Genomic DNA, 119,317 nt, shown 5'->3' with positions numbered 1-119,317 from the left:
AGGATTGTTGTGAGGACAAACCGTGGAGGAGGTAAAGACAGTGGCACGATTCCTACCAGGCTTCCTGGTGGAGGGGGAGGGAGTAAACTTCACCAATTTCCCCTGCAGCCCCGGGTCCTTCCACTCACAAAAAATCCACTCTGGAGGTTGGGAGTGAAAATTGCCAGTAATTGGCCCCCACCACCACCACCGGTGGAAGAGCACCTACTTAGGATCCAAGCCCAGTTTTTCCTCATCCCTACCCGTCCCCTTCTCCTTTTGTGTTGTGTCTTTTAAACTGTAAGCTTGCAGGCAGAGACTGTCTTGTTTTAACTGAATGTATGGGAGCCTCTCACTTTTTGCTGATGAGCATGATAATAATATTAATAGAAAATGATAAAATGTGTAGATTAGTCCAGGGGTTCCCAAACTGTGGTTCATGAGCTTCATTCACGTGGTCGATGGTCTGTCTGGATCTGTGGTTGAAGACGGGAGTTGGCACATCGCTCGCAGTAAATGCCCACATTGATTTCTAATTGCAGTTTCATTGCAGACAATGCCATACTACCAACAGAAACCAGTCATGATTTGAAACAAATGCTGCAAAAGACTGCCGCTGACTAAAGTAATCACAGCAGAAGACTGATCATGCTCTTCAACAAAAATTGTTATTGTCATTATTAGAACAACAACAACAATAATGTAAACTCTCCGAGCAACTTGGGGAAAGTTTGTAATTAATGCAAACATTCAGAGGCAGAAAGAAATGAATCTAGGAGATGCTCCTTACTTAAATTCGCTTGCCAAAAAGTCCAGTTTTTGCTGGATTTCCCCCCACAGGTGATAGAGTGTGTCAACTCCTCCCCCCCCCCCACAAGCTAATACACTCAGACATGAGACTATAATATGTTTCAGGAAGAAAAATGTGAAAGAAATGTGAACAGTTGGAGGAGAAGAAAAAAATGCATCCCGGGGGATCGGGAGGCAAGGACAGGGCTGAGTTCGTGATAAGATAACAGGCGTCGGTACGAGGCAGTTCCACCTGGACTCCTCTTCAGGCCAGCTAGTCTAAAAACAAATTGCAACATACTGTAGGACAGAAGTGGTGAACCCCAGGCCTCTTTTTGGCCCTCGGAACTCTCTCCAGGATGCACCCTTCACTGGCTCTGATTTGCACCTCAAGTGAACTCTGGTAATTTGCTTGTCTGGATGCAGGATGGAGAGTGGTGAGTGCGAGTGCGTGAAGAAAGCGAAACTAGCCTGCTGTGCAAAGGGGAAACGTTACATTCATTGCTCTGCCTGCCTTTGCCTCTGGCCCGGTCCACCACTGGCATGCGGCCCTCGGAAGGTTGCCCAGAAGGGAATGCGGCCCTCCGGCTGGAAAAAAGCCTTCCTACTCCTCTTGAGAGACCAGCTCCATTACCTCTGGGGCGAGAGCAGCTCTCTCAAGCGCCTCCTTCCATCAACTCTTACCTGGCAGCAGCCATTACGTAAGGTTGTCACAGCAGGAACGAAGAGAAGCAGGGCCACTTCATCGGCTCTGTTGAGAGACCAGCGACTTTTGACTCCTCGTCTTCTTGAACTCTTAACAGGAACTCTGTGACAAAGAAGCTGTGCTTGAGCCTGCGCTTTTTTTCTTCCCTCCCCCTCCCGCTCCCGCTCCCCTTTTCCTTTTGTGTCATATCTTTTGGATTTTTAGCTTGCAGGCAGGAACTGTCTTAACTTTGCCACCTGGGCTCATATTGGGAGGAAGGGAGGGATATAAATCTAATAATCAATCAATCAATCAAGAATTGGTTTTTGTAACCTCTGGGATCTTTTTTTTTTTCAGTGGAGGAGAGAAGAGTAAAAATGGTTTGAACTTACCTACCAGGTAAGTAGGTAATATAGGGTGGCAGACATAGAGCATGGCTGAGTACATACCATACATTTAAAGCACATACCATACACGCACGTACAAAGAACCCTGGGGAGTGTCGCTTGTTAAGGGTGCCGGGAATTGTAGCTCTGTGAACTACAGTTCCCAGGATTCTTCAGTGCAAGCCATGTACTTTAAATGTATGGTGCATATGTAGCCCAAAACATTATTATGGATCCCGGCCCCTGAAAGTTATCAAAAAGAACAGATCCCATACAACGGGGATGTGGAATGCTTTTCAGCTCAAGGGCCGCATTCCCTTCTGGTCAACCTTCCGGGGGCCACATGCCAGGGGTGGCTGGGGGATCGAGGCAAAAACGTTACCTTTCTACAGCAGGCTAGTTTTATTATTTATTATTTCTATTCTTTCCTCCAAAGAGCTCTCCCTCCTGATTTTATCATCACGGCAACTCTGTGAGGCAGATTAGGCTAAGAGGCAGTGACTGGTCCAAGATCACCCAGCGAGCTTCACGGCCCAGCTTTCCCAGGTCCCAGTCCAGCACTCTAAGCACTACACCATGCGGCATACGCCCACCCCTCTGTATTCTCCATCCAGGCAGGCAAGAGATATGATGGGACTTCAAGAAGACATAGCAGCCAGGGAAAAACTCTGCAGGACGCAGGTGCAAAGCAGGGCTGCTGAAGGGCATGGCCTTGAGAGTGGCGGTGTAGCCTGGATACCCCCATCCCTGCCACACATTTATAATCTAACAGAAACAGATCTTTAACAAGAAAATAACAGTCGTTCCTGAGTCAGTCTGACCCACTTGCCAGTCATTTTAGCACATCCCTCCTAATGTTTAGCTGCAATCCGCTTCCCTGAATCCCCACTGGTTGGTTCTGGTCCTGCCTTCTGGAGAAAGAGAGAGCAAGCCTCCTGCGCCGTCTGCAGGACGGCCCCTTCAGATGTTTGAAGACTAGGGTTGCCAGGTCCATGGCCTGACCCTGATCCTGTATCTTTAGGAGAAGAGAAAGTCAGCCAAGTGCAGGTGTTCTTGCAACACTGTAATGGGAAAAACCACAAGGTGGAATTCTCCCTTCCCCCTGCACACCTTTTAAAGATACAGAAGACCTCTTGGAGGCCGGGCCTGGAAACCAAGAGGTCTTCTGTATCTTTAAAAGGTGTGCAGGGAGAATTCCACCTTGTGTTTTTTCCTATTACTCAGTTGCAAGAACACCTGCACTTGGCTGACTTTCTCTTCTCCTAAAGATACAGGATCAGGATCAGGCCCTGAACCTGGCAACCCTATTGAAGACGTCTATCATGTTTGCTCCCCACACTCTATCTTGTCTGATGTGAACCTACCTGGAGCCTTAGATCTTCTTCTGAGGCCCTTTCCCAGGTCCCCCCTCTGAGGGAGGCTCAGAGGGTGGCGACAAGAGAGAGGGTCTTTTCAGTTGTGGCTCCCTGTCTGTGGAATACGCTCCCCAGCAAGGTCTGCTTGGTGCTTTCATTGGCTCCTTTTTGGCTCCAGGCAAAGGCTTACTTTCCCCCCCCTCCAGGCGTTTGATAGACAGATGGTGTCTGTTGCTGGCATGCTGCCAAAACTTCCAGTGTCTGGATGGGGTTGTTGATGTTTTATTGTTTTGTTTCTACAGCATGATATATTTGTTTTCGTTTTTAACATTGTTGTAAGTCACTTACAACAACTGAGACCTTCAGGTAACGGGCAGAGCACCCACTTTGCACAAGACTGTCTTTTCTCTTTAAGATTGCACAGAAAAAATAAGGGAATAATGAAAAGATACATCTGAAGATTTCTTTGCATTGGCAGGAGGGGAACCTTTGGCGTGCAGGCCAAATGTGGCCCTCCAAACCTCTCTATGTGGCCCTTGGGACTCTTCCCAGGCCAGACCTTCCTAGCCTTACTTTACACCCTCCTTGCGTTGTTTTGCCTGACTGGAATACTCTACTCAGATAACGCCTCTTTCTTGCGCAAATGGAAGCTAGATAGGAGTGTGAGTGTGTCCATGCAGAGACCTACTATAACAGAGGTAAAATGTATTCATTGCTCCGCCCACTTTTTTCTCTGGCCCCACCCACCACTATGGTTGCCCAGACAGGAATGTGGTCCTTGGGATGAAAAAGATTCCCTATATCAGCGTTTCCCAAACAGTGTGCCTCCAGATGTTGTTGGACCGCAATTCCCATCTTTCCTGACCATTGGCAATGCTGGCTGAGGCTGATGGGAGTTGTGGTCCAACAACATCTGGTGGCCCACTAGTTGGGAAAGGCTGCCCTATATCCTATATGAGAGCCAGTGTGGTGTAGTGGTTAAGGTGTTGGACTAGGACCTGGGAGCCCAGGGTTCGAATCCCCACATAGCCATGAAGCTCACTGGGTGACCTTGGGCCAGTCACTGCCTCTCAGCCTCATGAAAGCCCTATTCATAGGGTCGCCATAAGTCCGAATCAACTTGAAGGCAGTATATTATTACTATTATTATTATTATTATTATATCCTATATGTGGGAGACAGCTGGTATAGCACAGTGGGGAGAAGAGCCTGGCTGGGAGTCCAAAGTCTGTGAGTTCAAATCCCCGCTCGTGTCTCCTCGGTGTCAAGGGCCAGCTAAAGATCACCACCACAGTGAGTGGCTCAGGGGTGACATGCCCTGCCACCTGTGCAGCCGTGGGCAAGCTGCGTAGTCCCAAAGAGCCCAGTTGCCCCCCAGATGGCAGTTGCGGACAAGGAAGGGGCTGGCTTGTGCAGCTGTGGCAAGCTGAGTGGGCTCTAGCCAGCTGGGGAGGACTAGCCTCAGAGGGAGGCAATGGGAAACCCCCTCTGAATGCCGCTTACCATGAAATCCCTATTCATAGGGTCGCCATAAGTCGGATCGACTTGAAGGCAGTCTAGTCAGTCAGTCATATGTGGGAGGGATCCTATAAGACCCCATATATGGCATCTCTGCCTTTTTATAACTTTGTTCAAGATCCATATTCATGTTAAAATCGGTTAAGTCTACTCACCTTGGAAGAAGGCCCGTTAAGCTCAGCAAGATCTACTTCTCAGTAGGTGTGTATAGGATCACACTGTAAATCTCTTTTAATTATTTATTCAGTTTATCCTGTCTTTCCACCCAAGGGAGCCCAGGGTGGCAATCGTTAAATTGTGTTTGTTTATACTGGTGGTTTTGATGTGCGTTTAACAAATAAACAAGATTTCAGGGTTAAAAAATTGAGGAGCTTATATTTATTAACAACAAAATGCTACTCAACACAACAGCATAACATCCTCCGCCTCCGAAAGAGAGGCCATCAAGCAGCAAGAAGGAGAGATTAAAAAAACACCCTCAGGCTGGAAGAAAAAAACACAAGGAAAGTTCCAGCAGGATGCCATTATATCAAGGCCGGGGAAGCTGCATCCTTCCAGACACCAAGTCCCATCATGTCTGACTGTGGGCCACACTGGCTGCTGGTGCTGCTGGGAGTTGGAATCTGGAACGCCGTTCAACTACAACTCCCATCATGCCTGACTGTGGGCCATCCTGGCTGCTGGAAGTTGGGAGTCCAGGAACATCTGGAGGACCACAGGTTCCCCTCATTTCATTTTCCTCTGTTTTGCCCCACCTTGCCTAAGCACTTAGGTGTCAAGTGGGAGTAGCCAATGTGGTGCCCTCCAGATGTCGCTGGACTCTTACTCCCATCATCCCTCACTGTTGGCCATGCTGGAGGGGACTGATGGGGGCTGAAGTTCAGGAACATCTGGGAGACACCATGTTGGCTACTCCTAGGGTAGAGGTCAACCCCAGGCGCCAAAGTCCCATCCGAGAGCTAGGTTAGGAGTCGTTCACCTCCTCCTCAAATAATTCAGATACCGTTGTCTTCTTGGGGAATGCCTTCTGGTCTTTGCTCACGGCATCAAAGTTCCCGAAAAGCCCAGCTCCAGAAATTTCAGGAAGGTGCAGAAAGCCTTGTACTCCGTCGCTTAACCCGTCCCTTTCTTGGGCTGGGATGTTCCTGGGAAAATAACCCTGGAAACAGACCTCTGGCTGGTTCTCTTCATCAACACACAGCAGCTGCCCTGAAGAGGGAACGGGAACCCCAGGTGGAGCCATGGTCTCCTCCTCCTTCCTCTGGGGTATGCAGTAAGTTTCCAACCTCACTGTGGCCTGCGAGGAATCTTGAAACGGGTTACAGTTGGACGGTTGGCTTCCCCCACTAGGGACAGGAGACTGGGGCAGAGCGGGGAGGTTCTTTTTCTTCTTCTTCCCAACAGGAATGGGGGGCGGCGGGGCAGCTGGTGGTGACAAGGGGCTGGCGGCCTCTGTGGACACTTGTATCTTGACGTTCTTGAAGTGCTGGCGCCGGGCGCCCACATCCCTGCGTGGCGGTCCATCCAATGGTAGGGTTGGAATGTCACGGGCTCCGGTGGGTTGTCCGCACACCAGCTCCGCACAGTTCTGCGACTGGGTGCTCCTCATGGGGTCAAGTGGGGGGTCCGTGTCCATGCTGGAAGGAGGCCCCGGTGGGGTTGGCCTGGTGAATTCCTTAGTGTTCAGGGAAGAGTTCCAGAATTCTGAGAGGAGAAAGGCAATCAAAGGTGTTGAGAATGTTCGTTGGGCACTCATAGGGTTGGAGCCAAGGTTAGTCGTACTCATGAGTAGACCCAATGGAGCTAATGGACATGGCTAACTTAGATTCATTAATTTCATTGGGTCTGCTCTGAGTAGGACGTAGCTGAATACATCACCCATAGCTCTTGCCTAGTGGTTATTATCTTTGAACAGCCCAGGAAAAACAAGATGGCGAATGCCTGGGGCATGGTTGCTAGGCAACCACGGGGAGGGATCTCCAGCCAACAATGCAGTTAGGAAGCAGCCTGATACTTGTGGGGCCCCATCTACACCAGACATTTAAAGCAGTATCATACCACTCTCAACAGTCAGGGCTTCCCCCAAAGAATCCTGGGAAGTGTAGTTTGTGAAGGGGTGCTCAGAGCTGTTAGGAGACCCCTCTTCCCTTTACAGGGCTACCAATTGCCAGGGTGGTTTAACCACGGCTGGCGCCAGAGGACGGCCACGTTGGGTCCTGGCCGAGGGCTCCTGGGTCCAAAGGGGGCCCTGAAGAGCCGCTCTTTAGGGTGGGTCGGTAGTGCTCCCTTCCATGATCTGCAGCAGTGACGCCTCCCAACCTTGACGTGGATCACGAGAGGGAGCTTCCAGGCACCTCCCCCTACTGCCGCCCAGGCCCACGACATCTGCCGGCATGCCCCACCTACCTCCCTTGATGTAAATGTTGGTGGCGCTGCGGGCACAAGTCTGCCATAAATCAAGATGGCAGCCAAGGTTTCCCTAAGGGGCTGATGGCCCTGCCGCCATCTTGGTTTATGTGCGTGCATAGCACGCATGCATGTCATCATCAACCAAGATGGTGGCGGAGGCATCAGCCCCTTAGGGAAGCCTCGGCTGCCATCTTGGTTGATGGCAGGCATGCGCACACAGCACGGGCAACATTCACCAAGGGAAAAGTAGGTAAGTGGAGCGTGCGTGCATGTGTCAGGGCCTGGGGCAGGCTGGTGCCCAAGGGCCCCAGATTTAACAATCCCATCCCTCTTCCCAGGGAACTCTGGGAATTGTAGCTTTGTGAGGTGAACAGGGGAATCCTACAAACTCCCAGCACCGTCACAAACTTCCAGGATTCTTTGGGAGAAGCTATGCTGTTTAAAGTGGTACGATTCTGCTTTAAATGTATAGTGCAGATGGGGAGTAAGACTGCTAGTTCTCTACCCCAGAATTGTCTACTCCAGGGACGGAGGTCAATGGGCTCAAGGGCTGGATGCGGCCTCCTAGGCCTCTCTATATGGCCTATGTGCCTTCCCCCAAGACCGTACACCTTCTCCCCATGCCACACCCTTCACTAGCCCTGTTTTGTACCCTCCTTGAGTTTCTTTTGCTGGCGGGAAATGTGCCCTTGAACTCTGATGACGCTTTTTGCTTGCTTGGTTGAAGCAGAGAGAGGGATGTGTGAGTGTATGTAGAGCGTAGGGATGGAAAGATCTGTCAATTTCGGTTCTCAGTTTCTCACTTTCCTAATGTTAAATTCAGTCCTCTACATTCCTGCAGCAATCTGTGAATTTTTTTTTTTTTTTAATCCTCATGAAAATTCTCCATCATATTAGTGCAAATTTCTCCAAATAAACACATTTTTGTAGGCAAAGGCACACATTTTGTAGGCAAAGGCAGAGTTTGGAAAAGTTACTTTTTTGAACTACAACTCCCATCAGCCCAATCCAGTGGCCATGCTGGCTGGGGCTGATGGGAGTTGTAGTTTAAAAAAAGTAACTTTTCCAAGCTCTGGAAGGTACACATTACTGAAAGCCATTTCTCATCATATCATGCTTTTTGCATGTTATCTTCACTCATATATTCATTTTTATGCACACTTTCCCCTAATATATGCATTTTTGTCAAGGTTGTTTAGTTGGCCAACTGCATCCCCAAATTCTAATAAGCGCGAATTTCGAAGGATGGCTGTTTTTCCGTTCTCATTGGGTTGGAAATTGCGAATTTGATAAGATTCTGCTTGAAATGAGAACTGAATCGAAATTCTCACCCTTCCCTAGCAGAAAGTAGGTTCTCTCCATTCAGTTCTCTCTATTTCTCAGGCTTGCATGAGAAATTTAATTCAGAAATCTCATTCAGTTCACATTTTAAGCCGTTATCGATCAAATTTTCACGAGGATTTTTTTAAAAAAACAAACCACAAATTGCCGCAGAAATGTGGAGAACTGAATTTGAGACTGGAAAAAATGAGAAACTGAGCGAACTGAAATGGACAGAGCTGTCCATCCCTAGCGGTGAGCGTGGCATGGAAGTGGATGTCGGGCTGGGTTGGTGCATAGTGGAGAGTTCTACCTCTGAGGTGGCATGGAGCCACTTACCAAGGCCCAAGTGTGCAATGGCCTCCAGCTGCTGGCAGGATGAGGCCTCCCAGATGGGCCGAGGAAGGCGCAGAGCGAGAGGGAGGATGTCCCTTAAGGGGGGGAGGCAGAAAGAGAAAAAATGTCAAAATTAAGCCAGAAGTATTATTATTATTATTATTATTAATATTATTATTATTAATTATGAGAGCCAGTGTGGTGTAGTGGTTAGGTGTTGGACTATGACCTGGGAGACCAGGGTTCGAATCCCCACACAGCCATGAAGCTCACTGGGTGACCTTGGGCCAGTCACTGCCTCTCAGCCTCAGAGGAAGGCAATGGGAAACCCCCTCTGAATACCGCTTACCATGAAAACCCTCTTCATAGGGTCGCCCATAAATCAGAATCGACTTGAAGGCAGTCCATTTCCATTTTCATAGATGGACAAAGAGTCTGACTTGATGGAAGGCTAGTGTGGTATAGTGGTTAAAGTGTTGGACTACGACCTGGGAGACCAGGGTTCGAATCCCCACACAGCCCTGAAGCTCCCTGGGTGACCTTGGGCCAGTCACTGCCTCTCAGCCTCACAGGAAGGCAATGGTAAACCCCCTCTGAATACCGCTTACCATGAAAACCCTCTTCATAGGGTCGCCCATAAATCAGAATCGACTTGAAGGCAGTCCATTTCCATTTGCATTATTAATTAGTCACTTTCCTTGCACAGCAACCCAAAGCAACTTACAACAGTAAGATTAAAATCAATTATGACCCACAAACCCAGGAAAACAGCAAAGACGACAACCTAAAAAAAGATCAGTACAAATAAAGACAGGTCTTGCAAGACCTGCCACATTAAAAGAGGCCATCGACACCTAAAGCCCTTCAAATTAAGGGCCAAAAGCCCGAGCGAAAAGGAATGTTTTTGCCTGGTGCCTATTATGATTACATATTTTACATACACTTGAAATGGAGCCGAGTATCAAAAACAGAAAGCAAAGTGTTCAAATCATGGTGTTTTTCTAAGTGGGAGGGAGATTGAAAAAAAGAAAACAGCATCTCGAGTCTTGCAGATAGGTGGACATAAAGTGTATTCCACTGAGTTACAGACAGAGTAAACCCACTGAAAATGGATGGACCGTAAGTGAATTATTATTATTATTATTTGTTATTTATTGAATGTATTAGTCGCCCATTTGGCTGGCTGTCCAGCCACTCTGGGTGACGTACAAAATAGGCATACAACATGTAGGCATTAAAAATCTGAAAACGATGAAGATAAAATCTAGCCCATCCCAAAAGCCTGCCTGAAGAGCCAGGTCTTCAAGGCCCTGCGGAAGCACGTCACAGAAGGGGCCTGGCGGAGATCATTTGGGAGGGAGTTCCACAGGGTGGGGGCCACAATTGAAAAAGCCCTCTCTCTAGTCCTCACCAGTTTGGCTGTTTTGACTGATGGGATGGAGAGAAGGTCTTTTGAGGCTGATCTTGTTGGGCAGCATCGCTGATGATGCTGGAGGCGCTCCTTTAGATAGACTGAGCCGAAACCGGCCCATTAATTTCAATAGGTCTGCTCGAAGCATGGCTAAGGTTGCATACACCCTAATGCTTTCTACATTGTCGTCTTCTTTTTAAAAATGCCACAGCATCCAACATAGGGTATGCTGTAAAAATCCCTAGATTTGGATCACATGCATTGACACACGGGAACCCAGGAGGGTTGCCTTATGCAGGTCCAGACCTCTGATCCATCTGGCTCAGTATTGTCTACACTGACTGGCAGTGGCTCTCTGCCTGTGTGAAGATGTCAGGAATTGCTGGCCGAAGGTTCCAGGTTCAAAATGCGTCCCCTACCACTGAGCTACTGCCCTTCCCTTAAAAATAAAGTAAGATTCCAGTCCTCATGGTTCCGGAGAAAGGGCTGATTTAAATAGGGATGTCAGAAGCTGTTTTCTACTGATGACTGGGTCCATCTAGCCCAGTATAGTCTATACCAAATATGTAGAACCTGTGACCTTCCAGATTTTTAATTTTTTCATTATTTCATGATTGCACTTATAGCCTGCCTTTCCTCCAGTGAGCTCAAGATGGCGTATATTTTCTCCCCCTCTCCATTTTATCCTCACAACAACCCTGTGAGGTAGGTTAAGCTGAGAAGCAGTGACTGGCCCAAGGTCACCCAGTGGGGATTTGAACCCTGGTCTCCCAGGTCACAGTCCAACACTCTAACCACTTCGCCACACTGGACTGCAACTCCCAACAACATCCAGAGGGCCAGAGGTTACCCCTCCCTGGTCTGCATTGACTGGTACCAACTCTTCAGGGTTTCAGGCAGGGGTCTTTTCAAACTATGCCTGGAGAGCTTCTGCCTGCAAAGCTTGCGCTCTACCACTGAACCATGGCCCTTTCCGCAAAGGCTGACATTTTTAAAACAAGAGATTGTCAGTTAGCCACACTGGAAAATGTGCTTGAAGATCTTCTCCCCTCACGTATAGGTGGATCTCAGTTGTAATCAAATCATCTTCTAAGGTGGGATGGGGGCTTAATGACTGTTTCCAAAGAGACAATGGGATTGTAGATGCCACATGACTGCCACTTACGGGGTCGTGCAGTAGGAAGCAATGAGATGGAGGAGGCTGGGAAAGGTCAAATCCGAGCCCTCTAGCGAGATGCCTAAAAAGAAAAAAAGACAAATGGCAAAAGGTGAACAAGTAGCCCCTAGACTAGAACCGGGATGAATTTCCTCCCAAACTTCTCCTTTGTGAAAATGCAGAATATTCTCAGGACATTTATTTGCTTAATATGCACCAAACATTTAAAAACCGTCTGCAACATCCTATGAGAATTGGGTTTTGCAATTTTGTTGTTGGCACCTGACAGCACTGAATAGCAAACATGCGACCTGGGTGCTAGAATGAGGCCGGAATGTCTGTATACAAACCGTGTACTGTCCTGGTTGCCTCACCACAAAAGGACTATTACAGAGCTGGAAAAGGTTCAGAAAATGATCATGGGGATGGAGCGACTCCCCTATGAGGAAAGGATGCAACATTTGGGGCTTTTGAGTAAGCGGGGACAGGACAGAAGTATATAACGTTACCCATGGCGTGGAGAAAGTGGACAGAGAAAAAGGTTTTCTCCCTCTTTCATTAGTCGAGAACTCGGGGCCATTCAATCAAGGTAAATGCTGGAAGATTCAGGAGAGACAGTCTCATCCTCTTTTAAGAGCATACGGGCTTCCCTTGGTGAATTCTAACTTTTATACTGTGTTTATGTATATCGTTGATGTATTTTGCTTTGTAAATTTATTTGATATGTTTTTTATTGTACCTTGCGTATTGTAAACCGCTTTGAGATCTTTTAGATAGTAAGCGGTCTATAAATGGAAATAATAATAATAATAATAATAATAATAACCCTGTTGGATCAAGCCAAAAGGCCCATCTAGTCCAGCATCCTGTTCTCACAGTGGCCAGCCAGGCGACCCCAGGAAGCCCCTAAACAGGACCTGAGTGTAACAGCAGCCCTCCCGGCTTGCGATTCCTAGCATCTGGCATTCAGTGACAGTGCAAGGAGAATATAGCCATTGTGGCTAGCAGCCTTTGGTAGCCTCATCCTCCGTGTATTTGCCTAACTCTCTTTAAAGCCATTCAAGTTGGTGGCCATACCTGCCTCTTGCGAAGGCGAATTCCAGAGTTTTAACTATGTGCTGTGTGAAGCCGGACTTTCTCTCGCCTACCCTGAATCGTTCAACATTCACCGTTGTCAGCTGTTGAGTTCTAGAGAGGGAGAACAACTTTTCTTTCTCTACGCTATGCATAATTTTATGTTGTCTCCTCCCTTTACTCACCTTTTCTGTAAACTAGAAAGCCTCAAGCGTTGTAACCTTTCCTCGTAGGTGGGAGAATTGCATGACTGAACACTTCCCCCATACATTAAAAAAATAAAGGGAAAATGCTCCCAGCACGGAGAAAGCCCAGGAGAGGCTAAAATCTTAGCTTCACCTGTTGAATTCCTCTGCATGCCACATAGCTGTTAAAAAGCACAGGAATCTCAGCTAAATTAAAAGATGGCCGCCCATTTTTTTCCTTTAGTTCCCCTTTCTTTCCTAATCCCCCCAAATGCAGGGCACACCACCTTTACCTGCACGCTCCTGGCATAAACGACAGGTTGTCACAAAAGCCGGCGATGAGTTGTCAGGGAGGCGTAAACAGAGGACTTGGCATTGCCGTGTATTTGATCTCCGCACCAGAAATGTCTGGGGGCAGGTGGAAGAAGGAAGAGAAGCAAGAAAGTAGGTTAGACAGAGTGAATCAAGGTGCAGGACAAGTGGCAGGAGACAGCAGCATCAAGAGGAAAAAAAAAAGAGGGAACCAAATGTTAACTTAAAAAAAGAGAGTTAACTTTTTAAAAGATGGAAACTGTGTAAAAATGTAGGATCTACGAAAACATGACCGAGTTTTGGTTACTCTTTGCAGGGAGGATGCTGAAGCTATAAAGTTCTTGCATCGGCAAAGGGGTTGGACTAGATGACCTCTGAGATCCCTTCTGATTCGATCATTCTATTCCTCCTCCTTTGCCTCTGGTGCCTGCAGGCCCCCTGGCTGAAACCAGTTCTCCTCCCTCCTCCTCCCATTTTTCCTTTTGTGTTATGCCTATTAGATTGTAAATTTGAGGGCAGGGGCTATCTACTGATTTTGCATTAAGCTGCTCTGGGAGCCTTTTTTGGCTAAAGGACGGGGTAAAAAATGCTCTAAATAAAAGCAAGATTTGAGAGCACTTTTGCAGCAGGTGTTGGGACTTAAGCTGCTCAGCACAATATCATTTCACATGCAGAGGAAGGGTGTTCACACATTACATTCAACGAGTGTACACAAACAGCTGAGCTGTACCCTCATAGTTATTCACATGCAGAGTCCAAAAAGCCTACAGTCTGATTCCTGGGTACATAATACTGTACAAATCAACCAGCGTAGACTCTTCCTTCCACACTAACGCATGTACATGAGTAGAGGCAGCAGGTGCCTGTGTTCAGTGTAATCATAGAGTTGGAAGGGGCCTATAAGGCCATCAAGTCCAACCCCCTGCTCAATGCAGGAACCCAAATTACTGCATAGCTTGGCAAGGCCCACTGACAGACAAACATAGGAAGCTGCCTTATACTGAGTCACACCACTGGTCCTTCCAGCTCAGTAATGTCTACTCTGACTGGCAGCAGGTTTTCAGGCAGAGCGTCTTTTTCCCAGCACAACTAAAAAATGCTGGGGATTGAACCTGAGGCCTTCTGTGTGTGAATCATGTGCTCGAACACTGAGCTACGGCCGTTTCCCTAAAAAAAAGTAAGATTCCAGACCTCAAGGTTCTGAATAAAGGAGCGGTTTAAATAGTAACAGAGGAAGCAGAGGCAGCTGCCTTCTACCAAGTCAAACCTGTGGTCCATCTAGCTCAGTATTGTCTACTCTGACTGGCAGTGGCTCTCCAGGATTTCAGGCAGGAACTCTCTCCCAGCCCAAACTGATGATGCCAGGGACTGAACCTGGGACCGTTTGCACTGAGCGCTGAGCTATGGCCCTTTCCCTTTCCCAAGATGGGAAGGACACGGAAGGGGAATCAGTGGCCACTTTGCACACACACCCTGCACCCCCATACTGAGGCTCAGGGTCTATCTGGAAGCCACATCCTTGGACACGTAGCAACCTGGCTTCAAATCCCAGTTTTTAGTTAACTTCACCTGCTAAATTTCAACCCATCACAGAGTATTTAAAGGCTTAGGAGCCCCATCAGAAAATGAGGTATCAACCCTATCTGAGAGGTGCCAGTTATGGTTACTCTGAGATAGGGCTGTCTGCTTTGCTATTTTCCCTTATGCCTAATAGCGGCATAGAAGTTAGAAATTCAACAGGTGAAGCTTCCCCTACCCACACACATTCCTATGCTGCAAGCTACTGAATTTCAGCCTGTCCTGTGGCTACTGAATGCAGAGGAGCCTCTGTTGAAGGGGGAAAAAGTTGCAGTCCTACCCAACAGGGCAGAAGAGCTACTCTGAGCATGCTCAGAAGCACCACTTTCATCACTCCTATGTTCTAAAGCTGAATTCTGGTGCTGTTGATAAAGCCCCGCGGTAAGCCTCACCCCTGGAGGTTCACGCTGTAAGATGTGGAGTGCCGTGGCTGAGTTGATGCCGAGCTGGAGCCAGACTGGCTGAGTGAGCCGCAGTCGTCCCACGAGGCTGATGTTCCGGGGAAAGGCCACCGTCTTGTGCCGGGGGTTGGCATAGGGCTCTGGATAGTCGTAGATTGGATTGCGGGTCATCCTGGGTTGTGAGAGGGAGCAAAAATCTACCCTGTAATTACAGCGTGAGGAACTGAAAGGGGCACGAACAACAGAGGCAGCCAAACAGATCTGCCCTCCTTCTTGTTATTGTACTTTATTGCATTTCTATCCTGGTCAGAAACTCATTATTATTTAGGGAATTGATGGGTATCTGCGAAAGACAACCTACTGTGCATATATGACAACTTACTGTGCATATACCTTCCTCTTTCAACAAGCCTTTTAAGTTGAGACCTATCCCAGTCTAAATCTGTGTTGGAATTGCTTTTTAATATCTTCTTAAACATTCTTTTTAAAAATGTTTTTAATCTTAGAAGATGTTTTGATAGCTTTTTTAAGTAACATTTTTGAAGATGTTTTGTTTTAATGTGTTTTAAAGTTTGTTTTTAGGATGTTTTAATGGTTTTAGTGTTTTTGTTTGCCCCCCTGGGCTCCTGCTGGGAGGAAGGGTGGGACAGAAATAATAATAATAATAAGAAGAAGAAGAAGAAGAAGAAGAAGAAGAAGAAGAAGAAGATGATGATGATGATGAAATGTGCATATGCAGTATGTCTGCATCGCTGGCGTGGGAGTTGAAGGAGTGGGAAGCCAGGCTGAACTGACTTCCTTGGCTAATTTTTCATCTCTCGTGCATGGGTTGGGAACACCCCCTCTCCCAGGCCACACCTTTCCACAGCCCACCTTTGCGCCCTCCTCAAGTGTTTTTGCCTGGCTAGGACATGTCCTTAGACTCTGATGACACCTCTTGCTTGCAGGGATGGAGGGCAGAGGGGGTGCATGTGTAAAAACTAGCCTTCTGTACAAAAGGTAAATGTTACATTTGTTGCTCCACCCACTTTTGCCTCTGGCCCCGCCCACCACTAGCATGTTCCCCCCCCCAAGATTGCCCAGGTGGGAACAGGAAATAAATAAATCCCACCAAGGTACGGGTGGGGAATCTCCAGGCCATGGGCTAATCTTGGGGTTCAAATTTGGCCCAAGAGGCCATTTCCCCCCAAACCACACCCACCTGCCCCACACCTGACGTTAAGTATGGAGCAGGTAGATGAGGCTGCCAATCCACAATCGGGAGCCCTTAAGTGCGCTCCCAATTCTGCATTGGCAAGAGAAAGTGGTAAAACTTTAAAAGCAAAGCAGTAAAACCGAGGTCTGCTGGACTGGCTGCACAAGAGAGTTCCCTGTGGGACCTCGGTTGTATAGCTGATGCCTGCAAAAAGGAGAACTGGACAGACTGAGTTAGGCTTGCATAGTGTGTTGTGCAGGAGTCCCCAAGTGCCAGACACCCAGCTGAAAAAGCATGATTTTTTGCTATGAAGATCACACTAGAACAGCGATTCCCAGGCTGTGGTCCACAGACCAACAGTGGCCCGCAAGCGTCATTCAAGTATATTTGTGGTCGAAGCCAGGAGAGGGCACATCCATTGCATTAAACCTACATATCAATTTTTAACTGCATTCCAATTGCCTCTTTTATTTATTATCTTGCATTAAAATCTGAATTATATGGAATACAATAAAACACAACATATAACAAATTAAAAAAGCCAGCTAGCGCAGTGCGTTACAATTGCTACAATAGGTAGAAAAAACATTACGGCTGTGTAGACCCCATACATTTAAAGCGCATGCTTCCCCAAATAATCCTGGAACTGTAGTTTGTCAAGGTGCTGGGAATTGTAGCTCTAGCACAAGACACAATCAGAGTTCGAGACTCCCAGCCAGGCAAAAATAGTCCAGAACTTGGGTGTAAAGTGTTAGATGGACAGATAGCCTGAGGGGGTCTAAGACAGCTCAATCCTATGTATTTTACGTTTATGCTATGCAAAAATCAAACAGGTAGATATAAAAGCAGCATGAATTGGGTTTCTATAGTGTAGCTCAGTGGTTCTGAAACTTTTTTTCCCTTATGGACCGTTTGAAAATTGCTAATGGTCTTGGCAAACCACTTAAACGATGCTTCTGCCTGTTGTAATGTGCTGTGTTAGATGTCGCATGGTTTTTAATTGCACATTTATGGCTTCTTTCGTTTCCTATACGGTATTACAATTTGCATTCCGCAGAATTCCGGTTGTAATACAGGAAAATGTAATGTGAGAAATACAATGAACATGAATACGTATTTAATGTGGACATGCAGTGGACCGCCCGAATGAAGCTTGCAGACCACTGGTGGTGCACGGACCATAGTTTGGGGTCCAATGGCGTAGTACATAGAGATGTGAAGGCTCAGGGGGAAAAACAGAAAAAAATGGGATTTCCCCCCCCCCAAAAAAAAAACCAGGGGGGAAGAATCAGGGTTTCCTGGGATTTTTACAGCTTTTTTCCAGGCCTTCACGTCTCTAGTAGAGCATCTCCAAACCAATTTAAAAACAAAACAAAAACCCAAGAGCCTTGCCAGAAGGGGGAAGGTTGCCACCTTCTGCAGAGACACAGCTGGAAAGAACATGAGCTGAACGAAGGGAGCCGTCTTCGAGCTGTTACAAAACACAGCGGGGGCGAGAGAGGAGAAAGTAAGTCAGGGTATGAATCAGCTCCATGGCATGAGACGCTGCAATTTGGAGAGCGAGAGGAGGAGCAGCCGCATCTCGTTAAGTGGATCACTTAGGGCCTGCAGAGAAACCCAGAGACGGAGGGAGGAAGAGGAAAAGCCCTGGGGATGGGCCTCATCCTGGTGGTGGTGGGTGGAGAGACTTAACCCCTTTGTCCTCCTGAGCCCCAACCCAAAACGAAGTTTTGAGCGCACCTAACGGGCATCTGCTTACCTTGGCTTAATCCTCTTTGGCTGTGCGCACACCCTACATTTAAAATGCATCCACCCACCCACAAAGGATCCTGGTCACTCAACTGTCTCCCCCACAGAGCTACAATTCCCAGCACCCTGACCAAGCTACAGTTCCCAGGATTCTTGGCAGAAGCCATGTGTTTTGAATGTACAGTGTGTAGCCAGCCTTCATTCCATGCGCCATCTCCCTCGACTCCTCCCCCCCCAAAAAAGTCCCAATTTAGACTACGAGGACCTTCAGGCAGGGACCTGCTTCTTGAATTGATTGATTGATTGATTGTCACCACCGCTGCCACACTGATAAAGGATCTAATATTTTCTAAGGGATTTCCAAATATTTGGAGGCGGGGATGGGAAGACAGTTCCCTGACCGCAGTCTCGCTGTCTGATAGGAACGGCAGAAAAGGAAAAAGGAAGGAGGAGGGAAAAGGAAAGCAAGCACAGGAACAGCAACTCCTTCACAGGGTGATGGCAGGGGCCTGGTTGACCTTCCCCCTAACTGTGATAGTCTTGCTTCTGGTATTCATTTAGGTCGTTTGGCAGCTCACTAACTTCAAAACAGCAACAATAAAATACACTGAAATGGCTGGTGGTGTTCTTTTAAAAAAGAAAATTAAAAAAGAATTAATGGGTAATGTAAAGAAGTTAGTCAAGTACCACATGGCAATTTATCCTCCCTTCATCCTCATATAATAATAAGGAATCATGGTCTGTTGTGAGCTGCAGCCCATAGAGGAGGGGTAGGGAAACCAGCAGGAGCCCATGTGGTCTCTCCATCCAGTCCATCCTATACTCTTCCTTGCTCCCCCCTCACTGAGAGTGCTGCATTTAGGTTTCAAAAGGCCTTCGGACTGAAGTCACACACATGCACACCCCTCGACATAATATTTTGGGGGAAACCAACCCCTGTTAAGATCCATCAGTTACAATGTCAATCCAGGACTGATTCGAATTCCTTCTCACTCAGCCATAAAGCTGACTTTGGGACAGCCACTCTGGCTGAATAGACAAAACCGGCCGAAAATGGATCAAAGCTGATTTGGGGGGTGGAAACGCATCCATGGAACGGCAGGACAGCTATGGATTGTGGCTAACGTCGTGTGTACACACCGCTTCCCAGGCCAGCGGTGGGAGGCACTGGATGTAAACGGGAGTGTGTACACACACCCTGTATCTCTCAGCCTAACCTGCCTCACAGGGTTGTCGGGAGGTTCAAGTAGGGAGGGGGCAGAACCATGTAAACCAGCCTGAGCTCCTTGGAGGAAAGGCGAGTTACACGTGCTAGATATAAAAGAAAGCCTATATCACAGGGTGGTCGTTATAAGAAAGAAGGAGAAAGGGCCACTCCAGAAAAGGGGGGGGGTTGAACTGGAGCAAACCAGCCGCCCTGCGGACAGGACAGGACGGCCTCCCCCATCCCAGCCTGACTCTTGACTTGCACAGCAGCACAGAAGGTAGGGCTGCGATGACATCAGTCACAGCAGGCCAAGGCTGTGGAGCGGAATCACATGCAAAGCTCATGTGAGAGGAAAGTGCTTTTATTTAAAAAAAGAGGAAGAGGTTCCCCCCCCTTCTTCCAAACATCACATGATTGGAGGGTTTTTTTTTGGAAGGGGGGAGAGAAGAAACACAGAAGAGATTCATGGAGGGGCGCTGTGTGTGTGTCTTTCAATCAGAGCCGAAAATAGGACCAAGGTCCTCTTTGCTACACTGTCCAGAGGTAGGCTGCATTCATACCGTACATTTATTCCACAATATCATTCCATTTTAAACAGGCATGGCTTCCCCCCAAGAATCCTGGGAACTGTCGTCTTTTAAAGGGTGCTGAGAGTTGTTAGGCGACCTTCCCCACACAGAGCTATAACTTTCAGAATTATCTGGCAAGAGAGATGACTGTTAAACCACTCTGGGAATTGTAGCTCTGTGAGGGGAATAAGGGTACTCCGAACAACTCTCAGCACCCTTTAAAAAACTACAGTTCCCAGGATTCTTTGGGGGAAGCTATGCCTGTTTAAAGTAGAATAACAGTGAAATAAATGTAAATAGCCAACGAGGTGCCCTCCAGACGTTGCTGGACTCCAACTCCCATCAGCCCCAGCCAGCATGGCCAATGGTCAGAGATGATGGGGGTGGTGTAGTCCAGCAACACCCGGAGGGCACCTCATTGGTTATCCCTGCATTTGTCAGTGCCCCCCCATTGAGCTTAGAAGTCCAGGCTCCAAGCCTCCCACCCTTCATCGCTAAAGAGAACCAGCGGGGTGTAGTGGTGTGAGTGGCAGACTGGGGCCAGGGAGACTACGGTTCAAATCCCTGCTTGGCCATGAACTCACTAGAGTGACTTTGGGGCCAGTGACTGTCTCTCAGCCTAACCTACCTCACAGGGTTGCTGTGCAGATATAATCAGGTGGGGTAGAACCATGTTTGTATGCTTCTTCAGGTGGGCTATAAGTGCATCTAAATGCAGTGATAAATAAATAAAGAACAGCAAACTCATTTCCTTTTTGAGAACCCAGGAATCCTGGTGCCCAAGGAGCATCTACTATCATTCCTGCAAGATGACCCCAATCCCCTACTGAGAACTTGGAAAGCCTAACTGGGCCGCTGCTGGGAGGAAGGGTGGGATACAAATTAAATAATAAATAAATACATAAATAAATAACTATGGTTTGCATCCAGCTCAGTTCCGAGCAGATCCCTGGAAATCAACAGCCACAACTAACTTAAGTCCATTGATTTTAACAGGTCTACTCTTAGGACTATGCCGACATGACTCCCACTGAGTTCTGTGGTGGAGCTTGCCCCCTAGTTATGTGGATATGGGATCAGAGCCAGATGGGCGTCTAGAGTATCAAGACTAGGATGGGGAAGAAAATGGAAAAGGACTGCCTTCAAGTCCATCCCGACTTATGGCAACCCTATGAAGAGGGTTTTCATGGTAAGCGGTATTCAGAGGGGGTTTACCATTGCCTTCCTCTGACGATGAGTGGCAGTGACTGGCCCCAGGTCACCCAGTGAGCTTCATGGCTGTGTGGGGATTTGAACCCTGGTCTCCCAGGTCGTAGTCCAACACCTTAACCACTACACCAAATCCCCACTGAGCCTCATAGCGCCCACTAAATGACCTTGGGCCAGTCACTACCTCTTTCAGCCTCACCTACCTCACAGGGCTGTTGTGAGGATACAATGGGAAGGGTGGGAAAGCCATATTCCAACTAAGCCATGAAACTCACTGGGTAACCTTGAGCCAGGCACTGCCTCTCCGCCTAACCTATCTCACAGGATTGTTCTGGGGATTAATTGAGGACTTAATCCCCAGAGCAACCCTGTCTTGAGCTCCCTGGAGAAAAAGGTGGGATATAAATGCAATAAATTATTATTATTATTATTATTATTATTATTATGAAGAAGAAGAAGAAGAAGAAGAAGAAGAAGAAGAAGAAGAAGAAGAAGAAGCCAGCTTGAGTTCCTTGGAAGAAAGGCAGGATATAAAAATAAAATAAAATAAAATGAAGCTCGCCCAAGACCCAGCAACTCTTTGGCACCACGTAATCCAGAGTGACTCTCTCTCTCTCTCTCTCTCTCTCATATTCTCTGGTGCCAGATGTATTAGGCAACTTGTGACCCCATCCCTCCAGCCCAAGGGTGGGAGAATCTTGTGGCCCTTCTCCCCAAGTCACTGGACTCCAACTCGCTGGACTCCAACTCCCTGACCATGGTCCTGCTGGCCGGGGCCAATGGGAACTGGAGTCCAGCAACATCTGGAGGGCCAAAAGGCCCCACCATGGAGGAGTACAAAGGGATGCTTTCGCATCCAAAGCTGGCCAATGACTCCAGGAGGCCTCTCTTGGCTTCCAGTTCCTGCCGCCGGGCCAGCACATCCCCGGCAGTAACATCCCTACACACGCACCCCTAGCAACAGGGCTACAGGTCCGGACTTCACATCCCTAGGTCAGTTTAGCTGTAACCTTTAGCCCGCACTGCCCTCGCCAAAGGCAGGAGTTCACAGGGCAGGGCACGCCGCAAACAAGGAAATGGACTGGGGTGTCTTTTGAAAAAAGGAACCATTGGCATCAGCCCCCAGCAATCACGTTTGGCCAGCAGAGCAGGGAAGGGAGCTCCTCTCCACTGTCCAAGCCCCCCGCCTCCAGCAGGCCCCCAAGGAAGCCCCCATCGCCTCGACCCCGCCGCTCACCTCTCCTCTCTCCAGCGACTCTGCAGCGCGCTTGTTGCTGCCAGCGCGCTCCTGTGCCATGTGGTTTCCCTTCCCAGCTGCCTGGAGGCGCCTCGGCTGAGATCCAGCGGCAGGGCGAGGCTTGGGCGAGCGGCACCGGGGGGGGGGGATGAGCACCTGCCTCAAAACTCTTCCTTCCGCGGGCGTCACCGCAGGGCTGTCCCCGCTGCCCGAAGAACGCTCGTGGCTTTTTTTTAGCGAAACAAAAATATGCCCAAGAGCAGCCCGTTGTCATGGAAAAGGGGAAGCCAGCGCCGAGGGAGGAAGGGAGTCTCTGAGCAAGGGCAGAGTGCTCTCACTTTGCGACCTTCTCTGTCCCGGCTTCCGCCAACCTGGCTCCCTCCAGATGTTCCGGACTACAACTCCCAGCGGGCCCAGCCTGTATGGGAGTTGTAGTCCGAAATATCTGGAGGGCACCAGGCTGGCAAAGGGCGCTCTGCTAAGTGTCGTTGTTTAGAAGGGAAGGTTTGCAGTTCGGAAACTGCAGACGGGGAAGAACTCAGCAGTCAGATTGCTGACCCGCGCAAGATGCTCTGAGCATATCATACTTAGCTTAACTCTGGCCTACTAATTAGTCTGAGTACACATCATAAAGTTAAAGCAAATTTAAAGCACGTTTCCTTTACCACCAGCTGTAGTTTGTTAAGGGTGCTGAGACCTGTAGCTGTGTGAGGGTTAAACTACAGTTCCCAGGATGGGCTGTGTTGGCTGGGGCTGATGGGAGTCGTAGTCCAAAAATATCTGGCACCAGGTTGGCAATGGCTCTTCTCTATATATTATTGTTTAGAGAGGAAGATTTACTAGGAATTCAACTCCCTGTTTGCTACGCCACATGGTTGTCGCTGAGCCCTGGAACAGAAAAGCAGTCCACAGGGTTCAGCTCCAAATAATAATAATAATAATAATAATGATGATGATGATGATGATAAATTAGCAGCAGCAATAACTTTCCAGTGCAAAACTGGAATTGAATATCATGTGCTACATTGAGAGTTTAGTTTAAAATTTTTATTTTCATTTATTTCTCATTACATTTGTATCCCGCCCTTCCTCTCAAAGGGAGCCCAGGGCGGCAAACAACAGCGACAAAACACTCAAAAACATCTTTAAAAAACCCAAAAAACGTAAAAGCAAAGGAATGTTGACATCGGCACAGCTTTTCCTCCACTAGGGAAATCATCACCAGGATACTAGGGTTCGATCCCTGATGCCTTCCAAGTAGGCCTGGGTAAAAGTACTGTCTGAAACCATGACTGCTGCCAGTCAGTGAAAACACTGATAGATGCACTGCCATGGTTTAAATCAGCCCTTTATTCAGAACCGTGAGTGGAATCTTATGTAATTTTTAGGGGAAGGACAACGGAAGAGCGGTAGGGTGCACACAAAAGATCTCTCGTTCAATCTCTGGCATCACCAAGGAGGGCATGTCTGAAATCCTGATGAGCCCCTGCCAGTCAGTGTACGCAAAACCAGGATCAATGGGCCTACAGTCTGACTTAGGGCTGCTCCAGACAACCTGCTTGTTGAGCATTCATCCTGATTTGCTTGCAGAAAGCTTAAGCAGAAGTTAGCACTATGGGTAGAAGAGACACACTTACTGTTGTGCCAGTTCCAATGTTGTGCCTCTCTTTTCTGAAAACGGGGGCACACAACACTAGTCAAACCTCGTTCCTTTTTACCGTGAAACCTGGTGGGATTGGCTCGAGTGCATTTTTTTTTGCAGGACTTGGGCGCAACAGCAAGTCTCCCCACTTGTGGTTCCTAGCAACTGGCATTCAGATGCATACAGCCTTCGACAGTAGAAGTAGAACATAGCCAAGGTGGCTAGTAGCCATTAGGGACGGGTGAGAATTTCAATTCAGTTCGCATTTCAAGCAGAATTTCTCAAATCCACACTTTCCGAAACAATAGGAGAACCGAAACACAAGCATCCTTCGAAATTCACTTTTATTAGAATTTTGGGATGCAGTTTGCCAACTAAGCAATATTTATGAAAATGCATATATTAGGGGAAAGTGTGCATAAAAAGGAGTACATGAGTGAAAATAACAGGCAGTAAGGCACGAGGTGATGAGCAATGGCTTGCAAAAATGAGCACCTTTGTCAACACTGCCTACAAAATTGTGTTTGTTTGGAGAAATTCGCACTAAAATAGTGGAGAATTTTCGTGAGGATTTAAAAAGAAAAAACCGCAGATAGAGGACTGAATTTGGGAAAATGAGAAACTGAGAGAACCGAAACAGGCAGATCTTTCCATCCCTAGTAGCCATGGACAGCCTGATACTCCATGAATTTGTCTAATCCTCTCCATCCATTCCCCAGCATACACACACACCACCACCACCACCGATCAGCCCCAGCCAGCATGGCCGAGGGCGCCAGGACGACGGGACTCACAGCAGGGTTTCTGATCTGCGACGCTGCCACCGTCTAACACACCACCCACCACCAAAAAGCAGCATTTCCTCCCTTCTCCCACCCACCCTCCCCACAAACCCAGAGACTGCCAAGTCTCGAATTAAAAGGCCAGGATTGGAAGCCAGAGGGGTTTCAGTTTGGTGTTTTTATTCAATGCCAACACCCTGCCCTCTGACGCAGCGCAAACAGTCAAAACTGTAGCAGGAACAGCAGGGGGTTGGGGAGGGTGTGCTCTGTGCCAAGGGCCCGATTCACCAGATGTGGCAATGCTGGTATAGTCATAGGGTAACGGCAGGGGCTACTCCTGACGGTAAGCGCTTCTCTGTTTCTGCACACACACCCAGCGCAAACGGGGATGCGGGCGGGGTGTGTGTCATAGGCTGCTCTGGCCCCCCTTGGTTTCCGAGAGATGGAAGCTGCGCCAGTTCCAAAAGACGTGGAGAGCGAGAGTCCGTGGTCCCACCACAGGGCGCTAGGCCTTCTGCACAGAATATTTGCCCTTCTGAAGTTGGGAGATGTAGATTTTGGTTTTACTGCCATCCTCCCTACGGAGCCAAACTTCTCCGGTGCTGATGGCGGTGATCACAGCCCTAGAGAAAAGGGATATGGGTCAAGAGAGACTGAACAGAAATGGAGGCTGGGAGAAGGCTGCCTCATACTAGCCCCAACCTCAGCATGGCAGCCATCCAGGCATGTAATCGTCCAGGGTCTCTGGGGTCTAAGACCCTTTACTTTTTCAGGAGCCTGTGTCTCCAGCATATTGTGAGCCAATCAGCATGACTGTATTAGCCACTGAGAAGAGTCTTCTAACATGCTTTCTTGACCTTTCCTACAGATTGGAGACAGAGTGAAAGAAGGGCGAGTCAGCCACTGAGAAGACTCTTCTCGGTAGCTAACACTCTCCCCCTTTCATGCTTATTGGCTCCTAAGCATGTCTAATGTGGGAGAAGGCATTAAAAAGGATCTCATTCTCAACCCCGCAGCCAAAAAAGGGGGAGGGGGTGTGGCTGTGACTAACGAAGGGACCCGGCGCTTCTGAATTTGCCCCCACACTGCTGCAGCCATCCCCAGACGTCATTCCAAAGGAACACAGGAAGCTGCCCTATACCCAGTCAGACCACTGGCCTATCTACTTCAGCACTGTCCATGCTGATTGGCAACAGCTCTCCGGGGAATGAGGCAGGGAGTCCTTCCCAGCCCTACCTGGAGAGGCCACTGGGGATTGAACCCGGGGCCTTCAGCACGCAAAGCAGGCGCTCTGCCACTGAGCCACGGCCCTTCCCCATCTCTCAGGGGGAGATGGGAAGAGGGGCTCATTCCAGCCAGCTGTTGTGAGAACTCGCTCACTTTCAGCCCAAACGGACGTTGCCCTAAGACTGCAGAACCAGGAGGAGGAACACTCTGGCTTCAGCCACTGGCCAGGGCCACCGAGGGGCTGCATCCCCCCCTCCCAGAAAGAACATCATGGAGTAGGGGGAGAACAGCCTGGCCCCTTCCCTCAGCCAAATAAAGGGGAAAGCAATGGTCACTTTCCACCTCTTAAGCCAGTACGGTGCAGTGCTGGACTGGCACCTGGGAGACCAGGGTTCAAATCCCCGCCGGCCATGACACTCGCTGGGTGACTGTCCCTGTCTCAGCCTAACCTACCTGACAGGGTTGTTGAGAGGACAAAATCGGGAGGAGGAGAACCGTGTTTGTACGCCACCTCGGGGAAAAGGAGGGATTATAAATGTACGAAATTAAACATTTCCTTTTGTAGAGCGTGTATGAGGTTGTGCGCCTGCAAGCAGGGACTGTCTTGCCCTTTACATACATGGGCAGTGTACACACACAGCCCTGTCACCAGAGGCCTCTGAATACCAGTCGCTGGAAATAGCAGGAGGGGAGAGTGCTGTTGCGCTCCAGGCCGGCTTGTGGGCATCCCATAACGGCATAGAACAGAGCTTGGACTAGATGGACCACCAGCCTGATCCAGCAGTGCTCCTCTTACATTTCATCTGACTGATTACACAGGAGTGTTGCAAGCTGCCTTGTGCCATCGGTCCATCTAGCTCAGTACTGTCTACACTGACCGCCAGCCGCTCCCCAGGGTTTCAGACAGGGGGTCTCTTCCAGCCCAACCTGGAGATGCCTTTGGGGACTGAACCTGGGATCTTCTGCATGCAAAGCAGCTGCTCTGTCCCTGGGCTCAAGTCCTTTCACAAAGGCATCTGCCTTATATAGAGTCAGACCACTCAACTCAGTATTGCTTACACTGACTGGCAGCGGCTCTCCAGGATTTCAGGCGGGGGTCTCTTCCAGCCTGACCTGGAGATGCCGGGGATGGAAACTGCATGCACAGCAGATGCTCTGCCACTGAGCTCTGGCCTTACGCAAGATGTTCCATTATGGGGTGGGGAGGGAGGCCTGGATCTTGGGTGGCTTCGTCGCCCGTTCGGCCCAGCCTCCGCCTCGTCTTTTTTTAAATCACTCACTGGACAGGTGCCTCGTCCCCAACTCGCAAGGAGATGCTCTGCCCTTTGACGTAGGCCTCGCCTTCGTAGTGAAGCTGGCCGTCTTCACAGTGTGCAGAGAACAGGGTGGGGGACGGCAGCTTCTCGGCCTTCACTGGGCCTGGAGGAAGGAAAGGATATGGGGCAGGAGGGGAGAGTGGAAAAATCAGGGCCGTTGTCTTCCAGGCATCAAGTGAACGCATGCTTATTCACTCAGGGTGCTTTCAAGGAATGCCTCTCCCTGTTTCTCGGGTGCGGGGAACCTCCTGATCTTGCTGAACTGCAGCTCCCATCAACGCGGGCCACTGGGCATACTTGCTGGGGCTGATGGGAGTTGCAGTTCAACCAACATCGGGAGGGCCAAAGCTCCCTCCACCCAGTGGTGGCTGGTGGCTCCGTGTCAGTGGGGCAGTGGAACCCGCTCCGGGTTTTAGTCCGAACTTTCAAGGGGCTGGACAGCTCCTTGAAAGTTCAGACTAAAACCAGGAATGGATTTCACTGTCCCACTGACACGGAGCCACCGCTGCCTCCACTTGCTATATCTGAAGGGATGCCTCTCCCTATACCAGCCCGCCTGTGCCCTTAGATCTGGGGTGGGGATGGAGATTGGGTGGTGACACAAGACAGGGGCTTCTCCGTGGAGGTGCCTTGACTCTGGACGGTCATTTCCAAGAGGTGCACCCTGCGCCAATTCTAGTGACATTCTGGTGCCGGGATAAGACCCACCTGTTTCACCTGGACATATATGAATGGTTAGTTGCTGCTGCAATGTGTATGAACGGATCTAACTGCTGATTATCTGTTCTTGCTATGGATCATTTTTTTGGTTTCATTAATGCTTTATTTTAGTATATTATTATTATTTATTATACTCTTATTTATTTATTAGATGTTTCTTTAACTTTAATTTTGTATTGCTGTCTGTTTTAATTTTGTTCTTACCTGCCCGGGGATTTATATTAAGGACAGATATAAATATAACGAATGAAGTGGGTTGTCTTTTTAAAAAGTATATATGACAATTGCGTTTTTAAAGTTGCATTTGTAGACTGCCCTGGCATAAATATTATGAAAGGGAGTGCATGAATACCGAACTTTTTTTCTCCCCACGGACCACTTGAAAATGACTGAGGGTCTCGGTGGCCCACTTAATGATCTTTCTGCCTCTTGTAGCAATTGTAATGTAATATTCCACAGAATTCAGATTGTAAATACGATAAAACACACTATAAGAAATAAAAGCAGCAACAGATACAATTAAAAATCAATACAAGTGTTTAATGAGACGGGTGTGCCGTCTCCCATCGTCAACCACAAATCCGCAGACACACCGCAGATTACTCGAATGAAGCTTGCGGACCACTGGCGGGCCATGGGCCACAGTCTGGGAATCCCGGCCTTAAATAAAATAAATCCTTGCAAAATAAATAGTCGAGGGGACAGACGTGTGGGGAACTGTTAGAAGGAACAGGAGGAGCCGGCAGAAGGAAAGGGAGGCGGCCCGTTTCAAGTGCTGATAACCACAAGCTGAACTCCCCAAGCAAGCAAAGGGTCTGCTGGGTCCCAGTCGCTGCTCCAGAAATTCAGCAGCGTTTTAAGATGGTCAGGGGCTATTGGATTTTTATCTTCCTTATATGATTTGTGATTGTTTTTTCACTTACTTATTTCCTTTCTCATTACTCCCTTGTGCCTTATTTTCTTGACAGTGGAATATCTTGTTTTTGCGATTTTTGATAACTTTTTGTACTTGATGTGTATTTTATTAATGTTAAATAATTTTTAAAAAAAATCTAAGAAGAAGAAGAAAAAGATGGGCTTCCTGGCCTGGCCAAACCCAGAAAGTGTCCTCAATTCAGATTGCTCCCCCCATCAGAAATGGTGTTGTGGCTTGGCTTTGTGTGGACGCTGCGTGCATCCCAATATCCCAATCCTGCCAGCCGCCGTCAAATAAGCAAATTAGCCTCGTTCTGTTTTGCCCCCCTCATCTGTTTTCCCCTCTAAACTATATTTTCCAAAGAACTGGGCATTGCTGCAGAAAGGACAAGAGGGAGGGCAGGTAGGAAGGGTTAGAGGTTAGGGGCATCCAGGTTGCGGAAGACAATGGGGGTAAGGGTGAGGGCCCCAATTCAGAACCTCCTCTACCTGGCTTCTAAGCGATCGCCATAGTGATCACGGTTTCTAACCATAGAGGCTAGAAACTTGCTTTCAAAAAAACACAACGCAAGATTCTAAGGGATACCAGGTTTCACGCAAAGACATCCAAACACGCACGTGCGCGCACAATCCTGGCTCTGCATATCTCTTCAATGGACCAAGGAGATGGGAGGCTGGCTGCCTGAACCAGAATGCTGTCTCCTTTCAGGCACAGTGAGGGCTCTCTTGGATGGCGGCGGCATGACCTACCCCAGACCACACACCCTTCCTCCCAGCAACAAGGGAGAAAAGAGTAGGACACTTACCTTCCAGTTTCCTCTTCGGAGGGGACACCGCTGCTTTAGCCTGGGAAGAAAGAATGAGACAGTGGGATAGAGAGAGAGAGACCCTCAGTGCCCAGCTCTTCTGCTGCCTATAGCCACAGTTCTATGCTACAATTCCGCAATGCTATAATTTGCCTCTCGTCGAATTGGGAACAGAGCACACTACGAGTCCATGGCTATGGTCTGAAGGCACATGAGGCCAGCACCCTGCTGAAGCTAAACAGGGTCAGGTCTGGTCAGTGCCTGGATGGGAGACCGCCTGGGAACCATATGGAAGCCGCCTTGGGTTTCTACCGTGAAAAGAAAGGCGAGGCATAAATGCAATCAATCAATAAGAGCCGAGCATCACGGTGGGCTCTGCACAGTCCCAGAAGGGACTATATATCCTTGATCGGAACTACAGGAAGCTGCCTCCAACCAAATCAGACCCTGATCCATATCATCCAGGGATGGGGGACCTGTGAACCTTCACGGGTTGTTGGGACTCCCACCCGCCCCAGCCGGCCTGGCCAACAGCCAGGGATGACGGCGTTAGGAGCCCAAATTCTGGAGGGCTTCAGGGTTCCCATCTCTGGTCTACACAGACCGGAAACTGCCTTACACTGAGTCAGACCAATGGTCCACCCTGCTCAGTGTCATCTGCACTGATTGGCAGCCGCTCTCCGGGGTTTCAGACTGGGGTCTCCCCCAGCTTTGCCTGGAGATGCCACTGGGGACCGAAGCGGGGCCTCCTCTATGTGACAACCTTTCATGTACATGTGCTATCATATCTCCCCTCAGTCTTCTCTTCTCCAGGCTAAACATGCCCAGTTCTTTCAGTCTGTCCTCATAGGGCTTTGTTTCCAGTCCCCTGGTCATCCTTGACATCGTCCTCTGAACCTGAACTTCACAGTCCTCGCTGTCCCCACCCCACCCTCGAGAAAGGAAACCCCTTTCTCATAGACTTACCTTTTTGATGGCCGTCCAGTCCTCCATGATATCCATGTCGTGCAACATGTAGACGATATACGGACGTAGGAGAGGCGAGTTAAGGGGGAGGCGTCTCAACAGCAGCAACCACGATCAAGTCGGCCTGGGGTTTTAATGGCCGTCACAGCAGCTGTCTGTGTGACAGAAAACTGCCTTGTCCTCTGGGCCAAGACACTGTCACCTACTCTGCTCCTAGATCTGATCGGGGGCGGGGGAACAGGAGGGAAGAGTGCTTCACGGGGTGGGTGGGTTGCTCTTTATCAAGGGCAAAACAGCCACGGATATCAGCTGGAATGTACAGAAATTTCATTTTAAGGCCTTTCCCCCTCTTCCTTCCCACCCTTTTCCCCTTGTGTGCCATGCCTTTTTAGACTGCAAGCCTGAGGAAGGGACTGTCTTAATATTGATTTTTGGAAGCTACTCAGAGAGCCTTTTTTTTTTTTTTGGCTAAAGGTTGGGGTACAAAGTGCTGTAAATAAATAAAGGCTGCCTTTGTACCCACTTTCCAGAAAGAATTTTGGGCAGCTGTTTCAACCCTTTCCCTCACCCCTGCATGAGGAGCTGTTGCAAAGCCGCTCTGTCCAACTTTGCGTCTGTTCACTGCGAACTGATCATCAACACCTCCTCTAAGGCAAAACCATCGGGGGGGGGGGGCTGGGGGTGCACAGAAAGGATATCAGACACCAGCGGCACTTTCTTCCTCTTGCCAGGCCGGAGCGGGTCCCATTCCTTTGAGCTGTGTTTTGGTCGAAGTTTGTCATCCCACCATTCTAGGGGATAAAACAAGGGAGAACCCCCCCCCCCATTAAAAAAGGGAAACTCAGCACTGTGGGCCATCGGCGCTCCACAGATCACTAAGTATTCAATGACTACTCCCGCTTCCCTGAGAATTCTGGGAGCTGCAGGTTCTGCAAAGAAAGTTGGGGATCTCCCAGAAAAGGCGTCTCAGCACCTTGGGCAAACTACAGTTTCCAGGAACTCTGGTGGGATGGGAAAATGTGGCATCTTCAGGGGCTACATAAAATGTTACATCCTGTATTTGGCACCTGGACTGCAGGTTCACCACCTGTGGGTCAAGGCCATCTTTACTAATAATAAAAAAGCCTTGGTGCAGCTATCATTTATTCTGCCAATTTGCCCATAGCATCAACATCTCAGAAGCCAGACAGTCAGCACGTTACCGAAAGCAGAACGATTCTGCCAATTTGCCCATAGCATCAACATCTCAGAAGTCAGACAGTCAGCACGTTACCGAAAGCAGAACGTGGCAACTTTCCACTCCAGCACAGGGCAAGACACAGCTTGGCTGCAGCAGCTAGCTGATATCTAATTACATTCTTGTAAGACAGGAAAACGTCCTCTGTGGGGAAGAGTCTAGAGCAAGGCATCATGGGAAATCGCATAGCTGGCAACACCCATAATAATAGGTTTTTTAAAAAAAGAATCTCCGAACCTCAGAAGAGCCCGGCTCCTGGATCAGGCCAATGGGCCATCTAGCCCAACACCGGATTCTCACAGTGGCCAACCAGATGTCCCAGGGGGAAGGCGCGCATGCAGGACATGAACACAACAGCGCTCTCTCCTCTTGCGATTCCCAGCAACTGGTATGCAGAAGCATGTGGCCTCCAACCGTGAGATGAGAGCATGGTCATCATAGCCGCCTTCTCCTGAATTTGTCTAACCCTCTTTTAAAGCCATTCAGGTTGATGGTCATCACCGCCTTTTGCAGGAGCAAGTATAGTTTAACTATGCGCTGAGTGAAGGAGGACTTTCGTCTGTCCTGATTCTCCCAACATTCAGCTGCGTATGAATGCACGACTACCTACATATATTGTATAATTCATTGTTCTAACTTGCACTGGGACCTTATGGTAAAGCGTACGTGTGTGAGAAACCTAGAATGAATGAGTGAAACATATGAGCCTGGGTCGAATATGCTGAGGCTGATGGGAATTGTAGTTCAGCTACATCTGGAGAGTCAATGTTTTCCCATACCTGCAGTAAGCACATTCCCAATCCCTTTTCTAGAGCTGGGGAACCCAAGACCCTCCAGATGCTGTTAGAATCATAGAATCGTAGAGTTGAAAGGGGCCTTGAAGGCCATCGGGCCCAACCCCCTGCTCAATGCCGGACTCAGTGTTGGACTCCAGCGCCCATCAGTCCTAGCTCTCATGAATAGTCAGGGAAGATGGGAGTTTGCAGTCCAGCAATGTCTGGAGAGCCAATGGTTCCCCACACCTTGGGAGTTGAACATCCAGTTGGGCCCCCACCCCAGTCCTTTTGGAAGAAGCTACTTCCCTTGTAATAGAGTGGAGAGGGATTCTGTTATTTCTATTTCTGCCTGCCTTGACCCACCCTCCAGCCCAGGAAGCCTTCAAGTGCAGCTTCTTTCAGAAGACTTTCTGGCCCTTTGGGTTCAACTATAAGGGTCAGGGAGATAGAAGAGATTTTTATATCAGCTTGGGGGCTAGCCTTTAAATATTTTTGCTTTAGCTATATTGTTGAGCTTTATGCTCATTTATACTTTGATGTATATTTTTTTTCTTAATGTTGTGGTGATTATACTTTTTATTATGTACTGTTGTGCTGCAGCCTTTGGACTGTTTGTGTGAACCGTTTTGAACACATATGTATTTGTGGAAAGTGCGGTATATTAACAACAACAACAACATAAGAACATAAGAAGAGCCTGCTGGATCAGGCCAGTGGCCCATCTAGTCCAGCATACTGTTCTCACAGTGGCCAACCAGGTGCCCGGGGGAAGCCCGCAAGCAGGACCCGAGTGCAAGAACACTCTCCCCTCCTGAGGCTTCCAGCAACTGGTTTTCAGAAGCATGCTGCCTCTGACTAGGGTGGCAGAGCACAGCCATCATGGCTAGTAGCTATTGACAGCCCTGTCCTCCATGAATTTGTCTAATCTTCTTTTAAAGCCATCCAAGCTGGTGGCCATTACTGCGTCTTGTGGGAGCAAATTCCATAGTTTAACTATGCGCTGAGTAAAGAGGTACTTCCTTTCGTCTGTCCTGAATCTTCCAACAACAACAATAATAATAGAGGTTCCTGGCTGCCCTTCCTGAGAATAGCTCTCCTTTAGTTATCAACTGGGGAAGGTCAATGCCTGCCCTAATGGGTGCGTGTCTCAAAACTAGCAGGGTGAACTTGGGGGAGGGAGAGAAGAGTGGGTCAGAATTCAGGAGAGCCAAGGCAATCACGGCCAGCCTAGAGACAGGGCAACGGCAGAACCTGCCTCACGGAAGAGAAGGCTATTATGGCTACTAGCCACAATGACTATGTTCTGCCTCTGCTGTTGAAGGCAATATGTCTCTGAATGCCAGTTGCTGGGAATCACAAGTGGAGAGTTGCTGCTGCACCCAGTCCTGCTTCCGGGCTTCCCATTGGGGCCTCTGGATGGCCACCGTGAGAACAGGATGCTGGACTAGATGGGCCCATTTGCTTGATCCAGCAGGGCTCTTTTTGTGTTCATAGCAGGGCCGGTACTGTCTACTCCGACTGGCAGCAGCTCTCTGGGGTTTCAGGCAAAGGAGGGTTTCTGCTCCCACCTGCTTTCTGATTCTTTTTATCCGAGGATTGAATCTGGGACCTTCTGCATGCAAAGCAAGTGTTCTGGCACTGAGCTATGGTCCCTCCCCTAACAGGGACAGGGTTTGCTTGCAGGCAGAGGCAGGAAGGAGGCAGAACGCTTCTGGACTGACCTGAGGTGAGGCCCACACTGTGCCTGTCGTCCTCCAAGCGCTGGATCCGTTCCAAAAGGCGTTCCTGAAGCGTGTCGAACAGCAGCAGCTTCTCGCTCTGGGTCAGGAGCAAAACAACATCCGTTTATTTATTTGTGCAGCCGACATGCCACTTAGTATAACAACATCTCTAAGTGCTTCAAGCAAATGATAATAAGAAAATCACAAGCAAAAAATGAATACATATCAAAAGTGCAGTTAAAAATCCAATACAAGAGATGCGAAGCAAATTAAGGGCCAGGGAAAGCCAGATGAAAACAAGCAAATCCCACCACCGTGGGCACCGCTTGGATTGCACAAGGAAGGATGTTCCATAGGGTTGGTGCCACTCCAGAGAACGCCCTCCTTTTGTGACATCACAAGATGACAATTCATCCAATTAACATATATTAAAAAAAGGTAAAGGTGTCCCCGCACTTATAGTGCGAGTCGTTTCCGACTCTTAGGGTGACGTCTTGCGACGTTTATTAGGCAGACCGTATATATGGGGTGGGATTGCCAGTTCCTTCCCCGGCCTTTCTTTACCCCCAGCGTATGGTACTCATTTTACCGACCATGGATGGATGGAAGGCTGAGTGGACCTCGACCCCTTTTACCGGAGATTCAACTTCCTCCTTCCGTTGGAATCGAACTCCGGCCGTGAGCAGAGCTTCGGCTGCGTTACCGCCGCTTACCACTCTGCGCCACGGTGGATCTTCTAACATATATTAGACTTGCTTTATTTATCGGGTAGTTTATTTCAACAAGTCTATGCTTACTGTTTAGCATTCAGGATACACAAAGATATTGCCATTTGCGTTCCCCTTCCCTCCCCCCCTGTTTTGAAGCCCCTGCTGCCTTGCATCAGTTGCACTGGGTAGATAAGTAGCTTTTGGGGATTTTCTTCTTTTTTGCAGGAAGCTTGATGCAACTTTACACTACCTTGGCATGCAGTGGGGCCCCTTCAAGACATACCATGAGTCTGTGTGAGTCACTATCACTGTTATAGGATCAGGGGTTTCACAAGATAGACAGGACAGAAGGCTGAGCAAGGGGTCACCAACGTGGTGCCTTCCAGACGTCCTTGGACTCCCAACTCCCACCAACCCTTTGTCAACATGGCCCATGGCCAGGGATTATATAGTCCAACAACATCTGGAGGGCAACATGTTGACTTCCTCTGGGCTAAATGCATCTCTCCCATTTCCTTCATCACCACCAAGTTCGTGCCAAGCGGGGATCTGAAGTGGGATCTTCCTAATATTAAAGACCTGTCAAAGACAGAGAATTAGTCCAGCGCTGACTGACCCCTGCTAGAATAACTATCAGCTACAATGGGGGGGGGGATGAGAACCCAGACTTTGGAAAAATTGATTATTAAAATTGGGAATATTCTACATACGGGCAAGCCAACAAATATGGTACGAGTCAAAGAGGGATAATTTTTTGTGTGGGAAAATGGAGCGTTTTCATAATGTATTGGTGCAATGAGGTCGAGGAGATTGCAGACCTCTGCACATGATTGGCAACATTGTGAAATCTGTGTGCTTTGATTAATAAATACCTTTGGGCCTGCCTCTTCCCACATGAACCTACCCAGACCCTGCTTTTGTTATCTGAGGCCTTTCTTCATGTGCCCCCCTCTGAGGGAGGTACGGAGGGTGGCAATATGGGATTGGGACTTCTCAGTGGTGGCTCCCCGACAGCGGAATGCTCTCCCCAGAGAGATGCACCTAGCTCCATCGCTATCACTTTAGGCACCAGGTGAAGACGTTTTTATTCGCCTAGGCATTTTGCTCATAATTGGGGTTCGCCTTTTGGGGTAGGATATGTCCTTTTTATGTCATTGCAGGATGAGTGCTTTGAGTTAATAATGTTCCTTTATCTCTCCATGTATTTAAAATTTGGTATTGTATGCTTTTAAAAAAATAACACTTTGAGACAAAAGTTTTGTAGCAAGCAACTAACAAGTAATAATAAATTAACTGGGAAAGCGCTGTAGGTCAGTGATGCAAGCACAAGGTCCCAGGTTCAGTCCCCAAAGGCGTCTCCAGGTAGGGCTGGGACAGAAGCCCTGGAGAGCCACTGCCAGTCAGTGTGGACAGCACTGATCTAGATGGTTTGACTCAGTATAAGGCACCTTCCTACGTTTCTATGTAATCGGAAATAACACCACAACGGAAATTTACTGATTGTTTGTACACTCGGCCGATTGTTTTATGTATGCTAGAATGTAAACTAAATAATATATTCATGTAAATAGGAGTGGAAAAACAAAAGGAAATAGACAGCATTACAATAAAAGCGTCACAACGGCCCATAAACAGACCCAGCAAAACTTCAGCTGCAGACAACCCTTGTCAATAAGCAGCAGGATATTTACAGCAATCTGTCAAATGGCCAAGGGAAGAGAGAGGTTTTGAGCTGGTGCCGGAAGAATACTGATGATGGCCCCAGGCGGACCTCCCTGGGGAAAGCGTTCCACAAGGAGGGAGCAACGACTGAAAAGGCCCCTCTCCCTCGCAGCCACCCTATGAACCTCGCTGAGAAGAGGCATGTGGGAGGGGACCTCAGATGAAGACTGAAGGGGCCAGGCAGGTTCACATTAGGAGAGGCGCTCCAAAGGATGTTGGGGTCCGAGCCGCACAGGGGCTTTGGAAGTTGAAGCTAGGTCTTTGAATTGGTCTTGTGCATCAGGGGTTAGGAGCAGGGGTTATGGGGGGTCACAGACTCCTTGCTTTTTTAGGAGCAAGGTCCCAGTATACGAGCCAATCAGCATGAAAGGGGAGCCTGTTAGCCTCTGGGAAGAGTCTTCCCGCTTGGCTAACAACATGCTTTCTTGTCCTTTCATGCTGACTGGAGCCAATCAGAGTGAAAGAAAGTGAGTCAGTCACTGGAAAGATTATTCTCAGTAGCTAATATACGCCTCCCCTTTCATGCTCATTGGCTCCTAGAGTAAGTAAGAAGTGAGCTTCATGGCAAAGTACCTTGGTCTCCCAAATCCTAGTCGCACACTATTATAGATAGATAAGATGGATAGATAGATAAGATGGATAGATAAGATGGAAAGATAGGTAGGTTGGTTAGATTAGATTAGATTAGATTGACAGATAGGTAGGCAGGTAGGTAAGTTTAGATAGATAAGATGGATAGATAGGTAGGTAGGTAGGTTAGTTTAGAGAGAGAGAGAGAGGTTAGATAGGTGGGTGATGGGTGATAGATAGATAGAGATATAGATGTGCAGAGTGTTTCAGCACTCTGAGCTGTGTGTGTGCCAGTGTGTGTATTTACCTTTCAAGCAGGCTTTTACCATGCATTTGGATCACTGAAACTTAAGACTTAGTAAAATAAGAAAAGCTACTTTATTTATAGAAATACACAGCAGATAGAAAGGCATACCTAGTTCTAAGTAACTAACTAAGCTAGAGGCGCAATGCCCAGATGTGGGTATTGCCCTCATGGCTCAGGAGAGAGAGCAAAGACAAAGATGTCTCCTCTATCCTCGGGCAGTCGAAGAAGATGACAAAGGGAGGAGGGGCAGGTCTGCTTCCCTGAGCATATCAGTTTACAATGGAAGGAAGTTAGGTAGAGAAGAGCACAGGTAAAGGTAGGCAAGCCTAGCCAGCTGGAGGACCCTAACTCTACCTTCCTTCTGGAACATAAACAAAAGAACCCAAACAGGAGTTGCTCTTGCCCCACTTCCAACACACACTTGCCTTCATTTCAGAACTCTTAAAGTCAAACTGCTTCTGGCACCGTTTAGCCCCCAGACAGAGAGAGACTGAGGGTGGGGGGAAGCCTATGCACACAGCAGTTTTATTCTGGTTCTGTAATTGCAGAAGAGACCATGAATCCTAGGGGCGTGGTTGTTAGGAGGCTTGCTGTGACTATCAAAGACACTGCACTTCTGAATTTGCCACTACACTACTGGTTGTTGGAGGGGGGGGACATGTTTCAGCCCAAGGGCCACATTCTCTTGTGGACAACCATCCATTGACCACATCCCAGTGATGGGCAAGGCCAGAGAGGAAAGCAAGCAGAGGACTGGATACGACTCTGACCTTTGTACAATAGACTACGTTCCAACCACACAAATGCTAGCGGTTTCTACACACGCACAACTTTCCGTCTTCCATTCAGGAAAGGAAGAGGAATGATCACAGTTCATGGGCACATTCCGGACAGGCAAAGAGCATTCAAGGAGGGTGTGGAGCAAGGACTGGTGAGGGGTGTGACCTTGAAAAGGGACAGGGCCTAGGGAACGTCCCAAGAGCCACATTGAGAGGCCTGGAGGGCCACATGCAGTCTCCACCCCCGTCCCGGGAGTTCATGCGGTGGATCAAGGGCATATTTGTGAAAAGGTTGATCAGGGCAGCATTTGAAGAAAAAGAACCAAAAATGGATTAGCTCCCCTTCAGCTCATCTTTCAGCAAGTGAAAAGGAAGGGCCTTTTCCCATGGCACCCTCACACCAGTTATGCAATTATGCTGGTCAGCAGGAAGCATCGCTCAGGCATCTCACAGAGGAACACAATGGTTGGTTTGCTAATTATTGTTTGCCAAGCTGATTGTGTATCCTACAAGCTCACACATGCCAAACTCCTCCATAGGAGTTTTTTAGTTTTTCATCCTAGAGAGCCAACAAAGTGGAGAATGGTCTGTCTGCAGATGAAATCACCTTCCCCATAAATATGGGCGAAGTCATTGTAGAGCCCCCCAAATAGCCAAACACTCCTTCTCAATGGTGGCTAGATTCTGCTCCCTGGGTAACAGCTTCTTACTGAGATAAGCAACAGGATACAAATCTCCCTCTGCATCAGCTTGCATCAAAGCACAGCCAATTCTGACCTCAGATGCATCAGTTTAAACCACAAAGGTGCATCAAAATCAGGTGCTCTCAGGATAGGATACTGCACCAATAAAGCCTTCAAAGCCTCGAATGCTTGTTGACAACAATCAGACCATTCTGAAATCTCTGGAGACTCAACTCCTCCTGGCTCCTTCTTATCCACACACTGAACTGGGGCAACCATAGGGGCCTTAGGATGCGCTCCAGTGGGCTTTCTATTCAGCTTGGGACACTGGCGCTTGACATGTCCTGTTTTGTGGCAATTAAAACAAATAACATGAGTCTGGGAGGTAGAAGGAACTTGGAGGGCTCTTGCCCTCCCCAGGACCTTTTGGTTGGTTCCACGGCTTCCTCTTCCCGTCAGCTGTCTTATCAGGTCAGCTGTCCTTGAAGTCTCCCGGCTTCTTAAAAAACAGAGGCTGTTGACTCTCCCCACCACGTTCCCGGTGGGCGGCTAATTGATCTGCCAAAAGGCCTGCAGCATGTAAAGCCCTAACAGAGATAGCCAAGTCTCTGGGCAGCAACTTGTAAAACCTCTCCCTGGCAATTCAGTCACGCACCTGCTCTCAGGTCATTGCTCCTGTGGGTTCCAGCCACAAACCCAGGGCCTTTCCAGTGAGCGAAGCTGCAGCTGAAAAACGTTCTTTGCCAAGTCTCACATTTAAGGCGACATGCCTCTGCAGACAAGGCAAAATGTTCACCGGCCAGGCCATATAAGTAATCATAGTCATCTGCCTGCTCTCTGGACAGAATGCTCATCAACTGACGCAACTCTCCAGTAGCCTGTGTTCTCAACACCCGCTTCCAATGGTGCCTATTGGTCTGTGCAAGCCTGTTCAAAAATCTGGAAGTAAGCCTGAACCTCCTCCCCAGGATGAAAAACTGGGAACAGCTTCTTATTAATATTCTCAAGGCTATCTTGGGATCGTCTCTGCTCTCAGTCACATCGTTCCCATTCGCAATCTCGATGGCCTCGTTCATGATCCCAGCCCTGCCTAGCCTTACTCCATTTGCCTCATTAGGAAGTCCTGCATCCTGGCTGGCTAGTTGTCCAAGGCATTTCCCAACAATGGTTGATTCCCTCCACTCCACCATCTAAGGCGTGAAACTGCGATGGGTCTCCCTCCTGCCTTCCATCTCCAGCTGATAACACCAGCTGCTGTGGAGTTCCACTTCCTTCTCCTTCCAAGCTGAGCCCTGTCTCCAAGAATGGAGGGCTGAAACTGCCATCGCTGCTCAGAGCAGCCTCAACTTCCTCAGCTGCTGCTTTTGACCTAGTCTTAGCCATCCTAACTATCCAAAATAACAAGCCGTCTGTGTCGAAGTCTCATGTTACAACCAATTACTCTAGCACTTAAAGGAAGTCAATGCACTTTGCACAGCAGTGCGTTTACTTGGAAACGAATGACCTCAAATCCCAACCACTTGCCAACATGTCAAATGATCCGGAGTCCAATTCCCTAACCCCAGAGCAATTGTCCCCGGCCAGACACTCCCCCTGCCCTCCTTACCAGGGCTGAGTTAAACCCAACCCAACCCTGTAAGGTGGGTAGACTGCCACCACCCCTTAACCTGAGTTAAGGGAAACTCAGAGCACCAATGGACTGGCAGAGTTTCCCAAGAGCAACAGCCAAACCGGACATGCACTGCTCTGGAGCCTCCATCCAAACCCAATTCAGTAGTCAGCAGCTTTGTGGTCAAGGTACGGGTTTCAGAGCCACAGCTGCCAAGTAACACGTCAGGAAGTATGAGGTGGTTTATTAGTTAAAATATAAGTGTATATAAAAAGAGCAGCATACAATTCCTCCAAGCCAAACACTCTTCAACAGTTAGGCATAGTCAACATTTATACAAAAATACAACAAGAGGGTTCCGCATCGACATAAAATAACAAAACTTACCTAACCTAAGCTAAATACCCCAGACAGGAAAGTATAAGAGTCAGTCCCCTTGGCTCCTTATACCAACAGACATCACATAGGCAAGTCAAGACGGAATGGGGCAACTAGCTGAAGGATAGCCCCTCTCTGATGGGGATTTGCCCAGCAGCAGCGAGAGGCCCAATTAGCTAATCATGACACCTTCTGATGATGGAATAGCCCAACGGTTCACTGCAAGGGTAAGCCTGCTAATTTATGGCTACTCAGGCCTCCTGACCTTGGTACCAGGCAGTACAGATAAGATACAGTTGCCTGCCTTTTAGACCAACACGCTGCAACTGGACTGTATGAGATGCCCTAAATTTTCCCAGCTTAAAGCATCCCAGAAACCTATCCAGGATATTCCCGACAATCCCTCCAGGCTGAGCCATTTTATTTTGGCCAACCTTAGCTGTTCTTGACAAGACAGGACCAAAAAGAAAATATTTGTTATTTCACTTTTACATTTTGTAGTAAAAGACTTTCTGCAAAGGAGGGGTTTTTTTCTGCCTCCCACCACCACCAGCCCCCAACGTCTGTTTAGAATCCAATCTGAATTCATGATCTTGGTTCCTTGTTTAAATTTCGTGTGTCCATTTGTGTCCAGTGGGTGTGCAAAAGTGTTCACACTAGTATGCGTTTGTGCTGGAATTGCTTTTTTAAGATGTTTTTAAAGTTGTTGTTTTTCTAAAAAGATGCTTTTGTTTTAATATGTTTTAAAGTCTTTTGTTTTCAAGATGTTTTGGAGTGTTTTTGTCTGCTACCCTGGGCTCCCCCTGGGAGGAAGAGACAGAGGCAGAGGCAGAGGCAGAGAGACAGATATTACTTTAAAAATGCCTTCCCACGCACTTTGAATGTACTTGAAATATATGCCATGGATGCGACACTCCCACCAGAGAGTCTGTCCATATGCTTGTCTTTGTAAGAACATAAAAAGTTGCCTTATACAGAGTCAGGCCATGGGTCTATCTAGCTCAGTATTGCCGACACTGACTGGCAGTGGACCCTCCCTCCCTTCCCTCTCCCATGTGATTTTGAGATTCTCCTTTCTCTCCTGAGAAGGAGCGACGTGAAGCAGGACCCTTTGGCCCACACCTCCCCAAGATTTTGAAAAGAGCAACAAAGGAATAAGAAGGGAAGGGGTGAGGTGAGCCTCTCACCTCCAGGTGTTGCTGGGCTCCCTGCAGCTCGCACCGATGCTTGTGGTGAATCACCTCCAGGCAGAAACCTCGGTAGATCCCTGCAGAAAGGCAAAGCATCGGAGATGGAGCAGAAGTCCCGGTCTTCCGAAGCTCAACCCAAACCAGCACTCAGCCCCTGAGCTTATTTTCAACACCAGAGACCAGCCACGGAAGAGAGTGCCTCTGAAATGCACCTGTCTCTTTTGCAATGCAGCCTGTCCCACTTACACAAGAAAAGCCTGGCTGGTGGATCTAGGCCAGCATCCTGTTCTTGCAGCGGCCGACCAGATGCCCCAATAGGAAGCCCCAAAGCAGGAGCTGCGTGCAAGAGCATTCCCCCCTCCTGCGGTTTCCACCAACTAGTATTCGGAAGCATCCTGCCTCTGACTGTGGAGGCAGAGCATGGCCATCATGGCTGGTAGCCACTGATAGCCTTATCCTCCCAGAATTTGTCAAATCCTCTTCTAAAGCCATCCAACTTGGAGGCTATCATTCCCTCGAGTGGGAGCAAATTCCATAGTTTAACTATGCACCGTGTGAAGAAGACCTTTCTTTCGTCTATCCTGAATCTTCCAACGCTCAGCTTCGTTGGATGTCCACAAGTTCTAGTGTTAAGAGAGAGGGAGAAAACCTTTTCTCTGTCCACTTTCTCCGTGCCATGCATGATTTTATACACTTGTATCATGTCGCCTCTGACTCTCCTTTTCTCTAAACTAAGAAGCCCCAAATGCTGCAACCTTTCCTCGAAGGGAAGTTGCTCCATCCCCTTGATCATTCTGGTTGCCCTCTTCTGAACCTTTTCCAATTCTACAATACCCTTTTTGATTACAATTTTTGAGCCTAGTATTCAGAGGTATCCTAGCCATTGATAGCCTTATCCTCCATGAATTAGTTTAATCCTCTTTTAAAACCAAACTACGCCTGCTATCAGCAGGGTAGGGCTTCCAGGGAAACACAACCCCTCTCCCTGCCTTACCATAAAGTCCCAGGGTTACAACAATCAAAGATACCACTGGAAAACCAAAAGAGTTACATCCAACTAAGCCAGTGTGGCGGAGTGGTTAATGTTGGACTAGGACCTGGGAGACCAGGGTTCAAATCCCCACTCAGCCATGAAGCTCACTGGATGACCTTGCGCCAGTCACTGCGTCTCAGCCTAACCTACCTCACAGGGTTGTTGTGAGGATAAAATGAGGAGGGGTAGAACCACGTAAACCACCTGGAGCTTCTTGGAGGAAAAGAGGGATATGGCAAAATAAATAAACAACAACATCACACTCAGAACAGACACATTGAAATTCATGACAAACCTAAGCCCATCAATATCAATGGATCTTCTCTGAGTATGACTTAGTTGGATGCAACCCAAATAAAATTTTATACACTTCTATCCAAATGTTATACATTCCAAGGAATCAGCCCAAATTTGATGAAACAGGTGGGTCCCCCAAAACATCAAAGGCCAGGGTAAAGATACAGCGACGAATGAACAATGGAGATTCTAGACTAGTGGTTCCCAACCGTTTTTCTCCCATGGACCACTTGAAAATTCCTTGGTGGAGTTGTCATGGTCTTGGTGGATCATGATTTTTCTGCCTGTTCCAGCAATTGCAACACGTTGTATGATTTTTAATTATATATTTATTCCTCCTTTTATATACAATATAAGAAATTTTTAAAAGATAAAAACTCAATTAAAAATCAATATGAATACAAATGGTGAGACATGTGCCATCTCCTATCTTCAGTTGAAATGAGAAACTGGGCAAGTAGTATGCTAACTCAAGTATTAGAAATATGTAAATTTGTATGATTTAATAGTTGTCTCCATAAACGTTAACTAAAACCACTATCTTCATCACATAACATATGAAGATGGAAGGTTTGCATAATCTGTTGTGTGCATATACATCTAGACATTTTGAAGAAAATTGGCTGGTATATAAGGAAATGATTCAATCAGAAAGGCTCATAAAAAGGAGTGAACGCATCTACTGACTAGCCCTAGTTTTCAAGATTAAGACAGACAATATATAACATAGGCTATAATAACTACAGTTAGGACCTAAAAGGAGCCCATTATTATACAGCACAACTTTTCAACAGTGATCACTGACGAAGACCTGATACAGGTCGAAACATGTATGGTCTTTTGTCAAGTTGACCTTTTATGCAGACAGCAGATTGTGGACGTTATGCAAACCTTCCATCTTCACATGTGATGACATTTGTTATGTGATGAAGATAGTTGTTTTAATTATATTTTATGGTGTCAACCCTGGGCTCCTGTTGGGAGGAAGGGCGGGATCTAAATCAAATAATAAATAAATAACCAATACAAATTTACATAGTGTATTTCCAATACTTGAGTTAGCGCGCTACTTGCCAAATTTTGTATTTCAGCTTTTGTAAAGGTTGGGTTTCGATGCTTTGGTAGTGTGCTCCATCTCCCACCTTCAACCACCAGTCCAAAGAACATGCCATGGGCCACCTGATGACACTCATGGACCACTGGTAGTTTGTGGACTGCGGTTTGGGAACCTCTGGGCTAGACGCACCTCTCTTAGAAATGGACCACAGCCCCATGCCAGGACCCGGACGCCATCTCTCCAGCTAAGGTACCACTACCTGACTGGCAGTGTGTGTTTGAGTCTGTTGGGGAGAGGTCCCACTTACCGGCCACCTCGATCCGTATCTGCATATGGTTCTGCAGGACCCCTAGGGGGTCAAGGTACTCTGCCGCTTTTCCCGACATCACGTCCTCCAGCTTAGCCTTCACCTGACTCAGACGCTCCTTGAAAAGCCTGCAAGAGGAACAGCAGCAGACACCTTGATCTGGGGTTTTCTAGCCCCTCCTATCACAGCGGCTCAAGACAGGTGCGTGGAATTCTCACCCTATATGGAAACCGTGTAAAAATGTAGGAAGTTGCCTTATGCTGAGTCTGACTACTGGCTCATGTAGCTCAGTATTGTCTACGCTGACTGGCGCGGCTCTCCAGGATTCCAGACTAGGGTCTCCTCCTAGCCCTACCTGGAGATGCCACTGGGGACTGAACCTGGGACCTTTTGCAGGCAGAGCGGATGATCTGCCACGGAGCTACAGCCCTTCGCTCTTAGTGTGACAACACATCAAGTCCGCATCTGTGAGCACAGAAGTTGTATTAGAACTGGATAACTGCAAGTATGATATGACGCACCTTATGATTGAAGAGTGCTATTTATGACAGCACTCTTCAAGTGCATGAAAGGTTGGCACACAGAGGAGGGCCGGGATCTCTTCCCGATCGTCCCAGAGTGCAGGACAGGGAATAATGGGCTCAAGTTGCAGGAAGCCAGATTTCGACTGGACATCAGGAAAAGCTTCCTAACTGTTAGAGCCATATGACAACGGAACCAATTACCTACGAAGGTGATGGGCTCTCCAACGCTGGAGGCATTCAAGAGGCAGCTGGACCGCCATCTGTCAGAAATGCTTTGATTTGGATTCCTTCATTGCGCAGGGGGTTGGACTCGATGGCCTTATAGGCCCCTTCCAACTCTACTATTCTATGATTTTAAGTAGTTTTTAGAACATCAACAGGGGGGAAAAACTCTGAAATTTTGGTGTATAGAGCATATATGAAAACTTATAGAAAAGGGAGATGGTTTGGACCCAGCCTGGGCCACTACTGATGATGATGACATTTATTACCTGCCCTTCACCAGAACATCAGAAGAGCCTGCTGGATCAGGCCAATGGCCTATCTAGTCCGGTGTCTTGTTCTCACAGTGGCCAACCAGTAGGTCTCTGGGAAACGCACAGGTAAGACTTGAGCTCAAGAACACGCTCCCCTTGTGCGGTTTCCACAAACTGGTATTCAGAAGCATACTGCCTCTGACCACAGAGGGAGAACATTGCCATTGTGGCTAGTAGCCATCCATAGACTTCTCCTCCAGGAATTTAATCCTCTTTTCAAGGCATCAAAGTTGGTGGCCAGGGCAAGTCACAACAATGTAAAATACAACATTAAAAAACAGTGAAAGCAAATTAGAATCACAACTAGAGAGGGTCCTAAAAATATGTATCTCAAGTGTCAAAGGCCAGGGTAATGGGCTCAATGATATAGAATGGCTGACAGTTATGTAAGTAAAGGAAATTCAACAACAACGGCCGGTCAATGTCCCTGAGGAACCCACAAGCACGGCAGAATGTTTGTCCTTTGTGTCTTGGTAATGGGAGGTAGGCTGCTTCCAAACATGGAGGCTCCATTTAAATATACCTTAATATTGTTTGGATTTAGATCCTGCCCTCCCTGCCCAAGGGAGATCGTGGTTGGTAAAAGAAATTAGTTGTGCACGTGCCTGCGTGTATAACAAGGGAAAACTTGAGGAACTACCTCTTAACACTCCACAGCCTCAGCTTGGAGAAGAATACCAGACATCGCTCATCTGCACAGCAAATGCAACGCTTTTGAATATTCCATCTTTAGAGTTCCACAAATGGTTTGCTATAAGGATTTTCATCTCTATTTTGTTAGTCACTTCACTGAATAGATATACAGTGGGGAGAAGAGCCTGGCTGGGAGTCCAGAGTCTGTGAGTTCAAATCCCCGCTCGTGTCTCCTCGGTGTCAAGGGTGGGTGGTTCCTCTGATCAGATGGTGGATACTCATCCTGTTCTCGATGGGGTTACACTCCCCCTGAAAGAACGGGTTCGTAGTCTGGGAATACTTTTAGATCCTTCTCTGTCACTCAAGGCTCAAGTAGCCTCGGTGGCACGGAATGCGTTCTACCAACTTCGGTTGGTGGCCCAGCTACGTCCCTATCTGGACAGAGAAGATCTCACCTCAGTTGTTCATGCTCTGGTAACCTCTCGATTGGACTACTGCAATGCACTCTACGTAGGGCTGCCTTTGAAGACGGTTCGGAAGCTACAGCTGGTGCCAAATGCGGCGGCCAGACTAATAACGAGGACCAGGCGGTCTGAACACATAACACCTGTTCTGGCCCGCTTGCACTGGCTACCCATATGCTTCCGGGCCAGATTCAAAGTGTTGGTTTTAACCTATAAAGCCTTATACGGTGCAGGACCACAATACCTTTCGGAACGCCTCTCCCAATATGAACCTGCTCGTACACTACGCTCAACATTGAAGGCCCCCCTCCGAGTTCCGACTCATAGAGAGGCTCGGAGGATGGTAACAAGAACTAGGGCCTTCTCAGTGGTGGCCCCCGAACTGTGGAATAGTCTTCCCGAAGAAGTGCGCTTGGTGCCGACATTGCTATCCTTTCGGCGCCAAGTTAAAACCTTCCTATTTTATCAGGCATTTTAGCTTTTCTTAAACATGTTTTAACTGGTTTTAGATTATGGATTTGCATTTATATTTTTTGTATTGTTCTGTGTGATTCTATTGTATTTATTATATTTGTTGTACACCGCCCAGAGAGCTATGCTAGTGGGGCGGTATAAAAATTCAATAAATAAATAAAATAAATAAATAAGGGCCAGCTAAAAGATCATCCCCACAGTGAGTGGCTGAGGGGTTACATGTTCTGCCACCTGTGCAGCCGTGGGCAAGCGGCATAGTCCCAAGGAGCCCAGTTGCCCCTCAGCTGGCAGTTGCGGACAAGGAAGGGCTGGCTTGTGCAGCTGTGGCAAGCTGAGCAGGCCTAGCCAGCTGGGGAGGACTAGCCTCAGAGGGAGGCAATGGGAAACCCCCTCTGAACACCGCTTACCATGAAAACCCTATTCATAGGGTCGCCATAAGTCGGGATCGACTTGAAGGCAGTCCGTTATTATTATATATATTACAAAATGTTGTAGTGTGGAGTGCTCCTGTCCTGCATTCTAGCCAACCATTCTTTCAGGATACTCCATTCCATTTTTGGCATACTCCATTACGTTCCTCCCTGCTGAGTTGTATGTCACTCACTCACACACGTGCACTCTCTCGCTCTCACACACACTCACACTCAGTATTCTTTGGCCACTGGGCATGCTTAGTTGCTTAGGCCACATCTGCACCAGACATTTATTCCACTTTAAACAGTCATGGCTTTCCCCAAGTTTGTGAAAGGTGCCGAGAGTAGTTAGGAGACTGTTATCCTTCTCACAGAGCTCCAATTCCCAGAATTCTCCAGGAAGAGGGAGTGACTGTTAAAACCACTCTGGCCATTGGAGCTCTGTCAGGACAATGGGGGTCTCCTAAGAATTCTCAGCATCCATCCCAAACTACACTTCCCAGGATTCTTTGGGGGAAGCCATAACTGTTTAAAGTGCAATAAATGTCTGGTGTGGATGTGGCCTTAGTCATCACTGGCAAGTTTTGGGTTTTTTTCCCCACCTTAAGAAAAATACCTAACAATTTTTAAGCTTACAGGATCACTTAAAGTGACAGTAGACAAGAAAGAATTTTTTTTTAAGATAAATGAAGTCCTCTAATTGAATTTATGAAGAATAAATATTACCTGGATGTAATAGTTTGTGTTAAAATAGTAATGTATGTATAATATAAATGTCCATAATGTATATGCATTTTGTTATTTGGTATGATTACTGTATGTTTTTTATGTGAGATTTCATCAAGTTAAATAACAAACTTAAAAAAAAAAAAACAGTGATTTTTTCCCCTATTTCTGCAAACCTTGGGGTTCTGGCAAGCGTGTCGATACACCCCCTTTCCCCCCTCAGTACTCCTGTTTTGGCTACACAGCCATCATAACTCAGCAACAGTGTTCACAATTAATATGTATGATGTATGTGTGCAACGGCTACGGTTTAAAACAGGGATATGCAGCTCCAGATGTGACTGGACTCCAAGGCCCACCATCCTTGACCGTTGGCTGTGCCGACTGGCGATGATGAGAGGTGGAGTCACCTAGATCAGTGGTTCCCAACCATTATGAGCACAGGACCCCCTTTATAAGCCAAATTTTTTTGTGACCCCCTCCCCCCAGGGAGGCAGGCTGGCTGCCAGGAAGGAAGGGGGAAAGCAGCCTTTCTTTGCAGGCTTGCTTCTTTTTGCTTCACAAAAAGCCCTCTCCTCTCATTCTAAGTAAGGGCATTGCCAGTAGCGGCAGTGCAAGGAGATGGGAATCAGTGATAGTAATCCCCTCTTCTTCCTGGTAGCCCCACCCTCAGCCTCCTTTGGCATCTGCCATGTATTTTATAGGCAGATGCCTGCCCTTAGTGTGCCTGAAAGACGCTCTGGCGCTTCAGCAAACGGCCTCCCCTCTCGTTTGGAGCAAGGGGGAGGTGGCAGCGGCAGTGGAAAGCAGACAGTGTCGAGGGAGTGAAGACTTTTTAAAAAAAATTAATAAATAATTCGTTTCTTTACTGTTCACGGCCCCCTCTGGATTACTTCACGGGCCCCCAGGTTAGGAACCACTGACCTAGATGAGGGCCAGACGTTCCCCTGTTGATAGGTAGATCCGAAGATGCAGACTGGTGGTTCCCAAATTATTTCCCCCATGGACCACATGAAAATTGTTTCGGGTCTTGGGCACCCACTTTATCATTTTTCTGCCTGTTGGCAGCAATTATAACGTGTTGGGCTAGATGCTACATGATTTTTAAATTTCATTTCCATTGTTTCTTTTATTTCATATAGTTCTTAAGATTTCCTATGGATTTCAAATTTTAAAACAATAAAATGCAACGTTAAGAAATAAAATAGGTCTTATCTATTTTATATTGTATTTTATTGTATTAACGTACGTCGCCTAGAGTGACCGTTAATTCGGCCAGATAGGCGACTCATAAATAAAATTTTGTTATTATTATTATTATTATTATTAAAGCAGCAATATGAATATTTAATGCCACAGATGTGCCATTTTCCATCTTCAACCACAAATCCACAGACAAGCCACGGACCACCTGAATGAAGCTTGCGGGCCACTGGTGGTCCACTGACCACCCTTTGGGAACCCCTGACATAGACAATATAAATGGACCTAGACAAAGAAAAGCGGGAAGGGACGGAACAAGTTGAACACAGAATTCAGATAACAAAACCCAATCCGGCGAGAACAGTTAGTTCCTCTGAACACTTGGGAGGAGAACAACTGATGGGGTATCCATCACTGAGCGGATCCAGGAACAGACTTGTGATGGTATCTTAAGCCTGTCTGCCTCTCTCTTCCTGGCTCTCTCTCAGGGGACAGTGCAAGTACACAGCTAACAGTGCCTGTTCCTCCTCTGCAAATCTGTCTTACCTCCTTTTTAAAGCCAGAGGCCATTGCCACGGCTTGCGGCAGAAAGTTCCACATAATGATTTGCCTTTAAGCGGAGAGTTAATTTGGATTTACTGCAGGTTGCTTTTTCTAAAGAAGCCCTGCAAGCCCACTGATTTTCACTGGCGGTTAAATGGGTCTCACTGGCTTGAAAATGGAAATGGACTGTCTTCAAGTCGATCCCGACTTATGGCGACCCTATGAAGAGGGCATTCATAGTAAGCGGTATTCAGAGGGGGTTTCCCATTGCCTCCCTCTGAGGCTAGTCCTCCCCAGCTGGCTAGGGCCTGCTCAGCTTGCCACAGCTGCACAAGCCAGCCCCTTCCTTGTCCGCAACTGCCAGCTGGGGGGCAACTGGGCTCTTTGGGACTATGCTACTTGCCCATGGCTGCACAGGTGGCAGGGCACATGACCCCTGAGCCACTCACTGTGGAGTGACCTTTAGCTGGCCCTTGACACCCAGAAGTCATGAGCGGGGATTTGATCTCACAGACTCTGGACTCCCAGTCAGGCTCTCCTCCCCACTGTGCTATACCAGCTGGCTCAGCTGGTTTTAAATCATATTATGTTGTTTGATACTGCTGTTTTTAGGGCTATGGTTGATTTTGATGGTGGTTCTTGTGTCACTTCTGTAATGTTTTCATTTTTTTATTTATAATTTAATTTGATTTCTTACAGAAGCCATCGGGTGAGGCGTTGGCCCGAAAAGGCAGGTTATAAATACCATAATGGTCTGAATATAAGTCACTCTCAAATATAGGCCATACCCCTAAAGGAGATGTCTTAAATCACACCTTCTCTACCAATAAGAGTGCGATTATACACCACACTCAACTTTTATACAAGGCAGGTTTGGGGGGAAAGTGGAGCTTATATTTAGACCAATACGGGAATTTTAAATAAAGAAACATTGCAGATAAAATTAACATTGTGTGTTCCGTGTGCTTCCTTTGTTTACCTTGAACTTAACTGAACTTGAACTGAACTTGAACTTGGTAACCCTGGGTCCTGCTGGTGTGATTTCATTTATTTATTTCAAGAGTGGGGAACCTCAGACCAGGGAGCCAAACGGCCCTCCAAGCCTCCCTGTCTGGCCCTTGGGTCTCTCCACAGGCTACACCCCCTTCCCAGCCACACCCCACACCACCCCGCTTTGCATCCTCCTCGAGTGCTTTTGATTAGCTTGGAATGTGTCCTTGAACTCCCATAAAACCTCTTGCTTGCCTCGAGGGAGGACGGAGAGGGGTTTGCCTAGAAATCTGACTGCTGTACAAAGGTAAAAAATTTACATTGGCTGCTCCAACCACTTTTGCCTCTGGCCTCGCCCGCCACTGGCATTTGGCCCCTGGACAGTTGCTTAGAAGGCAATGCAGCCCTTGGACAGACGAAAGTTCCCCACCCCTGATTTATTTCTTCAGATACTGTATTTATATGCCAGCTAAAGATCACCCCACAGCGAGTGGCTCAGGGGTGACGTGCCCTGCCACCTGTGCAGCCATGGGCAAGCTGCATAGTCTAAAGGAGCCCAGTTGCCCCCCAGCTGGCAGTTGCGGACAAGGAAGGGGCTGGCTTGTGCAGCTGTGGCAAGCTGATCAGGCCCTAGCCAGCTGGGGAGGACGAGCCTCAGAGGAAGGCAATGGGAAACCCCCTCTGAACACCGCTTACCATGAAATCCCTATTCAAAGGGTAGCCATAAGTCGGGATCGACTTGAAGGCAGTCCATTTCCATTTCATTTCCACAGACACACACAGAGACTCAAAAGCAGCTCAAAAGAGACAGCACAGAAGCTGATAAGCCAGAGACAGACAGACAGACAGACATTCCTTTTTTTGTGACAGTACCTAACCGGTGCGGAATACTGCCATTAATTTTTTTGCTGGTACCCAGGGCACTTTTATCGAGGTACGAGTACCAGCGCCTCAATTTCCCCCCCAGAAAAAAGCATTTAAAAAGCACATGCTACAACAAAACAGGAAAAATAGAACAAGCTGCAGCAACCATCAACAAAACAACTTAAGGGAAGCCGGAGCTACGGGGCAGCATGCGCAAGAAAGCACAGGAAGACGGAAAAACCCTGGCTCAAGAGGGATGTGTGAGCGCAGCCAAGCTCTCTCCCTGCCTACCTCGCAGGGTTGTTGTGAGGATAACTGGGGTCAGGAGAAGGAGAGAACCATGTACGACACCCTGAGCACCTTGGAGGATTAAAATATAATAAACAGACACCAGGGAAAGAGACGGCAACTCACTTCTCTTTGACTTCAGAGAACTCCTTCTCCAAGTCCAACATCTCGTCCAGGCATTCTGAACGCCGCCGCTCGTAGTCCTCGTCGTCCATTTCTGCAGGCCAGAGAGACAACACATGTCATCCGGCTACTCTCACAAGGTATTGCAGGACAAGAGAATTCAACAATGCTTGCTATCGGGGGATTTCTTTACATGCGGTGGGCTTAAATCTAATACAATAGCAGGGAAGGAAAGGGTCATGAGCTTTTTGCACTGCACAGAAGTTTCTCCTGTCCTATTACCGCCACGGCAGGTGGAAACAGTGGTTGGGAACCTTCAGCCCGCAGGTCTCATTAAACCTGCCGCGTCTCCCAGTTTTGTGAGCTCATTTTGGCCAAGCCCTGCCCTACACCTGAAATTTTATTGGTGCCAGGTGTAGGACAGGTATAGAGCTGCAAAAGCCTGTGCATGTTGCTTTGCAAGCCCTGACAATTGGCTGATTGTGAACGTCTTGTATGCTGAGCTTTGCAAGCGACAATCAGCTGACTCTCAGGGCGTCCATAGTGCCATGTGCAGCTCTTTGCAAGCCCTGACAATCAGCTGACCATCTACACAGGTACCTGACAGCTTTGCCCACCTGTCAAACTTGACCCATGGGTGGGGGAGTTCCTCACTGCTGCCGTAGCCCCCATATGCACTGGTCATTTAAAGCAGTAGCATCCTACTTTAAACACCTCTGCTTTCTAAAAATGTGAAGGCCTGGGAAAATTCAGGGAAAAACAGTTTTCCCTGGATTGTTTCCAATTGTTTGCAAAAATTCAGGGGGAAAACATTTTTACCCCAGGACTTCAAATCTGTAGCCTTCCCCCAAAGAATCCTGGGAACTGTCATTTGTTAAGGGTACTGGGAGGTTTTAGGAGACACCTCTCTTCCTCTCACAGAGCTACAATTCCCAGAGTAGTTTAAAATCAATCCCTCTTCCCAGGGAACTCTGGGAATTGTAGCTCTGTGAGGGGAAGAGAGGTGTCTCCTAAAAACTCTCAGCACCCTTAACTCACTACAGTTCCCAGGATTTCTTGGAGGAAGCCATGATTGTTTAAAGTGGTATGATAACTGCTCTAAATATATAGCGCAGATGAAGCCTTAGAAAGAACAGCAAGGGCCAGTCCTGATGTGTTGCCAAATGTTTCAGAGCAATGGAGAGGGAAGGAGGAAATTAAACCACTCCTTTCTCTTTACTACTGTCAGCAGCTGCTCGTAAAAATGGGAAGGGTGGCGGGGGACTGATGGAGAAGGGAAGCCAGGAATTCTTCTGCGGCTTAGATATGTATCCACTTGTCAAAGTTGCACATGGGAAGTGAGGAACCTCAGGATCCAGCCTGTCAGTCGGATCCTGTTCCCGATGCCTGTCCGAAGCCCTGCTCCCTAAGATTCTCTCACTGAGGGGTTGTCCCTCCAAGTGTTGTTGCTTTCCTAGCTGCATCATAGGGTTGATAAGAGCTGAACTATGTCCAAAGGGCTGCAGTTTTCTCATCCCTGCTGCAACTGTAGATGCCAGGGACGGAACCCGAGACCTTCTAAAGGCCCTGCCACTGAATTGCGGGATTTCCCGTAAAAAGAAGGCAAGGTTCCAGTCCTCAGGATTCTGGATAAAGAGCTGACTGAAACAGGACAATAGGAGGGCCAGGATCTCATCTCGATCGCAGAGTGCAGGACACGGGACAAGGGGCTCAAGTTACTGTTAGAGCAATGTGACAGTGACCTCGGGAGGTGGTGGGCTCTCTGACACAGGAGGCATTCAAGAGGCAGCTGGACAGCCACCTGGCGGGGATGCTTTAAGCCGGATTCCTGCATTGAGCTGGGGCTTAGACTTGATGGCCTTATAGGCCCTTTTCAGCTCTACGATTATGATTCTAAGCTGCGTTCTACCAAGCCAGGCCACTGGTTCATTTACCTTAGTGCGGTCTACACTGAATCACAGCGGCCCTCCAAGGTTTCAGGTAGAGGAGGGTATTTCCCTGCCCAATCTTGAGATCCTGGGAACCAAACCTGGGACCTCCTGCGTGGAACCGTACACAGTAGCACTTGGCCTGATCCAGCAGGCTCTTCTTATGTTCTTAACTATGGTCATCTCCTAAAAACAAGGTATGATTCCAGTCCTCATGGTTCTGAATACAAGGCTGGTTCGTCTACCTCAGTTTGGTCTACTGCAGGGGTGGGGAGCCTCTGGACCAATCACGGCCCTTCAGGGGGTCGCATTTAGCCCCCTTGCAAACTACTCCTACCATCCCATCAGCTGATGTCACTAGTGATGTCAGCTGATGGGCAAAAGGGCAGGGTTTAATCCTGCCTTGGCTGTGCATTCCCAGCAGGGAAAAGATAGCACAGCCAAGGCACCAGTTGAGCAGAGAGTAAAGCCCTGTGCAAACCCGCCCATTGAAGCAGTTCTCACACAACAGCTACTTCAAATAAGCTTTCGCAAAGGCCTTAAGACAGCTCCCGTGCTTCCATTTGCTCAAACAGGAGCTGTCTTAAAGCCTCTTTCGAGTCTTTCCACATTTTCCTTTTAAGTCTCCAACATAGAAGAAGCTTTTGCAGGCCACTCCCCATTCCCCCTTTAAGCCTCCCATCTCAGGAACTTAAAAGGAAAGTGTGAGGAGACTTGGGAAAGTCTTTTGAAAGTCTCTCCTACCCCTTTCCCTTTAAGTCCCTGATCTCAGAGACTTGAAAGCGAAGAGCAAGGGATTTTGACAGGTGGGCAGCCCTGCACATCTGCCAAATTTGGTCCATGAAGCAGATCCCTAAAGATCTGGCCTGTGGAGCCAAAAAGGCTCCCCATCTCCAGTCTATTGTATACTTATTTTCAGTAGCTCTGCAACATTTCAGAGAGAGAAGGGTCCCTATACAAAGATGCCAGGTACCAAACCTGGGATCTTCTGCAGGGAAATCACATGCTTTACAGCTCAACTATGAGCCTTTCCCTAGCTCCAGAGGAAGGATTCAGGAGATTTCTTGCTCCTGCCAGCTACCTGAACTCTCCTCTTCCGATTCAGACTGGCTGCCGCTGCGCTCGTCTTCGCTCTCTTCTTCGCCGTTCATCTCCACGGTCGAGTCTCCTTCGGCCTCCATCTCTTTGGGCAGGGGCTGGACAGGCATTTTGCTCTGGGGAGACAAGGGTGCCCAGGGTGATGAAAGAGAAGATTGGAAACAACCAAGGGTGAACAGCATCAGGCCACCATCCTTACAACAGCAACTTATATTAAGTCCATATTCCAAAAGAGGTGTGAGCAAAGCATAGGATCGTGTAACGGGCACAACAGTGAGTACTTTGAAAGTATCACTTTGAGTGAGTGGGTAAACAAAGGCAATTTTCTAGTCCTTAAGATTGCAATGGAAGCTTAACAGTACATGGTCATCAATACCTGGTAACTTGTCTCTAGGAGAGACAGCTAAGGCTGCATGCACACCATACCTTTAAAGAACATTCCCCCCCCAAAAAGAATCCTGGGAACTGTAGTTTGTTAAGGGTGCTAGAAATTATAGCTCTGTGAGGGGTAAACTATAGTTTCCAGGATTTTTGGAGGGGGAGATGTGCTCTGAATGTGCTTTAAAGGTACGATGCGTACACAGACTGAGCAAGCTTCTCAGCTGAACGCCCACCCTGTGAGGAAGACACCTACACACTTTCTTGAAATGTATTCCCACTACAAAATTTGGATTCTATTTTTTTACGCACATGGAGGCCTGATCAAGCATCTCAGCCTGACGGGTCACCTGGACAGCATTTGTTTCCTTGACGCATGCAGGACTTTCGAGCTAGTTACCCTCTTCGTGCCATACGCAGTAGCAGTGCCTCTCAAGAATCCTGGCGGCTTGCCAGAAGATACGCAGTATGCCTCCAAATGCCAGTTGCTGAGAAGCACAAGCGGATCACAAGCAGGGAGAGTGGTGTTGCGCTCAACTCCTGCCTTGGGGCCTCCCATGATCATCTGTGAGAACAGAACGCAAGACTAGATGGGCCACTAGCCTGATCCGGCAGGCTCTTCTTATGTCCTTAAAGCTGGAGGGCTAGCTCAACTCCTCTGCCAGCTCTTTATCACATAGGAAGAGCCCTGCTGAGTCAGGCCAATGTGGACCAGCACTCTATTCTCGCAGTGGCCAACCAGATGCCCATGGGAAGCCTGCAAAAACCCAAGTGCAACGCCACTGTCCATGCCTGGAATTCCCAGCAACTGGTGTTCAGAAGCCCACTGCCTCTGAAGATGTTACTTAATCTCCCTGCTTGGCAGCTAATATTCCCCATGAGTTGGGAGGGGGAAGAGACGCAGGGGGAAACTAGCAGCTTAGGGCCAGCTATAACGGTAGCCAGGGGCTCCTGCTTACGAGTCTTTGCCACAGTTAGCTTCTCCATTCTCAGCCTCCAGAAATCTCAACGGTCAGCACTTGGCTCACACATGGTTCCTTGGGAGGAGTTAAATGAAATGACAAGACAGGTGCTCCCTTCTTTAGCACAGGGATGGAGAACTTGTGGCCCTTCAGATGCTGTTGGACTCGCGGCCAATAGTCAGGGATGATGGGAGCAAGAGTCCAGAATTATTTGGAGCAGGGGTGAGGAACCTCCAGCCCGCAGGCCAATCTTGGCCCTCCAGAGGGCCCAATGTGGCCCGTGAGGCCATTTTCACCAAACCATGCCCACTCGCCTATCAGCTGGTGTCACTGACAGGCAGGCTTTAATCCTGCCTTAATCTGTCCCAACGCAGGGCTTAATCCTGCCTTGGCTGCACACCCAGCTCCCAGGAGGGATCAGGACCACATAGCCAAGCCAGCAGGATTTAATCCCCGCTTATCAACTAATGACATCGTGTGATTGACATGTGGGTTGCCCCTCCCACCTGTCACATTTGGCCCATGAGGCTGATCCTGATAAGGATCTGGCCCGTGAAGCCAAAAAGGTTCCCTGCCCTTGATTTGGAGGAGCACAAGACCTCCGTTGCCCACATCTTGAGGCCAGAAACATTGGAAGCTGCCCTATCCCAGGTCAACCTCTTTGACTATCTAGGCAGGCATTGTCTCTTGACCAGCAGCAGTTCCCACGAGAAGGGTCTTCCTCATCACCTGCAACTAGGGTTGCCAGGTTCTTAGCCTGAGACTGATCCTGTATCTTTAGGAGAAGAGAAAGTCTGCCAAGTGCAGGTGTTCTTGCCACACTGTAATAGGAAAAACCACAAGGTGGAATTCTCCCTTTCCCCTGCACAACTTTTAAAGATACAGAAGACCTCTTGGTTGCCAGGCCCGGCCTCCAAGAGGTCTTCTGTATTTTTAGAAGTTGTACAGGGGGGAGAATTCCACCTTGTGGTTTTTCCCTTTACAGTGTTGTAAGAACACCTGCACTTGGCTGACTTTCTCTTCTCCTAAAGATACAGGATCAGGCCAAGAACCTGGCAACCCTACCTGCTGCCCTGCAGACGCTAGGAACTGAACCGTGGCCCATTTGCACACAATGCAGGCGCTCTGTCCGCTAAGCCACCAGCCCACCATTTGCTCTGGGAACCCTCCTGACACTTTTTACAACTGCTCTTTATGATTGAAAAACCCAGGGCTTTCTTTAAAACGAGAGCAGGGAACCTTTGGCCCTTCAGATGCTGTTGGACGCCAATGCCCATCAGCTCCAGCCAGCATGGCCAATGATCAGGGATGATGGGAGTTGTAGTTCAGCAGCATTTGGAGCAACAGTTTTCTGATCCCTGTTTTAAAGGGAAGGGGAAAGGCAACTATGGCTACAATCCTATGCACCTGTACCTTGGATCAAACCCCACAGAAACTCGGTGAGGCTTGCCTCTGAGTAAATGTGCATAGGATTGCAGCCTAAATCAGTGCCAGCCACTGCATGGGAGCGGGCAGAGTCAGCACATCTCTCTCTCTCAAGCATTGGGGGACTCTGTGTGTGTGTGAGAGGGGGTGCACCTGTTGAATGTCAGCCTGTTAACGTAGCTTTTCAAGGCACATGAGCCTTGTGCAACTTAAACCCTCCCCCTTAAAACTCTTTATTCTTCCATCTTGCCTGCAGTTCACTGCTCAGCTGGTAGCTATTCTGAAATGGGTTTTGGAGTGGGGCGTGAATCTGTGTCTTTCTCGCGCTTCCCTGAGGAAAATCCTGAGAAGATTCTGCGAAAAATGCTTATTTCATTACAGGGAAAGCCACAATGAAGCGAAACAGACGTACACGCACAATCCAACCCCCTCCCGTTTCTAATGGTCTATCCCACACCCCAATAACATTTGGTTGGTAAGAACTATCCAAGAGAGGAAGAAATGGGGGGCACACGGACATTTAACAACCCCTACCCCTGGGTTATAACAGACTCCAATACGTCCTCTAATTAATTTCCCTGGGGAACAGACTACCGAACACTTCAAAGGGGGGCGCAAAGAGAAGCCTTTTCTCCCCCTATGTCGCTAATCCAACACAGAACGTAAGAGGAGAAAAACCAGCCATATGCAAACACCCCCGCCCCTGGGTTGCAGTGGGCTGGCCCACAACTTTCCCCCTGCTCGCAAAGTGGGGGAAATGCATAAGGCTGTAATGGGCGGGACCATCCTTACCCATAAATAGGGGGGTGGTAGGGAAAGACTCTGGACCCCTCATTACCTGGGGGAGGGGCTGAGGAAGGCGCAAACCCCGCTCTTGGCTCTCTTCAGCAATCGGAAGTCGCCCTCGTTCGGGTCCGCCCACCAGTGTTAGCCAATCACAGAGGCATATGTGGCTGTTCCCCGTACATGTCTATATGCGGCGCCGCAGTCAAGCTCTATGGTTTCGCGAGGCATTGTGGGAAGTCGGAAGCGGAAGGAGGGTGTGCGTTACCATAGCAACGAGAGACAGCAAAGCGAGAGCGGAGAAATACTCTGCGAAAATTTGAAGTGGGGAAAAAGGAATTAAAAATGAAACCGAACTCCCTGGGCATAGCCTATTTGCATGTGTCGAAATATAGGCTCATTTGCATGCGTCCTAAATTTCTAAATATATGCACCTGTACAATAGTTAGCACTGAGGCTGAGATGAAATAAACAAGTAAAAGTAAGAGCTGGTTAAGAAACGGGGGGAAAAGCCAAGAGGCAGGTTTTGACCTGAAGCCACATTAGCGGAACAGTGGCTGTTGCTATGGCACCTAGTACTGATGTTGCCGTGGGGACTGTCACTTCTTCCTACTGTCCGCCCCCACACCATCTGATACTATTTCTTTAGAAAAATGCATTCATATTCCACCAAGGATATGGCCAAGGAGCTCAGGCAGCATACATAATGGCTTTTTGTTTGTTTTCCCTCCTGCCGTTTTATTGTCGCAACAACCTTGTGAGGTAGGTTGGGCTGGTCTATCACCCAAGGAACTTTAGGGATGTGCAGAGATTTGAACCCTGATCTCCCTGTCTTTAGCCTGACACTCTTAACCATTACAGCACACTGGATTGTTACTTTCCTGTTAGCCGCCTTGGGGGCTTTTAATACTGGCAGAAAACCAGGGTGGTTTTTTTTAAAGAAAAAATAATTAAGTTATAAATACTACATCAGCACAGCAATCAGTGACATAACACCACATCCTGTTGCTTACCACCAATAAAGTACCCCCCCCCCCAAGCTGGAAGCACACTCAATAAAGTAGGTTTCACATTCTGACATCCATAAATAATTTCTTCATTATGGCATCATCTTCGGTATAGCCACATAATCATCGTAGCGCTGACGATGCCAAGCTCTCTGCACATGATACTACAATGCAATCAGGATTGTAGGGTTGTCACAGCAAGTTTCTTTGGGAGGCGGTGGATGCAGATTTCTCATTCTTTGCTGTCTCGGCTGAAAACAGGTCCAACCGTTTTGTACGGTCTGAGGGACAGTACCTCCCCATAGCAAGTCAAAGTGGAAATAAACAAGGTGTTGCAGTGTGGTCTTGGAACTAGCAAGGATGTACATTTTTCTATCCTTTAAAACATTTTTTAAAAATATTTACACAGCCCATATTAGAGAGTAGCTGTGATGTTTCAGTGACATCTAGTCAAAGCATTTGGTGGTGTTTGATTGGGCTTCAGGCCTAGTCAACCCTTGATGTCTTTACTGTGTTAGCCCAGTTAAATAGTGCATGCACACCCTGTGCTTAATTTCTAAAACAAAAGTTGCCAGGCCTCAAGCTTAAGAGTGAGGCTCTTGGATGTGGGTGCTCAGTCAAGTTTTCCCATAGCTCTTGTTCATTTCAATGAGTCTGGAGAGGAGGTCTTTGCCATGGGTTGTAGCTCATCAATGGAACAGAGCGGGGGGGGGCGCCTTTTGGATTTCCCATCCCAAGCACCAAAATGCCTGTAACTGCCTTTGAGAACAACTCTTTCATTAAAGTGTCCCCCCTCCTCCCGGAAAATTTCTACAAATCCACTGAACACTTGGCACAAAGTTGATAGGGCTAAAGCAGTTTAAATCCAACTGGTTCAGTTTAATTCATTTACAGACTGTAATTGTTCAGGGAAGAAACAAATTAAGCTCCCCCCCTCCGGCCCCAGGATGTACATCGGTATATTTACTCCCATTATACAGAAGAAAGAAACTGAGGTTACTGATTTGAGAAGCAACATTGGTACAGGACACAAGAATCTTGGCTGATGTTCTGCTACAAACCATGAGATCTTACTTCCTTTTGCCAAACCTCAGGCTCCATCCATCTCCCTTAACTACCATACAACATCAGACCTTATTCCATAGGCCTCTTATACAGAATGCTGGTGGGGAGGAGAACAGAATAACCACATCAAATGTCTGTAAACACTAGGAACTGAGCAAGTGGAAAGGGTGGAACTGAAGGATTGTTCACAGCATCAAGATTCAAAGGTTGCTATCTTAAAGTTCTTTTCTCAGGATTTGTTGACTAAGAAAACAACCCCCATCTACAGGAACGAAAAAACACTGGGTGGGCTATCCTGTGCTATTTCAGATAATTGTTTCTCTGTGTAAAACTGAACACCCATGAAAGTCAACCCCTGCTTACTGTTTAGATCAGGGATGGAGGAACCTGTGGTGATACCTGTGGCAGGCACATGCAGTTATGCCACCTTATGGCTTCTTAAAGATTTTTTAAAATAATTATCATCTTTCTTTGGATGTCTCTACTGGAACTAGAAACTGAAGGGGATTTAAATATCTTGCATTTGGGTAACTTTTATATCTACTGCAGTTATGAACTTTTTATACTGAAGCCTATGAATTAACAAATGTTTGGCCACTGAAGAGGGCTTTATGTTGACACATGTCTGGCTGATTCGTCTGAGCACTCACTCACTTTTAATTAGCATTTGGCCTATAAGTAGAATATAGGAGTGCATTCTTAATATTCGTCCTTTGTGCATTTTGTATCATATAGAATATGAAAAAAAATATTTTCACATTTGTAAACTCACAACTGGGCGTTTAACCTTAACTCTGACTTTTTGAAGGACTGTAACTCCCTCCGTCCCTGGCCACATTCTCTGGGGCCGATGGGAGCTGGGAGTCCAACACCACCTGGAGGGCTACAGGATCCCCATCCCTGATTTATATCATCACTCACTCCAGAAGCGAACTAACTGGGAACTGAGCCAAGAAGACCTCGTAGTGTTGTCTGGGGTTGCTGATTCTCCTTGAACAAGCTTGAACTTCTGAATTTCCCCTTTGGATGTCTGTGAGGTTGGGGTAAACAAGCTGAACGTTAAAAAAAAAAAGCCCCACAACACTTAACGGAGAGGGGAATTCTCCTACCTGATGAAGGGGTCAAGATGTGTGTATGTATGTGCATACATAAGTTCCCACCCACCCACCCAATGATGCACAAATACTTTTAGCAGCAACAAACACGTTTGGCGCGAGTGGGTCGGCTAGATACTATGCCCCTTTCCTCCCCCTCCAATTCGTTCTCATCCTGAGCTTGACATTTCTTTTCGAGGCAGTGCGCAACACTACGCACCCTTCGCTGTCCAATAAGAGGCCGTGCTCCATCTCTGCCCTGGCAGGCGTGACGTCAGCACCGTCGCGGCGAGCTGGGGTACCTTATCTTGAGCTCCTGCTTGAACTGTCGGAACAGCAGCTTGTTGCGCTGATTCTCTGCATCCTTTTGGACGTGGAACTCTCTTGCTACCTTGAAGCCCTTGTGGACCAGAAAGGCGTTGCTCAGCACAGAGAAACGGTAGCCTGCCACGTTGAGCTCGCAGGCCTGACGGAAAAGGAGAATGAAATGACAGAAGAAGGTGGACGACTGTCACCAAAAAACTAGAACAGGCTTTCCCAACCGTTGGGTCCCAAATGTTGTTAGACTACAACTCCCATCAGCCCCAGCCAGCATGGCCAATGATCAGGAATGATGGGAACTCTAGTCCAGCAACATCTGGGGACCCAAACGTTGACCTAGAACATGCAAGAACCCTCACACCCCAAAATATCTCAGGGGGCTCTTAATCTAAGGCAGCAGTGGGGAATCTCTGGCCCATGGACCTAATTAGGTCCACCAGGCCTCCCCATTTGGCTTGCAAGACTATTTTGGCCAAGTCACGCCCACCCGCCCTGGACCTGATGTCATATACAGGAATACCCCGCATTAACGTACGCAATGGGTCCAGAGTGAGTACGTAAATCGAAAATGTACTTACAGTGAAGCACTACCTTTTCTTTTTATCTGCCATTAAATTGCAAAGCCAAACGTGTTTGAACCGGGAAACGGCAGCCGCCGGAGCCCTCCTAAGGAGGAGGGAAGGAAAGTTAAAAAAAAACCACCGCTGCCTGCAGCCGCCAGAGCCCTCGACAGGGCTGAGGAGGGGAGAGGTAAAAAATCCCCCAACAAACGCCCCAGACAAAACAAAACCATGAGAGAGGGGAGGGAACGAGGAAAAGGGAATAATGGCTTCAGTCCCACACACTCAATCACTCATAAAACTTAGCTATAACGCTACACTAGTAAAATTAAAACAGTTAAGTGTCCGTTCTTGCGAAGCGAGCGTACGTAAACAGCTACTGTAAATGTGTCCGTACTCGCGAGTGTCCGTAAATTGAAGGTCCGTATAGCGGGGTATTCCTGTATGACATCAGATGTGGTTGCTGGTAAAGATGCAGATGGGTCAAAGGGGGCAAGAGGACACTTCTCAAGAATGGAGAACCCGTTGCCCCCCCTCCAGCTCTCAGCCAGCATGGTGGCATGGTGGCCAATGGTGAAGATGGTGTGCGGTTTAGTCCAACAACGTCTGAAGTGCCACAGGTACCCCATCCATAATATCACGCAGGAATGGGGAACCTCAGGCCCGGGGGCCAAATGTGACCCTCCAAGCTTCTCTATTCATACCCTTCACTGTTCCTGCTTCACACCCTCCCGGAGTGATTTTGCCAGGCTGGACACACGTCCCTGACTTCTGGTCGTGCCCTTTCTTGCCTGGGTGGAGGAGAGAGAAGGGCGAGAGAGCGGGTTTAGAAACTAGCCTACTGTACAAAGGTGAAATTTGCATCTGTTGCTCCACCCACTTTTGCCACTGGCCCCGCCCATCACTGGTATGTGGCCCCTGGAAGGTTGGCCGTAAGGGAACGTGGCCCTCACATTGAAAAACATTTCCTAACCTGATATAAGGATTTCCCTTCCTTCGATGCCTGCTTCAAATGCAGCCTACATTTAAAGCCCATTCAACATACATTTAAAGCCCGTGGATTTCCCCCAGAGAATCATGGGAAGTGTCATTCGCTAAGGGTGCCGGGGATGGCAGCTCTGAGGGCGCAAACTACCATCCCCATCATTCTATGGGGGAAGCCGTATGCTTGAAATGTGCTTTAGATGTAAGGTCCACCCGCAGTCTATGCAGTCGATGAGCCCAGCGCGGCTACCTGGCTGATCCGGTTGAAGCCGTACTGCTTGAAGCGCTCGTCGTAGAGCGGCACAGAGCTAGCTGCGATGTAGAAGGGTTCCCAGGGGTCCTGCCACTCCACCTCGTAGGCCACGCGCAGGGGGCTGCTGACCGGAAGGTTCAGCCAATGGGAGTAGTTGGTAGGCGCCTGGCATCGCGAGCACAGCTCCTCATAGAAAGGCCGGATCTCGCCCACTTGGTACAGCTGCAGCAGCTCGGTCTTGGTGCCAGGGATACGGCGCGTGTGGCGGATCTCGAAAGCCGGCACGACAAAGACCCCCGGCCTCTCTTCGTCGGCAGCTCTGGGCAAAGCCAAGAAGGCCTCCCGCAGGCCCTCACTGGGCACCATGTCCATGTCCACCACCAGCATCCAGTGGCCCCCGACAGCCTCCCGAGCCACATTGCGGAGCAGGTTGTTCGGATAGGAGGCGTTGGCGACATCCATGGCGTAGTTCCGCCGGCCGGCAGCTAGCCGTGCCAGTTTGGCAAAGACGTCCACGCAGGCTTGGAGGTGGGCAAACTCCCCGTGATCCTGCAGCTCGGGGAAAGCAGCCACCTGGTCGGCGTGGCACACCAGGTGGAGCCGAACCAGCTGGCGGATGGGCGCGCAGAGGGCGGCCAGGGCATAGACCATCGCCGTGGCCAGGCGGACCTCGACAGAGCCCGGCGCGAAGAGGGCCACCGAAATCGGGCCTTGCCAGCGCTCCGCCAGCCTCTGAGCGTGGTGCAAGTTGCCCAGGCTGGTGTGGGTGACCAGCACCACATCCTGGCTGCGCGCGCCGTCCCAGGAGCCCAGCAGCAAGTCCCGGTAGATCCGGTACTGCCCACTGGCGTCCAGGGCCCCACCGCTGGCCAGTACCCGCTTGAGCCTCTCTTTGTGCCCGTCGCTGGGCAGGGGCCGACGTCCCTGGAAAAGTTCAGCATAGCGGGAGCGCTGCTCTTGACCGTGCAGCCCCGACAGCAGGGCTAAGTAGAGCAGCTGCAAGCCGGCCACCAGCGCCAGGGCCGCCACCAGCACCTGGAAGCAGGAACAGTGCATGGGCTTTCCAAGGGGAGGGCAAGGGAGGACGCTCAGAGCTGCCCCATCTGCTCTGCCGAGGGACAAGGCTGCGGCGGCTCAGGGGGGCAGCCGCCGCCTTGCATGCAGAAGGGCCCCCGGAGGGCTGGGGAAAGACTCCGTGCCCGATACCTCCCAAGGGCCGCTTCCGGTCAGTGCGGGCAATACGGAGCTAGTCGGGCTCAGTAGAAGGCTGCTGCCCTGCGATCTCTTGCCAAGCTTTATGGAAAGCCAGCCTGCCTTGCTCTCCACAGAAAGTCAATCCCCGGCTGCATCCTTTTGCTGCAAAACGCTCACCTACCTTCCTTCTGCAGCTGGGGCAAAGGATTTCAAGCGGCTGCCTGCTGGAAAAGAAAGGAGCTCTCTCCGGCGCCCTCTGCTCCTCTGGAGGACGCATTGCAAAAATACACACACACACACCCTCCTTGGAGAGATGCAAACCCGCGCTCACCCTCCTTTGCATGCCCCCCCTTCTGTCCAAGGCAGCTGCGATCCCCCTCCAAAGAAGCACAGAGAGAGAGATGTGCGCCTGGGCGCGTGTTTCCACGTTATGTTCTGATTATTTTGCCATGGGGAGGGGATGTTTTTGCTCAATACGAAATGGAGCGGGGTGGTGGTGTAGAAATGGTGCTGTGGGCAAGCTGGGGCCGGGGGCAAGCAAGAGGGAAAGCAGGCAGGGGATTGCTGCGGTAGAGGAATGCGCGCACGTGGAACTATAGACTAGGTGGAAGAGATGGCTTAGTCCTTGTGAGACGAGGTGGCCGAGTGGTTAAGGCGATGGACTGCTAATCCATTGTGCTCTGCACGCGTGGGTTCGAATCCCATCCTCGTCGGGATTCTCCCATTTTAAGTGTAAAAGGGGGGAAATCGCTAGATTATATTTTCAGAAGAGGGGTTGAGGCTGCGCTCACCTTTAATGGGAAATCCATCGGCTGGAAGGAGTTTGGGAAAGAGACGGAATAAAAAGTACCTTTCCGTAAACGTGTACAGGTCACGAGGGTCTCAACAAAGAGCTCCTTAGTTCTTGGGGATCACTCAAAAGGGTTCCCCTGTTCGGGGAAATGAAGGTGGGTGGAAGGGAATCCAACCAGTTAGGTACTTTGCTCCTCCAAAACACACATACGCACTCAACCTTCTACATTTGTTGTTGTTATGTGCCTTCAAGCCGATTCTGACTTATGGCAACCCTATGAATCAGTGACCTCCAAGAGCATCTGTTGTAATCCACCCTGTTCAGATCTTGTAAATTCAGGTCTGTGGCTTCCTTTATGGAGTCAATCCATCTCTTGTTTGGCCTTCCTCTTTTTCTACTCCCTTCTGTTTTTCCCAGCATTATTGTCTTTTCTAGTGAATCATGTCTTCTCATGATGTGTCCAAAGTATGATAACCTCAGTTTCAACATTTTAGCTTCTAGTGATAGTTGTGGTTTAATTTGTTCTAACACCCAATTATTTGTCTTTTTCACAGTCCATGGTATGTGCAAAGCTGTCCTTCAACACCACATTTCAAATGAGTTGATTTTTCTCTTATCCACTTTTTTCACTGTCCAACTTTCACATCCATACATAGAGATCAGGAATGTCATGGTCTGAATGATCCTGACTTTAGTGTTCAGTGATACGTCTTTGCATCTGAGGACCTTTTCTAGTTCTCTCATAGCTGCCCTCCCCAGTCCTTGCCGACTGATTTCTAGACTATTGTCACCATTTTGGTTAATGATTGTGCTTAGGAACCTTATAGATGTCTACTCAGAAGGAAGCCCCATTGAATTCAGTGAGCCTTACTCCCAGGTAAGTAGAGGACTACAACTCTAAGGATGTGCAGGGGGGGGGGAATCTGTACAATGCAGTTCCTTCTCAGAGGCCTTGCATGCAACCATGCCCTTAAAAATCCATGACACCTTTTATGATATCAATCTCAACAACATGCTTCAGTGTGCAAAAAGGCAACTGATCAGTTCTGATTTATTCATTGTTTTCTCCGATGTTATTTCCTGATTTGCTTCTAATTGTGAACTGGCTTGGGCTATCTGGTTTGAAAAGAACAATGATGCTAATGGTTGGGGGACATCAGCCCAGCCAGTGAGGGATGATGGGAGTTGTAGTCCAACAACGTCTGGAAAGCCACAGGTTTCCCCATATGGGCTCTGGGCTAGGGCCTGCTATGATTTTTGCCCAGGAGGTAATTATTTTGTTGTTTGAAACATTTTTACTACACGTTGCAGAATGCATGGGGGACTTATTGCCACAGGATGCTGTGATGACCACTAGGGTGGCTTTTTGAAAGACAAATGTGACCGGGAACAAAATGCTGAAGTATTGCTCTCTGTTTCCCGCATGACCACTGAACATGCTCCGTCCTCATTGGGCTTTATTTATTCATTCATTCATTCTCCTAACCTGCCAACATCTCCCTTTTTGTGAGTGGGTGTGGTTTTGTTTCAGCTGCATAAACAAATTCCAGCGACACTCATGCCCTGTACATCAGAAATAAAGGGACTGATGCAAATATGATGTAACAAACCACGCCTTCCTCCTGATATCCAAAGCCTGGCTTTAAGTTACTATGGCATGGCTTGCTGCTAACAATGGGTCTTTGGGAGGAGGCTGCTGTGAAAGTGATTTGACCAGGCCGAGGGTGGGAAAGAGCTTTGAGCTAGCTGAGTTGTTCAGAAAAAGGGCAGCTCTGTGTGTGCATTGGGGGTGGGTGGGAATTACATTATATACTTAAACTAGGTTAACAGCAGTAGTGTAGTGGCAAATTCAGAAGTGCAGGATCCCTTCATTTTAGTCACAGCCATGCCCCACTTTTGCTGCTGGGTTAAGAATGAGATCCTTTTTAAACCTTCTCCCACAACAGATATCCCAAAACATTAGGGGTCTAAGACCCCCCGAGACCCTGGACGACTATATCCCTGGTTAACAGTTACAAACACTGGCATGGGGGCAGGGAAGAGAGAATTAGCCAAGAATTCTTCCCGAACTAGAATTCCCGGGATGCTTTTATGGCAGCGGTTCCCAAACGTTTTCCTCCATGGACTACTTGAACGTTGCTGAGGGTCTTGGGAGATCACTTAATGATTTTTTCCCCTGCCTCTTGTAGGAACTGTAATGTACTGTGCTGGATGCTTATTAGTTGTACTTTTGTTTCTTTCATTTCTTATCTATTGCATTTCACTGTAGGAGAATTTTAATTCCATAGAACTCAGATTGCAGTGAAATGCAATATATTTAATTCGATAGAATTCAGATTGCAGTGAAATGCAATATAAGAAATAAAAACAGCTACAAAAATACAGTTAAAATCATTATGAATATTTTATGCCATTACTCATCTTCAACCACAAATCAGTTTGGGAACCTGTGCTAGGGAAAAGTCATTACAGCTACAGTGGTATGAAATCAAGTATGCTTACAGGGCAGATAGGCTATCAGGTGATGAAGGGCTGACAGAACTTGGGAACGACCTGTGTGCTTGCTTCTGCAGCTCTGTAATACCTGCCCCCACTGTGAGGGGCTGGTTTTCATCAGGGCCATGCCATTTGGGGAGAGGGGGTCCCAATGAAAATCACTCCACTGCACACAGCAGCAGTTTTATTTAAAAAAATCAATTTACAGGGATCCTTAAGGTCATCCAGTCCAACCCACTACCAATGCAAAAAAGCTGCATGCAAGGAGGCAAGGGCTGATGGGAGTTGTAGTTCAGCAACATCTGGAGGTCAAAAGCTCCCCGTAACTATTCTAAACCTTTTCCCCTCCAAATTACAGGCATGCTGAGGAAAGTGGACAGACATTTCTCCTTTAGCAAAGCTTTATCTTCATTTTACGGGGGAATTAATGCAGTACGATGAGAAAGAAATTCAACCATTTTTTTAAAAAAAGAACGTTTTATTGGGGTGGAGTAATAGCAATAGTTCAACACTGTACATAAAGAAAATAAAAACATTGTTTTAAATTCATTTCAATCACCCACGAGATCTGATTAAAAAAAGACAATTACCCTTCACACAAACAGTAAAATAGTCATTTTTTTAAAAATCACAACTGCCCTTTGATCCTTAATCAAGCTGGTATTATGCCAGCTTATTGAAAGCAAGTCTCAGTTTACAGTGACACACAATTATATATTGCTTAAGTAGGCAATGAGACTGAAGCAATTCTGTTGTAATGGAACGAGTTTTCCTATCAGATCTCAGTGAATAGGACTCCCACTGTTTTTTGTCTTTTTAACACAATAGCTGGCATTAGCCTTGAGGGCCCTCCAGAAAGGTGGTGATGGTGGCTGTTGTTACTGTTTATGCATTTGTGTCGTGCAACATGTCACTGATGCAATAACAGCGCATTAGTGGTTGGTTTGTACTGGACCGCCCAGACATCATTCCTTATGAGCTGTGCTGTGGATGCTTCCTCAATGTTACTACGGGCTCATCTACACAGCGGTTTAGTGTGTCTTTGGTGCTGCCTGCACCGTGTTTTAATTTGCATGGTTCACATGAGGTTACTGGCAAACAGAAGCTAGCATGTAGTTTCCCCCCTGTAAATCCATACTAACGCAATCCGCTGATAACACAAAAAGTTTAGAACAGCATGGCTCCACTCCACACGTCTTTGAAGACAGTCTGCTTCGATGGTTTTTAGTGGGCGGGTGAGTCGTCACTTTCAGCTGTTCTCCTTTTTCCGCCCACTAACTCTCCCATGTTTCCAGTGGTTTATCTAGCAACTTCTGAGTGCTCTGTCCCGCCCCCTTCAGTTTGTTGCAGCCCTCCCTTCTTTCTTCCCTTTCTCCCCAGGCAAAGTTCCTTCACTCCTTTTGCTTCCTAAAAAATCTAAAGTGGATTTAAAAAAAAAAAAATCACCTCAAAAATATCAATATTGATATTTTCTGAAAATATCAATATTGATATTTTCTGAAAATATCAATATTGATATTTTGAGAAGATATTGATATTTTCAGAAAATATTTTGATATTTTTTTAAAAAAAAATCAATATTATGTTGATTTATTTCTCCAGCGGGGGAAAATTAACTCAGAAAAAATAAGGTGCGGTGGAGAAAGGGGGGCAGATGATCCCACTTCTTTTCAACTGCCAAACCTTAGGAAGCGGCGGGGACAGGAGGGAGTGGAAATACTGCTCATGTGAAAAATATTTGCACATGCTCAGTAACAGAGCAACCAGAGGGAGTAAAAATTAGAGGGCTGGGCCACAAGGAAACAGCAACACAAATCCTTCCCAGAAGAACGCCAACTTGTGTGAATGGAAAACAATGGATTTGAAGCTACCATTAAGCATGAAGTGCAGACCTTTCAAATCTATTATGATGGTAAAAGCAGTGCATTTGCTATGAAGAAATGCTCCCATGTGGATAAGCCCTGCATTACTGCCGTCTTAAGGAGGGCTCTTATGCTATCGCACAACGAAAACTGGACAAAAAACCCCAACAACAACCCTGGCACATCTGTTTTATAAAACGTTAACAGGATTTCAGCAGGTTATGGGACAAGCACTGATTGGAAAACAAAGCATCATGTCTGCCCTGAAACGTTTGCAGGCGCAAACAGTATTGAACGCAGGATTGTGTATAAGTGCCCCATACCATCAGGAGCACAAATCATCATGAAAGCAGAATGAAAAGGAGGTCTGGATGAGCCCTAGGCCTTGACAAAGCTGTGTTTGATAGCCCAGGATATTGATAATTGATAAAATGCATCCAGAAAAGGAACCCTCTTCCACATCATGCTGTTGCAGTAAACCTTCCATGCCATTGGTAGATCTTTGGTCCAATTCCACCATTTCCCATCCACACCAGTGGGCAAACTGTGATGGAATGTATCTATAATTCACTCCAGGAGGAAGGAACCTGTGGCCCTTCCACTATCTCTGGACTACAACTCCCATCATCTTTGACCTGGCTGGGGCTGATGGTAGCTGGCGTCCGACAGCACCTGGAAGGACACAGCTTCCCCGCTCCTGTATCAGTCCTTCCACCCCTCCCCCCTCATTCCTTTCAGAGAACCATGCGCGACTGCTGAGCATGCACACGCTTCCCTTACAAAAACAAAAATCCCACCAGAATGCCGGTATTTTAAAACCTCAGCGGCTGTGGTCAATGGTTCCCCTTTTCCAGCCACACTTCCTTTCTAATCTCATTGGGCCCTTCCAGGTTCTGCAGGCCAGACTTCCTCTAAGGTCACCCATGCGCAAAACGGTGACCAGATGGAGGTAGACTGGAGGGGGGTGGGATGCCCGAATGGAAGAGGGAGAGTTTGTAATGCAGAACCACGGTTTGCTAGACACCGCTGAGGAACGAGAGGCAGGACATGTGGAGCTGCCTCATTGAATTTTAAAAATCAGGGCACTTCAGGACTCTGTGAGCCATTCCCCCCCCCCTTTTTTTTAAAAAAACAACAACTTCCAGTTTGCTGCAAAAGATGTTACGCCGTCCATCTTTAAGTCTGTGCTGCAATTCGTGCTACACCCCCAAAATGTGTGCATTCCACAAAACAGTGGTTCCCAATTTTTTTCCCCAGACTTGAACATTGCTAAGGGTCTCGGTTAACGATTTCTCTGCCTGTTGCAGCCATTGCAATGCGCTACGCAAGATGCTGCATGGTTCTCAATTGTATTTTTGTTGCTTCTTTTCTTTCTTAGATTGTATCTGATCGCATTACAATTTGCATTCCGTGCAATTCTATAAAAGTCAACTTGAAAGCGTTCTTCACAGACGCCCGAATAAAGCTTGTGGACCACCAGTGCCCACAGGCCAACGTTTGGGAACCCCTGACTTACTATACAAAGGTAGCATTCGCATTTGTTGCTTTGCCCACTTGGCCCCTGGCCCCTGGCCCCGGAAGGTTATCCAGAAGGGAACTGGGCAATAAAATACAATAATAATACAATTAAAAATCTATTTAATACAGATATGAATGAAGCTCGTGGACCACTGGTGGTCCACAGACCACAGTTTGGGAACCCCTGCCATAAAACAACATCTGTAAAATGTAATTGGCAGATTCCTCCTTGTAAGGTTGGAACTGTTTATTATGAGGGCTCATTATAGAGCTGTAACTTCCCATAGGCACCTGGTTGGCCACTGTGAGGACAGGACGCTGGACTAGATGGCCCACTGGCGTGATCCAAAAGGCTCTCCTTCCCCCCCAAAGCATCTTTTTCCAACCTTGGGTCCCCAGATGTTGTTGGACTACAACTCCCATCAGCCCCAGCCAGAATGGCCAACGGTCAGGAATGATGGCGATTGTAATCCAGCAACATCTGGATGGGACCAAGAGTTAGGAAAGGCTGCCCTAAAAGATTGTTACAGTATGGCAGCCTCCCCACAACCAAGTGCCTTGGACTACAACACATGATGGGTCTGGCTGATGGGTGCTGCTGTCCAAAACATCTGGTGCACACCTACTTGGGGGAGGCTGGGACCGCTGTAGCAAACCTGCTCCAGAATGTGACATCTTGTGGACATTTTTCGTCTTCTGTTTGAAGGTGCAAGTTTCTAGCCCTGGGGTTTTAGCAAAGAAGTTCGAAGCAACAAAAGCTCCGGAAGCAAGATCCTTAAAGGGGTGGAAGCGGGTGAGAAGTAGAGTGTGGGTGGCCTTGCCCCAGATGGGTGATGTGGGGAGGTGGATGCAGCAAATCCAGGCCTAGGGTTTACTGCTGGATTTCACAGAATCATAGAGTTGGAAGGGACCTATAAGGCCATCAAGTCCAACCCTCTGCTCAATGCAGGAATCCAAACCAAAGCATTCCTGACAGATGGCTATCCAGCTGCCTCTTGAAGGCCTCCAATGTTGGAGAGCCCACCACCTCTCTAGGTCATTGGTTCCATTTGAGGCAGACTCTTCCCCGCCGTGCTGTCACCCTCCAGGAGTACATTCTGTGGAGCGATTGTGCGTCGTAGAACAATATCTCCTCAGTTTGAAAAGTGAAGAGAGAAGAAGAAAAATAACAAGTGTGGGGATGTTTGTGAAATCGCCCTTTTCAGTGTGCGTCATCAGCCAGGCCCAAGTGGAAGAGGCAGATCTGCTCCTCCATATCCGGATGCAGAAAACGTGGGTCTTGCAAAAAGGGTCACTCCCTGCTCTGGCTTTCCCTCCGCTTGGAAAAACCCAGGAGTCTTTCAGAAGTCTTCCAAAAACCCAGGAGTCTTTTAGACTTCTGGGGAAAGGGAAAGGTAATTGAGTAAACCTGAACTCATGCATCTACAGACTAGAAGGGGGGATAGGTTCCCTTTGTTGGAAATTGGCTACAGTGCTCTGTTCTGCTCCCCAGAAAGGATATTAGCTGCCACATATAGAGCAAAACCGGGAGGGGGGACAGCAACCAGCCTCTTCGAGTTGTCAAAGCAGCACAGACACTTTGCTGTTGCTAAAGTCCGTCACTCACAGGATGGCACCCGTCAAAGCAAGGCCTTGAGGATGAAGGACAGCCCGGCTCCGCAGGAAAGCCCCAACGCCAGGAAAAATGTCATGATGGCCCCTGCCAACTCGCTCTCGTGTGGCTGCACCTGCCTGGGGGGTGAAAAACAGAGGAAGAGAAAAAGAAGACGCTTGAACGTCTTGCAGGAAAGGTCCCTCCTTTTTGCCCAACCTAGGCAGGCAGCCAGTGCTGGATTTACGCACAAGCTAAGTGAACTGTAGCTTAGGGCAGGGGTGGGGAACCTCTGGCCTCCAGGCCAAATCCGGCTTCAGGGTAGCCACCCCTACTCCCCTGACACACACATGACATCAGGTGTGGGGCGGAGCTTAACGTGAGCTCCCGATTCTTCCTTTGCTGGAGGAAGGTGCACTTCCACCTGCCCGTCAGCTGAAAGGCGGTAGGAGCGCGCTTTGCTCAACAGCCACTTCTCCCTCCCAGTGCTGCTCTTTGAACCTCTGAAAACTGGAGGTTCCAAGAGCAGCGCAGGACCGTTTGAAACCCCTTTCCCAAACAGCCTCATGCTGCTCTTTTAACCTCAGATTTCAGTGTGCATGTGGCCAAAGAGGAGCAATGATAATAATAATAACAACAGTAATAGCAATAATTTGAGGATCCACTATTAACAGCTAGTATTTGGGGCAACTCCCTCTTTATCCCTTTTGTGGAAGGGCCATAGCCTTGCATGCTTTGCATGCAGAAGTTCCCAGATTCAGTCCCCAAGGGCATCTCCAGGTGAAGCTGGAAGAGACTCAGGCCTGGAGAGCGTCATGGCTCAGGGGCAGTACAGCATCTGCCTTTGCATGCAGAAAGTCCCAGCTTCAATCGCCAGCATCTCGAAATAGGCCGGAGAAATACCCCCCTCTAGACAGCCACTGCTAATCAGGGTAGATGACGCTAAGCTAAATGAACCAATGGTCTGGTTCAATATAAGGAAGGTTCCTGTGCACCTTTGCCTTAAGGGAAGGGCCACAGTTCAGCGGCAGAACATCTACTTTGCAGGCAGAAGGTCTGAGATTCAATCCCCAGCTGGGAAAGACCCCTACCGGAAACCCCGGACAGCTGCTGCTGGCCAGTGTCAACCAGGGTTAGCCACTGGGATGCCCGTACCTCATTAAAATAATTATAACAATAGGGGTAATTTGCTAGTGCGGACACTCTCATTCATCATGTGGCTTTTGTGCGCTTCAGGAGGAGGATGTGGCTCAACGCGCACTCACTTTGGGGCCAGGCACATGGTGAGGGAGACGAAGTAGCCGTTGGAGAGCGAGAAGACGACCATGAAGAGGACGAACCAGGGATCCTGGCGGAACAGCATAGGCAGGAATGCACGCTGGGGGACGCTGCAGAACAGCAGGAGCGGGATGAGCAGGAGGCGGAGCCCCACCACGGCAGGGAGGAGCCGTAGGTGCTTCTCCGGCTGGGAAGAGCCAAAAAAAAAAAAAAGCATCCTTTGTTTTATTACTCATTGCCTAATAAACATCTAAATAAATAAAAGCCACCTGTCTTCACAAGGACTGGGCACCGGAAGATCCTCAGTGGAAGATCTTAGGATTCGAGCAGGCTCCCATAGAAACAGGGGCACAAAAGCTTTTTCAGGCTGAGCGCCACATTCCCTTCTGGTCAACCTCCCAGGGGCCACATGCTGGTGGTGGGTGGGGCCAGAGACAAAAGCGAGCAGAGCAATGAATGTGAATTTTATTGTGGTACAGTAGGCTAGTTTCTACACAAAATACCTCCCATCCCAAGGAAGCAAAAGCATTGTCAGAGTTCGAGGACACTTCCCAGACAGACAAAAGCATTCAAGGAGAGTGCAAAGAACAGCCAGTGAGGGGTGTGGCCTGGCCTCAAGGGGTGTGGCTGGAAAGGGCATGTGGCCTAGGGAGAATCCCAAGGGCCAGATAGGTTTGGGGGGGCTGCGTGTGCCTCCACCCCACCCCTGCTCTATCATTTGCCAAGTGAGAGAGAAGACTTCCTGGAGCTCCAAAAGTGGGCCCTGACGCACGAAATGTTATGTTACAATAAAACTGGCCTCATCTGCTCTTGTTAGGAGAGGCTAACACCATTACCCCTCTGGAATCTGCCCAGGAGAAACGGTCACGCTGCTTTGGACAGCGTAGGACTGATCCCACTGCACCCACCATTACTGGTCATCACCATCACTTACCCAGAGGAAATAGGAGGTAGCGCTACGGCCCAGCCAGTCCATGACATTGAACAAAAGGAAGCAGCAGACTGGAGTGAAGAATTTGCCTGAGGCGGAGGGGAAAGACCCAGAGGAAGGGTACACAAAACTTCAAAACTGCAGAGTTTCCTTATATTTTGATACACTTCACAGCTACTTGTTTTTTAAAGTTTGGTTTTATCGCTATGTTTATTACGAATGGCTCTTATTAAAGGTTTTAGTTGATTCAGCAGGATCTAAACCTTACTAAATAAATAAGATGAAATGAAGCCGCGGCTCTTAATAGGTTCAGCTTCAAACCAAACCCGGGCTGGAGACTCTGGTGCCTCAGAAGATGCAGCGCCTTTCTTGAGACTACGATTCTCCTGGAAGAAGATCACAGCAGGAGGCCTTAGCAAATGCTTCCATTGTGAAAGGGGAGAGGGAATGAAATGGTTGTTCCCTAGCCTTAAAAAAAAATGGCAGATGTTGCTAGAAAATGATAATTCTTGTAGCAAACAGTTGCAGATGAAAGATAAGGGTTTCATGCACCATTTAGTAGTCAGGTCTCACTTTATTCAGCCTTGCCCTAGCAACCTTTTTTACCTCCCACTGCTAACCAAGGGTGTAATCATCCTGGGTCTCAGAGGGGTGTGTGTCTTAGACCCCTTACTTTTTTGGGAGCAGGGTCCCTACGTCTCCAGCATTCCACAAGCCAATCCGCATGAAAAGGGAGCCACAGAGAAGAGTCTTCGAACATGCTTCCTTGTCCTTTCCTGCTGATTGGAGCCAATCAGAGTGAAAGGAGGTAAGTTAACACTCGAGAAGACTCTTCTCAGTAGCTAACACTCTTCTCTTTCATGTTCACTGGCTCCTGGGGACATCTGTTGCGGGAGAAGGCATTAACAAGGATCTCATTCTCAACAATGCAGCAAAAAAGGGGGGGAGGGGGCATGCCTGTGATTAACAAGAAGAGACCCTGCACTTCTGAATTTGCTACTACACTATTGCCACTAAGTTTTCCGCAGTCAGCACAGGATCATACCTCTCCTATACATCACCACAATTAAGAGAAAGAACAATGCCTTATATAAGGCCCCATCTGCACTATACCTTTAAAGCATCATCATACAACTTTAAAGAGTCAGCCCCCCCAAAGGATCCTGGGAACTGTAGTTTCTTAAGGGTGCTGGGAGTTGTTAGGAGACCCCTCATTCCCCTCACAGAATTATAATTCCGAGAGTGCTGTTACGCTCCTGTTCCCACTTGTAATTCCCAGCAACTGGCATTCAGAGGCATACTGCCTCCAACAGGGGAGGGAGAACATAGCCATCATGCCTAGTGGTCACTGATATCCTCCATGAATATGTCCAATCCTTGTTTAAATGGCTTGGCAGGCCTGATCTGACCCACGGCTTGCATGTTCACCACCCTTGGAGTAAAGTCACACACTCTATCCCCCTCTATTCAGCACTGGTTAGGCCTCATCTTGAATACTGCATCCAGTTCAGGTCTCTGCACTTCAAGAAGGATGCAGACAAACTAGAACAAGTTCAGAGGGGGGCAATAAAGATGATCAGGGGACTAGAAACAAAGCCCTATGAGGACAGACTGAAAGAACTGGGCATGTTTAGCCTGGAGAAGAGAAGACTGAGGGGGATATGACAGCCCTCTTCAAGTACTTGAAAGGTTGCCACACAGAGGAGGGCCAGGATCTCTTCTCGATCGTCCCAGAGTGCAGGACACAGAAGAATGTGCTCAAGTTACAGGAAGCCAGATTTCAACTGAACATCAGGAAAACCTTCCTAACTATTAGAACGGTACAACAATGGAACCAATGACCTAGGGAGGTGGTGGGCTCTCCAACATTGAAGGCCTTCAAGAGTATGCTGTAAGTTGGATTCCTGCATTAAGCAGGGGGTTGGACTTGATGGCCTTATAGGCCCCTTCCAACTCTACTATTCTATTATTCTAATCCCTCATCCCCCCCCCCACTGCTCACTTCCTTTGCAGAGGTAGGATTAGGAAGCTGCGTTATGCCAGGTCAGATGACGTTTTGCCCACCTAGCCCAGTATTGTCTAGTCTGACTGGCAGCAGCTGTCCAGGATCTCAGCAAAGACAGGTCTTCCCCATCTCCTGTTCCCTGATCATTGCAACCGGAGATGCCAGGGACTGAAAGTGGGACCTTCTCTGTGCAAAGCAGGTGCCAGGAAGACAGGAAACTGCCTGACACAGAGTCAGACTGTTGGTCCATTTAGCTCAGTGCTGTCTCCTCTGACTGGCAGCAGCTCTCCAAGGTCTTAGGCAGGGGTCTCACCCAGCCCTACCTAGAGATCCCGCCAGGGATTGAACCTGGGACCTTCTGCATGCAAAGCAGGTGCTCTGCCACCAAGCTACGGCCCTTCCCCAGTTAGCAATGCCCCAGTTCATAGAACAAAAACTGCTGACCTGTCTCAGACAATTTGTTGGAGGACTCAGGACAGAAAAAAAGGAAGCCCTTCTTTACACAGTGCTTAATTAAACTGTGGAGCTGCCTCCCACAGGAGGCAGGGATGGCCACCAACTTGGATGGCTTTAGAAGAGGATGAGACAAATTCGTGGAGGATACGGCTATCATTAGCCAAAATGGCTATCCTCTGACCCCGTGGCTAGAAGCAGTATGCTTCTGAATGCCAGTTGCTGGAAGCTGCAAGAGGGAAGGGTGCTCTTGCACGTAGAGGTCCTGCTTGTGGGCACCTGGTTGGCCACTGCGAGAACAGGATGCTGGACTAGCCGGGCCACTGGCCTGATCCAGCAGGCTTTTATGTCCATCAGCTTAGCGTCATCTGCCCTGGCTGTCAGCGGCTCTCCAGGCAGGGGACACTCCCAGAGCTAGCTGGAGATGCTGCAGATTGAACCCCGAGACCTTCCGCAGGCAAGGCAGGTGCTCTATCACCGAGTGAGGACCTTTCTGCGGGGTTCTAGTCTCGAGCCACCTCTAGCACACAAGGGCCAGCCCTCCCCTCTCGGATCCCTCCCCCATCACTCACTCCAGGTGTCGTTCCCAGAGGTGCTGACGACACTGGCCGTGATGGCAGGAAACACGGACAGGGTGACGGAGAAGACCAGGACGATGCACAAGGCCAGCTGCCAGATCTGTGGCGGGAAGGCAGAAGAAGCAAGCGGGAGAGAGTGAGAGCTCACCACTAGCAAAACCATCACCCTTGGCACTCCGCCCCTCCTTCTTCTGTTACACCCCTCCTCCCCATTTCACACAAGCGGTGGGTCCAGGGACTCCTCGAGACCAGGCCCAGGAAGCAGAAAATCAGAAACTGCTGAAATAAACCTACGTTGGAACAGGTTCCGGCCCCATCTGCTCTGTGCATCGAAAGTACTCTTATACCACTTTTAAAAACCGTAACTTAGTTTATTGTGGGTGCCGAGAGTTGTTAGGAGGTCCCCATTCCCCCTCACAGAGCTACAATCCCCAAAGCGGTTTAAACAATCAATCCCTCTCCCCAAGGAAGTCTGGGAATTGTCGCTCTGTGAGGGAAAGGAATGGTTTCCTAACAGCTCTCAACACCCTTCACAAACTACAGGGGTTTGCAGGCCCTGACGCCGATCAGCTGACCATCAGACACTTGCCTGCAAAGCACAGCGCCTTTGCCCGCGCAGTCTGATTTCAAAGTGTGCGGGCAAAGAAAAAACAGGTCACCGGGCGTCACTGTGAAGTCAAGTGATTGGCAGGTGGCTGGCCCCACCCTCCTGTCAAAGTTGGCTTGCAGGGGGTGGGGGAAGGATGTAAGGATCTGGCCTGCCAGCCAGAGTCAGTTCCCTTTCCTTGTGCTATCTGAATCATTTTTCATCGAAGGTGCCGAAGACTGGGGCATTCACTACCACTGAACTACCGCTTCCAAGTGCATTCTTCCCATGTAGTTTACCCCAAGACTACAGTTACAGTTCCTACCTTCCTGAGGACGCCTAGGACTGACGGTTTTGTTGGAGGCAGACCTGCCCCTCTGTTCCCATTCATCGTCTCCAGGGGACACTTTGAGTCTTCCTGCTCCAAGGCTAGGATACTTCCATTACTCAAGCCCAGCGATTCTCCTTGGGAACTGTCTGGCACAACGGTGACACCACCCTCTGGAGACGGAACAGGAAAGCGAGCGAATCAGCACATGGCCAAAGTCGAGTAACCTTGCAGGCTCTAACAGCCTGCTACCCTCCCTCTACATACAGAGCCATGGCAGCTGGTGGTTCCACGCTGAAGCATCTTGGACAGCTCCTTGAAAGTTCGGACTAAAACCCAGAGCGGATTCTACTGCCCCACTGACATGGAGCCCCCAGCTGCCGCTGATAGAGAGATCTCTCTCCCTCACCTCTCCCGTCTGCCCAAGAGCTTGATGCACGAGATACTGCTTATGGGCTTCCCACAGGGAACCGTTGGCGCTCCAGATGTTGCTGAACTATAATTCCCATCGTCCCTGGCCATTGGCCATCCTTGCTGAGGCTGATGGGGAGTTGTAGTTCAGCAACACCGGGAGGGCCAAAAGTTTTCTGCGCCTGGACTAGCCACTCAGCTGTTATCTATGCCTGACCACCTTTATAATAATGGGCTCTTGCTGGGAGGAAAGGCGGGATATAAATCAAGTAACAAATCAAAGAAATAAATAATAAATAAAAATTTAAAAATAATTCCAGAAGCCCACCTGCCTCATCCACTTCTGACCTCTTTGCCTTGTTCGCCCCACCCAAATCTATTTTCTTCATCCCACTGTGCCCTCCAAGCTTCCAGATCCCGTTGGGTAAGATGGTCTCGCCGTGAAAGGCATTTATGTCGGCCAGTGTATCAGTTGTTTTTATTTAAAAACTCTTTTAGTGTGCCTTTAAGCAGAGTTGCAGATTTTTTTCATTCTGTCTCTGCTAGGGGAAAGCTTTATGCTGCTATTTTTAATCATTTCTGTTGCTTTAAATATGGCATTTTGTTTTTCTAGTTGCTGAATGATGTTTGTTTCTTTGTTTAATAAGTCACCTTGAGAACTGTATTGATGAGCAGCCATATGCATTTAATTATTACTAAACAACAACTGTAAGTAATTTTAGTATCTAACTAAATTATATTCACAACAGACCTAATAAAATTAATGGTCTTAAGTTAGTTACATCCATCAATTTCAATGGGTCTACTCTGAATGGGACTAACATTAAATACAACCTAATAATAATAATAATATCGTTTGAACCTAGAGTTGTTTTTTTAAAAAAACTTGTAATTTGTCTAGATAAAGGGTTCCCAAACCATGACCCATGGACCACTAGAGCTTCATCCAGGTGGTCCGTGGCATGTGTGTGGGTTTGTGGCTGAAGACGCCACATCCATCATATTAATTATCCATATTGATTTACAATTGCATTTTAATGGCTTCTTTTCTTTCTTACATTGGATTAAAATTTGAATTCTACGGAATACAATAAAATATAAGAAATAAAAAAAAGCAACAAACATATAATTAAATAAACCACACAGCAATGATAAAAATCATGAAGAGGTCCCACCAAGTAACCTCAGCAATTTTCAAATGGCCCATTGGGGGGAAAAGTTTGGGAAGCACTGGCCTAGATGCCAATCAGGCTGACAAACACATGCCTGGGATGGCTCACCTGTGGCCCTCCAGATGTTGCAGGACTAGTTTATCATCCATAAACATTGGCCATGCTGGCTGGGGCTGACAGGAGTTGCGGTCGAGCAGCATCTGGAGGGCACCAGGTTCCCTGACCCTGCCCTCCTTTATTAAATGCAGTGGTGTAGTTGTCCAGGGTCTCTGGGGGGTCTTAGACTCCTTATTTTGGGGAGCAGGGTCCCCATGTCTCCAGCATCCTATGAGACAATCAGCATGAAAGGGGAGTGCATTAGCCACTGAGAAGAGTCCTCTAACATGCTTCCTTGTCCTTTCCTGCTGATTGGAGCCAATCAGAGCAAAAGGAGGTGAGTCAGCCAATGAGAAGACTCTTTTCAGTAGCTAACACTCTCCTCTTTGGGGCTTATCGGCTCCTAGGGACGTCTGTTGTTGTGGGAGAAGGCATTAACAAGGATCTTATTCTCAACCCAGCAGCAAAAAAAGGGATGGGCGTGGCTGTGACTATCATGAAGGGACCCTGCACCACTGGATTTGCCACTACACTACTGTTTAAATGTGTGAATTGGCTCCAAGGCAACATTTGAGAGGCCTCTCAACAGGGCAGTCCGGCTGACCCGGCTCCCTCTTTCCTTTGAGCCTGCTTACCAGGGGAGAGAAGTCCAGCCTTGGTCTCCAGCTCGCAGCCTGGTTCTTCCTGGGTTCTCTTGTCCAGGTAGTGACAGGCAAACTCCTGTAGAGAAAGAAGGGAGCCAAGATTGCAGTTGGTAGGGGGGGTTATCTGATCTCCCTAACCCCTACACGGTTGGGTGATAAGATTAAGAACATCAAAAGAGCCCAGTAGCCCATCTAGTCTAGCATCTTGTTCTCAGAGTGGCCAATCAGATCATAGAATAGTAGAGTTGGAAGGGGCCCGTAAGGCCATCCAGTCCAACCCCCTGCTCAATGCAGGAATCCAAATTCAAGCATCCCTGACAGGTCGCTGTCCAGCTGCCTCTTGAAAGCCTTCAGTGTTGAAGAACCCACCACTTCCCTAGGTCATTGGTTCCATTGTCATATGGCTCTAACAGTTAGGAAGTTTTTCCTGATGTCCAGTCGAAATCTGTCTTCCTGCAACTTGAGCCCATTATTCCGTGTCCTGCACTCTGGGACGATCGAGAAGAGATCCTGGTCCTCCTCTGTGGGCTCTAAGAAGCCCACAGGCAGGGCGTGAAGGCAAGTACCCTCCGTCATGCATAGGAACCAATGAAGAGTCCGGCAGCCGGATCAGGCCAATGGCCCAGCTAGTCCAACATCCTGTCCTCACAGAGGCCAGTTAGATGCCCCCAATGAGAAACCAACAAGCAGGACCTGAGTGCAAGAACATCTTTCCCCTCCTGCAGTTTCCAGCAACTGGTATTTAGCAGCACACTGCCTCGGACAGTGGAACATAGCCTTATCAATGAATTTGTCTGACCCTCTTTCACAGCCATCCAAGCTGGTGGCCATCGCTTGGAGGAGCAAATCCCACAGTATAAGCTGTGTGAAGAATGCACGGGAAATTACAACGGGATTACAATGCTGTCTAGCCTCCCCACACACAAATCAAAACAAATGCGCAATAAACCGGTTCTCTGGAAGCAAACTCTGCAAACCCTGCTAGCCACGGTGACTAGGTTCTCCCTCCCCTGTCAGAGACAGTGTGTCTCCAAATCCCACTTGCTGCAGATCACAGGTGGGGAGAGTTCCTGTTCTGCTCCGGTCCTGCTTGCAGGCTTCCCATGGAGGCATCTGGCCGGCCACTGTGAGACATGGAAACTGGACTAGATGGGCCACTGGCCTGATCTAGCAGCCAGGTTCTTCTGATGTTAAGCCCCACACAGTCTCCGGGACCCATCAAGCCAGATGCATCCAGGATAGATTCAGGACAGACAGTACCTTCTCCTTAATGACAAAAATCCTACTTTTGGCAAGGGGGCGGGGGGAGAGGGAGTTTGTTGCGCAAGAGTTCCAAACTGACTGTGCAACTTGGATTAAGTCAGAATATGCGATTGCATCCCACCCCTGAAAGAGTGGCAGTTTGAAAACGCCCAGAGAGCGACTCCTTTGCCGTACAAGTGGGCGATAAAAAGGACAGGCGTATGCGGGAGGGAGAGCTGAATTATCTGCATGCCTTTAGCCTAGATCAATGGCTGCCAAACTTTTTTCCCATGGACCACTTGAAAACTGTGCCGTGCTTTGTATGGTTTTTAATTCTATTTTTATGGCTTCTTTTACTTTTCTTATGTTTTGTATTTTTATTGCATTTCAATTTGAATTCCACAGGCAACCAAGAAGCAATAAAAATGCAATTAAAAATCAATATTTAATGCGAGGGATGGGGTTCGCTATCTAGCTCCGATCCACTCGTATTCCGATAGTCCGTCATTCAATCCCAATCCGCCCTTTTTTTGCACTTGATCCACCCTTTTTTTGCACTGGCCGATTCAATCCACTGTCTTGTTTTTGTTGTTGCTGTGAAAAAAAAATCCAGACATTTTAACGTAAATGCTTATGTAAATGATCATGGTGTTCCACGCGGTTTAGTTTTTCCAATTTATTACACCAACACACTGTTACGAACACATCAATTTAGAGGGAATTATGAAGATAATTACGTAAAATCGGGGGGGAAGGGAATCAAAACAAAAATCCATGCCGGTTACAGCCGCGGCCCACTGCAAAACATCCATGCTGATCACAGCTGTGACCCACTGCAAGAAATCAGTGCCAATTACAGCCACAACCCACCGCAATAAATCAGTACGCAAAGGTAACAGACTGTTGGATTCAGTCAAAATCCAGTACTAAGTCCGATTTAGCGGATATTCTCCCCCACTGCCAGTGCTGATGCCTCTCTTCAACCACAGATCCACAGACAGGCCAGAGACCACCTGAATGGAGCTCGCAGGCCACAGTTCGGGAACCCTGGACTAGATAGCTTTTATTTATTTATTTATTTGTTGAATTTCTATACCGCCCAACTAGCATCGCTCTCTGGGCGGTGTACAACAGAGGAATATAAATATACACAATAAAATCCAATAATTCAGTGCAAGGAACATGTAAGTAGGCATCCACAAATCTAAAATCAGTTAAACATATTTAAAGGGGATTAGACTAGGGCCCACTAATTTCTTCCTTCCCTCAAACCCATAGAATCATAGAATAGTAGAGTTGGAAGGGGCCTATAAGGCCATCAAGTCCAACCCAGTGGAAGGCTCTCCCCCATAAAACCAGGGTGAAGAGGGTGGGGCAAGAGGAGGGTGGGGGGAAAGAGGGCTTCCGCTCACCTTGTGGGGCAGCAAGATATAGCAGATGATCGAGATCAGGGTTCCAATGCAGGGAGTGACAAAGTAGCTCAAAGCAGATGTCTGCGCATCCACGCCACCTGAAAAGCCAAAGGAGACAAGATGGGATGCACAGTGTACAGAGGGCACACTTTCCCCCACACTATGAGGCGAAAGTTCCCGGGGCTTAGACACAACCCATGGTGGTGTGTGGGGTGACAGTAAGTGCTAGAACGTGCTGATTTTCCCCATTACATACCTTATTATTTTTTAAAAAATGACTTAAACACTGCCTTATCACCTCCGAGCCTCTCTCAGCCTCTGGCCAAGCTTATGTGACACCACGGAATGTTCGCAAATATTCCAACCGTTCAGGGTGAAGACACCTCCAACAGGACGTAGACAAGCAGGAGCAATTTTGGCAGGAGAAGTGATAAATTAGTATAGCTGCAGGGAGGGGGACCCCTCACACAGGAGGGGCAAGGAATGTGGGGGGTGTTATCAGGAAGCAGGAACAAAAGGCAAGGAGAGAGACTGAAGAATTAGCAGCTTGGGGACAGGGAATTCAGAGGCCGGGGCACTGCAGCACACAGAAAACTGCAGAGCGTTGCTTTGTTTTTACTCTAATGCAGATTGCATTCAAAAATAACAGTTTATATGTTAGTGCACCTCAGAGGCAAAGCCCTGAATGAAGGGAGAGGTGAGGCAAGAGAGATGAGGAAGTGAGAGGCCCAAGGAGAAACGGGGAGGTGGAACCTCACACAGGGCCCACAGGTGACTGCGTGCTTTTAGCAGGAATGAGTAGGCAACGGGCTCATGATACTCACTGGCCATGGAGAGCAACATGGCGATGGCTGCAAACGTCCCGGCCATTCCTTGGCCGCTCAGGAAGACGGTGCTGTAGCTCTGCGGAAAAGATCCCAGCTGCCCAAAGAGGCTGCCTTGCAGGACAGCGCAGAAGGCTGTCGAGAGGAGAGGAGGAAGGTGGAGGCAGTTAGAGCATGGGCTGCAAACATGCTCACTGGCATGCTCATCTTTAAAAGCTCACATGGCCTGGGAGCAAGCCTTAGACCGCGGCTGGGTGGGCTACCCTCCCCTCGCCCATCAAGGGCCACATTCCCTCATGGGCGACCTGTCTCCTCAACTAGAGGAAGTGGCAGAATTCCCTCCCCACAGAGGTTGGCTTGGCCCCTTCATTGTACAGTTTGTGTCACATGCTCAAGACACATTTCTTTACCCTGGCCTTTGACACTTGAGATATCCATCTGTCTATCATCTATATATCAGAGCCACCCTGTTCTTGTGACTGTGATTTGTTTTAAACTGTTTTTAATATTGTATTTTTAAGTTGTTTACAAGAGCAATGGACAGCAGGACTGTTATCATTAGCAAAAGGCAAGGAGCGAGTCTGAGGGATTAGCAGATGATGATGATGATAGTAACGACAACTGTGGCGGCTGGGGGCTCCATGTCAGTTGGGCAGTGGAATCCACTCTGGGTTTTAGTCTGAACTTTCAAGGAGCTGCCCACGGTGCTGAACTTATTTTGGGGGGTTCAGCACCTTGGGCAGCTCCTTGAAAGTTCAGACTGAAACCTGGAGTGGATTCCACTGCCCCACTGACACGGAGCCGCCAGCAGCCACCGCCTCCAGACATTGCTGAACTACAGTTCCCATCTTCCCTGTTTGCAGGGGCTGGGGCTGATGGGAGTTGTAGTTCAGCAACATCTGGAGGGCCACAGGTTCCCCACACCTGCCTTCAGTCACTGTCCCATCATCAAACTCCTCTTGCCACCAAGACGTTGAGTCTCCCAGTGCTTGAGCAAAATCTCCCCTTCTGTCATTTAAGCCCCTCAGACCTAGTCCTGCCCTGTGGGGCAGGAGCAGAGGACAAGACTTTGTTGTCCTCAGTGTGACAGCCTGTCAGGTATTTGAAGAGTGCTATCACATCCTCCTTCAGCCTTTTAGAGCTTTTGTGGTGTAATGGTTAACAGTGCCACGCTGGGACATGGGAGATCAAGGTTCAAATCCTCACTCAGCCATGACCTTGGGGCCAATCACTGTCTCTCAGCCTCGCCCACCTCACAGGGTTGTTGTGAGAATAAAATGGAGAGGGAGGAGAACCATATTTGTTCACCACCTTGAGCTCCTTGGAGGAAAGGTGATATATCAATGTCATCATAAACAAATAAATTTAAAATCACATTTCTATCCCACCTTTCGTTTCAGGAATTCAGAGTGGCATGCATGGCTCCCACCGCCTCCATTTTATTTTCACATCAACCCCATGAGGCTGGCCAGGCTGAGAGCGAGCCAAAGGTCATCCAGTGGTTATTTACTTATTTATTACATCCGTATACCGCCCCATAGCCAAAGCTCTCTGGGCGGTTTACAATTAAAACATTAAAAACAAATATACAAATTTAAAAACACATTTTTTTAAAAAAAACCAATTTAAATACACATGCTAAAATGTCTGGGAGAAGAGGAAAGTCTTAACCTGCTGCTGAAAAGATAACAGTGTTGGCACCAGGCGCACCTCATTGGTTAATATCCAACTAAGGCCAAAGGTCATCCAGTGGTTAGTATCCAACAAAGGTCTACTAAGGATTGTTGTTGTTAAATGCCTTCAAGTCGATTACAACTTATGGCGACCCCATGAATCTTTTTTGGATATATTCACAGGGTTTTCATGTTAAGAGGTATTCAGAGGTGGTTTAGCATTGCCTTCCTTATCTAAGCTTATGGTAACCAGTATTCCCAGGCAGTCTCCCATCCAAGTATGAACCAGGCCAGACCCTGCTTAGCTTCTGAGTACAGACGAGATTGGGCATGTTCAGGGTAGTATGGCCGTAGGCTCTACTAAGGATAGACCCATTGAAATGAATAGGCCTTGGTTAGTCATGCTGATTAATTTCAACGGGTCTACTCTGAGAAAAATTGACAAAGGTTACAAGCTTTATGGCCCAGCGTGGATTTGAACCTGTGTCTTCCCGACGGTAGGCCGACACTCTATCCACTGTTCCACCCTGCCTCTCAGTCGCTCTCTTCTCCAAAGTGAAACGCAGCTGTGCCCCACGCCACAGATATCGACGGTAGGAGCAGAGGGCAAAGGCCTTATTGCTCTGGCAGGGCAAAGCCAGCCCCCCACCCCACCCCCCACAAAAACTCACAGTTAATGAACCAGACGCTGGCCATGGTGATGGAGAAAAAACTCTGGGGCGACATCTCCACCCTGACCAGGACAGCTGTCAGCACAAAGAGGAACAGGATCCCCACTAGGCTGCCCAGGACGCGCACTTTGTCTGGAACGCTTTGCAGGGATGGAAAAAGAGAATGTTCAATGCTCAAAAGGGCGCATCGCCTGGATACAGCCGGATGGGGGTGGGCAGCTAAGAGAAGCGGGCAAGGAAGGAAACCAACTTGGATGGAGGAAGGAGCACAGGAAGCCGCTTTATACTGAGTCAGGCCACTGGTCCATCTAACTCACACTGGCTGGCAGCAGCGCTCCACCGTTTCAGGCATAGAATCTCTTCCAGCCCTACCCAAGGATGCCGGGGATTGAACTTGGAACCTTCCAGCGTGGAAGGCAGATGCTCTACCACTGAGCTATGGCCCTTCCCTTCAAAATAAAGGAAGTTTCTAGTCCACAGGGTCCTGAATAAAGGGCTGGTTTTAACAGGAAGCTGCCTTATATTGAGTCAAGTCATTGGTCCATCTAACTCAGAAGTGTCTACACTGACCAGCAGCGACTCTCCAGGATCTCAAGCAGCGATTCTGTCCCAGCCCTTTTCCTGGAGATGCTGCTGGGGTCAAACCAGGGACCTTGTCCATGAAAGGCAAATGCTCTTCCACTGAGCTAGGGGATAAACAGGGCAGGCAACTAAGAAAAACCAATAAGATTGGTGGCTCCATCTTATGAGACTGACTGTTAGGGGCATCCCTTTGACTCGACTCTACTATTATCTGTTTAATAAGATTTATATACCACTTAATCAACAGAAACCTCTCCGTGTTTTATATGAATATTTTTTCATTAAAAAAACAATAAAAAGCAAACGTTAACAAGTCAACATACAATTTATCCAAACATAAATAAAAAACAGCAGTTTTAAAACAATTATACATAATAAAATTACGCGTCTGGGCAGGCTTGCAAAACAGGAAAGTTTTTAGCAGGTGCCAAAAAGAATACAGCGAAGCTGCCTGCCTAACGTCAATGTGCAGGGAGTTCCAGAGAGCAGGTGCTGCCACACTGAAGGCTGGATTCCTGGCAAGAGCGGAACAAACATTATGTGGCACTCAGTGGTGGCTGGTGGCTCTACATCAGTGGAATCAGCTCCAGGTTTTAGTCCGAACTTTCAAAGTGCTGTCCAAGGCTGAAGCACCTTGGACAGCACCTTGAAAGTTCGAACTGAAACCCGGAGCGGATTCCACTGCCTCACCACACACTTGTAAAACAGCCAGTTCCACAGATCGACACATCCAAGTGGGCGCATGTGGAGTAAGGCTATCCGTCAAGTAAACTGATCTCAGTCTGCTGAGGGCTTTATATACTAATAGTCACACCTTGACTCTGTTCTGAAATTCTGCTTTATATACCTTGGGATTTTTACAGTCTGGCCAGGTTAGACTTTGTTCTCGCGATCCAGTGGCTCAAGAGGCTGGCTGGGGCCTGAGAGACCCCAATTCGAATTACACCCCTCTCGCATAGTCACTGAAAGAATAACGGCAAGACATTCTCTCTCTGCCTCAGTTCCCCCTGCGTATAATGGAAACAACGGCAGGCCTACCTCACAGGGTGGCTGCAAGGGCAAGTACGATCAAAATCAAGACTTTGCCATGACCCATCCCTTACAGAGCACTTTAGCCTGGTAGTGCCAACAAGTCTGCAGACAGCATTCTGGGGTCCATAGAAATTTTGCCTGATATCTTTGATTTTACAAACGCTAGAAACTTAATGGTTGCACCTAGTGTTAGCCCTACTCAGAGGGGACCCATAGAAAAGTCAGTCAACATGACTAAGTTAGGTCTATTAATTTCAGTGGGTCTATTTTATGCAGAGCCTAGTTCGATGCCATTAAAAATGACATTCTGTACCCTGGCAGGCAGTTCCTCTTGATCCAACCCCATGCTGCAGGGATTTATAGTGGGATGATGGAACTGTGTGTGTGTGGGGGGGAGGTCAGATACTTCCTCCCCCTTGCCACACTTCCAGTCATGATCCCCTCGCTGCAATTTAAGGGAGGGGGCTAAGTTCAAGCTTCTTGTTTTGGTACACGAAGCCCTATTCAGCTTGAGACCAGGATACCTGAAAGATCGTCTTACCCCTTATATACCCAGTCGATCACTGCGCTCTGCAGGTGAGGGCCTCCTGCAGATACCATCTCATTGGGAGGTCTGTTCTGCACAACATAGGGCCTTTAGCGCTGTGGTACCGGCCCTTTGGAATTCCCTCCCCTTAAATATTAGACAGGCGCCATCTCTGTTATCTTTTCAGCACCCCCTGAAGACCTTCCTCTTCCAACAAGCCTTTTAGGTAGAGACCTTATCCCAGCCTGTGTCTGTTTTGAAATTGCTTTTTAAGCTGTTTTTGAAGAATTTTTTAAAATATGTTTTTAAGATGTTTCATTTTTAAAAAAATTAAGCTGTTTTTGAGATTTTTAAAGACTTTTTAGTGTTTTGTGCCGGGCTCCTTCTGGGAAGAAGGGCAGGATATAAGTTTTTTTTTTATTATTATTATTATTATTATTATTATTATTATTAAGAAGAAGAAGAAGAAGAAGAAGAAGAAGAAGAAGAGGAAGAAGAAGAGGAAGAAGAAGAAGAAGCCCGGTGTCTCACCATTGGTAGAGGAGGGAGTTGAGAAGGGTGAACAGCAGCAGAGGCAGCTGAGACAGAAGTGCCAGCCAGTTGCTGAAGTTAAAGTCATCGCTGCAGCGGGGCGCAGGTTCAAGGCCCAGGGCGGTCCGATTCCCGTCCTCCTCGCCAACTGAGCAGTTCCCTGCTATGAGCCGAGTCTGAAAATACTGATGAGAGGATTATACCTTGGGGTGCACGAGAGACGTTAGTTTATTTATTATTTGTATTTACTAGTTGCTCTTTTTTTTCCAAGTTGAAAACTCAAAGCGGCTCACGTTAAAAACAAGAATAACAACATCATTAAACACTTGAACTGCATTAAAAACATTTCCCAAGAGAGGGGGCCAGACTTTCCTTGAAGCAAGACAGACCCTTAAAGCTCTTCCTAACCCAGATGCATGTAGGCTCCCTGAGGGTACTCAATGGCATGGGCACAAGGACACTTTGCGCATGCTCTAGCCATGCATTCAATGCAAGTTCCAGGGCTGGCCATCTTTGGCTCAGCCCCCAACTTGATCCCTTCCCTCTAGAGCTGGGCTCAAACCTCACAACGTGCAGCAATTACAAAAGAAGTTCAGACACCCTCAAGGAGTCTTCCCTCTCATCTCCCTTGCCCAAAAGTACAGTCAGGGCTTTGGGGCAGAAATCTCGGGAGGATACACTACCAAACACATGGGCTGCATTTAGACATCAGGGTAAACCATGATTTAGAGCAGGAGCAGGGAACCTTTTTTCAGCGCAGGGGCTGCATTCTCCTGCCGGGCAATCTTCTGGGGTGGGGGCAGGGAGAGAGAGGACATGCCAATGGTGGGTGGGATTGGAGGCAAAAGGGGGCGGAGCAACAACTGCAAATTTTACCTTTGTTTTTAAGATGTTTTTATGGTTTTATTGTTTGCTGTTTGCTGCCCTGGGAGGAAGGGTGGGATATAAATTATACCGCTTTTCTCGTATGCTGAAGATGCAGCTTATCACCCTGGCCTTTTGACACTTGAGAGAGAGATTTTAGGACTCTGTCTAGTTGTGATTTTAATTTGTTTCAAACTGTTTTTAAGATTGTATTTTACATTGTTGTTACCTGCCCTGGGACTTTCTGATGAAGGGTGGGTATTTATTACAGCCCTCTTCAAGTACATGAAAGGTTGTCACACAGAGGAGGGCCGGGATCTCTTCTCAATCGTCCCAGAGTGCAGGACATGGAATAATGGGCTCAAGTTGCAGGAAACCAGATTTCGACTGAACATCAGGAAAAACTTCCTAACTGTTAGAGCCATACGACAATGGAACCAATGACCTAGAGAGGTAGTGGGCTCTCCGACACTGGAGGCCTTCAAGAGGCAACTGGACAGCCATGTGTCGGGAATGCTTTGATTTGGATTCCTGCATTGATTGGCGGTTGGACTGGATGGCCTTACAGGCTGCTTCCAACTCTACTATTCTATTGTTGTTGTTGTTAATAATAATAATAATAATAATTTATTCAAGGAACTCGAACTAAAACCCTGAGCAGAGTCCATTGCCCCACTGACATGGGAGCCACCAGCCATCACTGCTTTGTATGGCAGGCTTGTTTCTACCCACACTCTCAGACCCATCTCTATCCTCCATCCAAGCAAACAAGGGGCATGATCAGAGTTTCAAGGACGTGTCCCAGCCAGGCAAAAACACTCCAGGAGGGTACAAAGCAGAGCCAGTGAGGGGCGTGGCATGGGGAGAATCCTGAGGGCCAGATTGGGAGGGCGGGAGGGCCACATTTGGCCCCCAGGGCTCAAGGTTCCCCACCCCTACTATGAAGAGAAAGCAGGAAAAGTGTATACATAAAGGTAGAAAGAAAGCATTAAACTTCCAAACCAAAATAATCTGCGGTGCAGTTGTCCAGTTCGGTAAGATGGGTAATTTGTATCAATACGCATGTACTAAAGCATGTATAAAAATGCATATGTTCGTGAAAAGGACATACAAACATGAATTGCATTAGAGAAAATTGCTTTGCAAAAATATGTATACAGTATTAGACAAAACTGCATACAAATTGTATATTTCAAGAGAAATTCGCACTAAAATGCTGATGAATTTTCACGTGGACCTTTTTTTTTTTAATTGCAAACAGATGCGGAAATGTGGAGAAACTGAATTTAAGAGCTGGAAAACGAGAGAAACCAAAATGGACAGTTCTGCCCTTCCTGAAGCTTTCGGTTAAGGCAACTTGCTCCCAAGTAAGCCAGAAGCAGGCACTGTACCTCAGTCCCTTGCCTTAGGAGAGGCTGTGTTATGCCCAGAAACTGGATCTGCTACAGTGAGCAGCGAGATCCTCGGCCTGCCTATTCAGCCGTAAGCCCTGCCGAGTTCAATGGGGGGTAATCCAAGGTTGTGACGCTAGTGGGTGTAGCTTTGGTGTGCGTTTCTATTGCAAACCAACCTGAACCAACAACATGTGGGTTGAAACACTGCCATCCACCGGTTTTTGCACTTCTCCAAATGTTGCAGTGCAATTCTAGGCTGAAAAAAGTACCCAGATGTCTTTGGGGGGGGGCAGGGAAATGCACACAAAATGTGTGTTTTGTGAAAAAAGTATAGAGCTATCTGCAACGTTGTGTGAGGGGAGTTGCACTCTTGCAATGGGGCCGTCATTTCCTCTCCAGCCCCCCATGAATACTCAAAATCTGCTCTGGAGGGTTCCCCAATCTTCCAGAGCTGATTTTGAGAGGGGCACCTGGTGAGCTGGAGGTGACCTTCCACTGCAAGCAGGGCAATTTGTTGCACCAGCAGAGCTGCATGATTGGATACAGCACATACACACAAAAATAACACACATCTTCATGAAGTTTAAACACACACACACACAATAATCCTGAAAGAGGAGGGAAGGCACTTGTGAATGAACACATTCTTGTGTGTGTGTCAATTTCACATTCCTCTGTCTGTGTGTGTGTATGTCAATTTCACACAAAATAGATCAATATGCTCTCAGGTTAAGTGGCTCTAGAAGAGCAGGCCTGATCCATTTTGGGCAAACTGCCTTAGCAGAGTAGAGCTGGATTCAGAGCTTCCAATGAATAAGAACAAGAAATCCAAAGAGCATCATTGTTGGCAAGGAGGGTGAGGCTTCCTGGCTTAACCTGCGGTGAGAGGCTCAGCCGTGGAATGTCCTGAGAAGAAGGTGCCTCAAGCAGAATACCTACCGGAATAGCTGTGATGAAGAAATTCCAGGGGAGGAGAGTTCCCAGGCCGAGGAGGAAGAAGATGATCCCCACACAATGGAACCTGTTGGTTCGGGGAAGAGAAGCCACCATTAGGCAGCTGCAACAAAAAGGGCTCGTTCACACGGCAATTTACTGTGAGATTGGTGCTACTTGCATTCCTGTTTAATTTGCATGATGTTGCAGGCAATCAGTAGCTATCACACAGTTTTCCCCTATCAACCCAATCCAATTTTAATGTGAAAAGGAAAGAAAATACCATCTCAGCTTCGCTGCACTCCTCCGTGTAGGCGCTTTGCCTCGATTACTTTTTAGTGGGCAGGCTCTCTTATGCCCCATCACCAGCTCCCTCTCACTTTGCCACCCAAAAAAGCTGCCTTTCACTCTCTCCAGTGTCATACAGTTTCGTGTCAATTGCATCCCACTCTCCCCCCTTCAGCCAATTAACAAGAAACAATGAAACTGACGAATCCCCCCTTCTCCATTAGCAGTATGGATTCTCCGGAGGGAGTAAACTTAGGGGTGAGGCCACAAGGAAACAGTGATACTAAACCTTTCCAAAGGAACGCCTACTTGTGCGAAAGGAAAACAGCAGATATGAAGGTAGGAAGTGTGAAGCTTGCAAATCTATCGCAATGGCAAAAGTTGCATCTTCACTGCGAAGTTCAGCTCCCATGTGAATGAGGCCAAAGTCAGGTCACTGGCCTATCTAGCTCAGGATTGCCTGTTCCAACAGAGTCTCAAGCAATAAAGGGTCTTTCCCCCGTCCCCTACTACCTGGCCATCCTGATCCTTAACTGGAGATGCTGGCAACCGAACCTGAGACCTGCATACAGAGCAGGCGCTGTGCTATGGCCCTTCCCCTAAAAAAAAACACCAACATTCTAGTTCTCAAGGTTTTGAATAAAGGGCGAGATCAGACTATATGTCCAGCTGGCTCAGTATTGCCTCTTCTGACCGGCAGAGGCTTTCCAGGGCCTCAGGGAGTTATCATCGGCTTCCTGATCTCTTTTAGCTGCAGACATCAGGGGCTGAACCCAGGGCCTTCTGCAAGCAAAGCAAGTGCTCTATCATTGAGCTACGTTCAAAAAGGAGTTAAAAGTAGTTCAGGTCCGGAAGACAACACAAAGCAAGCCCAGCACCAGGTCTGAGCCACCGCCCCTAGTACAGTGTCCTTCAGTGACCCCCCTCCATTGGAGCACAGCATAGATGAGGGCAGCTGGGCCTAGGCACCTACTTTTATTTCCTGCAATGCCCCAGTGTGACCCAAGGTTGGGGGAATTGTGGCAAGTCAAAAGGGTGGCTAGATCCAGCCGCCTGGCACTACTCAGAGCGTCAGGACAAAAAAGAAATAAATAAGGGAACCCTAGGCAGGCATTGACAGCGGGCCCGGTCAGCTGCCCAAGCAATCCAGGTGTTGGCGCTGGCCTCCACATGGCTTACTGCCCCGTATGAATTAGCAGGGGGAAAGGGTGCCATTTGGATTTTTATAAGAGCATGAAAAGAGCCTGGCTGCTGGATCGGAGCAAAGGTGCCATCTAGAGAGGCATCCTGTTTTCACAGTGGCCAACTGGATGCCCCCACAGGAAGCCCACGAGCAGGACTTGAGCACGTCAGAGCTCTCCCAGCTCGCCAGTCCCAGCAACTGGTATTCAGAGGCAGACTACCTCTGATGGTGGAAGTACAACCTAGCCACCGGGGCTAGTAGCAGAGTTTGGAAAAGTTACTTTTTTTGAACTACAACTCCCATCAGCCCAATCCAGTGGCCATGCTGGCTGGGGCTGATGGGAGTTGTAGTTCAAGAAAAGTAACTTTTCCAAGCTCTGGCTAGTAGCCACTGATAGCCTTATCCTCCAAGAGTATCTTATCCTTACCGGTATACACCCCCCCCCCCCAGCTGGCATATCCAGAGCCCTGCCAAATCCTAAAGCCCCTCAGCTAGTGGATTTCAGCTATAGGATTCTGTCCTAAAACTAGGTATACAACACTTTTTGCTCCCTTGGATGGGCAAACTGATGCGGGGGGCAATACTCTCATTACATCAGTTTAACATTCTGGCTTTTTGGCAGGGGCACAGAAAGTGACTAAAGACATGGGGAACCACCAAGAACATAAGAATGAAAGAACAGAAACAAAACAAATCTAAAGGGCAGAGAATTGCTAATATTATCACTGTTGTCCTCATGTCCTGCCCTTCCCCATGGGGGGCACAAAACAGGAAACAACTGAAGCAGCCTTCGCCAACCTGGTGCCCTCTGGATGGTTTAGATTATCAATCCCACCACTGGGGCTGACCAAAGCTGTCGTGCAAAACATCTGGAGCGCACCAGCTTGGCGAAGGCTGAATTTAAACCATCTTAAGCACAGAAAAACAACTAATTTAACCAAATAAGCCCAAGGTATCTCTAGCTGAGTACACACCATACATTTAAAGCACTTCCCCAACCCCTCCCCAAAAAAGAATCCTAGGAACTGTAGTTTGCTAAGGGTGCTGGGACGTATAGTTATTATCATCATCATCATCATCATCATCATCTTTTATACCCCATCCTTTTTCCAGAACTGGAACTCAGGGCGGCTTACAACTAAAAATGGGTACATATAATTTGGGTATATAAAAATCTACATTTAAAATAGAATTAAACTCATTACAACATTAAAACAATTAAACATCACCTAAAAATACCTAAAACCAATTTAAGAACAATGTAATCAAACAATGAAACAATACGGGATACCTCTAGAGGTCCTGTCTTAAACAACTTCTACTCCAAAAGCCTGCTGGAATAAATAAGTCTTCACCTGTCGACGAAAGGACAGTAAAGAGGGGGCCATTCTTGCCTCCCTCGGAAGGGAGTTCCAAACCCTAGGGGCAGCCGCCGAAAAGGCCCTATCTTGCGTCCCCACCAGTCGCACTTGTGACGGTGGTGGGACTGAGAAGAGGGCCTCTCCCAAAGATCTCAGGGCCTGGGTAGGCTCATATAAGGAGATACGGTCTGACAAATAGCCTGGGCCTAAGCCATGTAGGGCTTTATAGGTCAAAACCAGCTGTTTCCAGGAACAGGGAATCGCACTTTAAATGCATGGTGTGTACGCTGTCTTTGTCTGGTGGTAGTTCCCCCCCTTGAGCCATTTACACAAACGGTGTGTATTGACAGACAAGGAAATGTTTCCACCTCCTGTGCTTCACATGGACAGGAAAATCAAGTTTTGAAGAGCTCTTTTGTTTGCAGATTTTAAAAGAAGGGAAGCAGAAGAAGTAGGTCACCAACATGCTAGCAGCGAGGGAGGGGACAGTGAGGGCTAACAGGAATCTGTGTACCTGCCCTGAAATCTGGAAACTCAACACTTCTGATCCCATAACCCACGTAATTGGACTAATCCAGGTGTGAACCACCCCTTCCCTTCCTCAAATATATAACCTACCACACTTTTAAAAAAATTGAGAGGACACACCTATCCAAATCCTTGCAGCTGCCTTTTCTAAAAACAATATTGAGGAAGGCTTATATAATTGGCCCCATTTGGAGTTAAAACAGAATTCATTAGGGGCAGAGCAGAAATAATGGGATGCATCTCACTAACTTAGACGTAACTCAAAGTAGAGCCATTGAAATGAATGGACCTAAGATTTTCAGGCCCGTTAACTTCAATGGGTTTCCTCTACGAGGGGCCTGTCCAATCATTTGTTTATTCTGCTTTCATGATGATTTGTGCTCATAATGGTATTGGGCTGGTTATACGCAACTCCACTTAGTTTTGGGGCAGACATACCGCTTTGTTTCAAATCAGTGCTTGTCCCGTAACTTTCTACTGAAATCCTGTAACGCTTCCTGCCAAAAACAGTCTGGTTTGTGGGTTGTTATTTAGCCCTACTTTTGTTGTGCTATAACACAAGAATGTCCCTCCACATGGCAATAATGCAGTAACATTGCCGAAGCTTCACAGAACTAACAAAGCAGAAGGATGTGTGGATGGTCCAGTATAAATCCACCACTAATGCCCCATTATTGCATCCATGATATGTTACAGAATACACCCTCCAAAAAAAACCCGAACAGAAAAACCCAAATCAGCCGGGAGGTCCCCTGAATAACATTGGATGCAATCCAATAATAATAATTAAAGTGAAGTTGATGTCAAATGTATTTTGGGGCCTGGATAGCCCAGGGATGAAATGATGCATGACAACCTAAGACCCCTGAAATTTTTTAACTACCTGTGTACCCCACATTTCCCCTCAGGAGCTCAGAGCCTCGTCCCATTTTATCCTCACAAATCCCCCATAAGCCGTGACCAGCCAAAGGTGACCTTCATGGATTTTGAACACAGAGCACCTCCCTCACCCCATCCCAACAACACTCTTCGCTAGATCCTCCCCAGGCTGATAAACAACTTCTGCCTGGGAAAGAATTCTGTTTACCTCCACAATCAATCAATCAATCAGTCAGTCAGTCACTTTTAACATGGCAAACACTGGACTCATCTATGAGAGTTGTCACCGCTGGGACTCTTCATATATTAACAACATTTCTCCCCAAAAGGCTTAGGGAGGAAGACACACTCTGCACATGGTCAAAGGCATCCCCAGCATTCTTTCTCACATTCCAAGATTCAGAAAAGAGGTTCTGAGGGTCAAGAGACCTGTTCTCCTGGCTCTTTTCAAAGTATGTCCTCCCCAAGTCAGAACTCAGGGGACTCTGATACTTACGAGTCCTTGGGGGTCGCCTGGGTTGCCATCGGGAAGCCGTTATCCCCTAAGCAGGTGGCAGGAATGTGGGCAGGAGTCTGGCCTCCGTCAACTTGCAGCTGCACCTGAAAGGGAAACCAGAAATGAGATAAGGGGAGGGGAAGCCTCCAAGGGATGGTGGAGGAAGAAAGCTCAGATCATGCCTGTCTCAAGTGTTAGGGAGCGTCTGAGAACTCCAGCTTCCAAAGAGGGACAGTTGGAAATGCAAGGAAAGGCATGGGAATCTCCATCCCATAGACCTGTGCAACAAGAAGGAGGGAAAGGACCCTCTGTAAGGGTTGTCAGGAGCCTGTCTCACCCCACAAGACGAAGACCCCCTCACCAGCCCACCAGTGCTAGGGAACGCCTGGAAAGCCAGCCTCCCATCACTCAAGTTGCTTGTGGAACTGCTGTGTGACCATAATAATAATAATAATAATAATAATAATAATAATAATAATAATAATAATAATAATAATAATAATAATAATAATAATAATAATAATAATAATTTTAAATTAAGAATAAATTCACTAGAAAAAATACAAGTCTTGCCTTTCCTTTTGAATCCTCAAGCCCAAAACAGACAGCAGAGTGTTAACACAAGTTCCTTACAAAACATGGTGATTTTGCAACAGGTGGGGGTGGTGAAAGAGTAAACACAATATCCCTTGAACTGGGAGAAGGCAAGGAAAAAAGTCCAGATGGACAGACTGTAATTCACCCTGGGAAAATGAAATCTTGGTTTTGTGGACGGACGCACACTCATGTAGAGGATGTACTCACATAGACTTCAGAAGAGATTCTGCAACTCGCGTTACATATATCAGTCAGCACTTAATACACTCTGAACAACATTTGGCATTGCACAATCAAGGATTTGCAAAGGCCTGGTCAAAGACCTTGGAAGGTCTCCACCCTTGCAAATGTTTTTGTTGACAGTCATCTTTGGTCACCCTCCCCACCTCTCCAATTCCTCCGCCTCTGCAAGTTCTTCTGCGCTGGTTTAGCAGCGATATACTGCTTCCCAATACTCAAAGTGCTTTGCACGTACATCGTCTTACAACAACCCTGTAATGTAGGTCAGTAGTCTCCCTGTTATTTTGTGGCTGAGAGGAGAGTTCGAAAGGGGCCTTGTAAGCTGTCTAGTCCAAGCCCCAGCTAAGGGCAGGAAATCCGGGAACCCCAACAGATAGCTGTCTTGAACATAGGAACTTATACTGAGTCCACCTAGCTCAGTACTGTCTGCACTGACCAGCAACAGCTCTCGAGATTTCAGGCAGGGGGAGTTCTCAGCCCTACCTGAAGATGCCAGTGGAGATTGGACCTGGGACCTTAAAATAGATGCTCTACTTCTGAGCTACAGCCCTATGCCCTCATCTATGTGGCAGGCCTTCAGGTAGTTATCACGTCCTCCTCACATTTCCTTCACCAGGCGAAGCACACCCAATTCCTTCAGCCTCTCCTCACAGGACTGTTTTCCAGACCCCCAACCACCTTCCATCACTCCTCCTCTGAACCTGTTCCAATTTGTCTAAAATGGAAATGGATTGCCTTCACGTTGATCCCAACTTATGGCGACCCTACAAATAGGGTTTTCATGGTAAGCGGTATTTTACCTTTGCCTTCCTCTGAGGCTGAGAGGCAGTGACCGGCCCAAGGTCACCCAGTGAGCTTCGTGGCTGTGTGGGGATTCGAACCCTGGTCTCCCAGGTCCTAGGCCAACACTCTAACCACTACCCTTCTTAAAATGCAGCACCCAGAATTGGGCACAAGATTCCAGCTGAGGTCTGATTAAGTCAGAAAAAGAGAGAAACTATCATTTCCTGTGACTTGGAAACAACAGCTCTATTAACGTAGCCCAGCGCTACATTTGCCTTTTTTGCAGTTAAATCACCCTGCTGTTCAGTTTACGCTCAACTACAAGCATTTTCACATGCAATACTAAGAAGACAGTTGTTTCCCCATCCTGCACCCTACTACGTTTGGTTTATTTATTTTTTAAAACCTAAATCCAGAACCTTGCCTTTGTGTCAGTTGAATTTCATGTCGACAGAATGGAAAAAACAGGCCAAAACTATCAAAGGTCATGTTTACTCTTATTCCTGGCTTCTGACACATTGGCCAGCTTTGTGTCATTTGCAAATTTGATAAGGAGACGCACCTTCCCTTCATCTAAGCCCCATCTGAACCATACATTTCAAGCAGCATCCTACCACTTTAAACAGTCATGGCTTCTCCCAAAGAATCCTGGGAACTGTAGTTTGTTATGGGCACTGAGAGTTGTTTGGAGAACCCTCTTCCCCAGACAGGGAATCACAAACAGGGAGAGTTGCTGCTGCACGCAGAGACTGCTGGTGGGCTCCTTGATCAGCCATTATGAGAGCAGGATGCTTTTGGCCTACCCAGCAGGGCTGTTCTTGGAGCAGTGAACCCTCTCCCATTTCATGCCATGCCAGGGATTCCAGCTGTCATGTCTGTGAGCAACTCTGAGCATGTGCTGAGTGTCTCCTGGCCTTACTCCACCACCCCTGAATAACCCCAAGTGGTCCAGAGGGAAAGTTTGGAAAGGCCAGTTTTTAAGAAAAGAGGCATTGAAGCAATTCTCTCTCCCCACCTCTTAGATGTAGACTGCACTCAGCAGCATGGCAGAAAGCACTCTGCACAAGTTCAGAGGAACAACCATCCTCTGTCAGCAGCTCAGTGGCAGAGCACCTGCGTTGCAATAGAAAACACCAGGTTCAGACCCCAATGGCATCTCCAGATATGCCTGGGAGAGCCTCCCTGTCTGAAACCCCTGAAGAGCCACTGCCAGTCAGTGCCGGCAATACTGAGCTAAATAGGCCAGTGGTCTGACTCAGCATAACGCAGCTCCGGAGGTTCCTATTTAAAACAGTCCTTCGCTCAGAACAATGAGGACTATAATCTTATTTGGGGAAGGGCCTTAGCTCAGAGGCAGAGCACCTGCCTTCCATGCAGAAGGTCCCAGGTTCAATTCCCATGTAGGGCTGGGAAAGGTTCCCTGCCTGAAACCCTGGGGAGCCCGCTGTCTGTCAGTGTAGGCAATACTGAGCTACATACGCGAATGGTCTGGCTCAATAAAAGGCAGCAGCTTCTGGCTTGCCCTGGTGCTGAACATGCCCTCCTCCGTCGCCGAAATCCGTGTCTGCCCCAAGGCGAGCTGAGCTGCGTTAAGCAGCCCCCCTCCTCTTCCCGGGCCCCCACCCTGAGCCAGGAATGGGCCACATCCTCCGGCCTAATCCGGAGTCACTTCGCTTCGGATTCGGTGGAGGAGGAAGGGGCGACAACCCCGCGCCTCCTCCTTGGCAAGGGTACCCTCGCGCGCTGCGCCCTCTGCGGGGGACTTCAGCTCCGAGGGAACGGTGGGCTCACCTGCCCCTGCGGAGGTCCAGCCGTCGGTGGGGGCGGCGGCTGCTGCAGCCGCTGCCCGGCCTCGTCTCCATAAGCCTGGCTCTGCCCGCGAACCAGGCGAGCCTCCCGCCCTGTCCGTCTCCGTCTCCGTGCGTCCTTGGAGAGCGGCTGTTGCCGTTGCTCTTGGTGCCGTGATCAGGGAGGAGCCGGCCTCGGCGTCTGCGTGCAGGAGCGCGGCCGGGGAAAAGGGACGCTGCCGTCGGGGCTGCAGAGCCGGCCCCCAGGAAGGAAGGCGGTGGGGGGATATGGGCGGGGCGGCAACAGACGGAGCCGAGCGGCTTTCCGGGGAAGCGAGCCTGTGGAAAGGGCCTTGCCTCCCAGGAACCGCAAGGATCCAGGAACCGGGGGGGGGGGGAGAGAGATCGGGCGAGCCGCTGGCCTGGAGCGCACCCCCTCCCCTTTCCCAATCCCCGGAGGCGGCGCCAAAGGGGGGTGGGGGGGAAGCCCCCCCAAGAAGGACCCCCACCTAGAAATATACTTTGCCTTCTCTGTGCCCCCCCGATCTTTTTTCTGCTGTCTGTGCCCCCTCCCCAGAATGTTTTTTTTGTTCTAACGCCGTCGCTGCCTCTCCCGCTGGGCCCACCTATGAGGAAGAGGTGCCGGGGCTCGAGTTAGGAAGCCTGGCTTGCTAACCTTATGAAAACACACGCAAGGATGGGGTGGGAAATTGACCAGGGCTTCTCATTTCCTTTCCTTTTAAAAAAATACATATTTTTAACTTTTAACTTTTTATTTTCATGGGGGTTTTGGGGGGGGAGGAGATTACAAAATAAGAAGCAACCCCCCCCCAACTTGAGGCTGCCTTCATCCCAGACCTTTAAAGCACATTCCCTCCCCACCAAAGAAACCTGGGGACTGTCGTTTGTTAAAGAGTGCTGGGAATGGTAGGCCTGCGAGTGGTAAACTACACTTCCCAGAATTCTTTGGGGCAAGATGAGCTCAGAATGTGCTTTCAAGGGTGGTGTGTACACAGCCTTGCAAGTGTCTAAGGGTGGGGAAGCTGTGGCCCTCCAGATGTTGCTGAACTACAACTCCCATCTGCTCCAGCAAGCATGGCCAATGGCCAGGGATGATGGGAGTTGTGGCCCGCCAGATGTTGCTGAACTACAAGTTCCCCACACCTGGTCTAAGACATACACGTTTATGGGATTGCCTCCTCAACCTCTTCAGCCTTTGGAGGGCCAGGGCTTCAACCTGGAAGAGCTGAATTAAAAGAATGTCTTGGAGCGTGCCCAAAGTTACCTTGCTCTCCTCCTCATTGAGGACTGGTGTGGTACGACGACCCTGGTGCATCGCCCTTTGAGAGGCCTCTCATTCCCCTGGCACTGATAAGACAGAGTCTCGTCTGTTTGGAAACCGAAGTATGTCAGATTCGAACCTGGGAGACCGGGCTTCAGATCCTCCATTCAGTTGTGAAGCTCACTGGGTGACCTTGGGCCAGTCGCCTCCTCTCAGCCTCACCTACTTCACAGGATTGTTGTGAGGAGTGGGAGAACCATGTCTGCCACCTTGAGCTCCTTGGGGGAGCATATAAATTCATTGCAGCGTTTCTCAAACTCTGGGCCGGGGACTTCTTAAGGGTTAATGCAGGCTGTGCAGGCTGCAACACACTTCCTCTTTCACGACTCTTTGGGGCCACAACCCTAAATCTGTGCAGACAGCTGACTCTCTTCCCCTCCCCACAATGTGGCAATAACTTTGCTGATCCGTGCAAAACAATTAGAAGAAAGGTAATGGGACTCTAAAACTGCAGAGATCGTGCAAGGTCAGCAACGACAGATCCTCCCTAGCAGAAAAATAGACACAAATTGGGCATGGGGTGTGTGTGGAGATTGTGTCCAATAAGATGACAAAAATTATGACGCTGATAAGAACTCCAGAAGAGCCTGACTGCTGGATCAGGCCAATGGCCCATCTAAGCCAGCATCCTGTTCTCACAGTGGCCCACCAGAGGCCCAGCAACACTCCCTATTTGTGATTCCTAGCAACTGGATTTCAGAGGCTCCTGTTCTCTAGGCATGCCCTGCTCTTTCGACTAATCCTGATAGGATTTGGATTTCAGACTCCTCAACCATCTCAATCCCCTTCCTCTGGACATTCCACCAGTGTGGCTGGTGCTTTGCAGAGTACAAGGGGGCGGCTATTCCTTGCCCCAAAGATCTTACAATCAAAAATCTGACACAGGGGAAAAGAGAGAGAAATGGAGGGGGTGCAGGGAAAGAGTTGTTTCAGTTGCAGGTTGGGGGGAAAGGGTCTGACCATTTCTGTTCTCTCTCTCATTTTTTCAATTTTAAATTCAGCTCTCCACATTTCTGCAGCAATTTGCAATTAAAAAGAAATCCTCATCAAAATTCTTCAGCATTTTAGTGTGAATTTTGTGTATACAGTTTTTTGTACACTGTTTTGACTTATGTACACAGTTTTGCAAGCAATTTCTCCTAATATAATATTTTGTTGTACGTCGCTTCGGGCTGCTTTTGCAACGAAAGTATCTAATAAATATTAGTAACGATAATAATGATGATGATAATGTTTGCATGCTGTTTTCATCATTTTGATGCATCCTTTCCCCTAATATATGCATTTTTGTAAACATTGTTCGGTTGGAAAACTACATTGCAAAAGTCAGGTACGTCAGAATTTTGAAGGATGGCTGTGTTTTGGTTGTCATATGGACTCATAGCATCATAGAGTTGGAAGGGGCCTATAAGGCCATCGAGTCCAACCCCCTGCTCAATGCAGGAATCCAATATTGTTTTGGAAAGCGCAGATCTGATAGATCGGGCTTCAAATGCGAACGAAATCAAATTTCGCCCATCTCTAGTTGCAGGTACCAAAGCTTCGTTGTAGGTTTTGTTACAGGAAGAGAAGGGAACAATGAGTTTATAGCAGCAAGCCGCACAATGCAAAGCGAATTGCAGTGAGGTTACTTCCCCTTATTCCACCCCCCCCCACTTTTCAGCCGTCGCAGCTAGAAGGTAGAGCTAAGCAATACAAATATTTCTCACTAGTCAGTCTCCACCACCCCTTGCCTGGCTCTTCTTACCTGTGTAACAGCCTTGGGCACACCACCACCTTTCAGGTCTGTTGCTCTTCAGGTTTCCGTCCCATTCCCGCCAAAAGCAGTTGAGAGGAGGCTGGTCCTCTCTGTTGACTCCTTTCCGAGCCCAGCAGAGGGCACTAAGAAGCCTCATTACACAGATGAATCAGGGAGGGCAATGGCGGGAAGGAAAAAATTACCCAGATTTTTCAAGAACAGCCTGGACTCTGCTTCCAGATCACTGATGGTGAGAACATAAGATGCGTCCTCTCCAATCAGACCAATGGTACCCCCTTATTCCCCATTCTGCTATCTCATAATGGCCAGCCAGACACCTCTGGAAGCCCACAAGCGACAGCCCTCACCCCCTGCTGTGGCTCCCCAACAGTAACTGCCTCTGATCCTGGGGCTAGCATGTAGCCATCATGACCGGTAGCCATCGATAGCCTTCTCCTCCGCGGATCTGCCGAACCCCCTTTCCAAACTGCCAAAGCTAGTGGCCTTCACCGCATCTTGTGGCGGTGAGTTCCATTGGTTCAACGGTGTGGTGTGAAAGGCTGCACCCATCTGTCTGTCCTGAATCAGTCCCATAGGATTGCCTCCAAGCACGAGAATGATGGGGAACGGAGAAAACCTTTTTCCACCCCACACTGATCATTTTTACGGCAATGTCCCCTCCCCTTAGTTGCGTAGGGCATCCTTGCAAATAAAGACAATATTGTAAAGGCTCCTTAGGAACATAGCAAGCTGCCTTATACCGCGTCAGACCCTGGGTCCATTTAGCTCAGTATCGCCTACACTGACTGGCAGTGGCTCTCTGGGGGTTCAGACCAGGGTCTCTCCCAGCCCTAGATGCTGGGGACAACTCAGATCAGCTGTCCCTGAAATTTCTCATTGTTCAGACAAATAGAGCGGCTGATAATAAATGTAACATAACTCATACATAACTCTGTTTGTTTGCATTGATGCCTTGTTTCCCTTCTCTCTTTCTCTCGTGATTCTGCTCCATCATCTTTTCCCACTGATTGTAAGCTCAATGGGGCAGGGACCTGTATTTATTCACTGACTGGCGCTGGTGTTGCCCTATAAAGCATTATTTGCCCACCTAGCCTAGCACTCCCATCACCCACCCACCCCGGGAGGAAGGAGAGGCAAGAGATATGGCGGCACCAGGGGAGCAATAGCCTTTTACCTGCTTGTCGCCCTCCTACATGGTCAACATCATTTCAGTTTTCTGACACTTTCATAGAGTGGGAAGGGCGGCTTACAGGCTTCCCTTGGTAAATTCTGACTGTTACCCTGTGTTTATGAATGTGTATATGTATATTGTTTATGTATTTTGCTTTGTAAATTAATTTGGTATGTTTCCTTTTTGTACCTTGTCTATTCTATTGTAAACCGCTTTGAGATCTTTTAGATAGTAAGCAGTCTATAAATGGAAATAATAATAATAACAACAACAATAATAATGTCTGCTCTACTCTGAGTTGCAGCAGCTGTTTAGGGACTCTCTCTCATCACCTGCTACCTGATCCTTTAAAAATGGACATGCCAAGGACTGGGGGCTTCTGCATTGCAAAGCATGTGTTCTGCCTTCGATATACAATCGCTCCCATCAGCCAGGGAGGCCCAGTGTGCGGCAACTGTGACAAAGGCAAATTCCATGCAAGGGTTCATTAGGAAAGGTATTGAAAATAAAACAGCCGGTATCATCACGCCGTTTTAAAAATCTATGGTGTGGAATATTGGGTGCAGTTCCGGTCACCTCACCTCCAAAAGGATATTGTTGAGTTGGAAAAGGTTCAGAAAAGGGCAACCAAGATGATCAAGAGGATGGAGCAACTCGCCTATGAGGAAAGGTTGCAGCATTTGGGGCTTTTTAGTTTAGAGAATAGTCTAACAAGAGGCGACATGATAGAAGTGTATAAAACCATGCACGGCACGGAGAAAATGGGTAGTGAAAATCATAGAATCGATCACAGGATAGTAGAGTTGGAAGGGGCCTCTAAGGCCATCCAGTCCAACCCCCTGCTCAATGCAGGAATCCAAATCAAAGCATTCCCGACAGGTGGCTGTCCAGCTGCCTCTTGAATGCCTCCAGTTTTTTTCTCCCTCTCTCATTACACTAGAATTTGTGGACATCCAATGATGCTGCATGTTGGAAGATTCAGGACAGACAAAAGAATGTACTTCTTCACGCAGAGCACAGTTAAACTGTGGAATTTGCTTCCACAAGAGGCAGTGATGGCCACCAATGTGGATCGATAAGGCTATCAGTAGCTACTAGCCACAATGGCTATGTTCTACTTCCCCTGTCAGAGGCAGCATGCTTCTGAATATCAGTTTCTGGAAACTGCAGGAGGGGAGAGTTGTTGTACTCAGGTCCCGTGTGACAGCTTCCAGTAGGGGCATCTGGTTGGCCACTGTGAGAACAGGATGCTGGACTAGGACGGGCCATTGGCCTGATCCAGTAGCCAGGCTCTTCTGATGTCCTTATGAGATGGCCCTCAGAATGTGCACCTTAGCTGTTCCTTCCCCCAAGCGCAATGCTTCACGAAATGCAATCCAAATTCTGCACATTTCCCTGACATGTCAAGAATTAGATAATTTAGCTCATTGCTTCCATGACTGCTTTTAAAATATATATATACTTGAATCTTTTTTATTTTATTTTTATATTTCACTTTTATTTGAAAGTGTTCACATCAAGACCCAACAGAGGGTCAGGAATTCACAAAACACAAAAATCTATGTATAAGACACAGTTCCACCAACGTAGAAGTATAGACACATTTGTGTTTGTCTTTTAAAATGAAAAAGCAAACTCAGTCTTTTCTTTTTTTACAAATGTACATTTTTTTTACAACATCCCACATTTTGACAATGTGCGAATTCATAAAAGGTTCAGAGGATTCAATCCTGATACTTGATCGTAGATAATTCTACATTGAGTGATAGTACCACCTCCTAACTGAGGATGGGGAGGTGGCACATTTTTTTTTTAATTAACAAAGAAAGAGGAGAAAGAAGCACAGATCTCAGTGACCTGATCAAGAAATTCCGGTTCAGAACGAAGTCTAGGACTGGATCCAGGAGAAATTAACATTCTCCTGTACAAAACCACTGATTAAAAAAAAAACATCTAGATAGGTCTCCGTATTTATATCTATAAACATCTCTGTTCTGTACCATCATCTGGACTAGCATATCTCCCCTGCCACAACACAGTCGTTGTTGGAATGTAGGAAACTTGCCTTACAATGAGTCAGACCCTTGGTCCATTCAGCTCAGTATTGTCTACACTGACCGGCAGCAGCTCTCCAGGATTTCAGACTGGGATTTTTCCCCAGCCCTACTGGAGATGCCAGGGATTGAACCAGGGTCTTTCTGCATGCAAGGCAAATGTTCTACCCTTGAGCTACGGCTCCTCCCCATTCGAGGGTGGTTAGGGGGAAGTTTGGGATTCTAAAATAAATTATTCCAAGCAGCTCACACTGTGAACATGTATTTGGCAAATCCTGCCGAACAGGAGACGCTTTGGTTTCACCAGAACAGATGCGGTCGTGTTATATGTGGGAGATTTAAAAGCAAAACAAAACAAACAAGCAAAAAAGGGATTTTGCTGAAAGCCAGCTGGAAACATTTTAAGGAGGTTGGGACTGACAGAGACATTGAGGCCTGGAATTCCAGTAAAATAATTTAAAATGAGTTCGGCTACAAAAATCTGTCACGGTCCACAAGAGCACCTCTGCATCATCAAGCCTGCCCTGCCAGGCTGCCAAATGCTGCCTGTTGCTGACCCTGTTGCTCTGGCTGAGAGCAAATTATGGTACGCGGAGAGCAATGCAGGCGAGCAACCAAATTTCCTTGTTGCCAAAGCTTGTCACAGCATTAGGAACACAGGAAGCTGCCTTACACTGAGTCAGGCCTTGGGTCCAGTATTGTCTACTCTGGCCAGCAGCGACACTCTAGGGTTTCAGACAGGAGCTCATCCCAGCCCTTCTTGGAGCTGCCATGGATTGAACCTTCTGCATCCAAGACAGGTGCTCTGCCAATGAGCAACAGACCTTCCCTGGGGGTTACTGGCACTGCCTCTCTCTGCACTGGGTTAAGGCCTGAGGCCCTCTGGACATTTTGGACCACATCAATCCCAGCCAGTATGGCCAATGGTCAGGGAGTCTAAAACGTCTGGAGGGCACCAGGATTCCTTTTTTTTTTTTTTTACTCTTACCAAATGGCATTCAAGGTTTGCAACAGGTGCAAGGCAGGTGATCTCTGTCAGGTCTGGCACTCAGCTCATCCTGAGAAGCAGATGAGATGGGTGGTTGATTAACTCAGGGGGAACTAGAAATGGCTGCGTTTCCCTGGGCGGATACAAAAAGTTAAAAAGCAAAGGAAACCGAACAGTAACAACAGCAAGAACAATAACCCCTTTAGAACCGGGCAAGTTGAATCTGAATTGCAAGACTCCTTTGTGAACAGAAATGCAATTGATCGGAGAACAGGAGCAAGGAGCAAAAGAAGGAAAATATTGCGTCACCAGCCATTGGCCCTTACTGCAGTAGGTTCAGTTACCACCTACACGTTCTGTTCTTGGAGGGGGGGCAGATTGGAAGAGGAGAGATCCCCATACCACGCGCAAACTGACTCCGTAGGTGCTTCGTTCCAACTCTATGTTGAATGGCCATTGGGAGCAGCCTGGCGCAAGACCCCGCCTTGTATTTCTTAATAAATTACATACAAGATTACTCACTACGAGTGAATACAGTAACATGTGTAAGTCCACGTATAATGGTCCTTCCTTTTAGTTCTGATCAGTTATCCTAGCTTCGATGTCTCAGAATCAAGATAGAATTATATATATATATATATATATATATATATATATATATATATATATATATATATATATATATATTTGCTTTTGTTGTTTTTTTTTTAAATCAAAACAACAGCAACAACAAAAAAAGTCTGTCTTCTAAAACCCTCATCCTGGGATGCCGGACAAGACATCCTCTTGCTTTGTCATCGCAGGGTTTTGTCAGAAGAAGGTCCTTGGGATATGACAATATGCCATACTTGGAGAAGTAAGTCACAGACTTATTTCAGAACGAAGGGTCACTTTCGCTTCCATCTGTGGGAAAAGGAACAAAGCAAAGAGACAGTTGGTTAGTTGATAGAAAGCTTTCCCTTGAGATTGACTTGGTTGCATGCTTTCAGAATCATCTTCACAGCCACAGGGACTAGAAACTTGTTTTCAGAAGAGAAATGGAAGAGTCTCAGGGGGTTGGATTTTTCAGCCAAATAAAATTGTACAGTGTGGTTACAGAACAACCATAATACTGGCAGTGCTGAGCAGAACTCCCTTCCTGGTTTTATCGCTCAGTTGGGGCTTGCTTTATTTGGCTTTTGCCACAATTTTAGGAACATAGGAAGCTGTTGTTCCTATGTTGTCAGACCATTGGTCGATCTAGCTCAGGACTGTCTAAACTTACTGGTAGCAGATCTCCAGGGTTTCAGACAGGGAGCCTTTCCAAACTCTACCTGGAGATCTTGGGGGTTGAACCTGGGACCTTTTACATGCAAAGTAGGTGCTCTGCCAGTGAACTGCAGCCCTTCCTGCAAGTACACCGTCCCCCCTCCCTCTGTGAATCAAGCCTGATCCCCAGCCTTACCTTCATGGAAGCCTTCTTGCATGTGGCTCTGGAGTTGATACAACTCATCTAACCCGTCACAGGGAGAGTTTGAGGCACGTGTCTCAAAGGCTGTTTCGTAGGAGGTCAGTTCTTCCAAAAAGCATCGCTCTTCTGGAGGTAGGTCCATGCTGGGCGAGGCAGCCAAGGCCCCTTGGTTACTATCTTCATTGTCCAAGCCGATTGGACTACTGACATTCCCACCGCAGAACTGGTGGTGAGGGCACCTCACACCTGTCCCACCTTTCTCGAACAGAGAGGTGGACAGGTCTTGGAGAAGGGTCTCGAGAGCATCCTCTTCTAAGAGATCTTCCTCCGGGCAAGCCAACAAGGAGAAGTCAATGCTCCTCCAGTTCTTGGGAGGCTGGAAGTCCAGGCATGGTTCAGGCATAGCACCCAGCGCAGAACCGTTGAGAGCAACCTGGCCATTCTTGGCGAGCTGTCTGGGAGCGATGGCGCTGAAAGCCTCAGCCAGACTGCTGATCTGCTGGGCCAGCAGTTCAATCTCGCTCTTCTCTTTTTCAGAATATCTGAAGAATGTCTGTTTGATGGGCGAGGCCTCCGGAGTCAGGATCCCCTCGGGCACCATGGGCACATCGATATAGAGGGGACCCCTGATCTCAGGCAAGGTCATGATGGTACAGTCCCCATTACCAGGGCTGTCCGGGGTAGGCGGTAACTTCTCATAGAGAGCACTGCATTGTTCCTGGGTATAAAACAGCTCAGAGGTGGTGGCGGTAGTGGTGGGGACGGTGGCAGCAGGGTCAACAGCGTGAGGTGTGGCGGTCACAGGAGGAGCGGTGGAAGGGGCGGTGCTTGGGGCATAAAGCTCCGGGGCTCCAAACAGGAAGGCACAGCCCTGGTGGGGTGTATATGGAGGGGTGCAGACAAAGTCTTTGGAGGAGGAGCCGCTAAGGTTGTCCCTTCTTAAAGTCCGCTCGTAATCTGTCGGGAAGACCACATAACTGAACGCCGGGCCTTTGCTGAGAAGGCTGAGGGTGGTGCCTGGGATGGACTCCTCCACTGAGGAGATATTTCCAGGCTCCGTCGCCTCCTGGGGCAGACCAGTAGCGGTGGTCTCTGCGAACGCAGAGGAGCATTCCGCACCACTGGTAGCTCCAAAGTCAAACGACGGTGCAACGATGGTGCTGGTTGAGGTGCTGGACATGGGCGTGAAGACTTGGTCAGGGCTGGAAAGTTGCCCCGGCGAGAGAAGACCTTCCAGGAAAGTGGGCGTACTTCCGAGGACATAGGCCAGTTGGGTTTCTTCCGCTGACAGTTGTTGCTTCAGGCACCAGGCTTCAGAATCACTGTGAAAAGTAAAGGAAGGGGAAGTGAGATGTGCGTCCCCAGGAGACCCCAGCCTCGACAAAGCAGAAATACAAATAAGCAAACTTGCTACATTCATCTCTGTTGTTGTTGGTTTGCTTCTGAAACACTCCAAATCCCCATACACAATGACAAGAACCATTCAGAAATTAAAACCTTATTGTCAGCCGCCAATTCTCTCTTGATCCTGAGCACAATTGGCTTGTTTTATTCTTGCTATTTTGGCTACCGGCAATTCAGACGTGAATTCCATGGGCTATATTCCCCTGCCCTGCTAGGGGAAGGGTCGTAGCTCAGGGGCAGAGCAACTGCTTGGCATGCCGCAGGCCCCGGGTTCAATCCCCAATGGCATCCCCAGGTAGGGCTGGGAAAGACCCCCTGCCTGAAACCCTGGAGCGCTGCTGCCAGTCAGTGCAGACAATACTGAGCTAGATGGCCCAAGGGTCTGACTCAGTGGAAGCCAGTTTCCTCTGTCCCTATGCGAACATTTGTGGGCCCAGAAATAAGCCCCACCTCTGTCTCCCATGCAAGCTGATGCAGGCAATCTCCCTGGGTGTCATTAAGGGCATTAAAGGCATAAGGGCAACAGAGTGAGACTCCAACAGATCTGACCCCAAGGCTCTATCCGTCAAGAAAGCAGCGGCAATGTTGGCCTAATGGGGCAGCACAACCTCATGGTCTGAAGTACCGGATATACCTTGCACTGTTCCCTCTTTCCCCTCCCCAAACCCACTTGTCTGAGGGCCCAAAATGGCTTTTTAGATGGCATCCTGTGTGTGTCCTCCAGAAGTCTGGAAACGACAGAGGCAGTCTTGACATTTCTACCCGTTGCTAAACTGAGCTCAGAGCCACCCACCCACCACCAGAGGCAAGTCTCTTGGTTATCTACCTGATTACATAGTTGTGGCAAGTGATGGGAATGTCAGCATTCTCCACGTGGAGCAGCGAATAGATCCATATCCAATTCATGCCATCTTTGGTTTGGAGTCGAATGACCATTTCCGCTTGAGTTTCGCTCGTGTCACCCACTGGGAAAAAAAAGAAGGAAAAATAGGACCCTTGCCTCTCAGCCAAAGAAATAGCTCGCTCTTTTATCTGGATGAAGCAAAATGGGATGAAAAGCTTGGACAATGGAACAGGGTCAGGATACTCACACAGCCTGTAATGTTGGGCTGACGCGTGGCTGAGATCTTCCGGATGGATCAGACTGTACCATGACTTGCAAAAGAGCTCACTTTTCTCAAAGCCCAAGTGGGAAATCACACTAGAAGACAGCAAAAGTTGGACAGAGAGAGATGAGCACTTTGAATCAACCATTTCCCCATTTGCTAGAGCCAGGCAACTCCTGTTTGTCACACAAATGCCAACAGCATGACTCTCGGTAGTCATTCTGAGACCCTTCTCACTCTCTTCCACGTCCCACTCCCCCCTGCAAGGTCCCCACACTCTCCCTTCCCGGAACACATCCTCACCTTTCAGAGATGTCCACAATGGCCAAGTCTTTTGTGTGGTGACTCTCAAAGGAAGTCAAGAAGAAAGAGTTCTGGCTGATTCTGGGCTTGGGGTCCAGAGGAGTGCAGAAGGCAGTGAAGACAGGGTTGGTGGACCAGTAAGAGCCAGGTGGGGGCTGGTGGAACCTCCCTCGGATAAGGACCAGCTTGTTCCCTGCACTTTGCCGGCGGATTGTCTTGGAAGTGTTGAAATGGCAGCGGAAGAGTCGGTCTGGAGTTTTTTTGTAGAGGGCAAAAAATAACATTGACAGGTCAGAAAAGTCACAGAAATATCACCAAGTTGGCATATTTACCCTCTTAAACTAATCTGAAGCATGGAACAGTCCTACTCTCACAGGCTCTGAGGGCTTAGCAAAAAGCCTTTCTAGGCTTCAGTGCTGAGCAATTGGTCAGATCTAGCAACCCTAAGCCAGGAATGGGGAAAACTGTGGGTCTCCCGATGCTGAAGGACTACAACTCTCGTCGCCTCTGAGCACTGGCCATGGTAGCTGAAGGGAGTTGGTGTTTAATAGCAGCATCTGGAGGGCCACAGGTTTCCATCCCTGCCCTAAGTCCGAAGATGCAGGAGTGGTCTTTGGTTCCTTGTGGTGAGAAGGAGTCAGCCTCTGTATGCTCAGAGGCACTCTCCCTTCTGTTACTTTCACATATTCTAGGGCTGAGCATAGGATCTGGAAAAAAAACTTCAGCGACTGAGCCCTGATGATACATTGTTTGAATGAAGAACTGCTAGGCATCACCTATTCTAGCACATGCTGATTAACTTTTCATCAACCATCTCTCTAGCTGAGTCCTTCCAAAGCTACATTTCTGCCTCCCTCTTACATGTCATTGAGCACAGTTTTACAAAGGAATACCTACTGGTATCTACTGGGGAGGGCAATGCCAGTTGGTTCCTCATCACAAAGTGATCAGCTGGGTCAATGATGTCGTAGATGCTGTCTCCTTGGGCAACCAAATCCACCTGCGGGATAGAGACATCAGGTGAGGTTCAGAAATCAGGTCTCTTATTAAGCAGTGCAGAGATGAAAAATTTCCCAGAGTCCACATTCCCAGGTAACAAGTACGATGGCTACAAATTAAGTGTTTATATGATAAAGAGCATAGGACTTATGTAATGACTACCAGGGCCTGATGCAATTAAAAGACTGTTGTTTAACTAAAAGGTTGATGATTAACTAAGTACTCATCCAAAGAGTTATTCCATCTCCCCCATTTTACAGTAAAGGCATTTCTCTTTCAACCCACAAGCTGGTCAGATACATACCATAGAGTGGCCCAGGTGTTCAGCAACATTCTCCGACACATAGATGAGTTTGCCTTCTCTGGTGAATGCCAGAAGAAAGCCCGGAAGTGTCTGCATAAAATCTTCCAAGTCCTGGGAAGAAAGCAAGCTCTCCAAGCCTTCTAAAGTTGCACCTGTCCAGGAACGAAAAAAAGGCGAAATTAGCCATTTTTGTAAACTCATACGCACACACACAAAAAAACCCTTAGGTCATTTCATCAGATTTGTAGTTCAGTGTGTAAGGATGTTCCAGCCGAGACTGGGCTATTTCAGCACCGAGGACAGCAACTGTCGCTGTCCTACGCGGCTGTATCAGAACCACGGACAGCAGCTCCCTACAGCTCTGGTAATCAGCGCGGCTGCTCTTTCAGCACCATGGAGACAGACCTGTTGACTTCCTTCATCCCAAAGGGAGGACGAAGGGAAGACCCTTTGGACAGCAAGCCCCGCTCCCAGCTCCAGGTCTCTTCGCATCCTTGCACCTCCTGTTCCCCCTGAGCCCTCGGGATCTTTTCGGATCTATCCGCCAGTTAGTTACCTTTGGAGAAGAAGATGGACTTCCGAGTGTAGATGCAGGCCAGAGACATGATGTGCAGGTAGGATAGCCGGAGTTTATCCCCTTCGGCGATGGGCAACAGGTCTTTAAGGTTCCTAATCTCCGCATTGATTTGGTCCCGCCGTGCCTTGGAGGCGCCCTTGGTGGACCGATACATCTCGGCTCCGGAAGATCCGTGCGGCCAGCGCTTCTCCGTCTCTCCGCTCTCTCCGATGTCTGCCTGCCCGCGGATCTGTTTGAGAACCACTGCCTGCCTCCCATCTTTTATAGGCTGTCGGGAGTGTGGGCACTGGCATGTTAAGGAAAGCGGGGCGGGAAGATTCTTTCAGATCAATGGAGGGACGTGGTTGCAGAGGCTGCCCCCCTCCCTTCCTTGGGCTTGGGGGAACCCTACGTCACTGGCTCCTGAATGACGTGGTGAGGGGGGGAGTGGAGGAGGCAGCCAAAAGAACGCTGCACCGAATTAGGAGATGAAGCAGAGACGTTACTGTTGGAATCGCATCTCAGTAGACTCTGAGCCTTGCTCCTTCTCCCTACGTGCCTCTCGTCCCTCCTGCTCAGATCTAGATGTTAACTCTGGGGTCTCTCTTTTCTTTCTTTCCTTCTCACAAAAAAAGGACTTGCTATCTCAATTCTTTCACATGCATTCGCTTGGTTCTTTCAAACCCTTCCTTCCCTGTTTTCTCTTTCCCTTTCTCCCTGCCTGCCTTCCTTCCTTTGGTTGCCTTTTCACAAAAAATATTTGCCTTGGCAGAAGGTCTCCTTGCTCCACTCATTCATTCATTCCCTCATCCTTTCTCTTTCCACGTGTAAACACACACACACACACACACACACCTCCTGCATCACATCTCTTCACTGCCCCTCTAAAACAGAAAACCTGAGAGGAAAAGCCATGTCACATTTGAGGGGTTATATCTGAATTGCATGACAAGTAGCTCTGAACTGCAATTTTACAAAAGGTGTGTTTGGACTGGGCTTAGCATAGCTCTTTCATCTCTCTCCATGTGTGTGTGTGGGGGGGGGGTAAACATTCCAGGCATTTTTCCTTTGTTTTTCTTCCTTTATTCCCACCTTTTTCTTTACCTAACATATTCTCACTTTTTTGTTTTTAGTAAAGAAAGGACCCCTTTATATAGGATTTATCTCCAGGAATTCTGACTTCCCTCCCATACAGCAATCACTAGTGGGTGAGTTCCTTTTTTTTCTCACTTCCTCAATCGATAAATAAGCCAGGTCTTAAATAACACTGTCTTATATATGAAGGCAAAAAATAGACTTTGAAAAAGAAAGAAAATGTGCTTTTTTTTGGCTCTATGGTTGCCCAAGCAACGAAATGAAAAGCAACAACTCTCTGTCTCCCATTTTGGGGTGATTTTTTTTCTCCCTCCCCCCCACCAGGTAACCTAAATTAGGTACCTTGCTTTTGCATAATCTTTCATTCCATATAAGGAAAGGAAGCCGAGATAGTGGGAGGCAAATAACTCTTTGTAGCCTGGATGCTTCTCTACCTGTGAAGGAGAGACCTTGCACTCTGTACTTCTTTGGGGCTGGATTTTGAGTGACGAAAAAAGAAAACCCATTGGAGTGCATCTTAAGGGATGCTCTCTCTATGTGTGTGTGCTTATTTTAAACTTCTTCTGTCCGATGTTTTTTGTTTAAAAAGCAGGGAGGAAGCAGAACTGAAACAACCTCAGTCATCAAGAACAAACACTGGTTCCAAGAAGCAAGGTTTTCAAACGCTGTTATGCAATGATATTTTGCAATGCGATTTTCTGCAATGCAGGTGGCCTGTTTATGCAATCGAGTTATCCTGAGACAACAACTCCTGAAAAGTTCTTTCAGACTCTGATGTGTTTACATGTTTAAGGTGGTGTGTGTGTGTGTACATGTGTAATCAGAAGCTGAAATTATCTGAAAGAAATTCCATAAGCCCAGGCAATATCAGAAACCTGTTGGCTCCCTTCCCAGGAGAAGTGATCAGCGTAGTGATCACTTACCAGTAGGTCATTTACTAGAAGTGACAAGGGGCCATTAGTTCCCAACTGCAGAGCCAGCTGGAGGGCAGAGTTCCTTAGACAGCCATGTTGTTATGTGCCTCCAAGTCGAATACGACTAATGGCAACCCTATGAATCAGCAACCTCCAAGAGCATCTGTCATGGAGAGAGCCATAGTGACCTGTGAATAACCTAGGAAAGTGAGCCAGCTTGATACTGACACTTTTTGGCTGTAAAGGGGTTAGGAGCCTGGAGTAGAAATATACTGGATCCATTGTGGAATATGTAGGATGGGAGTGGGGGACCTTATTCAGCCCAGTTAACCTTCCGGAGCCATTTGCAAGTGGGCAGGGGCTGGGGCAAAAGTGGACAAAGCAATAAATGTGAATGCAACCATTGCATAGTAAGGCATGGGTTCCCAGACCTTGGTCCGTGGAGTGCTGGTGGTCCATGAGCTTCATTCAGGCATCTGTGAAGAACACGTTCAAGCTCAGTTCTATACAATTCTATAGAATTTCTACAAGAAAAGAAACACAAAAATACAATGAAAAAATCATACATGTGTCTAGCACAGTGCGTGACAATTGCTACAACAGGCAGAAAAAAATCATTAAGTGGTCCGCCAGGACCCTCAGCAATTTTCAAGTGGTCCATGGCGGGGGAGGGGGGAAGTACGGAAACCACTGCAGCCGGCTTGTTTCTGCAGACACTTGCACACCCCACTCTGTCCTTCATCCAGACATTTGTCACAGCCAAGTTCACATTACAACCAGGCAAAAATTCTCAAGGAGGATGCGGAGAAGGGCCAGTGAGGTGTGTGCCCTGGGGAGAGGGTGTGGCCTGGGGGGAATATAAAGAGATCTGGAGGGGTACATGCAGACCCTGTACCCAAGGATCCCCACCCCTGTTGTACGGAGTGACCTCGTCTCCATGATGGCCTGGATCTCTCCAAGGGCCTTAAGAGCTAAGTATCGACAAGTGGGATGATACAAGTGACTTTGCCCCCCCCGCCTGCCTTCTTATCATAGAATTGTAGAGTTGGAAGGGGCCTTTAAGGCCATCGAGTCCAACACCCTTCAACTTAAAGCAGGCTGCCCAGCTGCCTCTTGAAAGGCAGCTATGGTCTGAAGGCACACGAGGCCAGCTCCCTGGGTCAGGTCTGGTTAGTGCCTGGATGGGAGACCGCCTGGGAACCACATGTAAGCCGCCTTGGGTTTCATGAAAAAAGAAAGGCGGGATAAAAATGAAATAAATAAATAAAGCCTCCAGAGTTGGAGAGCCCACCACCTCCCGAGGTCATGGGTTCCATTGTCGTACTGCTCTAACCCTAAACGTTTTTCCTGATGTTCAATCAAAATGTGGCTTCCTGCAACTTGAGCCCATTACTCCGTGTCCTGCACTCTGGGACGATCGAGAAGAGATCCTGGCCCTCCTCTGTGTGGCAACCTTTCAAGTACTTGAAGAGTGCGATCATCTCTCCCCCTCAGTCTTTTCTTCTCAAGGCTTACTTACATCCAGTCCAAGAAGGTGGCAGCGCTGGTTCCCAGCTTCTTCTTCCTCCCCATTCCTTAGTCTAAATCAGTGATGCTCAAATGGTGCGCCGTGGCACACTGGTGCGCCGCAAGAGCTGGCTAGGTGTGCAGCGAATATTATG

At 48.1% G+C, this 119,317-nt stretch overlaps 5 protein-coding genes and 1 non-coding gene across 17 annotated transcripts; 1 reads left to right on the top strand and 5 right to left on the bottom strand.

Annotated features, from left to right (window-relative positions):
* Positions 1-5,067: 5,067 nt before the first annotated feature.
* On the bottom strand, positions 5,068-22,545 carry RIN1 (Ras and Rab interactor 1). The gene is made up of 6 exons (XM_061606334.1): positions 22,061-22,545; positions 14,886-15,066; positions 12,897-13,011; positions 11,354-11,426; positions 8,781-8,872; positions 5,068-6,416 (listed from the first exon to the last, which is right to left on the bottom strand). Exons 2-6 carry the CDS (start codon positions 15,063-15,065, stop codon positions 5,677-5,679), a joined length of 1,200 nt encoding a protein of 399 aa, XP_061462318.1. The 5' UTR covers position 15,066; positions 22,061-22,545; the 3' UTR covers positions 5,068-5,676.
* Positions 22,546-24,647: 2,102 nt separating this feature from the next.
* Positions 24,648-59,345, bottom strand: BRMS1 (BRMS1 transcriptional repressor and anoikis regulator). 6 transcript variants are annotated; one of them, XM_061606387.1, is made up of 12 exons: positions 59,221-59,345; positions 55,601-55,733; positions 52,595-52,685; positions 44,811-44,938; positions 42,114-42,193; positions 34,169-34,265; positions 31,133-31,225; positions 30,435-30,499; positions 29,469-29,508; positions 26,992-27,130; positions 26,165-26,222; positions 24,648-25,107 (listed from the first exon to the last, which is right to left on the bottom strand). In XM_061606387.1, the coding sequence occupies exons 2-12, from the start codon at positions 55,725-55,727 to the stop codon at positions 25,063-25,065; spliced, it is 963 nt and encodes a 320-aa protein (XP_061462371.1). In that variant the 5' UTR covers positions 55,728-55,733; positions 59,221-59,345; the 3' UTR covers positions 24,648-25,062. The 6 variants fall into 6 exon arrangements, with proteins under 6 accessions (XP_061462371.1, XP_061462372.1, XP_061462368.1 ...); XM_061606388.1 differs by lacking the exon at positions 26,992-27,130 and having other exon boundaries at positions 59,221-59,344; XM_061606384.1 differs by lacking the exon at positions 26,165-26,222 and having other exon boundaries at positions 59,175-59,343.
* Positions 59,346-61,030: 1,685 nt separating this feature from the next.
* B4GAT1 (beta-1,4-glucuronyltransferase 1) lies at positions 61,031-65,889 on the bottom strand. 4 transcript variants are annotated; one of them, XM_061606463.1, is made up of 3 exons: positions 64,447-65,888; positions 63,231-63,318; positions 62,707-62,797 (listed from the first exon to the last, which is right to left on the bottom strand). In XM_061606463.1, exons 1-2 carry the CDS (start codon positions 65,503-65,505, stop codon positions 63,253-63,255), a joined length of 1,125 nt encoding a protein of 374 aa, XP_061462447.1. In that variant the 5' UTR covers positions 65,506-65,888; the 3' UTR covers positions 62,707-62,797; positions 63,231-63,252. The 4 variants fall into 4 exon arrangements, with proteins under 4 accessions (XP_061462444.1, XP_061462447.1, XP_061462445.1 ...); XM_061606461.1 differs by lacking the exon at positions 63,231-63,318 and adding an exon at positions 63,917-64,003 and having other exon boundaries at positions 62,711-62,797; positions 64,447-65,889; XM_061606462.1 differs by lacking the exon at positions 62,707-62,797 and adding an exon at positions 63,917-64,003 and having other exon boundaries at positions 64,447-65,889.
* Positions 65,890-66,274: 385 nt separating this feature from the next.
* On the top strand, positions 66,275-66,356 carry TRNAS-GCU (transfer RNA serine (anticodon GCU)). Its single transcript has one exon. It is a non-coding gene; the product is annotated as a tRNA-Ser (tRNA).
* Positions 66,357-72,415: 6,059 nt separating this feature from the next.
* Positions 72,416-105,360, bottom strand: SLC29A2 (solute carrier family 29 member 2). Of its 4 annotated transcripts, none has more exons than XM_061605610.1 (13): positions 105,301-105,360; positions 98,805-98,908; positions 94,076-94,157; positions 90,879-91,063; positions 88,208-88,347; positions 85,864-85,998; positions 85,040-85,137; positions 82,377-82,461; positions 80,060-80,235; positions 79,143-79,248; positions 76,116-76,201; positions 75,169-75,368; positions 72,416-74,043 (listed from the first exon to the last, which is right to left on the bottom strand). In XM_061605610.1, exons 2-13 carry the CDS (start codon positions 98,831-98,833, stop codon positions 73,932-73,934), a joined length of 1,434 nt encoding a protein of 477 aa, XP_061461594.1. In that variant the 5' UTR covers positions 98,834-98,908; positions 105,301-105,360; the 3' UTR covers positions 72,416-73,931. The 4 variants fall into 4 exon arrangements, with proteins under 4 accessions (XP_061461594.1, XP_061461592.1, XP_061461593.1 ...); XM_061605608.1 differs by lacking the exon at positions 105,301-105,360 and adding an exon at positions 103,497-103,695; XM_061605609.1 differs by lacking the exon at positions 105,301-105,360 and adding an exon at positions 102,216-102,462.
* A 5,039-nt stretch (positions 105,361-110,399) lies between these two features.
* Positions 110,400-115,822, bottom strand: NPAS4 (neuronal PAS domain protein 4). The gene is made up of 9 exons (XM_061606719.1): positions 115,648-115,822; positions 115,092-115,243; positions 114,686-114,788; positions 113,789-114,038; positions 113,471-113,580; positions 113,206-113,344; positions 112,105-112,297; positions 110,970-112,038; positions 110,400-110,428 (listed from the first exon to the last, which is right to left on the bottom strand). The coding sequence occupies exons 1-9, from the start codon at positions 115,820-115,822 to the stop codon at positions 110,400-110,402; spliced, it is 2,220 nt and encodes a 739-aa protein (XP_061462703.1).
* Positions 115,823-119,317: the final 3,495 nt, after the last annotated feature.

This window comes from Rhineura floridana, chromosome 22 (assembly GCF_030035675.1).
Source record: "Rhineura floridana isolate rRhiFlo1 chromosome 22, rRhiFlo1.hap2, whole genome shotgun sequence".
In the NCBI taxonomy this organism is placed as follows: domain Eukaryota; kingdom Metazoa; phylum Chordata; class Lepidosauria; order Squamata; family Rhineuridae; genus Rhineura; species Rhineura floridana.
The sequence above is the reverse complement of the archived record's forward strand: the minus strand, read 5'-3'. Positions and strand labels throughout refer to the sequence as shown.

Excerpts from the sequence above, each read along its gene's own strand:
- SLC29A2 (XM_061605608.1), bottom strand. The coding sequence starts at position 103,547 with ATGCACCAGGGTCGTCGTACCACACCAGTCCTCAATGAGGAGGAGAGC. Across the intron at positions 85,999-88,207 it reads CAGCGTCTGGTTCATTAACT|CCTTCTGCGCTGTCCTGCAA; the intron begins GTGAGTTTTTGT and ends TCCTCTCGACAG. Across the intron at positions 85,138-85,863 it reads CATGTTGCTCTCCATGGCCA|GTGGCGTGGATGCGCAGACA; the intron begins GTGAGTATCATG and ends TTGGCTTTTCAG.
- B4GAT1 (XM_061606460.1), bottom strand. The coding sequence starts at position 65,505 with ATGCACTGTTCCTGCTTCCAGGTGCTGGTGGCGGCCCTGGCGCTGGTG. Across the intron at positions 62,798-64,446 it reads GCTTCAACCGGATCAGCCAG|GCCTGCGAGCTCAACGTGGC; the intron begins GTAGCCGCGCTG and ends CTTTTCCGTCAG.
- RIN1 (XM_061606334.1), bottom strand. The coding sequence starts at position 15,065 with ATGACCCGCAATCCAATCTACGACTATCCAGAGCCCTATGCCAACCCC. Across the intron at positions 11,427-12,896 it reads TTTATGCCAGGAGCGTGCAG|GCATCTCGCTAGAGGGCTCG; the intron begins GTAAAGGTGGTG and ends TTTTCTTTTTAG. Across the intron at positions 8,873-11,353 it reads GCTTCCTACTGCACGACCCC|GGACATCCTCCCTCTCGCTC; the intron begins GTAAGTGGCAGT and ends CCCCCCCTTAAG.
- NPAS4 (XM_061606719.1), bottom strand. The coding sequence starts at position 115,822 with ATGTATCGGTCCACCAAGGGCGCCTCCAAGGCACGGCGGGACCAAATC. Across the intron at positions 114,039-114,685 it reads GCCCTCCCCAGTAGATACCA|ACCGACTCTTCCGCTGCCAT; the intron begins GTAGGTATTCCT and ends AAAAAACTCCAG. Across the intron at positions 113,345-113,470 it reads AGCCCAACATTACAGGCTGT|TGGGTGACACGAGCGAAACT; the intron begins GTGAGTATCCTG and ends TTTTTTTCCCAG.
- BRMS1 (XM_061606384.1), bottom strand. The coding sequence starts at position 55,727 with ATGCCTGTCCAGCCCCTGCCCAAAGAGATGGAGGCCGAAGGAGACTCG. Across the intron at positions 30,500-31,132 it reads GAAAGTGCCGCTGGTGTCTG|GTCCGTATATCGTCTACATG; the intron begins ATATCCTTTCTG and ends CGCCTCTCCTAC. Across the intron at positions 29,509-30,434 it reads ACTGGACGGCCATCAAAAAG|GCTAAAGCAGCGGTGTCCCC; the intron begins GTAAGTCTATGA and ends CTTTCTTCCCAG.